Consider the following 143766-nt stretch of genomic DNA (forward strand, 5'->3'; position numbering starts at 1 on the left):
TTGGTTAAAGAGATTAGAACTCAGGCAGTGGTAGTGAAGAGACACACAAGAGACCTCTCAGTGTTTTATGTCTGCTTCATTACATATACCCACCCCAATATGAAAGATTAAATCCTTGGACATGGAAGATGAAGTATATTTTAATTGCATTTGACAGACAGTGCGGTTTCTGCATACTCACAGCTGTAAGATAAAGAAAATAAGAGGAGATATAAACAGCTTCTTCCAGTCAACCTGTGCGTGCTGACAGAAGAAACAAGAACCTGTGTGTCATCTTGTTTTCACAGCACGGGAAAGATGGAGGGGACAACGAGAGCAGCTGCACATAACTACGTGTGTTTCAAATTCAGAACGAATCATCCTCTTGCTGTAATTCCTGATAAATCATTTTCTTGGCCAACAATGTTGAGTTTGATCCCGTAGGACTGCTGGGATAATCATCCTGATGCTGCAGATAACAGGATTGTGACCATAAATCTCAAGATTCAAGTACATTCACCATGGTTGAGTGGCATTTTAAGAGAAGAAGTATATTTTTCCCCTGAAAAGATGGCAGCACGAAAGGCACATGCAGAAAGTGAAGCCTCGGAATTACAGAACAAAGCATCATCTTTGTTTCCAATTCACCATGTGCTCCTTATCATTTCACCCACATTCTGCCCACTAATCAAGGGAAGAAGGCTTGGCTGGTGCAACTGGTTCGGGGTAGATATATTTGTGGATGTTGCTATTGCAGCAACAGCAAAAATGCCTTTATTATAGAAGAATCCAGGCTCTGTCCCAGAATATAAGTGACTTATTCTGAGAACAATTATTTTTATCTGCACAGTGAAAGAACCTTTGCTCCAGACAAGTCTTGTCTGGAGCTATTCCAGTTCATGTACGTGTAACTGTTGGAGGGAAGCACGCCCGCTCTCATTATCTGGCCCTGGTGGGTACAGTTCTGCCTTTTCCCCATGGAAGAAGAGAAATCAGGTATTTCAGCAATATTAGTATTACAGAACTAGGAAGCTGTTGTTCCCTTTAGACACAGTGGATTTTGCCTTTTGGAACTGGTTTGACTTCTGCAAGCAAAGTGAGAAGAAATACAGAACAGCACCCAGTTATTTATCAATATGAAACACTCGGTTGATGAGATGCACCAATCCACAGCCAAACCCTGGTTAACAGCACATCTAAAAGACACTACCTTACTTATGAGTCTTATGTGTGAATGCACCTAAATCCTTGGCAATACCTACAATTTGAGCCAATGTGACAGTTAAGCACAGTCCTCCATATCCATGGCTATTGGAAAAATGATCACCTTCCAAAATGTGAGGAATTTGACATTAATAAAGGCATGCTGCTCCCTGCTAGGCAGTTCACTGACCTAGCAGACTGGTATCACTTGCAAACGAGCAGTGGCAGAGGGCAAGTGTGTTAACTGAGATACCTTTGTGCAAAGGAGAAGGGTGGAAGTCTGGGTTTACTTTCTTCCCCAAGGACCTCTCCAGCAACCAGCATCTTCTGAAGTAGTTGCCACGTATTTGGAACTAGATGACCTTAAGGTCCTTTCTAACCCTAACTGTTCTATTCTATTGTAATTCTTTTACTAGGAGTGCCTGGTAGCTCTTGTGGTTTCTGTCCCTTCTGCACTCCCTGTTCTCACATCCCTGTCATGCTCGGGCCACACAAGATACCCACTTTAAAAGAACACAAAGAGCAGCAAAGCTAAAACCCAGAAGAGGTGAAAGTAAATGACTCCATAAAACAGAACAAGGCTATATGATGGACTGCAGTCTTAGCCAAGGGGGTCTAACTAGGGGTCCCTGTTTTCCCTGCACCACAGGCAGCCTGGTAAAGCAAATAGACCTCTACAAACAAAGCACCACTGCTACATGGGATGGCCAAGCTTGACAGGAAGAAGTTGGTTAAGTCAATGAGTAAACAGTTTTGTGCAAGTTGCAATGAGAGTGACTCGGAGTACAGTGAAAGCTGCTTACCTTCCTTTGCAATTGCAAAGCTCACGCAACAGGACCTTGCTGTGGGGTTTATACATTCCGTGTGCATGGGGGTGAGTGCTCAGGGATTTGGGAAGGGAGGGAAAAGAGTCCAAACAAAACATTTAAAAGCAGTTCCTTTGATGGTGCAGCTGTGAGAAGGCACCCAGCTGAGACTGTTTGCTCTGATATTTTGGAAGCTGCCTGGTTTTACTGTCCTTTATTAAGTATGCTTCAAAAGCAGCACAGAAAACATGTCTCCATGGCCAGCCTCTCCTCAAGTCATCTTTCCAGACCTCTGTTCTACAGTCATACACGTAGAATAGTTAGGGTTGGAAAGGACCTTAAGATCATCCAGTTCCAATCCCCCTGCCATGGATGTACCAATTGGTGCTTCATTTCCCCCCTTTCTTGTGACCCCATCTGCTTCCCACCTTCTCTCCCAAACATCCCATACAAGAGGTGTTTCCTCAAACAGGAAGACTGAGCCCTGTCTGCTTTGTGAGAAAACTGCACAGCAGCCCCTGCATGAGAAAGAGGAGCCAGGGCAACCTGCTTCCTGGTTCATTCCCAATCCCTTTATGTGCTTGTACACTCCTTTACATTGCACCACTTAATCCTGGTCTCCACAACACGGGGAGCACAGAGCAGAGAAGTCTCAGGTAAGGGCGATCCAACAGCATCAGGAATCATGGTGATAACCACAGCTGGATAACGCAGCCACACTGCTTCAGATCCAAGCAATCCTTTCCCATTGTCCAAGGGTGCAGATCACTGTGAACTTCAACATGTCAACACCACACTTCTGCACAGAGTAACCCTACGTGCTCTATCAAATAGGATAAAATACCTACCCTGTCAGATACGAATGATGACACCAAGTGACTTTACAGGGATGGCTTCAGAAGAAAACACGCTGCAAGGCAGTTCTCTGTGCTTCAGTGTTCACTTCTGCAACCCTGCAAGCCCTAACTCGCAACCTATTCAACCCTTTCCTTCTAATGCTGGTTAACTCAGTAGCTAAGGTGACAAATGTAGACCTGTTACAGCATCAGGCTGTTGTCAGCAGCTGCAGTTTCTCAGATGAATTACCACAGGCCAGGTAAGGGATCAGCTACCTGCAGCGCTACACTGGTTAACTGCAATGGATGTGGAGGGGAGGCAGGGGAGGTTTTGTAGCTCTCTTTTCAGTTTTACCCTCTGTATTTAATAACATACATGAAGGTTTCTCAAGCTGGTGTGCAGAAATCACTCTTGTAGAATGAATACAATAGTCGAGCCTTTCCTGATAGGGCTAAACCATTCAGAACATTAGCAAAGAAGCAATGAGAGCACAAAAGTGCCTCCTCAACTGCTGGCGTTTTTAACAAGCAGTGGTGTGACAATGCCTGGTGCGATTAGAGTGAAATTTAAATGCCATCTCTCCCAAACCATTCATCCTCCTCTTCCTGGCCTAGCACCCGATCCCTAGCTAAGCTCCCCACTTGGCCATCGGGTTTGTGACAAGGAACTTGTACCACACTCGGAGCTGCCTCTAAGAGCATCTCGAAACGGGGAGGCGCAGGGAGGGAAGTGTTACCGAGGAGCTTCAGGGTTTTCTCCAACAGACTCAGTTCATTTTCTCTGAAGCTTCTGTGCTTTCTCTTTCCTCCCCTTTCACCCCTCTCCTCTCAGTGGTCTGGTGCTCTCGGAGGGTCCAGGAGCAGACACCAGCTGGCCTCAGCAAAGGCCACATCCCCCACTGCCTGCGTTGTTCTCCCCAGCTCGACTATAGGCATCCCTTAATTGCATGCATGTCTTTCAGGCTATTCTCCATGCATGAGCTGTCACAGCAAAATCTTGCTGGAAACACTGGAATTTCACATTTTCCATGGAGATTTTCCATAGCAAATGGGCAGTTTTACATTTTTCCATGAAATTCCTAATGACTACTAAAAAAATATAATACAAGCGCAGTGTTTGGAAGCACTTGCTCAGCTTGCCTTCAGGCCCCATTCGGGTGCTAAATGCATGTGTGTGAATTTACTTAGCATATCATTTCAGGGATAGGATTGGGATATTTTTTTGTTGTTGTTGGAGATGACAGGAGAGAAGCATGCATTCATCCATCCATTCATGAACCCAACTTGTGGCACCTCACACTGGGGAAGGGATCTTTCGCATCATTTTTAAGACACAGAGAGAGTGCAAAGCCCTGTCAAGTGACAATATCCATCCAAGCTGTCATTGCCAATCACTTGAATGGACTGCAGCAGAGAGTATTTTCCACAATGAGATACCAATGGGGGTGACCATTAGGTCAGGAATCTTATTTTCTCAGCTCACCAACCCCTGCAAATAAATTCTCACCAAAAGGAGAGAAAAGCCTCATTGATTTGACAAGCGATCAGACACTGCAGTTGTCATTTTCCCAGCAGTTGCTAGCATGGGGTTTTTTTGCCTGGTGTGAGAGATATGAATTTCCCAACTTAACCTATCAGGCTCTTAAAGGCATCCTCCCTTTTCCATCTGCATCCTTCTGAAAAATAGAGCTCACAGCAATAGGACCCTGAAAGCCAAGCACCGTTCTCAGCTTTAATATATTGATTTACACCAAAGTTCAGGCAGGGGGTCTACATTGTCGTTCATAGTCAGACGCACTTATTCAACCAGCAAGAATGTGGTTTTTTCCCCCATCAATACTCATTTTAATTTGTAAAACACATCTTTACCAAGTTTATCACTTTTTCTTTATGAATGCATCAAAACCAAACCAAGAGAGGCTGTGAAAGCAAGAAAAACTGCATCTTCGATGCAAGAAGTTCGATGCAAGAAGTCACATTTTCAGGTCTCTGTGCTCTTAGACACATACACTGAGTTTTCATAACCTTCTAAAATAATGGGATAAAATAGAATTCTTGTGCTGGATTCCAGCAAAGGGCCTAAATTCTGCTTTCGGTTCTAGTGAAAACAGATTGGTGGTGAAAGACAAAGTGTATTTACTCCATGCTACCCAAATCCACTTAATCTCTAAGAATTACAGCTTGAAAATTCATGTTCCATTTACTTAGGAGTTGTTTTTGGAGGGAATATCTTAGCATCATCCAAAATGAGTTTATTTACTGTTTAAAAACGTAGAATTCAGGATAGTTTTACATTTGGGAATGTTTTCTGAGCACAAGGAGAGCCTGGTCCCCACCTCAAGAAGTTATGAGCCTGAATGGATGTGAGCTCTTGGTCTAACTGCCCTTAGCATGGGGATGAATCCGAGTTTCCCAGAGCAACATCTTCACTTTCTGCATTAAAACAAAAGATTTGGTACATAGAAATTGTTCCCATCACAAGAACCTTATCCCTGCCCAGTTCTGGACACTGAAGAGCTCACTGCCTGCTGGAATAGAGCAGCTTCAGCCAGCCCAGATAATGATTTGCAAAAGCTTCAATTCCATCCAGCCACCCTTTATTTAGTTCCCAGTAATAAAACTGCATTAAGTCTCCCCTTATCTATGGAATGATTATTATTCAGAGAAATAATGTAATACTGGAAGCACTTATGTCAACATTTCAGTAGCTCTTTTAAAATGCTATATATGTAAAAGTATTTTCATCCCAATAATTAATGTTTTTCTATTTACTATTGGGACACAAAAGTGCCCAAGTCAAGATGCTGCTTTACACATATTCTAAAGAATGGTCAGAATGCCATTGAAAACAGATTAAGAATGAGGGAAAGCCTCACCTCTGTGTTTTACCCTTCATGTTATACTTGGTCTAGCATAAAGATTCCTCCTGCCAATGTAGTTTGTCAATAGGAATGAGGGGAAGGAGTTATGGTCAAATGTTAAGAAAATTGCAATGGATTATTCTGGTAAATTGACAGTTTTCTCGACTTTGTGTCAAATGCTTTTGAGCATCTTCAGACCCTTCTTTGGTAGTAAGTACTCTGTATTTCCTTATTAGTCTTATCTTTGGAGTACATTGTGTTCCAAACATTATAGCAGCAAACTGAGGCATGAGTCTGCTTTGAGATAAGCCTGGCTGCCTTAAACTTTCTTCTTTGTTCATTCTGGATAAGTGCTCAAGTGCAGGGGACCTGCTCAAGTGCAGGAATGTCATTTTATTCCTTATACATCTATTCATTCTATATTTGCCATGTCCTTGGTTATGATGTTCAGCTACTCAGGCTGGAAGCAGCCTCTAGATCAGACCAACTCTCAGTTCCTTATTCTAGCATTTTTCCCTGTGTGCACCATATGCCATAATCTTACCAACACACTCTTTCCAGTTGCTGCTAATTCCCTGCTTCGATTTCACATCCAACACTCCAACTAGAGTGTGTCACTTCAATCCAGTCAGCGATGCTCTTAAAGCACTGATGATTTAGTAGCTGTAAGAGACAAACACATTCTAACTACTATCAAAGAACATTAATCCAATGACCAGGAATATTCTGAAACGAGCTAGATATGGATAAAATCCCCAAATTAATTTTCCCTGGGAAATTTCAAAGTTTCAAGAAAAAACATTGAATTAATTTTCCCTATTCTTTGCAAAAGTAAAATTAAAGTGTCTCCATCAAGCTATTTAAATGAGTATTTTCAGATACTGCCACCGTATAGCACTAGGGATTTTAAATGCAAGCAGGATAGTACTGTCTGTCAGGAGGACTTTTCCCCCCCTTACAAAGTCCATTTTTCCTCTGTCTGCTGTGAAGTCACTATTATCTTCCATTCCCTGTAATAATGGGCTTAAGATCAAGTGAAACTGGAAATGGAAAGAACAGTGAAAGATGACAGACTTGAAGGGGGTTTATTGGAACTATGGGTTGCTCCTGAGGTCAGAATCAGTAAGTATAATTAGATTCCTGGCCTTTACAACAAATGTAAGGCAACTCAGAGATGTCTTTTGTGTGCATGTAATTAAACATGCACTTTTACTGCCCTCTGCAGTGCTGCAGTTACTTTGATTCTAGCACATGAAAGCTGATGGGAAGAGCAGGCGCAGATCTTCATCCCTTATATTGCGCTCATATTTCTGAAAACAAAGCGTTTTCACAAGGAATGGAATAGCCCCTTTCTAAAGGGACACAAAAGGGAACGTTTGCTTTGGTAATAGTTAGAGCCATTCCAGCACCTCCCAGGAGCTTTCTTAACAGAAACTCGAATAGACAGTGCCCAGACAGCATATCCCAGCGTAACCCATGAAGCTTCAGCTTTCCTCTTAAAACCAAGTTATTCTCAAGTGCGTGAATCAGCACTTTGAGGAGAAATAAGTTTGTTCTCATGCTTAGACACAATCTAAGAGAGGTAAATGGTAAGCTCAAAGAATGAACAGCACTGGTAATCCAGAAATACAATGGGGCCAGAAGTGACAGATGTTAGATCTTCATTCCTTGCATGGTTTGTGCTTCAGTACTACCCAGATGCCACAAAATTAACTACTACTTGTATAGAATACATTCTGCTCAGCAGTACTTTCTCTCCTACCCAATTTCAGTGTATACACTACATCCACAGCACACTGTTTTCTTTGAAAGTAAGATGGATTTTTGCCTCTTCCCTAAGTGACTTCAATCTCTTAACTATTTATATAACGTTTTGCCAAAATTATCCCTGTGTGTAAGGCAGTACTCCAAAAGTCATTCTATAACAGTTAGTAACCAATCTTCTCCCATTTTGAAAACCACATAGAAGAAAACACAGAAGAGTAAGAACTTAGGTTCAAAATCCTGTCAAAAGAGCTCTTTTAGACATCCAGTGTTGATAAAGAAAGGCCTGGTCCCCCAGCAGACTTCTCCAGATACCCATAGAGCAGCACGCAGAGCTGCTGTAGGGACACTCTGCCTCTGTACCGGGGGGGTTATCTGCATTAGGAGCACAACAAAGCCCAAAAAGAACTGTAGTAAATACACACATGAACAAAGTGTTGTTTGAGTGGTGTTTTTGACTTTCAAATGGATTAATGGAGTAAAGATGGTTTCAGTTTGGATTCCTTAAAGAGGCTTAAGTCATACTATCAAATCTTCAAAACATCTGTCCTGCCCCTGATTTTTGAACAAGCTTCCCAGGTATTTAACAAAAAGGCAGGTACGTTCCTTAAAGCTTTATGTGACAACAGCCAAGTAATGAAGGAAGAACTAGTAATACCTAAGTGAAGGACAAGTTGGGGCTCCTTAGCTCCTGAACATCCTGCTTGCCATCCGATCAACACACATACATCAGCTACCCAGTCAAAACAGATGGAGCTTTAAATTAGCCATGGCTAAGACTGCTGTTAGTCGGCCAGGCATGGCATGAAGGATGCTGAAATAGGACAAGACTTGGCATGAAGAGAGTAAGAGAAACATAAACCAGAAGGCACAGATCTATAAAAAGCCATGTTGACAGGGCTCTGCTGCCCACATAACAACCTGCTCACTCTTATTTTTAATGGAATTTAACTTAATAAGTTTAATGTTTGACAGCGGCACTTGCCAGTTCTCCACGTGAAGCAAATGCCATTGTATACAACTACACACAACTGAACATATGGGTGTTGTTTTTCCGAAAGAGTAGTAATCTATCACCACACGTTAACCTAAATAAATGTCATCCCACATTTAACCGCAAGAGGGCTTTATTCTATTGCGAAAGAAAGCTGTTTCTCCATTCAGTGTTCAGCACGTCTGAAAAAGCATCCAAACTCAGACAAAATGAGTGCTCCTTTTAAATGCAATCCATAAAAACTAAGTTCTACAAGTAGCTGAAGCAAAGGGGAATCATTTGTAGGATTAAAGACATGGATGCCCAACTGCTTCAGGATAAACCCAAATATCTGAGCCTCTTTCACGAACAGCTACTGAACGCTGCTCCAGCTGCATTTCTGGGCTGAAGTGTTTTACCAACATACAGATAGTTCCTGGGTAAGCTTCCTCGCTGAACAGCACAGACCTCAAGAGCTTAACAGCACCTAGGGTTTGCTCCTAGTGAAGCCAGCAGCATTAAGATACCTGTAAGCTAGCTGGAGCACAGTAGATGGAAAGAAAATGAGGAGTAAATTAGATAAATTAGCGTTAAAAAAGGCACAGTAACATAGCAGGTTACACTGTGAAGCCAAAATGACACAACATAGCTCCAAAAGATGAAAAGGTGGAACAGAGATGGAGCTGAGCGGCCTCCTCTGGACTTGCTGCAACAGGTCCGTGTTTTCCCGTGCTGAGGGCCCCAGAGCTTCTTTTGCTGGTCACACTCATTTTGATGCAGCCAAGAACAGGGTTGGTTTCTGAAACTCAGGTTCAGTTCAACACACCACCAACTCCTGTCTGCCCTTAGAAATGTAATCTAATGGTTTTTCTTCTAGCACAGGGACTCCAGTACTGCCTCATTCTAGTTTTCCACATAAAGGATTAAAAAAAATCCCAGAGTAAATCAGTCACTTTAGGTGGTATTTTATGGCCTGTGTCACTCAGGAGAGCAGGTTACATATATCTGTTAGTAACTGAGGACTTAAGTGCATTTAAGTTAACCTGAACAGCCTGAGTGCACCCTTGAGAAGTTCTGCTATTTAATTTGTTCAGACTTTAGGTACAGCCTGAGCTTAAGAACAGCATGAACAGAAACCAGTCCCGTGGTCACCTAATTCACTGCACCACTATTCCAGTGTAACACCACAAACTAGACAGCTTGAGTATTCCTACTCACTGCAGCAAGTGTATAAGCAGCACAAGCACCTGGTGTCTCCTGATAACCTTCAGCCTGTGACACCTGTAAGTGTCAGCTACTAACCTGCACCTTAAAGTTATGAAGGCAGAATGAAGTTGACACAAAATACTGGTTCCAGGTATGCAATATGTAGCTTTCTACATAAATCTTGCATTTCTCATTTCACACTGGGTAGAAGCACATCATTTAACATTAATACTTTATTCTAAACCAGTGTTCAGCTGCATGAATGGTTTGGTTCTTTGGTTACTCATTACTAATTTTTAAAACATTCAGAAGTAACAGCCATATCCTCAAAAATCACTTGTATTAAAGTAGTTTAGTACTATCAATAACTAACACTCAAGCAGCGCAGACAGAGCTTGTTCAGCTTTGAGTGGCATACTCGAATGCATTCTCTGTTAAACAGTAACAGCAAGTAGTCATGATTTGAAATAGAATTCCCAGGTAGTTTTGTATACAACTGTCTGTCATGCCTGTCATCTTGGTTGAAAACCAAGACATCTGGAAGTTGCTGTGGTATTTGGGAACGACCAAGGTCACTGGCCAGAAAGTGTGCCATGAAGAAAGCGAGGAAGAGGGCCTACTCCAGGTAGTAAGCAAGACAAGCTATCACTTTGCTGCCTTCTCTGGAAATAGATGCTAGGAAGGCTGTCCCCTTAACACCAGGGGGTAGCTCCAACCTTCTCCCAGTGCCACTGCTTCCTCTTGGAAGTTTCCCCATCAGATCAAGGTATCAGATTTTGAGTGCCTAACAGATAGCTAATAGTATTGCTTTCAGCTAGGATACTTGAGTTGAAAAGTGTGTGTCTTCACTGAGCCTGACAAGTGTTCTAACACCATAAATTCCATTTAAGAGATAAAACCATGTGAGGTGACTTTAACAAAAGGTCCTGTATAGTGAACAGGACTGAAGTGCTCACACACACACATCCGAGCCTTGAATCAGTCCCAGATCCGTGACTTCCAGCATTTTCCTGCATTTTGTTATCCACTAGTAGGAAATGAAGAGTCATGAGTAAATTCAGTTCCATTTATTTTCCAGCAACATCCCATACAAAAAAGTGATAGAAACATTCACTGCTTTCAGCAGAAAATCTGTACAGTGTGATCATTTACAACAGGTTTACATTTAAAATCCAAAAATTAAGAGAATCGAGCACTTCCCCAGGCACTGTTGCCTTGCCTGTATTAATAAATGACTCCTGACTATTTACAAGTTCCAAATTCAGGCTACTGTTTCTTAAAGCATTATTGCCCCAGCTTTAGCACCTTGACCTCCAATTTCTTGAGAGTATTTAGTTTTCAATTGTTTTTGAAGCATTTTTGCAAATAAGGGATTTTTCTGTTGTTGTTAAAGGCAAGGCACACAATCTTCCAGCACATAACTGCAGGAGATGAGTTCAGGGGTACTAATCTGCAGTATGGTTCAAGTACCGCTTGTATTACTTCAAGTCAGATCGTTGTAGAAGAGTTAGATGGAAAGGAAGGCAGCATACAGATGCTCAAAAATACCTCCCTACTTTGCTCTTGATCAGGTAATGGACACAACTCAGGGGAATCAGTAAGATCTTGCTGAACTATTTAGAATTACTTGAGGGAAGCACTGCCTTTGGCTAGTTTTCTACTGACAGGTTTCATAAAAAACAAATCTGATATACATAAATAGGACATTAAAAACCCCACACAGATAACTGTATTTTTTCATAAGCTTGGCCCAGAGAACATGTCAACCAACCACAACTTCAGAGAACCATCTTCAACTTTGCTTAAGCTTTCTTATTATCAACAGCTTCTGAACCACGCAAACCCCTCAAATGTCTAAGAAACTTCCTCTAAAACACTTTTTGCATGGGACTGTTTAACTCACAGTATCGAAATCTTTAAGTGGTTCACTCAAACACACTTCCAAGTCAAATTCACCTTCGGCTTGATAGTCAATGTGTCTAACTTTGGTGGGAGTGCCAGAACAGGTATCCTGGAATACAAAGTCAGTTAATAATAATTAGCAGTTAAATACCAGTTTAGTTATGCAGCAGTTTGTTTCACTTCTGTAATTCATTTAGACCACCCCATAACAGGCTAACAAACACTTTAAAGGCCATACAAAACCCCAAGGCTAGTCTTAAGATTAAGGAGATTTAAACAAAGGCTTCTGCCCATTCGACCACATTCTAAGATTCCTTGCATGTTTTAAGGCTCTAATACGCATACATTAAAACATTATACAGATTCAAAGAAACAAGTCCAATAAGAAAAACATTACTAGATCTTTACTGAAGGTTACTGCTCAGCTGTACTAAATGCTTTGTTATAAAAGGAACCTACTTCAAAAAGCCTGAATGTGCCAAGAAAATGACATTCTACTTGAACATCAGACATTGCAACGTAAAGTAGTATTTCCACTGTACGTTACATTCATAACTGACATGCTTTGAACACATAAACGTTGCTTTTGCACTCTATGAAAAATGAGAGATTTGTCATTTGAGATGGTCACTTCAGTTCTAACTCTCTGAACTCAGACTACAGACACAGTGGCTACGGCTCGGAAAATGTCTGAATCAGATCACAGAATCACAGACTGTTCTGGGTTGGAAGGGACCTTAAAACTCATCCAGCTCCAATCCCCTGCCGTGGGCAAGGACACCGTCCACTACAGCAGGTCGCTCCAAGCCCCTGTGTCCAACCTGGCCTTGAACACTGCCAGGGATGGGGCAGCCACAGCTCCTCGGGGCACCCTGTGCCAGTGCCTCACCACCCTCACAAGGACGAATTTCTTCCTTGTATCCAATCTAAATCTACCCTCTTTCAGTTTAGAACCATTCTTCCTTGTCCTGTTCACTACATGCCCTCATCAGAAGTCCCTCTTCAACTTTCTTGTAGGGCCCGTAATGTACCAGAAGGCTTCTTTAGGGTCTGATCTCCCAGCTTTATAGAAAGTCCTTAAACACAGCGTATTATGGAATTTCTCATGTATTCAGGCTACTCCAAGACAGAACTCTAAGTACCAGACCAAATATTTATGCAAATGACAGCTATGCTTACATCATTATCTTGACAGCTCGTTTGAGATTCAGAAGTGCTTCCAACAGATTCTGTCTCCATCTCACCAAGGTCAACAGGACGACTGTAAAATAATTAAAATGAATACAGCTTAAAACAAATTCATTTTTTTCAATAGGAAGTTGCACTTGGTAGGTGCAGTTCTAAAAAGGATGGAATCATGGCCAAACAAGAGCAGAGACCCCTACAGAGATTACAGGGACAGTGGTGGCAAACTGCAGAGGCCAAACAGAATAACAGGTCAACTCAATGCAGCCCAAGTGACTGCCTTGAGATCAGCATCAGTGTTACGGAAAAACAGTAGTTTATTACCATAAAAACACTGCCTGAGGAATTAGTTACATCTGTGTCCCCTTCGTTATGTCCCATAGTTGTATTTTGGATGTTACCTGATCAGCTTTATTGCTTTCTATAGAGAATAGTAACTAGGTGTATCATTGTACATCTTCTAGACTAGAATACTGCAGAAGCTTGGACTGCGAACACTTTGTGGCCATGCTTTTAGTTTAGTGGTACCTTAAGATGATTTTACTAGTACTTCTTTCTTCCTCTCTGTTCAAGAAACAAGAATTTAGACCACTGTTCTTGAACTAGCAAGTGAGAAGGCTTGGAGGCAGGTTCTCATACACTGCACTGGTCCAAGCTCAATATTCATGAGATCTGTCAGTTCGTAAGAGCTAGCCAGCACTGCTTCTACCACAGATTAATCTGCTGACTGCTCTGAAAGAGTCAGCCTGCCCTGATGGTGCAGCATTTCCTTTTATACAGCACTGCAGAACAAGCTCAAATTTCACCCAGTGGGCATACATGAAAGAAGTGACGGGTATATATGAACTCTTGCAAGGACGCTAGGTAAGTCTAGTCCCACCAGGTAGGTCCAGAAGATATTTTGTCTGGGAAGGAACCAAATAGCACTAAATGGGGACAAGTAACTAATGAAAGCTTTCAGCAATCACTGGTTTGTCTCAAAAAGGGCTATGCTGGGTGAAACGTGTGTTTCTGCTTTCCTTTTTTTTTTACCATGAGATTTTATCTATTAATTTCTATAAAGGTATCTTGAATATTGTGTGCATACATGTCTTGCAGGTCGCATCCCTCTTCAGTAGGTGGATCCCAGGAATGCAGCGCAACTTTCCATAGCTTAATTTGCTGGTCCCATGACCTGCGGCTGTACTTCTTAAACTTATTTGGAGTTCTGGGATGGACTCCTGGTATACGATGGCATCTATTCAGGTTAGACATGAGAAAGTCATTAGTGTTCTGCACACACCTACATAACATGTAGCTTTAAGCATTAAGGCTGAAGCCTGCTCCACAAACTCATGACAATGCAGCAAATTCCAGCATGATCAATGAGAAAAGATTAGGCAATTTCAGCACTGAAATTGTCAGCTCCATACAAACTTTCTTGAAGTCAAACAGAAAAGTCATAGGCCTGAAAACCTCATTCTGAAACTAAGAGCAACCATAGTCCAGTTTTTCTTTTAGCTTACTAACAAGATAACTGACTGCAAAAAGCAGTTTCGTTTCCTCTAGTTGACGAGCACAACAAAAGAACTTTCACTTCCATTTCTGCAGCACAAGAAAGTTTGAGGGGACATTCTTCATGTACTGAGCAGTAAAAATATCCGCATCTCATCTGATTATTAGTGCGACTTAATGGTTAGTAGAAAAGTTAATTTGTAGATGCCTTCTATTTCGATGTGTCTCAGATACCAAATTCAGTACATTAATGTGCTTACAAAGAACAGGTATGACTTACAATTAAATGGCTAGTATTCCAGCAACTCCAGCAGCTTACCTAGGAACTTCTTTAATGTATCTATCATATGCAATTGTGTTTTTTCCGTAGTTTATCTGTTTTTGTCTTCTCATCAAAACCACTTCATCTGTTTCAAGTTCTACTGTCACAGTGGACTCCTTTGAATCAGAACTAAAGAAAAAACATTGTTGATTTGGGACTAGTAGAAAACAAGCAACACTCAAACCAACCCACGTGTAGATTATACAGAAACACGTTAAAGCTTCTCAGAAGAGTACTTGAGATGTTACTGAACTATGATGTTACAGCAGCCTGAAGACAGAATCATAGAATGGTTTGGGTTGGAAAGGACCTTAAGATCATTCAGTTCCAACCTCCCTGCCATGGGCAGGGACACCTCACACCAGACCATGTCGCCCAAGGCTCTGTCCAACCTGGTCTTGAACACTGCCAGGGATGGAGCATTTACCACTGCTTTGGGCACCCTGTGCCAGCGCCTCACCACCCTCACAGGGAAGAGCTTCCTCCTTATATCTAACCTGAACTTCCCCTGTTTAAGTTTAAACCCATTACTCCTTGTCCTATTGCTACAGTCCCTGATGAAGAGTCCATTTCAAACTCAGCATTTTAAGAAGCAACATGTTACACATGAAAGTTCAGGCCTATTGTCAGGATTCCCCTCAGCTAAGCTACAGATTTAACCTACCTTCCTGAGGAGGACTTCCTTTCTCTTGCAAATTCATTTATCAGGAGTTTTCTTCTGTATCTGTAACAGTTCAAAGCAGTATTAAGAACATACATACACAAAGTGAGCATGTAAAGCTGCACTGTCACAGCTCACAGGTGATTTTACTTCTCAGCTAAGCAGCAGTTTTGAAGTCAACCCAGACACTGTAAACATCTTTCTACTGTGGAATGGATGTTTCAGTTTTTCCTAAAAAAAGAATTCTGCAGACTTCCTTTTTCTAAGTCTTTTCACTAAAAATTGTTTTACAGCATTGACTTAAACCCCCTCCAGTAATTACAGAAAGGACATTCAAAGTAGTCCAATCTAAGAGATTCAGGACAGGGGAGATATTTAAGTGATACACACACCAAAGCTGCTCTGTAACAGACTTAAGCCAGCTGACCTCAAAGCAGCAGATCTGTGATTTTATTACAATAGACAAGTTAAAAATCAAAGTCAACACAGATTCTACATGACAACTGTCATTCCCCTCCCTTTCCTCACTTCACCTTAAGCATCCATAGGTACCTTGCAATTTCTTTATTAACATTGGTCCTCATTTCATCTTCTTCCACTGCAGTTCCCCAATCTGAGCACCGGGAAAGGGGTCCAGGGCCTTCTGGTGTTGTAAAACTAGAAAGAGGAGGAAAAAAAGGAGAAAGCTTCTACATTAAAATTCTATTTTATTGTATTGTATTTCCCAGCCTAGCATCTCCCTCATTCACAGCTTGATCATTGTTTAAAGTATTCATTTACAGGACTCAGTGGCTGTGAAAATCTTGTATTGTTCTGTTAAAACATCATCACTTCAAATTAAGCAGTTTTATAGGAGACAAAAGTTATCATACAATTAAATTGTACAACTAATTAAAACTACATGATAGCACCAGGAGTTTCTCTACTTGAAAGTACGTAACTCTATATATAATAGAGAACGCAAAGGCACAAAAAAGGGCAATTTTTAGCTAGTAAACCGAGATTTGCTATAACTTTGCAAACTGGTATTTAACAGCTTCATTGTAGCCCATTAGCATGACAAGCAGATTCAGGCTGTTGCAAGGGAATAAGTTTATATCCCTTCCCAGCCATCAACAATTGCCCAAATCCAGATTATTTCATGTGTTTTCCAGTTTCTGTCCTTTTGATAACCACTTCTCCTAAAATACCAACCCCAAACCAGTAGATCTGGAAAGGCTTTGCAGGCTTACCAGGATTCTGTGCAAAGATGTCCCTTGAAGTCAGGGAATTAGATTAATCTGTGCTAAAACTATTTCCAATACCCTGCTTCCAGCTCAGAAATCAGCTTACACTACTTACAAGTTTCTGTTAAATTCAAACTAAGAGTTCTTTTTAGATGAAACCCAATTACCAACTCAGAAAAAAAAAGAAGTCCAGAGCAAATCAGAGAATGGTTAGGGTTGGAAAGAACCTTAAGATCATCCAGTTTCAATCCCCTGCCATAGGCAGGAACACCTTCTACTACAGCAGGTTGCTCCAAGCCCTGTCCCAACCTGGACTCAAACACTGCCAGGGATGGAGCATTTACCGCTTCTTTGGGCAATCTGTTCCAGGTCCCTCTGCAAGCATCTGGTCAGCCTCCAAGGATGTTTAGCATTTCCTGATATTGATGTCCAACTGCAGAAAATGCAGGCCACATTCAATTATGGCTCTCCCATGGCGATGGGATAACCCAGAAGTGATGGGTCAGTCCCACCACCTCAGCTTTTTCCTCAACACTGTATCACCCCTTTCTATACTTGTTTGACTCTTAACTAGGGACTGTAGTGATAGGACAAGGGGTAACGGGTTAAAACTTAAACAAGGGAAGTTTACATTGGATATAAGGAAGAAGTTCTTTACTGTGAGGGTGGTCCCTGCCCATGGCAGGGGTGTTGGAACTGGATAATTTTAAGGTCCTTTCCAACCCTAACTATTCTATGATTCTGTACCTGTGCTGTGCATGCACAGAACTAGGGAGCACATGAGAGCGTCTACAGCTTTTTCTCTTGACTAAATTTGCTCTGGTGCCAGACATACTGACGTCAGCTGTCTTTCTCAAGATTCTCATCCCCATGTGCCATTTAACACTTGGTGAGAAGCTCTGGTGCTGTGCTGGGACTGCAAAGGGTTCTCAAACCCTGTCAAGCAGGCAGAAAAGCAAGGCTATAAGCACCAGCAGTCTGTTGTATGATCCAGCCTCCAAACCTGACCCTCTTTCCATTTTAAAAACCTTATTTTGGCAATGTTGAATTGCCATAAGCAATGAGTAGCTTCAGCACAGGAAGAGAACAACTTAAATCAGAAGTGAATCCAAACTAAACCAGGGAGTACACCTGATCAGTTCAATACTGGGAGACACACAGAAGCATTGCTTATTTAGGTTGAATCCGGTGAAGTAGCCTGTAAAGTTTCTTCCTTGTATTTCTATTCAAACACACTTCCTGAAATTGATTCCATTTATGCTGGATATCATCATTTGAGCTATTGGCCAATGTCTTCCCTGCTTATTATCAGCACAGAAAAATTGGTAGTTGTAGTTCAACATCTTACTTGAGACTAGAAATCTAGATGCAATCAACTGGATGGCAGCCTCAGCTCCAATCCACTGATAAAAGGGACTAAGGGGACTGTGGCAGGAATAGCTCAGATGCAGACAGTGATATGAAGTAGGATCCTTTCCCTAAACTGAAGCTTATCTGTGCTGGAAAACAAAGAAGCAGGGAGCAGCACTATGAGCAGAGTGAGTGACCCCAGAGGCAGAGCACACCACACACAGGCTTCAGACACTTTAAACACAACTACCCAAGGCAGTCTGTGCCCTATTCGGAAACATGAAAAGATGACTTTAATACTTGAATCTTTAATTTGCCATCTCCTTTGATTTTGCCACAACAGTATGCACAGTCTATATCCACAAACACACATAACGGGCTCTTGCAGTTACTGCTTCATAAATGGCTATAAGCAAGCATGAAATAGGACAGAAAATAATAAAGAATGTAACTCAGGACCCAAGAATGAAAAACGTTTAAGCAGCTCCAAGGTAAGAACACTGCACTGGATTGCTTTCCCTCCTTGCAGACCACCTATTTACTGTCGGCAAGTGATTTATAGAGAGGCAGGGCCTGCAAACCCCAGTACAACGGTCAGCTCAGCAGCCCTCGATGCACAAAGGCGCGCAGGGTGGCTCCTATGCCCTACCTGTCCAGCCTGCCGTCAGAACCCGCGCACTTGCTTTCATCGAAGACGGATGGTTCGGGCTCGTGCTGCTTTCTCCGCTTCCCATCGGCGCCACGTTTCCTTCCCTGGGACCAGCGAGGCGGGGGCTGCGGGCTGGAGGCGTACAAGCCAAGGGGTGAGCACACCAGGTCGCCTTTACTTCCACGAACACCAGCGGCTGCGGCCCGCAGCGGTCCCCCAGGGAAGGAGCCCTCGCTGTTAACGCCACCCTCCGTTACAGACAAGGGAACCTCACCCCGCTCCCCTCAGGCGGGCCCGCACCTCCCCAAGGGGCACAACATGGCGGACACCGCGCAACGCCCGCGCAGGCCTCGGCTCCCCCGTCCCCACCGCCTGAGGCACCACCGGTACCGCCGCTCCCGGGGCACCGCGGTCCTACCTGCTCGTGCTGCTGCCGTGCGGGCTCCTCTGGCGGAAGGACATGGCGCGCGGTGTGTCCGGGATGGCGGCAGCGGGCTGCACGGGAGCGGTGCGGTTCGGCGGCTCTCCTTCCCGCTCAGCCCCTTCGCATCTCCCGCCGGCGCTGACTGACGCCCCTCGCCGCGCCTCCCGCAGAGGAGCTTGCGCCGGACTCTCCATGAGGACAGGTATGGGGGGGGGGGGGGGGGGGGGGGGGTGTGAACCCCGGCCCCGCCCCTTCACGGGGCGTGTTGGCGGGAGAATCAAGCGCGCGGTTTTGGCGCGCTGTGGGGGGGAGCGGGAAGGCGGCGGTGCTTTAATTAGCGGGGTTTGTTACCGCACACGCGTGGTGCTTGCGCAGAGAGAGCCTGTCCGTGTGAGGGATGCGGTGTGCGCAGGGGTTTTACATCGGTCATTTGGGAGCAGCCCAACTCCTGCCGGAGAGCGCACACCTGGGCCGGCGGGACACTCGAGACATGTACAGTGCTCCTTCCGGACTCAGAGCCACAGAATCATTCAGGTTGAAAAAGGCCTTGAAAACCACAGAATCCAACCGTTAACCCAGCACTGCACGTCCACCACTAAACTGTATCCCTCAGTGTCACATCTACCTGTCTTTTAAGAACCTCCGGGGGCAGTGATGCTTCCCTGGGCTTGACAACCAATGCTTCCAATGCTTGACAACCTTTTCAGTAGATAAATTTTTCCTGCTATACAGTCTAAATCTTCCCTGGCAAAACTTGGTCATTTCCTCTTGTCTTACCACTTGTTATGTGGGAGAAAAGACTGACGCAGACCTCACAGAAGCCTCTCTTGACTTCTTGTAACTTCATCACTGCCTCCCTGAAAAATCAATAATGGATGGTAATCTGAGGGATGTACAAGGGGTAGGAAACTTTCTCCTCACATCTTATCTTTAACCTAGGCTCCAAGGGAGGCAGCAGACTTCCTAGGAAGTGAGTTCTGTCTGCTGCGTATTGGGCCTTCTCTTCCCTGCAGGTGGGATTCTCCTATGACCATGACCCCATCTTCTTTTACCCTGTGGAAGCAGTTTTGACACAAACCTGGGTGAAGTGAAGCCAACTGTCATTACTCTGACAGGCTCTATTTGAGTAACGCAAGATCGGCAATGAAATGTATTGAATGAATGGCAGAAGTAGCAAACAAAAGTGGTGTTGGGTATTTTCTGAGCAGCTTAAGACAAAAGCAACTACCAAAGCCCCCCAGTGAGAAGTACCATTTACAGGTGGCATTTGTTTTCATTTGATTTTATGAAGATAATTCATGCATAGCAAGGTTGACGTGGATGTTGAAAAGGAGAATTTGCATCTCTACTGGTGAAGTGGAGCATGGTTTCACAACTGTCACGTAATCAGTTACAGAAATGAAAGATGCCTCCTACTTTGGCTTGTTTCTGGTCATAATTTACACAGATTTGGAGCTCCCGTTGTCCACAAGCTGCATAGAAAGAACAGAGGCACCAGGCAGGGTGGGCAGCAGTACAAACCTTTGAGCACTAGGAAGAATGAATTGCCTGTACAGCATAACTGTAGCTGAAACAAGTGTTGCTTTGGATCCATATTAAGCAGTCCTCAGACGAACTGCACACCTGCAGTATGCAATACCTTTTAGTATTTCTGCCTCTTCTTCACCACGTGCTCCCATGAATTCCAGGTCTCTAGACTGAAATCTTGAGTAGTTCCAGGAACTTCTTCCCACTTCCTGATTCATCTTGAGCATTGAACAGAACAGCCGATAGGAACATCTCAGCTGAAATGTGGCAAATAACTAGTCCTTCTTAATCCCCTTTTCAGTTTGCAGATATAGAAGGGGGCTTTAACCACAGCAGTTCAAAGCCATACAGCACAATATCTACAGCTGTGTTTAACTCTAGGTGTGAAAGCAAGGATAAGAAGGCAGATGAGGGTGCCAGATCAGCATCAGTAAAACCTGCTGAGTTTTCTCCTACCAGAGATCACTGCATTACATGTGAGATCTTGAAGGCCAAGAGGAAGCACCTGCTGCTCAGTGAGGCTCAGGATCACTCAGATGTGTCAGAGATCCTCTTCACGGTGAATTCACAAAGCTCATTGCACATTGTCTTGTTAAAAGTGAGAGACATTCACACTTTGTTCTGAAAAGGCAAAAGCTAAAGAAGCCATTATCAGACTGCTCCCTGCCAGCCTGCCTTGGGAAACGTTCAGACAATCGTTTGCCATGGTTTTGGCATTTGAGCACTCTGAGGTCTCACCAGCTGGTTTACTCTCTATTGTTTTTCTTTTCATTACTTTTTCCTCAACTTTTTAATGGTTTTACACTTTTTTTTTTCCCCCACTGAAATGTTTCACTTCTACAAATTGGATCTGCATTCGCATTATGTATGTGCATCTCAAAGACTCCTGGTAAATATGTTTGGAAATGGTGTTTTCCTGCAGTTTTTGCCCCAGAGACCTCTGTAGTAGGGTGTCTTCAAAACCCCTGCCTCTGGGTGGTAACAGTCACTGGCTCTATGCACAGTGAAACACTGAGACCTGAAAATAGTAGTGTAAGGAATTATCTTGGGCATTTGATTCCCTTTGCCTATAATTGTACAAACTCTCACATCTTCTGTGTGGCATCTGCATAAACATCCACGCTCCAGCAGGGATGTTTGCTATGCTAGCACCAATCCTTTCCCACACACTGCTACGGAAAACAGAACTGTGTTGCTGCACCAAGGACATGCTGGAAGGACAACATAGGTTCAAAACACGTAAGAACTCCCTTTCCTCCAGCCTTGCTTGCAGATAAGCTGACTTAACAGCATGTTTACCTGAACACATCCAAGGAAGCCAGAGAAAGGACAACTCCAGCATGGACACCACACAGTACTCTGAGCATAATGCTACTTACAAGTAAAATTCAGTTCATCCAGAACTATCTGCTGTAAACACACCCTAGGGATTACAGCTGCCTTCCATCTTGCCATCCTTGTCAGCAAAGAAAATCCTTCGAAAGCACTTCACCACAGTGGGAATTTTAAGGGGAGGAGGGAGATATCCTCATCACTGTGACCTGCAAAGAGCAGCTTTAAAACCGAAACAAAGTACACATCACAAATGGCATTCCAGAATTGCTAGGGAACAACTGTTCCTACAAGCACAGATAACATATCACCCACGAGGAGATTCTCCCAGCACAAGCATGCCAACAGAAGATACATGGAAGAAATTTCAAGCTGGCTGATGAAGTTCAGAGCACATTTCAGCTTAATTACAAACTGAGCACAGATTTATGCAAAGTGGGTTTAATTAAAACGGGTGTCGTGGTTTAAGCCCAGGCGGTAAATCAGAACCACGCAGTCTACTCCATCCCTTTCTTCCCCACTACCCTCTCCCGGAGGGACAGGGAGGAAAATCAAAAGAATGTCACTCCCATGGGCTGAGATAAGAGCAGTCCAGCAACTAAGGTATAACACAAACCACTGCTGCTACCACCAATAATAATGATAAGGGAAATAACAAGGGAAGAGAATACAATACCACCCATCGAAACCCAGCCCAACCGAGCAGAGAACTAGCCGATCCGGGTAACTGTCCCCAGTTCTATATCCTGGGCATGAGGTGCTGTGGTATGGAATACCTCTTTGGCAAGTTTGGGTCAGGTGTCCTGTCTCTGCTTCCTCCCAGCTTCCCCTCCTCCCTGGCAGAGCATGAGATTCAGAAAGTCCTTGGTCAGACCAAACATTTGAGCAGTAACTAAAAAGATCGGTGCTATCAGCGCTGCTCCCAGGCCAAAAGTCAAAAACACAGTGCTGCAACAGGAGAAAAAATGACTGCTACTGCTGAACCCAGGACAACAGGTAACACTGATGTAAGGCTATCAAAACCAAAGTGGGGGCAGAGTGACAGACTTCAGCTTTGCTTACCTGTTGTAAGATCATCTCAAATCGACTTGGATAGATAAGCAAGTGGAAGGACTACATTCCAGTTTTAACTGCTCTGTTCAGACTGATGTGGTTACTGCTACAAATTAGATGTTGTGATGGCTCTATATCTTCCAGTGGCAGCATGAAATGATTTCAGCAGACCTCAAACCTCATCTGCCCAGTTTCACTCTTCTGCTTTTGCTACCATAGGTTGTCCAAGTGTACAGAACCTAGATTAAGGAGTAAATCTGCCACAGTTTAACTGCCACAGGCAGATTGGTTATCCTGTTTCTAGTCTAAGTATCTTTAACCAAAAACTATAAGATCTTTTAAGGACTGCTGAACAAATCCTATGGATCCACTTCAAGCTCCATCCACCATAGGCAAAAGCTTAAGGGCTCTTATATTTATACTGAGCTTAACTATTTCATGACAGCCTACTGCTGTCACCCAACTGCTCCATACTCTTGAGGAAGACATCTTCCTCATGCCAGAATGAGCACTATGGCTTCAGCTGCTCCCTTCCACTAGGTTACAATGCACCAAATATAACTTCATGACAAGATACCAAAATACAAACTGAGGGGTTGGGTACAAACCAAGTTGTGAACTCCCTTTAAGAGTTGGATTTAATCTCTGAAGCATCCTCCTTCCCCCTTTTGGCAAGGGCTAAAAACCAACCCCAGAGAAACAAAACACCCTCACACAAAGAGGACTCCTGAACCCACATATTCCTTTTATAATGGAACTCAGTGTAACAGCAAAAGCAGAGTAACAGGAATTTTTAAAGTCTTTAATTCTTCTGCATAAAGACAAAAATGCCAAAAACATACCATTCCCTTATTTACAGTCATCATAAACCATGACAACATGCACACTGGAGAAAGAAGGTGCTAAATATTACTTCTTTAAAAAGTGCTGTACAGGTGTGTTCCTTCTATACACACACCCCATGCTCTGTGGTGTGCAGCTGAGCCCTTGTGCTGGAACACTACTGAACCCCATGCCCGAGCAGCCTGGAAATAATGTTTTGGAATGAACTGGGAGTAGTTTTGGGGAAGCAGCTTAGTTCCACATCAGTAGCACAATGGGCTTTAGGGCCTTGGGTACACTGCCAGCCCCAGAGCAAGGCTGATGTGTGACATCCCTGGCACTGCCATAGCTCTGCAGTGGCCCTGTGAAAAGCCAACCAAACTCCTGCAAAGAGCCAATTCCCAGCTCTAACAGACATTTGTGTCCCAGTACATGCTACATAAAATGCCACAAGGACTGTAAAACATTCTTGTAACTGGCACATGAAGCCGGTCTGAAGGCCGTTATAGCCACAGCCCTCAATGAGCACAGTGCTAAGAGAATAAAACAAAGTAGAACCTCTTTCAGCACCATCACAATCCTTAGTCTGGATAAGAGCAGCTCTAAACCTGCAAATACTGCTGCTCACCTCCAGTTCCTGTAGGAACAGCAGGCACTGAACTCATTCTCTTATACACTTAACAGTAGATTGGCTCTTTGCATTAGGCTGCAACACACACAAAAGCAAATCCCAGGTATTTAGATTGTGTTGCTGTTCAGTCACTCATCCCCTTGAAGAGAAGGATCCGATTTTGATAAATCATCTGCCTTTCCTTTCTCTTCTCTCACTAGCTTAAGCAAATACTAACTTATCTTATGTCAGAGAATGGTAAATAAGCCAAACAGAGGATCACCCGATCCAAAAGCTAAGAACAGATTGTCTCTAACAGCTGGAAAAAGGCTGAAATTATCTACATTCTTTTGAAACAGTTCTTCGGCTTGGATGTACAATTCTGGTCCAGTAGAGGAAACAGGGTTTGAACTCCTTGGTTTAAGAGGTGACATTCTTCAGTTTAACTTGACATTGGACCAGTTCACCAGCATAACACCAGTGTACTATAAGTAGCATGATCTCCAAAGAGCAACAGCAGGATCCATCAATCGAAGCAGCCTTTACAATATGATGCACGTCATCTGCCAACGCAGCTACAGCAGAAACATTCTCACAAAAGCTTTAAGGAACATCCACCATCATTGTAGCACAGGCTTAATGAAATCAGAATTACACTTGAGGCAGAGGTTGCAGAAAAAGTATAATCTATCCATAAGGATCTTGAAAAACCTAAACAAAGAGGTAGATAACAGTGGTTTATAAGTACGATGTATCAGAATCATAGATTATCTAGTCATTAACAACGCTTTTAAGCTATAGTTACAGTCTGGAACACAGCACTGCATATGGTGAGATTAAAGCATTGTATAAAAGAAAAAGCCACAATGCCCATATTAAAGAAAGTGTTACAGATAGAATGGACATTTTGAGAACGCAAGTTATTGGAAACACAGAGTACTACATACCCTACAGTCCCAAAGTATCTATCAAAGCAAAGATGAAGCAGGTGAGCCTATCCTTCCCAACCCCTCACATCATTTTCATGTCATTATTAATTCATAATATACATTTTTCTCTCAATTCTAATTATCATATTCCTGCTATATCTTAAGTGTCCTACTGAGTAAGGTTTTTTCCTTTAAAAAGCAGCCAGATATATTAAAACTTACGGACATTTAATTGGGCTTTAAACCAGCCACATTGATTTTTCCTATTTTAGATGGAAATTTTCTTCTAGCAAAAAGGCAGGTAGTGTGGAGTTCTACCACATACCCACTATCTGGTTTTCAAGCAATATCCACCTTCCACACATGAAGGAATGTGAAGTTCCTGCCATCTGAGAGTTAGAGCTCACTGCATCCAAAAACCATGGTTAAAGGCAGCGTCTCTCTAAATATTGATCTTTGCATCCCAGGAAACCAATGCATTGCTCTATAAGAGGCTACTTAAGACACTTAACATTACTTTACATTTTACATGTCACAAAGATGTATTTTTAATTAGAACACGCGATTATGAACCCACTGAATATATGCGCTCCTTAACAGAGCCTTATTTACAATGAAGACAACTGCAAAGCAGCCACACATCAACTAGCCAGAAGATCAGAAAGGCTCTCCTAACTGTAATGTGTAGAGAAATGCTTTCTTTACCTGCATATTTTGCCTTATGTTGATTGCACATATGCTGACTGTAAATGTCTTCTTCTTTCAGTGCAGGTCATATGCGACTGCACCAGTTTTCCAAGACTTGATCAGCTCATCTCAGACTACATCCCTATCCTTCAAATCATTTTCCATCACAGGAGAAAGTCCTTCTTCGATACTTCTATATACAAAGAGAGACTAGATAGTTCAAATACTGAATTAGCACTTTAGGAAAATGAATTCCCAAGAAATCTTATTCATGCTCAAAGAGTTTAAATTTAAGATATCAATAAAGTCAATAGAAAAATGCCATTTGCACAATTTAAAGGCTCTGCTTTTTCCTCTAACTGCTAGAAATCAAAAATCTATAGTGTAAAACTAATTGCATGCTATATTCTTAATGAGTTTTGTAATGCAAAAATATTCCAAGACCTCTGTTAAACAGACATTTATATCCAAGTCCATAATGCTTCAGAGCCTGTCTTTGATCTACATTTAATGCAATCAAATTACACAAAATGCTATCTGCCAATAAAAGCTGCCTGACTCAAGATTACCACCCATCCTATTAATCCCTACAGGAATCTAAGGTCCAAGAGAAAATTTCCATTTAAATCTACAGCTGCAAATGCACAATTGTGACTTCATGATAAAAATACTAAAAGACAGAAAACCTGTTACTGAAATATCTCAACCTGGTGCGTTGCATTTGGGTGATAAAACACATTTTTTTTCTGGCTGAACAGGTAAATATTTCAGTTTACCAAATCTGAAGTATTAGATCTTTTAATTAAGGTGATGCATTAAATACAAGAGAACGGGATAAAATACTAATACATGACTAAATAGAGAAACTGATCTGCTTGAACAGAACAGCTGGATTCCATAGAATGATATTGCATATGAGCTACTGAACCAGAACAGGTAAAATAAGTAGTCAGCTTGAACTCACCTTGGTATTTAAATGTTCTTCCTCATTATTCTCTCTCCAGCACTTCCCCATCCCCTTTCAGGGTACTCTGACTGATGTCCTTCCAACAAACTGCTACAAAGTTTAAGCCTACAAATATAAAAACCCCCAGAGACTGAGTGACTTTCTGATGGCAACCTTTTTATACTAAATACAGCTGCAACCTCTATTTACACTAATATAGACTACAGTGTGAGAATGTGACAGAATTTTAGCATGCAACACATAAATATTAGCCAACAGATCCCTAAGCAACATGGGGGAAACAATACAGACCTCTATAATAAAAGCTTAGATTGAAATACAGCAATAAAGCAACTATGCTTCTAACCTTCATATGCAAAAAAAGCCCCCCATTGATGAGCTGCATCTTAATACCTCTCAAGCCTGCAGTCTGTATCTCTCCAAGTTTTGCTGTCAGGCAGAAAGAAGTTGGGATTTTTCTGTTTCTGATTGTTCCATCCTGAAGAACAGCTGGCTGGAATTGGGTCACTGCATGAAGACAAAGAACTGTCATTGTGGTCAGCTACAAAATAACTTAATCTCTAGGGAGGCAGAGAGGAAGCTTTTAGCTCCTAGGCTGAGGAAGTGAGAGGCCAGTAAAAACAATAGGGACCAATTCTGTGAAATGCCATTGCTTTCCATGCAACAGAGAGGGTGAAAGGGGCTCTTCATCTTCCAGCATTACATAACAGCAGAATTGGCAGGAAGCAATAGATGGACTGGAAAAAGCCAAGTAAACTCAACAAAAATAACCAGAGATACCACATGTTGGAGGAAATGTAAGGGGAAAAAGTAGTATTAAATAGCAAAGGAAAAGAAAGATTAAAAAAAGCAAAGGACAGGACATTCACAGCACAAACAATAAAAAGAAAGTCACAATCATTACAGTATTTACCTTATTTCAATACCATGTTGTACTGTCATTACTTCATCGTGTTCACCAAAAGCTTCCCACTCTGAGCACTTTGAAAGAGCCTCCTGATCTCCTGATTCAGTAAGACTAAAAAGAAAGTGAAAAGGTCTGAAACCATGGACCTCTGTAACAGTTCCTCTTAATTCTTCTGAAAGGGTGTAAGCAGAGAAAGAAAAACACACCTCTACAAACATTTTTACAAAGATTAGTGTGAAAACCTTTCAATCACTGTTCCCTTAGAAAAGTGGAGCTGACAAAACTCTATAGAGTTAAGCCATGCTCTCCTCCACACAGCCTATCATTTCTCATTTATAGAAAGACTTCCTATGCAGCAGCTAGGAAAGAGGAGCCTAAAACACTCGACCCTTCTGTTAGCAATTTTTGAACATTAACCTCACTTTGATCCAGTCCCAGGCTGGGTGACCAACTTCTTGTTGTTCCAACAAGTATTTTCTTCCATAACATCTTTCATAAGGCAAAGAGAAGCTTAAACATACACAAAGCTTCTTTCACACCCCTTCACAGATACATATTCTCTGTAACAACTGTAGCAAACATAACATGGAAATAGTTAGGCAGTGAGTCTCAGTATTTGCTGACCAACTTCTGAGGGCACAATGGGCTCCATTCCCTTATTGTAATGTTCATCAACTTGTACACTCTGTCTGCCAAAAAGCAGAATGCAGTGCATGTAAAGCAGAATGCAGTGCATGGATGAGGTATGAGAAATAACTTGCAGATGCCTAACAATGTCAGAATTACAGCCTCTGAAGCAGAAACCAGGTTTTGTGAGAAATCAAAACCAATACATTAGCATTGCCTAAATCTACACACCCAAAATTACCTATGTTGTGTCTTCTGACACTGCAGTATCTTCACTTTTGCAATGGACCACTGTAAATATTTGTCATCATATAACACAATTCTGGTATGATATCACTTCCTCATTAAATTGCATGCACATTTAGATACAGTTAAAGCTATTAACAATTGGGGGGATAAATATGAATCATATTCCAAAATTCAGTTCATAATATCATTCTCCATATGGAGAATCATTTCATACCTTCCCAGTGTGTGGTACATCTGCACATAACGGTTTTCGCCCTTTGAAATCACAGAGGAGTCAGGATTGTTTCTTTTTCTGCGTTTCCATACGGGAGAAGAACCTGGAGAACAGGGACTATGAGAAAAGACAGATTTTACACACAAAACAATCTGTGTTTAAATGCTTATCAGTGTTCTGCAAAATAATGGCAAGTGCTACACAGGAAGACTTTTTTTGAGGTATGATTCTTCAGTCATAGCAGAGAAACAAGAGAAAATGTCTCAAATTCTGGTAACCACTTCACTGTATTTTGGACAGCAAACTCAGTCACAATCACAGAAGACACTTTGAATCAGAGACCATTTCAGCTCCACAAACATGCCCCCAGATCAAGACATCTCTGTGAACAGGGAAGTGCATGAGGTGCTTCACTTTCAGTATCCTCACTGTTCTGTGGATAGGTGTAATACTGTTCATTGAGGATGGTGACTCTTGCTTCTGAGAAAGGTTGCCTACTTTCAGCACCTGCTAGTAGTGCTTAGAGAAACCTCAGCACTCCATGAACAGAGCAGCTGAAAAATGACTGCTTTTTCTGCTGTTAATCATGCAGTTCTGCAATGCTGCTAATTCTTCCTCATTCAATGCTCTGTACCAGCGATAGGTTACATTCCACAGCAAAAGTGCCAAACCCTGAAGTTGACCATTAACTGTCCTTTCATTAAACACTTCCTACAAATAACTGACAGCATCAACATGTATTCAACCAATTCAGTAAGTTAACCATAGAAGTTCTCTCTCATACCTCCCTGGTGTGTAGTCAGTCTGTCTGCACTCATCTTCACACTCATTTTTCTTCTGCTTTTCGTCAAAAACAAAGGAGCCAGAAATATCCTGATCCTTGCAGAACCATTCCTGGGAATTATCTGAGGGTTCTGTACTACTAAAACCAGAGAAAAAAAGAAAGGATTTTAAATACCAGCCATCTGACTTGCAGTTTAAGCTGCAGTAATAATTAACAGTTCAACTCATATGACATCCAAATGGTGCAAACAACTTCTACCACAGGTCAACTACCCCACAGCTAATACTATTTACACAATGCAGTTACAGAGCTAATAGAATTCCATTCATTCTTTTTCTCCCCATGTAATAGTCCAAATCTTGCAAAGTATTAGGTGGCATCAATTTGGGGAGCTAGCCTTGTTACAGAAATTCATAGTTCTAAAAGGTAAGAAATGCCCCAATTTCCATCCTGAACACAGCTGCCACTCTCCTGTAAAGAGAGCTTTTTTCTCTGATCTTCTTACACTTTTCAAACGCTCTATTGCAGGAGAAAGGGGGTTCGCAGACATCAGTAGAAGGGAAGACAGACAGGTTAGCAAGTTCAGGGAACAGTAATCACCGATTTCCTGCTTCTGCCTATCCTTTTCTAGGAAAGTATTTTCTCGCTTTGCGCTCATCACTGTAAACCCACAGGGGAAGGGAGCGTGTTACCGCAGACAGACCAAAAGCCTTCCTCCCCAAAGCACCTTACTGGAGATGAATTTAGACTAAATAATGGGAATATCTCAAAAGACTAAAAGAATTCAGAAGGAAAACAAGGCTTTCAAGGAGACTGCCACTTCCGAGCCTGATAGCTTCTCTTGCTCCCAGTTAGCAATCCTCTAAAGGAAATACAGGGCCCTCCTGTGAAGCAAGAGACACATGATGATTTAATGCACCCATGACTTTAAGCTGAAAGAGGGTAGATTTAGATTGGATATTAGGAAAATACTCTTCACTATGAGGATGGTGAGGCGCTGACACAGGGTGCCCAGAGAAGCTGTGGTTGCCCCATCCCTGGCAGTGTTCAAGTCCAGGTTGGAGGGGGCTTGGAGCAACCTGCTCTAGTGGAAGGTGTCCCTGCCTATGGCAGGGGGCTGGAACTGGGTGAGCTTTAAGGTCCCTTCCCATCCAAACCATTCTGTGATTCTATGATACACACACAGGCTGGAGATCCCAGGTTTCTTCAGTAGGAGGATCCCAGGCATGCAGTGCTATCTTCCACAGCCTGATTTGCTGGTCCCAGGACCTACGGCTGTACTTCTTAAATTTGTTGGGAGTTCTAGGATGAACTCCTGGTATCCGTTGATTCCTGTAAATACACAACAACAGTTATTATTTCAGAACATGATTTTTGTTCTTACCTCAGTCCATCAGATCACACAGGCATCAGTGCTCTCATAAATAAAACATTTGTATTTTAAACTGAAATGTGTATACTCTAGAACACTGTCAAAAAGACGGCCAACAGCTAACAGCAGCACACTGAGTCACACCAGAGGTTCATCCAGTCCAGCACTCTGACACCTGCCAAAAGGAGACCCCTACTGCCCATGGACAAATATGAAACAGAAGAAGCATAACTCATACTCCTTCCATAGTATCCTAGCCTCCAGCTACTTCTACCTCAGTGCTCCTGAGTCAGGTGTAGTTTCTATATATTTAGTATTGTACTGAGTCTGGCTGTGACGGAGTCACATCAATACAGCGGACTAGTCCCTGTATTCATTTATGGCTAAAACAGTGCTAATAACACTCTTATTTTTGGCCACTGTTGAACAGAGCTTGCACAGCTTCACAGCCTTCTCTTTCTCCCATTCTGCTCTGCCCCCTTCTGCAGCTACCAAGCTGAGGATGAACAAAAAATTGAGAGGGGAAACTGCTGGGACAGTTGACATTCCAAACCAGATAATGTCACGCTCAGCAGTGAAAACTGGGGCAGAGGAAGATGTGTCTTCCAAAGTGGCCACTGCTCAGGCTGTCAGGGCACCAGTCTGCTTGTGGGAGCTAGTGAGTAATTGCATTTGCATTGCTTGGCTTTTTCCTCCCCTTTTCTTCACCTATTAAACTGCCCTTATCTCAGTCCCATCACTTTTCTTGCTCTTGCTCTTCCTATTCTTTTCCCATCCCACTGGGGAGAGGAGGGGAGCAAGTAACTGTTTGGGTATTTGGCTCATGGCAGGGATCAAACCACAAGTATCTTCAGTGAACTTTTATTCCATCATTGTCCATGCATTATCACAATGGGGACTGCTGTAATTCTAAACAGCACTTGCCTCTTGGGAGTACAGAAAACAAAGCACCCCATTATCTGGGTAACATGCAAACGATACCCCTTTCCATGGAAAGGACAGACACTGTAACAATGCTGTTTGGGATCATCCCATGGCAGGAAGCGATGTTTCTCAGAGGGTATCTCAAATCTGGACCCTGAACATCAAACATCACTGGAAAGCTCACTTAAACTATCTCTTCAGAACAAACCAATCCTGTTTATAGTGCTACCATACTGGAGTCAGCTTTATGTCTGGGAGGAAGCTTATTACAATCAGGTTTTCAATCACACCAAGTACTTTGGTCTCAAGTGGTCCCTTACCAGCTTCACAGATCAATGTTCCTAGCCATAACACTTTTTGCAAGATAGAGATCCCTGCTAAGGAGCAGTATTATAAACTACTCTGTTAAGATACCACCTAGACAACTTTTTTTTTAAGTTTACTCCATAGTTTTTTTTGAACACTCTTCTCACCCTTTCCTATTCTCCACCTGTGATTCAACTGATGACAGCAAAGCTATGCAAGTGCCAGGCATCACCCTAAGACTGGCTGCAGTCCTACCATTGATGACAAAGCGACAAGCAAAACTACAATTCACAAAGCAATCCAAGGCTCTTTGAAGAAAGAAAGTGTTATTAAAGATATGACCATGATACCATGTAGTATCTGATCATTTATGGCATTTGTTGTTGATTTTTAGTCATTAAATCTAGTCTTTCAAGTTTTGCTCAGCAACAGCCTTGCAGTGTCCATTGTACTTAGCTGCCAGTTTTCATAATAGACTCTTACAGGTAGAATCCATAGAAAGCTGACAACTATAAGTAGCTAGCCACATGTAAAAAACACCTCTAAAAATAACCCTCAAAACAATAACAAAACCCACACAAGCCAATCAAATGAGACCCACCAACCCCTCTCCCAAATGCAGATCCACACAGTAGTACAGACTAGCTTCTGAATCTTGACAGCTCTGCAGTAAGCAGAGGGGGCTGGCTAAAAAAATCTTGCCTAAAGTGCCACAATTCACAGACTCTGAAGCCCACACTGAAAGGAAAAAATCCAGGTTTTGATCTGTTAGTTACTGATAAATCACTGAAGACTGGTTTTCCTTACCAATACTTAAACGCAAGGCTTTGCTCAAGCCTCATTCAAAGCTGGCATTTCCTGGTAGCAATTAATTTCTCACTGGCCTACCAACACAGTCACCAGAAACTGGGATGATTAATGCAGAACTTATTTAAAGCATATTTGCCATTAGCAACAGCAATACACAAAGGGAACATTCAGCTTTGAATTTTCCCTATCTAAATTTGCTCATATGCAGAAAATACCTGGCTTCTCGTTCATAAAAGTCAATTATGTTTTCATCACTTACTGTTCGTACAATTCTAAGTGCATTGAAGATGTGTGCTGATCTATACAGATGGCAGGAAGAAGTAAGAGTTTATTTGGAAATGTGCAACGTAGAGGAACTTACTTCGGAACTTCTTTAATGTATCTGTCATAAGCAAGAGTATTCTTTCCAAAGTTGATCTGTTTTTGTCTTCTCCTCAGAACCACTTCATCTGTTTCCCTTTCAGCTGGATTAGCAGAATCACTTGAAACAGAATTTAAAAGCAAAAATTAGAATTAAGTTGAAAAGAGCCTTGCAGTAAGTTATAAAAACACATACTCCAGAACTGTGTTTATTCTTACTCTGACAGACAGTAAGCACAACTCTTACTTCACTAGTGAAGTGAAAATTGTGCTAAGCAAATGAATCACTCCATGATTAGGTTTTGCAAGTTGATTAAATTGCTCAGGTTTATAACAGGTTGAGGTTAGTGGTGCTAGAGCTGCCTTACTAGAAGCTTATTGCTAACCCTACAACAAGCAAATCAAATGATACATGATTATTGCATGTATGTGTAACAACCTCCTAATACAAATATGAAAAAGCTTAAACTCAATAAAACTAAGATGGATAATATAAAGGAGGCAAGCTTGAAAGATCTAACAGCCATTTCTCTCTCCTAGCTTCAATGGCTGGTTTTCATTTGTCCTTTCACTATTACGGTATTTTCTGTTATGGAAAGTTGTAATGAATATGCAACCTAAGCTGAAAAAGAAGAGAATCTAAATGATCACATAAGTAGCTTTTGAGATAAGACTTCTCAGTACTACTGTCTCCTTAAGGCTTCCTTCAGGCTTGAAATCAAACAGCCTGGCTGTTTTTCAAGTCCTCATTAATGCATGCAAAGTAGTCAGAGATCAGCAGATGGCTATTGCTAAAACCAACACAGCAAGAGTTAATAATTAAGAGTTAATAACTGCCCAATACCCACTTTGTCACTTTTTTATTTGATGTTTTCACAGCTTTGCCTTCTTCAATTCTGTCTTCCCAGTCAGGGCAAGAAAAAGTCCTTGAATGTTCTGGTGCTGTAGAACTGGAAAATAATGGAGAATTTAATATGAACATTTGTTGCTTGTAACAGAGGAGAAACTTCAAGTTGTGGACAAAACCAGTTCCACAACTGTAAAACCCTGGGCATGCCCCTACTCTATTTCAGTTCAAAGACAAAAAAATTAAAACCTTTCAGTGTTGTGATGCAAGATTATCAGTTTTACTTTGCAGGTAAAGAAAACGCTCATGAATTTCCTGTCAGAACACAGACCTGACTATTTCCTAATACACTCGAACTCAGTTAACCCCTCTCCCTACTGCTTGAGGACCTCCCCAGAGAGCACAAGTCATGAAACTACTTTAGGCCAAATCATCTAGTTACTGCTCTCTCCCAGCAGCAAAAGACTTTGTAAAGGGCAAGGTTGATGATTCGATGCTCAAGAAACACAGAAATGCCCATCACATCAGCAGAACTAAGATTTTGCCAGACACCATCATATCCTAACACAATCATTTGAAGAATGTAAACTGTTGTGTAAAGCCCAAAATGGAGTCAGGAAGCTCTTAACTAATCAGCTGGATCACTGACATTCGCTGAGTGGAGAATAACCAGGTTCTTCATTAACGTAAAAATGTAGTAAGTGACAGTTGTATAATGCTATAACATTCTGAAGCACTGAAAACTTCTTTCAGTCTGTCCACTTCTTTCAGTGCCAGTGCCTCAATATTTAGTGTAAGTAATACAGAAGCAGATTTAGCTTATACTCTTGCTTTCCCTAAACAGTTTCACATCAACAAATGGAACTATCATCCAATGCTGCCAATGTCATTTTAACATAGAACAAAGATTCCATACTAAGAAGGAACATATCTGCTTAGCAGAAAGAAACACAAAATGCTGCTGGCACATTCAGTTTGACTCATAATCACAACATACTGTTAATATTTTTTAATGATAGCAATGACACTGAAAACACCCCTGAATACAAGGGCTTTTGTAAGCTCTTCAATAGATTCATTAGCTAAAGCAATATTAAACTTGCCATCAGAAATGACAACCACCTTCATACAGGGTAACACAGAGATGTATAAATCATATTAAAAAAGTTTTCTGATGCCCACAGTAAAACATTTCACCTCTTCTAACTCCCATTCTAACATAGTTTTCTGCACATATCCAAGCACTCACAACTTCTCATTCTTGGAATATAAAAAAAAAAAAGAAATATCTACTAAAACTGTAGTACAGTTGAAAATACCAAGTGCACTGTCAAGTGAAGAGACAAACATCATGGTCTGCCCACACTCACACATAAAGATGTGTAAGCAAAGTGTAAAAGTGCAACAGCATAGTGGTTCAATGGACATTTTATACTAACATTGAAGACTTCAGCAACTAAGGCGTAAACCACTGCCTCAGAATATGCAATTTCTCTCATTCATATGGAATACTTGCTAATATTATGGCATATATTTCAATTAGCCAAACTGAATTACAGAATCATAGAACAGTTAGGGTTGGAAAGCACCTTAAGATCACCTAGTTCCAACTCCCCTGCCATGGGCAGGGACACCTACTCTTGCATAATGCAGGTAATAATTTTCTAACTCTGTGCTACTGTGTTATTAGAAAGCCTTCAATCACATCCAAGGTTTTGCTGGATTCCTAGAGAGAAGAGTGCAGCAAAGCGAAGGTTTAAACAAATTTCACATTTATTCCTTACCTCTCCAGCCATTGGTCTAAATGTCTACATTGACATTCATCCAACACCAAAGAATCTGAATCATTCCAGCTCCTACATTCCTGTTCTTGACGCCAGCAGTGTGGTTGCACAGAACTAGAAACCAAGAATTTTCATCAGAAATTCAAGTCACTGAACATTGCCTATACAAAATTGATAGGGACAATCTGGGTACCATCGTGTAGTTACAAAATGCTGATTTGGCATGCAGATATGTGATTTGTGCCACCTTATCTGAGCAATACTAAGTTACCAAAGGTGTTAGACAATGCACTTGTCAAGAAAAGGTCTTTGACTAATGAAACTTTTAAATAAACCATTATTATTTAGGTGATTTGCAAACAGAAAAGAGAAAAAAAACAACAGAGGGCTGCCAACACTGTTTATGGAACTGCTGACATGTCAACACTCACAGAATGTTGTCAGCAACACATTATTTGACATTTATATACCATTCCATCCAGTACTTAACTTGCAGAAGTGGTGAAACAAAATCAGCATGTGTAAGAAGTAGGTCAAGCAGTTATGTGGAACACTTTTATACACAAGTAAGCATGGGACAAGGAGCTAGACTAGGGTGCTTGAAACATGCTGGAAGGACAACCAGAGATCGCTTGAAGATTAATAAGAGTTATCTTCATTTTCCTCCTCAGTTCTGGAGAAACTGAGGAAGGAAACTGAGAAGGAGCTCTGACATTTTAAATGACAGGTTACTAAACACAGCACTGTCACAGCACCTACTAACATCAGACCAGGCTTCCGGGCTATGGACCACACCTGCAGGTCCACCTCTGCCTGCCTGAGAGAATAATCCTGTATTACAGACCACAAAGCAAACATACTGCTGTTCCTTCAGTGCAAGTGAACACACTGCTTTGTGTATGCAAGGTCTCTGCAGGTTTTAAGTCAACAAGAGAGAGAGAAGGAAGGTTTTGGTTATTTTAATCTTACATTTGCAACTTATGTTTTCTTTCCCTTCCTCTTTCACCCTGACTGGCTGCCAGTTCCCTGGTCCCACAGGGCTCCAACTTACTGACACACATTACATACGGTTTATTCCCTGCTCCCAAAGAGTTCAAAGTTGCAAACACACAGCACAAATAGCTCACTTCCAATCATGGATCTAGGCAATGGGACACTTTCAACACATTTGGTTTCTGCAAAGCTTAGTCACTGGATAAAACCCTTCTCTAAGCACCCTCAACATTAATCACTCAATTCAAAGACTTGAAAGAAAAGGGGAATGGGGGGAAACACACACCACTTACTGTGCTTTAGGCACAACACTGAAACCCTAGAGAAAAATGCTAGCCAAAAATAACCCCTTTTTATAAGTATTCCAATGTTTCTTTAACCCGCCCGCTTCTGGGTCACCCAAAAAGCAACCCCAGAGATCCCCAGCCGGACCCAGGGCACCTAACCGAAGTGCACACACTGAAGCCTAGGCTGCGGCCTCCAGTTCACTCCGAGCCCAGCTCCCTACCCGCTGCCAGCAGGGACCGAAGCAGCCTCTACAAGGAGGCTCTCCCACTAAGGCCGCCTGCCCGCGGGGCCCAGGAGAAGACCTTTGGTAGAGGACGACAAGCGGGTACCGAGGAGGACGAGGCTGAAGGGGGGGCGGGAAGGCGGAAGAAGTGCACCCTGCGGCCTACCCCCACAACAGCCTTCCCCACAGACGCCCTAAAAGACCAACACCCGCCAGGCCCCGGCCGCCCCGTCTCTCCGCGGTGGCTCCCACCTGCGCAGCCCGCCTGGCTCCTCTCCGCCGCCTCCCTGGCGCGGCAGGCCCCGCTGCCCTCCGAACATGGCTGAGGCGAGCGGCGCCGCCGCCGAGTAACATGGCTGCGCCCGGGCGCGGAGACAAGCAGCGCACATGCGCGGCAGTCCTGACCCAGCGCGGGTGTCTGCACATGCGCACTAGCTGCCTGTGTGGTGACTGGGGGTGCTGAGGTGAGGGCTGGAAGCGGCTGCGGGGCGTTGGGAGCACAAACAGGCTCCGTTTCCAGCCAAGGTGGTCTGTCTGCTGATGTTCTGAGGTAAATCAGCTCCGGAAAGGGTGTACAGGCACCGCAACGTACACCCCTGAGAATATGGGGCGCATCTTACACCGTTAATGGCATACACTACGTTCTGCTGTGGCCTGTGCTTGTTAACATCCCTTGTCCACGGTAAGAGAATTGTTTTACGTAGGAGACAGCATTGCTGTATGTTAGTGCCCCTACTGATTTTATGACAGTGTTCACTCCTTTCCCCTTTTTTTGTTGTTGTTTTTTTTTTTGTTGTTGTTGTTTTTCCTCAGATACATAGATTTCACACACCTTCCGTTTATGCCACCCTCTGCATTCAGGTTACAGTAGGAAAGTTCATCAAAGAAGGCATTATCAGGTGCGCCTTCAGGAGAATTTAAGCCCACTTTGTATTCAGCTGTTCTCAGCTAAAACCTATACAGATAACTCAGTCTGATTACCACCCATATAAAGTTATATAAACTGGCACAGGTAAATTTAAAATGAAAACCAAAAGTCATACATAAAATCAATTGTATTTTTATTCAGCTCTTCAGAAACTTTTAAGATTAACTACAAGGATTCATTAAGCCTTTTCCTTAAAGGCTATCCAAATAATTCTGTGTGTTTTAAAACAGGCTAGCTATCCTGGTAAAAAGCAAAACAAGAACAAAACAACAAACCCTGTGATACATCTTTGGAAGAAAATTTATTGTAATGCATGTAAAAGCTTGACTACTTATACCTCAACTCCTTAAATACCTCAAAGTCAACATCTCTTAAGAAACGGCACTCAGAACTTTAGTCAGTTATGTCTTGCTGAGGTGCAGCCTGACTGGAATGGTACATAGCTACAGTTCACCAAGTTTCAACACAATAAAAATATACTGAAGAAATCATATAAGAACCTGGTATTTTGGTTTCAAGTTATGACAAGCCTTGTGGCAAAGGACTGCATTCATCTAATGGATTCAAAATACATTCTGCTTGGTCAAAATGCCTTTTTTTTTTCTTTGTTTAGCAAACTATGTTAACAAAAAAAATCAATGGATAACATTTTGCCAAGATTTTCTGGAATGCTACAAAAACAGAAATAACACAACTGTGGAAATAAATAATACAGCCACAGCCCATGTTTTCAGAAACACCTCTTCAGCTGCAGCACATGGGGACATTTGGGCTCTACATGTATACACACATATGGAGTATTTATACTGACATTGTGCACCCACATATAGCTTGTCTTATTGTAATGACATTACATTTATGTAACATACTTCAGATTACTAACATTGCCCATCCACAAGTCAGTGATGTGGAAAAACATATACACAGCTGAAAACACAACACTAAATCACTAATAATTAAATAAAAATCTTTAAGTATTTTAACCCATCATATTACTTCTTTTTCTTACAAAGTGCTATAAAAAGACCAACTCTAATGTATTTCTTGTTACTGCAAGTAAAGATCTTCTCTAGAAACAGTCCTATATGTATATGTGGTTCTTTAGATGATGATCTGAAACTACCATGAAGATAAACGTCTATTTTTATACTGTATTATTTTCATATTCCGTGATTTATTCAAGATATTTATCACATTACTCTGCAGGGAGAGGTCACAGTTCCTCTCTCTGCTGTCTCTATGAATATGGACTTTTAACAAGGTGGGTTTTTAACACAGCCTTGAAAAAGCCTGCAAACTTTGGAGGCATGCCAGATCATATTGAGATTTAAACTTGGGGTAAAAATGCTTGTTTTAAGGAATTTAAGCCAGGCACTATTATTAACATAAATCATAATTTGGTTTTGGTAATTATTACTATGTTTCAAGAGGCACTTCTGTGTATAGAGCACTACCATTAACAGACGCAAGCGTAGTATACATTTATGGCTGTTACTTTCTCGCACTGTTATACTGGCAAAAGAAATAAGAGGAGTAAAAGCAAAGTTCCACTGAAATGAAATCTTCCAATTATTTCAGATTAGATTTCTGCAAAAACAAGTCCACAGCACAATAAATCAGCAGACTAAAGCTCGTATTACATGAAATACTATTGGAAACAGACCTGTTTTTCTTGTATAAAACCATCTGCAATTACCTGCATCTATTATCCAAGTTTCTCAAGGCCTTTACAACTTTAACTTCATGGATGTTTACAATAAATATTTTTATTCCAAATAGGAGAAGAGCTCTAGGAATTGAATGACTGTCAGTGGCCAAACCACAGCTCCAGAATCCTACCCTCTCTTCTGCAGGTGCTTCAAGGACAACATCCCTTCTATCTGTGCCACGTTATGTAAACTCCCAAGAAGTAATGGGTTCAAAATGCTTGTTTGTAAAGGCTGCTGTGTGTGAGGAGGTGCATGTCTGATGACACCACCCAGCCCTGTAAGAATCTTCTCAAGTTAAAAAACTCTGCAGAGAACATTTCAAACTTCCAAATAACTTTCCCACAGACAGAAATACTGGAAAATATTTTAAATTAAATCACAGAGCAGCTCCTTGATTTTTTGTTTAGTTTTCAGGCTTGTCAACAAATCCATCTGAAACTCAGGAACTCAATCCTATCCTGTTCAAGAAGGACATGCCACTTAAGATCTCGTTGGGGAACAGACACATCCATACTACCAGTCTCATGTCAAATTTTAACTCTACACAATCCAAAATAACACAATATGAAAAACAGAAAAATCACTGTTATTAATAGCTACTATAATTGCATAGTTGATGTTCAGTATGTAACAACTGAGACACCCTCAAGCAATTCCATGTCCTTGAACCCAAACAGTTTGAACTTTTAAAAGTGCAGATTATTGAAAAACACCAACACTAGAACATATCTCAAATGATGCTGTTGAATCTGTTCTCAATTCCTTATCCCTCTCCAAAACAACGCCTGCAGCCACATTCATAACCATTTTCCATCTAGCTGGCTCTGAGTGCAGTTTGGTATGTTCACCACATGACCTGTGGCTTGGCTGAGACTAATTACATCTTTCATGCTTCCAGTGCTTGTACAGTTTTTAACATCCTGCCTCTGTGCCTGCTCAAAACAGTTTCCTGCTCAAAACATCTTGGCAGTCAAGATGTCTTCACTTGTAGTGAAGTGTAATCACTTGCCAATACCTAGGGGGGCCTGTAAAAAACCTGGAGATGGACTTTCTGCAAGACCATGGGCAATTTACTAAGGTGATCCTTCTGACTATGCAGGTGGAAGATCTTAGGCTTTTATTCTCTTAGACCAGAGGATCAAAATGCTCCTTTCTCTATTTGACCCAACTGGCTGCCTGAGGTTACCAGCCTGCTAAGATGGACAACCAAAGTAAGCAAATACATGTATCTCAGCCCATGCAGTGCACAGGCCAGTGTAACAACTCACATTCTCTAGCAGCTTGAGGCTTTCCCCCATGAAGTATGCCAAAGAACTGTTCACTTAAGGGTGTGACAGACAGCTAGAAGACGAAGCATTGCATTTAGGTCTAGGAGTAAGGTTCTCTTAAATGTATTGAAAATGCTTTGGGTATAATTTTCAGAATACGCTGATGCAGATCAGATCAAGTGTATATCAGTACCCCACAAATATTAAAACCAGCAACTACTGCTTACGATCAGTCCTGGAATTGCAAGCCTGAAAACGTTTTGCTAATGATAATCATTATTCAGGCATCTAGCATGTCAACTTTACCTTTGTGATCCTGGCATCAATTTCAGAGGCAAAATAACCCCTCAGAAAAAGCTTATGGGCTTTGGAACAGCTGAGCATTCTTTCAGAGTATTTAGATAGTTCAGATGTTTGCTGCACTCTACTCAAATGTATTAAAAAAACCATGTCCATCACCTAAAGAGCATTGAAACCCTAAGCTATGCAGCTTCTAGCAACCAACAGATTTCACAAAGCATAGCATTAGCAGCGTAAGTAAATGGTGAATGTTTCCAACTCCTTCTGTTGTCTGAAATAAATACATCCATAAAAACATAAGCCAGAAGCAGATTACTGGAATAAAAGGTCCTTGTGGGAGTTACACATCTTCAGGGACTAAATTCTTAGCCTACAGAAAATGGTCCCCCTTCTCAGTGGAGGGGAGCAGCACAAGGAACACAACTGGTATACTTATTCAGTGAATACTTCTAAAGATTAATAAGAACTTTACAAATGGATTGAAAAAGAACAAAAGTATCACTGATATCTAACTAAAGTAATTTTCTCAGTTAGCCCTTTATTAAAGAATAAAAACCCAAGTTAAGTTTAAAAACTGAAAGAATTTAACCTGTGTTGAAACTTAAAAAAGAGGACAGTACTGTGAATGTAAAGGTATATCCTTATTCAACCCAAGAAGAAAACAAAGTCTGGATTAAATAAAATTCCATAAACTGACATGTAGGGAATAAAACCCAAAGATACAAGTAAAAGTTGAGAGGAACTGAAAAGATTTACATCTATTTTCAACACTGTAAAAGAAAGCTTTGGAGCCTGCACCTTTGTAGAACATGAAGTCTCAGAAACAAATCTAACAGGCCTTTTAACCAAACCCACTCTGAAATAATGAAGTTTAAAAAGTTAAAACATACCCATGTATTACTCATCGTATTATGCAAACATCTAAAATGCAAAATTTGGCTCGGCAAGTTGGACAAGGCACTTGGCTCGACAGCCACGTCTCTGGGCGCTGCTGATCTTGTCGGCTGGCAAACCATTTGCCCATGCAGGTGAGGCACCACATGGGACGACAGTAGCACTGCTGGCACTCCCCTTCGTTTGGCTCCTGGCAGTTCTTGATGAGCTTGATGTTAGCAATAGTCTGCATGCACCCTATGCATGGCTCCAGTTCCTAGAGAAAGAAGAAAACGTCAAACCCTGACCCATGGAGTCGGAGGGCAGAGCCTCAAGAACTGCCCCACCAGAAGATATCAAATAGTTTCAATCTCCATAGTTTTATTAGAACAATTCTTTTATTAGAATAAGGATAAAGTATGTTTAAACAAAAAAAAAAACAGAACTGCTGCATGAGACTGAATAAATGAAAATGACTGAAAAAAAAATTCTTTCTCTGAAGAGCTCCACCTATTTCCAGAGCACAGCAGCTAGGGCAAGGTAAGCAAGTAGCTATCTTCATCATTTAGACATACTGTTTTTCAAAAACATACCTATATAAAGTAAGGACAATAAATAAAGGAAAAAGTTCTTGCCACTTATTACAGCAAGTGGCTGTTCCTGTCTTCCGTCTTTCTAAGAGACGTAAATAACAGAGGAATTCAGGGCTCTACTCAACACAACGGCCACTCATCTTGAAGGACCAGAAGTTTACTTAATTTTTCTTGGCTAATACTGGAATAATTGCTATTTCCCCACAGTTTGTTATGCCACATAAACTTGCAGTTGCATATAGGGAGGTCATTTTGCTAGGAAGTGTTTTGCAAATAATAAACAGTAATTAGCATTTCCCATGTGTCTTCCAGCCAAAGCTCTCCAAGAACTTGACAAAAGTTCAAAAGACAGCACATTGAACAGGCATGGAGACCTGAATCCTATTCCATACTGCTACTGATGTAAAAAAAAGCTGCTTTGCTTTGTGGTCTCCAGTTCCCACCTCCAGTGTCTCTTCCCTTGTTAACTCAAGTCTGTCCCACCACACTGGCAGCTTGCCCATGGAGCAGATCCAGGTGAAAACCAGTCATATTGCTTTTCACCTTGATCATCTCTCCCAACAAGGTTCACTGCAGACAAAGTCTTGTGTCAACATGGGGTGAGAAGTGTGCAGAAAGCAGGACTGCTGCTTTTGGAAGCTGGATCAGCTTTCACTTGTGAAATTACTGTTTCTTTTAGTCTTTTTAGACAGAAAAGACTCTAGCATAGAAAGGTTAACTATGTTTTCCAATTTATTCGTAGAGCTTCAAAACAGGGTAAATGCCATGTTGTATTTCAAATGTTTGTATCAATTTCTGATGTTATTTATCACTCAGTGTCAAACCAAAGTTCAGTAGCTCAGCTGACATGTAAACGTGTCACAAATGAAAAGGCCTGAGAAAGCAACTCTCACATTAATATCTTCTCTTTATTTTGAACATCTCTTTTCACTGTACACCGTCGCAGCTACCAAAATGCACAACTACATTACATGCAGGCATATCTGACCCAGTTTGATATTAGCTACTTCATGTAACCAGACAGCGAAAACACCACGCAAGCTGAGTAAGACTAGTAAAGGTACCAAGTGCTCACTCCATGAGCTGGAACCGCTCACACAGACTCACCACAAGGTCACCAGAACTAGTTTAATTAGTTATCTTTGGTATATTGAACAGTGCTCTAGTCACGCTTCTGACTGCTGCACAAGTATAATAATGACCATGTCACAAATATTACAGCAAGGAGGACTCTGGCATTATTTACAATTAAACCAAGATCCAATTAAGAATCACTGATTAATTTCAGAACAAGATCCAGCAAAACCTGGCTATCTGGAAAAGTACGCTGCAATGGAGCAAACTGCCTAACGAACAGTAACAACAGCTGTTACTCTAGCTCCCATAAACCTTCCGGATATGTAACCTCATCATTTCCAAAAGATGGGAATTATTATAGGGGACTTTCTTCCACTATGCTATTTCTCAAAAATGTCATGCTCACAATACAGATCATCTCCTTACTGAAGGAACGGAAGAAGCAGCCAGAACTATATTACACGTTTACTGAAATGGAAGGTGAGCCCCTGTGACGGATGCACCCACCCCAATATGTGAACAGCATGATGGTCCAGGCACTGCTGAAGAGGAGGCTTGACTGGAGTCAACCCTGCTGTGCAGACCTTGAGCAAGTGTGCTAGGCCAGACCTTCTTGGCATGTTAAGGCATCTAGGCCATGTCTTATTAGGAGCTAATGGTGCCAGCCTGATATGAACCAGACAAAACTAAGACTGCTGCACATGCCCCGAAGGGGAATTTGACTATGAGTCAGTCACTTTACACTACAAATATCTGTACCCCTGAGCCCATTTTGCTATCTTGTGCAGCAGTGGGCTGTATCTCCCTTGAGGTACAAAACCTCTCAAAATTATTCCTCAAGGTTGAGAGATCCCTTACCCAGCCTCCATTATCTACAGCAAGGTAAGCAACATTCTGTATCAGATCTAAGGCATATTGTATAATTACTAGGAGCGTTTGACTGCTGTTTAATTACCATTTAATTCCCTTTGATTACTGTTTAATTACCATATAATAATTATCATTTAATCATCATTCAACCACAAAACTTTTTGGTCAAGCCCTTGACAATGACTTATCTTAAAATTCGTCTTCGAAAGCCCTAAGTTATCAATGACACTGTAATGGCAGGCTCAGCTATACTGAAAAGTATAATGATTAGTCTCACCTGGGTGCTTGGAACAGAGTATGTCTGGTTAATTTCCACCAGAGATGTAAAGGTTTCTAGAAATAAATCACTAAGGCTTTGATGGATCACAACATTAGCTGCATTGCTGATAGGAGCACGGAGCTTTTCTCGGAGCTCCCCATACTCTGTCGAGTTCAACCTGAAGAACAAAAGATGGAACAAAACGTTACCACAATTATCCATTCAAATACCTTGATAGTACATTGCAGAGGTTACCACCAGAGAAGTGAATCCACACAAAAGCTATTTAGGTTGGTACACACTAGTCAATAAATAAGTGTTGACTATTTTGTTTTCTTTTGCTGTTTAGTTGTTTTTGACACAACAGAACACATGGTCCTCCTTCATACCTGACAGGATATGCCAGAGATTAACTAAAACATACAAAAAATAAAGGAAGGGTTTGAAGTTATCAATATTTAGGTACCTAAATCATGCATTAACTGTAAAATGCCTCACGCTCAATTTCTGTCCACCTTTTTAATTCCAGTTTACTTGTACTACACCTGAATTCTAATTTATAAATTCCTGAGGACAGAAATCAGAGTTCTATCATGTGGCATGTATCACAAGGTGATATATAGTACATAGAAGTATCAAAAAAGTATCAATCAGTATCAGTTTCTGTGGTTTTATGATTCAATTTTAGATGAAACTGAAATTTCATGATGGTTACAAAGAGCTGCTGAATGCAACTTACACTTTGAGTTAAGGCTGTAACAAGCTGCATATCACATTAGGTTTACTTCCACTAAGTAAACTGAGGCCCAAAGACCTCAAGAGGCACATGAGACCTTAGGCAGACCCGGTAGTGACACATTACTGTTGTAACCCCTTTTTATTGAAATGGTTCTGAAGTGTATAGTCAGAATTCCCCATTTCCATGTTTCCCCTCTTAACACAGCTTTCACAGAGAAGGCCTGGGAACATCGCCCTGAAATTCCTTGTTCTTCCTAAAGCCCAGAAAAACGCGATGCTGGCTTAGTTTAAGCACCTGGTGGTCTCCATTGTTTCAACTACTATTGGATACTGTTGTTTGTTAACAGATGCTATTATCTGTGCAAATAACAGAGATCATTCTATGCAGAGGAAAAAAATCACATTGCACACCCAGGGAAATGTGGCCTGACTGCACAAAAGCATTTTTCTAGAAACATCACACTGCATGTAATCTGATTCTGGATATACACAATAATCCTTTATCCTTAGGAGGGGAGTTCTGTCCTATGGCACTTTTCTTAAATCCTGTATGACTGTATTTTAGCAGAGACTTGCTATTTCTGACATAACTTATTACAAGAACTTTTAAACACTGTTCTCGGTGTAGTTCTCTATAGCCACAAAATAAAGTTTTGGGGGTTTGATTTTTTATTTTTTTTTTTCCAAAAAAGGAATTGTCAAAAAAGACATGATTTTCTGAGCTGGGGATGTAGATTTGTCACCCTGACACTGAAGCACTTACAGAAAAAAAATAATTAGTTATTTAATACTTATTTGGTCACCACTCCACAGGTCTACTCAGGATTTTCACGCTTACCTTCACTAGTCTCTCATTCTGAGCTCTGTTCACCTGGGTATCTCACACAACCATGGCTATGCCTTACGAATGCTTGCCAGGACCCCTCTGCTCACCTGCAAGTCTGGAGATCTGACTACTTCTAGTTACATAGTAAATAAGTCCTGCTGTCATGCAACTTCACTGCAAGCAGACACTCAAAGGCCTTTTCAAATATAGTTTTATAAGCACTTAACATGATTTTGTGTACTCAGTTTAATGCCAACTTTAGGGACTTTAGCATCCTTCTATTTAATGTTACAGGTTTCTGCAGAACTTGTACTTTTGCCTAGCTCCACGGACTGCTGAAAAAAAACAGCATGCACCTTTGGAAAACAAGCCCTGACAGGTTGCAGCATGTTTGCTATGATTTCCTGCTATGAGAACATAGAAACAGACCAAGATTACTTCCTTGCTTTAAGGAATTCGGTTTGTAATAGCTCAAAGAGAACGCTTCTGAGCACTGACAAAATTATGAGCCTTGAGCAGACAGAAAAACAGTCATGGATGAAAACCAGCCAGTTGCAGACAAATAACTACTTCTCCTCCCCCAGAATTCAGAAGACCAAAGATTGTCCCTTTCATTCCTGTTCTCCATCTTTCACCCAAGTTTTTCCAGTTCTTTCTTTCTGCATCCAGCACAACCCTCTTCCTAAGAAAGGATCAAACAGGGCAGTCCCTCTGTTTAACCACTGTGCATTCAATACTGTACTTGTACAAATCCTTCTAAACAACCTTTCTTCACAGCACTGTGTGGCAGAACTGCACACACAGCATCTCTGAACACCAGGCAGGGACCAAAAAGGAAGGGACAAGACCTTCGGAGTCTTCAGCTCTGCCACAAAAGCATTTCATTAGCACCATCAAACAGCACAGATGTAACAGTGTAGTTGTTTTACCGGATATCAAATGCCTTCACGTAGGGATTTATACTGGCAACACGGATGGTGAGGAACTGCACAGGCATATTTGAGTCTGGGGTGAGCTCATGCTGTCTGGAGTCTGTCACTGTCAAATGAATGTCCTGCTGCTGGGCAACATGTAAACAGTAGGTGGTCACTTTAATCACCCATGTGTCCGTGACAATCACCCTTGCTCCTGGGGCTCCAGTAGCAAATTTGTCAATTCTCCTAAATTCTGTATTGATGGAAGAAGCTACTGCCCTCCAACCTGACTGCGGGAGAGCATAAACAGCGAGTGTTCGGGCTAATGGATGATTATTCCAACCTTTCCGTGACCAGTAATATGCCAGGGCACTAGTGACTGCTGGAAAGAGAACAGCGAAGAAGAAGAAAGTTTTCCATCCTTTTGAAGCCAGGTAGAAAAAGCAAAGATGTTTTTCAGGTGCAGCAAAGCACATACCAAGGTAATAACCTGCAAGGAAAAAGACTTACTTTCAGAAAGCAATAAAGTACATACATAAATACATACCCTGAAATCATAGTTATCTAACCAGTGAGCTCATCTCCAGAAGAGCTGCTGTACCTCTGGATGACAACTCAAATTCAACCCTCTTGTCATAAGCAACCTAAGGTAAATTGTTACCTGTCACTTATTTTAACCAGAGTTACATAGCTAAATTAAGCTGATTCAAATTTGCAGGTTAAATAAAATCACCCATAAAATGCCACTTTTACCAGAAATATGTATCTTAAGGAAGCTGATTTGAATTTGCTGGTTGAATAAATAACCCGTAAGATGCCATATAGTTTTAGCAGAACTGTATGGCTAAAGGAAGCTGATTTGAATTCACAAGTTAAATAAAATGCTACTTCTCTGTAACTGCATGTATTCAGATGCAGCCAACTAGTTAGAAAGCTCACTGTGTACATCACAAAAGAGGTGAGAACAATACTAAAACAGAATCGCAGAATGCTCTGGGTTGGAAAGGACCTTAAAGCTCATCCAGTTCTAACCCCCTGCCATAGGCAGGGACACCTTCCACTAGAGCAGGTTGCTCCAAGCCCTATCCAACCTGGCCTTGAACACTGCCAGGGATGGGGCAGCCACAGCTTCTTGGGCAACCTGTGTCAGTGTCTCACCACCCTCACAGGGAAGTACTTCTTCCTTGTATCTAATTTAAATCTACCCTTTTTCAGTTTAAAACCGTTACTCTTTGTACTATTCTCCATGTCCTTGTCAAAAGCTCATCTCCAGCTTCCTTACAGGCCCCCTTTAGGCTATTCCCAGGATGTATACAGCGTGACGGACTGACCCACGCCTGCGTGCACCGGACAGAGGGGCTCTGCTGAAGACCCTCCGGCTCCCGGCGGGCACAGCAGGACCCTGGCAACAGCTTTTCATCCCCCTCCACCCCGGTGCCTCGCCCGCCGCAGCTGGTGCTCACCGAAGGGCAGGAGGGAGTGCGCCAGCAGCGTGCCGGTGGTGCGCCGCAGGTGGTACTGCACGAAGGCCGCATCCTCGCTACCCAGCCAGGCGGCCAGCAGGCTCTGCACCGTCAGCCCCGCCGAGCGCACCTCGTCGGGCGGGAAGACGAAGCACACGGAGAACACCACGTAGGCCAGCGTGAAGGTCACCGCCGGGCTCTCCATGCTGCGCCCCACCGGGCACGGCGCAGCACAGCCCGCGGCTGGCTGGGAGCCGTAGTTCCGCCGTGGCTCCGGATGAGCGGCCGGCAGTTCCGTTGGGGCGGAGCCGGTAGTGGCCCGGGGGGCGGAGGCGCGGCGGCGGGATGGTCGGGCTTGGCGGAGGTTGCCCGCCGCTGCTGGCCGCTGTACGGAGCCCCGCGGTCGCGGCCTTCACAGTGGCGAGCCCCGGGGCTGTGGCGCCGTTCCAGCAAGGAACCGACCATCTCGCTCAGCTCCGGTCTCTCCAGTGTTGGCCAGGACTCGCATCTTCCGGTAGCCAGCCCTCCCCGTAGCCTCAGGCCTTAGAAACGGCTGGCGACCTGTAAACTAAACTCAAAAGATCCCTGTTGGATGAGGGCATCACCCTGCTAAAGTAGGGAAACAGCCCGTTTTACTTACGGGTCTGAAAAAACCTTTTCCTTGTTTCTCCTGGGGTATTTTATGTACTATCTTCTTCAGGGAATTACCGAGACAGGGATGTCAGATCTTAAAAGGCATTAAAGAGAGACAGATGTTAGGATCATGCTTGTGCACTTCCAAGCACAGTAAACGGAGAGGCCTGGCTGGGGTCTGTGGTTACTACTGAAGTACAAATAACAACAGCCACAATAATCACCATTTCTCTTAAAAGTGCAACATACCCCCTGCTTGCACCCTGTAATCACCATAAATGCCATACTGGTCTCTTAGAGAATGGAGAAATTGTGCAATTGGAAAAGCACAGCAGAGGAAGCAACGTAACGTTACATGCTGCTACTGACGGGGAAATTTAAGTAAATGGGAAATGCTACCCCCAGCATGTGAAATCCAACAGCTGGCAGATGGGTCATGTGTTCCTGTTGTTGATCAGTAACATGTATTATGAGGACGTACTTGGGGGAGCACAGGGGACTGATGTGTGTATGCTTGAGGGGGGAAGAGCGATAACATGCTCTAACAGCTATGTGGGACAGTAGTGCAAAAGTCCTGAACATGGTGGAAGTTCTTGTGGTTTTATTTATCATTATAGATCTCTGAATGGAAGCAGAATTTAAATGTGGACCTAAAGCTTTCCAGCTTCTAAGCATTAATTTCCATATCAGCAAATTTCATTTCCCTTAAAGAGTCCTCATGGAATCAACATGATTTCATAAACTCACACAGGACTGACTCTCGGGGGGACACTCTTAAGTTTACTTATATTCACAGAATCATAGAATTAACTAGGATGGAAAAGACCTTTAAGATTATCAAGTCTAACCATTACTTCAGGACTGCCAAGACCACCACTAAACCATGCCATTGAGGGCCTGTTCTACACCCTTTTTGAACACTTCCAGGGACAGCGGAAACTTCCCTGGGCAGCCTGTTCCAATGCTTGATCACCCTTTCAGTGAAGAATTTTGCCCTAATATCCAATCTAAACCTCCCCTAGTGCAGCTTGAGGCAGTTTCCGCTTGTCCTACCACTTGTTACTTGGGAGACAGACCCCAACTCACTGCAACTTCCTTTCAGGCAGTTGCAGAGAGTGATAAGGTCCTGCCTGAGCCTTCTCCAGACTGAACCCCCCCAGGTCCCTCAGCTGTTCCCCATCACACTTGTGCTCTAGGCGCTGCACCAGCTCCTTTGCCCTTCGCTGGACCCACTCCAGCACATCAACGTCTCTTTTATACTGAGGGACCCAGAACTGAACACAGGATTTGAGATGCATCCTCACCAGTGCCGAGTACAGAGGGATATACTGATATTGACCTCTTATGAATACTGTGTAGGACATAAACACAATTCCTCCATAGCAGGCACCTACAAGAATACTGAGGTCTGCATCTTAAATTCTGGCCCAGTTTTGCTCTGCATGGAAACCTGTGTGTGGTACAGCATAGAGCAGTGAGGATGGGCCAGTGACTGCCAGGCCTTCCCCTGGCCACAAGGCACAGAAATAGTGAGGTGAGCGCCCATACGGTGATCCAAACGGGCCTTCGGCACTTCGTTCCATGCCTCTTATTCCACTCCTACTGCAAAAGGGTTTGGGTGTTGAAAATCTGCTTTAATAAGATTTCACGCCAAAGGGCAGCATTATTTACTTCAGGATTTGCAAACACAAATCTCTGCCCCTAGGGACAATAAAGTCCACTGGGGCCCGACCTACCACCTCAGACCCTTCACGAGGAACACCAAACAGGCAGTTTTCTCCCACAGCCGGTATGCGCTTCCCTGAGCGGAGAGGTCCGAAGCGGGTCCGAAGCGGGTCCGAAGCGGGCCACCGCCACGGACCGCTCCCGAGCCGACGCGTTCAGCCGCCATCCCGGACACCACGCTCCGCTACGCGGCACCCGTCGCACGGCCCACGCCAGGGATAGGGGCTGCTCCCACCCTCCTCCAGGGCGCTCTTGTGATTGGCGGGCTCGTCCCAGTGCCGCTTCCTCATTCGCTGGCCGGGGCTGCCGTTGGAATTTGAAATCCTGTGGCGGCGGCAGGGGGGCGCTGCCCAGCGGTGGTTGCAGCGAGCAGGGTTTCTGCCGGCCCGTCCTTCCCATCGCCTCGGCCCCGCGTTCCCCCGGACTCGCTCCTGGGCCCTGCCGGCAGGTAGGGGTCCTTTGTGGGGGGTAACTTGATTGTCTGTGGAGCTGAGGGCTGTTCTGGTGAGTTTGGGGGGGTGGGTGGGGGGGTGTAGGCTGGAACGGGGGGAAGGCAAACAGCAACTATAGGCTTGGGGCCCCCTCTGTGAGCTTGGGGGTGGTGTGGGGCGGGGAGGGGACGACGACAGGCTCTGGATCCCTGTCTCTGAGCTTGGGGTAGCATAGAATGGGGGCACACATACATACGCAGACATGAACGGGCTCGGGGACCCCTTCTGTGATCTTGGGGCGATGGGGGGCAGAGCAGCTTCTGTCGAGGGGTCTCGGGGTCACTTTTGTGTTCTTAGGACCAAGATACTGGGGGCGGGGGACGACACGGGTTTTATGAGTTTAGGGATGAAGCAGAGTTAGGAGATTGGAGTTAATCGTCGGGGGTATTGGGGTGGAGCTCGGAGCCTTGGAGGTGAGTGGGGCTTTCAGGAGGATCTTGGGAGCATCTGTGTGTGCTTGGAGGGTGATGGGATCTCTGGGTGCCCTTTGACAACGGGGAGGGGAATATACATGGGTATCTGTGTGAGCCTGGGGGCTTTAATGGGGTTGAGGGAGGTTCCAGCAGCCTGGGGGTGTGGGGGTTGTTGAGGACACCCCACTGCATTTCTAGGGGAGCGATGTGGGTCTTCTGTGGTCTAGGGTGACTCGGGAGCATTGTGGGGCTGGGGGAGGGTTACTGTTTATTTTAACTTAAAGCACAGCTTTAAGGTGCGATGATGGGAAGTGACCGTGCTTCCCTCGAGAGCCTGCAAAGCCTTCTCCAGCCCAGCGTGGAGGAGCCCCTTCGTGGTTGGCTGCCACTGAAGCCAAGGGCATCTTTTGTTTCTCTGTCATGAGCTGCATCCTGGTGCCCCCAACGGGGTTTCATGGGGTTGGCTGGCCTGGGGCTCCACATCTATGGCCTCCAGAACTTGGTTTTGGCTAAAACTGATGCAAATTCCCTTTCCTCGAATGATCTGTTCAGGGAAAGGTTGTGATTATGAGTCAGTTAACCAGGAGAGTGTTTATTTCATAGCATCACAGAATAATCTGGGTTGGAAGGGACCTTAAAGCTCATCTTGTTCCAACCCCCACCACAGAGAGGGACACCTTCCATTAGACCAGGTTGTTCCAAGCCCCATCCAGCCTGACCTTGAACACCCCAGGGATGGGGCAGCCACAGCTTCTCTGGGAAATCTGTGCCAGTGTCTCGCCACCCTCACAGTAAAAAGTTTTTTCCTAAAGTCTATTTCTCAGTTCTGTCAGCTTAAAGCCTTTCCCCCTTGTCCTGTCACTATATGCTCTTGCAAAAAGTCTCTCTCCAGATTTCTGAATTGAGATGTTTGTACTGAATATATATATATGAGATGCTTGCACTGAAAATGTATATATATAGGCCAGCTCTGCATTAGGTTGTATGGAAGTATTCACAGCACATGCTATTAGTTTGTCCATGAGCAGGTGCCCTGCATCTGAGTTTGTAGAAGTGTTCAGAGGGTAATTAAGTAGAAAAATTCTGTCTTTGCCCTGCATGTTCTGTGGCTTATTTAGGTATTTGAGACCAGGATGTTGTGCCCCAGTTCTTTTTAAACAACAGGTAGTTGCCATGAAGACCACAATCTACAAATGATAGGTACCAGAAGTTTAATTATCTGGTGCCATTGAATTTATGTCCATTCTCGGATACAGAATGAAAGACTGCTGCTTGTGCCTGGGTAAATATCATTCTGAAACTAGGAGCAGTTTCATTTTTGTGAGCTTTGATTTGCCATAGTGGGAAATTTGCTGCCTTTCACAATACCTGCATACCTTCAACACTGACCCCTTTAAACAAGAAGGTGTCTTTCTTAAAGCCTCCCTTCCCCTTTCAGCTTAGCACAAATACTAGCTAATGAACTTGTGAAATACAATTTAGAGCCTATCTTGGTTATGAATATTTTAAATAAATGTGAAATTACTTTAATTGTAGAAAGGCATTTGGTTCTTTAGTTTTAATATATAAAATGCTGGGCAAATGTCTGTTTATATGGTGTCAATTTATTGGGTATTTTAATGATCAGAATCTGGTTTACAGTGGTGCAGAAATAGCTTAATGACAAACCTCTCCTGCTTATGAAGCTTGTTTTGGCAGGTGTTGACAACTTTATGTCCTAGTCTGCATTTCTTAAAGTAACTCCAACAAACACGTACAACTTGTAGAGATTCACATGGTCTGCTGTCTCAATGTTGATTTGGAATAAAGGAAAGCAACAAAGTTTGCTTCAAGTTCTACAAGTTAATGTAAAAATACTTTATGTATAAATTAACTTGGGTTAAAGTATGAATATGATGAAGAATAAATGACTGAAGACATAGCTAATATGAGCATGCTTTGCTTGCCATGGCTTCTGTAGCCATTGTTTGCATTCCACTGCTGATTAAAAATGCTTTGCAGACAAAGCAGCTGAGTTCAGTGAAGAGTAGGAAGCAAACTTTCCCATAAGAATTTATGTAAGAGTAGGGAAATGTGCATGCAGTATTATATAGAGAAATTTGAATACATGAGGACAATCAGATTGAAAATGTGACTTAAAATTTTCAGTGGGAGTGTTCTTGTAACCTCTTTATGACAATGAACACAATCATTTGGAGTCTTTCTCTGCTGATTTTCTTGTTTAATCTTGACTGTGTGATGGAGGATATAAAAACAAGCTAAGGGTTAGCTTTTTGGTCAGATTTGAGATCACTTGGTTATCCATTGCAGAAAGCCAACATCTCTTCCGCTCGATTAGTGATTATCTTGCAGGGATGGTACAAGGTAACACATCAGTTCTTATGAAACAAATTGCTCTGTTAGTGGTTTGTCAGATAACTGAGTTTCCGGGGGTCATCCTCTGTGGATGGTGCTTATACCTAGATCTTGTACCTAGGTCGTGCCTTTTGAGCTCTGGTACTTTTTTGGGTTTTGTCTCCTGTTTTAAAGAAACAGCAGTGGCATCATTGAGTACTGGTTGTTAAACCTTTAACAACAGTGGAGGCTCCAATGGGAATAAAAGGTAGACAGAGTTCAAGTATCTGTAACATGCTGACTTTCCTTGTGTACTTCAAATGTGTTCTTTCTCTATTTCTAGTTTATTTTCATCCTTAATCTTAGTTGTGATGTAGGCTGTAGTTTCAAATCCTTCACACTGGAAATACCAGTAAGATTAAATCAGCCTATATGGTTTACAGAAGTTTGTTTATGTCCAATGCAAGTACAGTATTTAAGAAATACCTTTTTAATTACAATTTCTTTTTTTCAGATTTGCATACCAGTAATGTCTATGCTGCAAAGGATTCTTAAGTACTATGTGCCTTAAAACAGCAGGAAAAGCTAAATAATTTTCAGCACTCTGATCATAAACACTCTAACCAACCAAATCTGGGTTTGATGTTTGCTGCAGTACAATGCAGTAATTAGACCATGTGAATAAAATAGAGAAATAATTGTCATCTGCCCCTTGCAAAACCTGTAATTTTGCTTAGCTAGATGCCATCATTGCAAGAGGCATGACTGCGTCCCTGCTGGCTCTAAGGGGCTGGGAATGAAGAACCTGCAGATGACAGAGCTCCCTTTAAAGGATGGGCAGCTTAATTAGTAAAGGAAATAATGCTAACTGTGGGAAGTGTAACGTCAGCAACTGCTCAGGCCCCTAACAAAAGGAGAGGGCTATACATCGCTGCATGTAAATGCTTTCAGAGCCTTCTGAGATACACCTTTTCATATGAAGGGCTTCAGCACTTCTAAAACTTCTTTTGAAGCTGTTAACGTTTGTTAGCCTGTGCCAGGCTTCCAAGTTCTTCGTTATCTGAAATTGCATCTGCCTGACCACACCCCCTCATTCACCATGCGACGTTGTATGTGTTGATGTTCTAGAATGAGTCTGCAGATTTTAAATGCAGAAAATGCAGAAAACGGGGAAAACAGAGGGAACGTCAAGGATGACCTAACTGCGGAAGACTGTGGCTTTTTCTTCGCACCACCGGAACCTACAGGGAGACCTTCCATTCTACGCCTGTCCCAGAAAGAGAACTTGCCACCTAAAAGTGGGGCAAAAGCTATGAAGGTGAACTTCTGCTTTTATATTGATTTATATTCTTTCTCCTCCTGTGTTTTCTGCTACTGAATGCAGATATTATTTTGAGCTTGAAAGTACTGTGGTTATTATGTTCTTCCTTCCCTCCCCCCCACCCCTTTCTTAAAGGTAACCTTTCAGACTCCTCTACGAGATCCTCAGACTCGAAAAATCTTAAGTCCTACTATGACAGACAAACTTGAGACTACTTTTACACTTGATGATTGCAGTGAGGACTTGGTGGATGATGTTTTATCTACATCTGTCAATGCTGAGTAAGTAATGTAGTTGCTGCTGGCAGTATTAGCAATGTGAGACATGCTCAAGTTAATTTTTGCCCATTATAAACCTGTATAGTTAAAATGTAATCTTGTATTTTATAACAAGATGTAAACTGCACAGAAGGACCAAAATTAATGCTGGCTTTGATGCACAAACTCTTTCAAAGAGAATTTTATTAGAAGGAGTGGTAATTATCTTGGTGGTTATATTGAATATTGAAATCTATTTCTGACTCTTCAGTAACTGATTTTGTGGAGATGACTTATGACATGGATAAACAGTTTGAGGGAAGAGACACATTAGGCAGAGAATACAAAGCTGTTTCCCACAACAAGGTTTTCATGGGACACTGCAACTGGTCTGAAGCTAATCCTTGAAGCTAATCCTTAAAGCTAAGCCTTAAAATTTCTTCTCTTCTATCTTAAGGAAAAAAAAAATCTATACTCTGAATTGACATCTTGAGTCAATGAGTATTAAGATTAAAGAAAATCTAGCAACACAAACTGAAGATAACATCAATCCCAAGTATGAACAAGTTTGTGCACCTTTATAGTATCGTAGCCTGAATCTCTAAAGTGGCTCAGGGTAGCTGTCTAGAGAAGAGCATAGAGTCTGCAGTGTCCCAGTTTGGCGTTTTGCAGCTCTGCTTTAGTAGAAATACTGTTATAATTGTACAATAATACAGTGTTATTAAATAAGTTTCAATGTGTATTTATGTTACTGACTTTTTTTAGCCCCCTTTTAAACTTGTATGAACACCTGATACCTGTAATTCCCGGTGGCAAGGAGTCTCAGATCTTAGCTTTGTGTTCTGCAAAAGACAAAGCTTTGGTAGTTTGGTTTTTTTAGGTACCATATACTTTACTTTGACCCCATTCTTGGCTTTGGGAGGGGGAGAAGGGAAGAACATTAAAGAACACTTAAAGAATATTTGCTTCAACTGTTAACTTACATGTATGCTCTATTTTGGTTGGAACTAGATGATCTTAAGGTCCTTTCCAACCCTAACTATTCTATGATCTTAGAAAAGTACTGAGCTAGTCACCACAATTACTTAATTGCATTTATGCCCCAAACTTCTTGCTCACATAAAGATTTAATACATATAAAGTTCAAGTGAGTTAAAAGGGCTAGCAGGGACCTGATTTTAGTTAAGGAATAATTACATGGCAAGACATTGCTTTCAGGGTACACATCCTTTCTACTTTTAAAATATAGGAATTTGTAGCACATAAGCTGAACAACTGGGTGCTGCTGGAAGGTGTCACTTCAGACTAAAGTAAAGTTTCAAGCAGGTGTTTTGCTCTTGACTGGCATTTATTAGGTTAAACGCTGGTGGAGAATGGGAGGGGCTTGATTAGTTGAAGGAGCCTGGGGCTGAACTATTGCAGGGAAGGGGCACTCAAACCGGGTGAGAATAACTTCCTGAACTCTTTATCTTTGCTTTTGCTTTGGGGTTTATCAAAGTGGTGTTTTTAGTGAGATGGTTTTAATCTTGTTCTGTTCTACAGCAGATACGGGTGGCATGTAAGAATAATAACTTTAATAACTTCGCGAAGGGAAAACAATGGGAGGAAATCCTGTTGCAGGAAGTAATGGCTTAACTCTCTGTAGTCTGAGGCTAAGCCTTGAAAGTTGAGTAGAGTTTGGGGAATAAAGGGGGAAACAGTAACTTGTAGAATACTTGGATGTAGGGAATACACAAGCCCTTTCTTTAACCTGTTTCTTCTCTGGAGGATCTCTAACTGGAGAAGTATTTTCTTGTGTACCACTTTGCTCTTCAGTTTCACAGCTGCACAGAGTTTACAGTGCCTGAAGTCCAGGTTCTGTTCTGGTATATAGGCCCTCACAAATGAAATGCTGGTGCATGTTTTCAAGGGAAAAAATATCTGGCAGAATCACCAGACAGAGTAATGACTAGAATGGGAGAAGCTGAATAATGTCTCAGTTTGGTCGTAGACTTGTGAGTCTGTCATGACTCATAGAGGAATCTGCATGAAGATGTACTAATTGTGCCTGTGTTTGAGCTGCTCACTGTTAATAGTGCTTCCTAAGCAATGTATATTTTACTGTCTAGTGAAATGGAAGTGTCCTTATGCTGTAGTGACTAGAGGAGTCTCCAGTGATGACTGGTAGAAGCTAACACAGCTGTATAGAACAGGTAGTTTAAGAATACTGACTAGCTTCAAGGATTGATCTCCCTATAGTTCATGTGTATCAGAGCTCGTAACTTCTGACTATTCAAATGACAACTGAATTTTTGCTGTTATGTCCTTTTGCTGTCAGCTGCCTTATGTTGAATAACCCCAGATTACTCTGAGCATGCAAAGCTACTTGTGCAAGTATCTTTCTAAAGATGATTTGAAATGATGCCTAAGAGAATAGCTATAGTATGTGTGATATCTTTATTTTTATTTTTTTAAATGCAGCACATGTCAACAAAAGACGGAAGCTGAAGCAAACAGTTCAGTGATAAACAAACAAATGCCAGAGAAGGTTGATGCAGCTCCTTACCCGGATGATGAGATGCCTGTGAAGAGTCGAGGTTCCTACAATCTTGATTTTGATAACTTAAATGACATTAATCCTTTTCAAAGTTCAGCACAGTTGCAGCATTCTCCTGGAAAGCTGCAGAAGTCTCCTCCTGTGAAAGTATCTAGCAGCTCTGAGAAAACTCCTGAAAGAAGTAGTGGTTCTCCTATGCTGGATGATACAGCTCCTTTGGATTCAACCACAGCAAGTACAGAGTGTTCAAGTGAAGAGAAGACACTTGTATCTGGAAAAGAATCTCCATTGGGAGAGCTGGAGTCTGACAAACCCACACTGTTGCCTAAGCAAGCAGTCAGTGAAGCTGTGCAGGATGTGAAGTCTGCTTCCACAGATGTGAGCCAAACTGGTAAATCAGTGGGATTAGCAGAAGCACCTACACCTGCACCATTATCTGGCAGCTTAGGTGCCAGTAGTTCAGATGTCACAAATTCTTCCAAAACTGGGGAATCAAAACTCCGGAATGTTTCAGTAGCAGAAAAAGCTTCTGCAGAAGAGCTGGCTATCTCCAAAGAGGAACCTGCAGAAAAGCCTGATGTCATCAAGGCTGGACCAGTAAAACTGGAATTTGACTTTGACAATACCACTGCTAGAAAGCCACCTCCTAAGAAGCTAGGTAAAAGACCTGGAATTAAGCCACCTTCCAGAAAAATTCCTATCACCAAACCAAAAACTGAGAATACTGAAATGCAAAATAAAAGTAATGTGGAAGATGAAATCCCTGTTCCTAAAGCATCTTATAAGGTTGACTGGGACAAACTTGATGATCCGAACTTTAATCCGTTTGGAGGGGGTGCTAAAATTTCCACCTCACCTGAGTGTTCTGAACCTAGCTCTCAGGAAGCTCACTTGCAAGAGGAGCAGGATAGTACCTTTTCAGAAAGGGAGCCTCTTCCAGTGGAGTGGGATAACAGACCGAGTACCAGTGAAGCTCTTGAGAAAAGAGAACCCCAGAATCTGTAAGTAAATGTGTAGCTGAATGTAGAAGCACCTTGAACTCATGTGAGGGAAAGATAGATGATATGTCTTAACTGCTTGATTCTTACCTCCTTTCACCCTGTGAGGTTGTCAGAGTCTGTTGCACATTGTAATCTTTAACACAGCATGTTGCCGCAGCAAAAATCTCTCTGGGGAAACCATCTTGAGATTGCTAGCTCTGGGCAAAAGGCATTCTTAAACCTGGAGGAATGGGGGGAGCAGGCTTATATAGGAGGACTTTTAGTGCCTTGATCAAGTGGCTCTTCCCACTCCTCCAAGATCAGCGTAAAATGTGGAGTGGGTAAACTGGGTGACTGCTGCTGCCTTTTAAAAAAAGAGGCAATGAGCAAGCAATGTTGTATATAATGCAGCATGTGGAGGGACTAGGCAATTCTGTTCTCTGAGTGTCCTGGCTGAACCTTCTGAAGTGCTGTTTGTTCCCTGCATTTTCTTGATACCTGAATGCTATTTCCAATGAAAAGGCCTGTCACTGAAGCTGCATTATTTTGGCACCACACAAAAGCCTGTATTTGTGAATGGGATATATGGTGTTGCCTTTCCTAGAAATTGTCAGCATAAGTATAAATAGGCAGGTGCTTACCAGAGCTAGACTGGCAAAACATGTTCACTTGACAAAAGTGTTTGCTCTTTTGCTCTCTGTGTAACATGATCAGCTACTGTTTACCAAGGTGGAAAGTTAAGTTTGTGCTGTCAGCAGTAAATAAGGTATTGTATTTCTCTAATACAGTTCCATGTTTTGCACCAAAAATCACTGCATTACTTTGGACAGAGTAGCAGGCTGCTTGTGAGTCTGTTCTTAATTAAACAAAAAACTTATTTTTAATAGGAAAATAGCTTGACAAATGGAAATAACCATGTTAAGTGAGCGGGGATAAGTGGTATTGCTGCGACTTTCTGCTTCACAGATAATGCTGCTTCTGATGGTGGGAGAGCCTTCTGTCATTTAAGTTGTCACTAGGCAAGGCAGTGAATTTACATCCCCACCCTCTGTAAAGCTTCCTGTACTGTGGCAGAAGAAACTCTCAAAGAAGCTTACTTTGTTCAGTGCTTCAGTATATATTTGTGAATGCCAAATTCAGAACTGCCTGTCTGACTTGGATTTTGGTTGGTTTGTTTGTTTTTTCTTTAGGGAAATCAGCAAACAGAGTGTGGTAAAAGACAAACCAAGAACTCGAGAGGACAAGCCAGAAGTTCAAGCAGAAGCTGAACTTCCAGGAGAAAGGGCCACGGTAAGGTGTATAGGAAAGATGGCCAGTTCTTTAAAGAGCTGTTCGTGAAGTAAAGGTCTTAGACAAAGTATTGCACATTGGTTTGACAAGGTTAAGTCAAAGAATTAGTGTGTTTATGTATCTTCAGCAGCTCTGAATGAGTATCAACTGCGCAGACCTGTCTTTTGAAGGTAACATCAGAGACAGCCAAATTGGCTAATTTGGTATTTAGTATCTTTTTTGATCAGCAGTCGTATATAAGGACAAATACAAGGGTGTGGATGCTAAAAAAGCAACTCCTATATAATACAAGCTGTACTCAGTGTTGGTAGTTTAGTTTCTATGCCTGGAAACTCTTGGTTTATTATGTTGGCTGCCCAGCTAGTTTATGACAAACCAATTTGATCATTATTGTGTCTTTAATCATTACTTTAACAGTAAAAAGGATTTTGTTTTTTCTCAATCAGGAGAAGCAAATAAGCCCATCTAAAATGTCTCCAGCTGATGTCCTCTCTCAAGACAATTTGATTTCTGCTGACAATGGAAAAAGGTCAGTGTCTGCAGAAGAAATTAAGCCTAGTTCCCAAAGCACTGAAATAACAGCAGATGGGCAGACAGCTAATGCTGAACCTGAAGAGATCTTCAGACCATCATCGGAAGGTAAGGGCATTTCTTTAAAACAGACAGAAAAGATAGTGTTACAGGAACTCTTGTGTTTGTGTTTCTCTACTTCAGTTTTGACATTGATTCTACTTTGTCTTTCATTCTGCCCTTCTGAAAGGACTGTAAAGCCTGCAATGACTAGTGGGAAATATATCTAGATGTGGTTTTGACTTTGGATTAAGACAAATTGAAAAAGCTGGCTACTGGCATTTGGCTGCCTGGAAGGATGTAATTTAGGCTGATAGCCTTCCAGGAGTTTCAGTGGCAGTTCTGTGTTGAAAAAATGCTTCCTTAAAATCACTTCTAGTATTAAGGGCTTTCTAAATGGAGAGCACTACGCCTAGGCAACTAACTGCCTGTATTTGGGAGTCTTGTAGATTGCTGCAGGCCTTCACACTACTTGAATACCAATTTCATATTGCAGTGTGGATGGTCTTTCTGCACTTGTGTGCCTGTGTTGAAAGCTGTGACTTAACCACCTGGAAGGGTTATTTCTTGCAGGAGTGCAGTGTGGAAAGATGAGCAAATGGTTTGACTGCAGTGCAATCTGGCACTTAATATTAGAGTGAAATCTGTATATTGAGAAACAGCTGTAACTTCATTGTGTACATCTGAGCTGTGTGCTAATTTGAATGGCGAGATTGCCAATCTTCCTTTTTTTTAACGGGGCATTGTATAAAAGAATAGAATATCTGAATGCTTGCCACTTGAAGCATAGAACAGCAGAAGTTCTTCAACTGTGTAAACTCCACATATTCTTTACAGGTATTTGAAGAGAAATGGAAGCTGTAAGATCTTAATCTTTGGCTGACTTAATTTTTCATGTCTAGATAAGAATACAGTATTTTTAGCAACTGAAAAACTAGAGCTCATGAGGTGAGAGCAGGGATTTATTTCCTTTAGACACATACCTATTTGTCTTACAGTGAAGTACTCACAGACACAATGTGATAATATTGCATCTTCACTGTACCACTTTCTTCTTTTCCAGTTCTAGGTATGGACATAGAAATAGACTATCTGGAACAGTTTGGGACTTCATCAGTAAGTATGACATTGAAATGTTTTATTTGCCCCTCTGGCAGAGGGGAGAGAAAAGGAAAATGAAACTGTCAAACCTTAAATATTTCCATGAAATAACTTTACTTGGAACTTAGGCACAGAAATAACAGGTTCTGTTCCAAAGGATATTGTTGACAGGGCTGGGCAGGGGGTGATCATGGAAGGAAATGTAGTTATTCACAATTCAGCTAAGTATCAGAGGTCTTTTTGCTTTCAGTTTGCAAAGGTGCTCTTTCTCTTTAATAGTGCTGAAGCTGAGATAGGTGACATTTCATCTCTGGTTGCCAAAACTGCAAGAACATAATGTTTTGTTTGAGAGCATTGTTTAGAAAATACTCTTTTCTAAGGTCTTTTGTTTTATGGGCAGTCACTGGAAATCTGTCTCCAACTTGGGCACGTAATGTTTTGATCAGTTAATCTTAGTTACCCGTTTTCCTTAGTTATTCATTTGGTCCAGAAGTCGCTCTGAAGGTACAGTGAATACCCTGAATTGAAATTGTTTTGTGGTCATGCTTTGTCCTTATTGCTGTAAGAGCAAAGACAGAGGATGACATATACTGCTCATTCAGCTTACAATACTGTCTTTCCATTTCAGTGCCTTCTGCTAGTTTTGAATAGTTCATAAACGTTTGCCCTTCTGGTTCTGTCTGTGAGCAGATTGAGTTCATTTGATGTTACATAAGGACTTAAGCATGTGGGCACTGAGTTCTCTTATGTAATTTTTTCTCCTGAGAACAATGCTTTGACCACTGAAGAATAGGCTTGCCCTCTCTCCAGAGGATTGTTTGTGTGTGTGGGATGTGTGTTATGCTATGAAGCAGCGTATCTGCCAGTTTATGCCTCTTTCCCGTCAGTTCAAAGAGTCTGCCTTAAGGAAACAATCGCTTTATCTGAAGTTTGACCCTCTATTGAGAGACAGTCCGAGAAAAGAAATTTCTACTACTCTTGGGAAAAACATGAGTATCAGAACAGATGCTCTTCAGCATGGGTAGGTATTTGCTTGGTCAAGACTGTAGTACATAGAATCATTTAGATTGGAAAAGACACTTAATATCGAGTCCAACCATTAACCCAGCACTGCCAAGTCCACCACTAAACCATGTCACTAAAGGCGTCGTCTACATGTCTTTTAAATGCTTCTAGAGATGGTGATTCAGCCACTTCCCTGAGCAGCCTGTTTTGGTGCTTGACAGCTTTCATAGAAGATGAAATCTAATATCTAATTAATATCTAATCTAAGCCTCCCCTGGTGCAACTTAAGACCAATTCCTCTTGTCCTGTCACTCATTACTTAGAAGAAGAGACTGACCACACATTGCTACAACCTTTTTTCAGGTATTTGTAGAGAGGGATAAGGTCCCCCTGATCCTCATTTTCTCCTGGCTAAAACAACCCCAGTTCCCTCAGCTGTTCCTTATAAGATTTGTGCTCCAGACCCTTTACCAGCTTTGTCTTGTAGTAAGGGGCCCAAAACTGAACACAGTATTTGAGGTGTGGCCTCTCCAGTGCTGAGTACAGGGGGACAATCACTTCCCTGGCCCTGCTGACCACATTACTACTGATACAGGAGCTTTACAAAAAAAAGGCAAGACTTAAATATAATGGTGTATGTTTGTTTTAGTTTTAGTCCTGTTGCTGATTCAAGTAAATTGCATGAGAAAGCTGAAAAGCCTGCAGTCAGTCTTCAAAATGAAGAAAAACCGAAAGGAATAGATCTTCTGGGAACATTTACAACTTCTGTAAGGGTGTTTGGAATGGTATTGGGTTTCATTTTGATATTTTAGGAAAGGAATGGAGACAATTACTGGTCTTTTATGTAGATATTTGCAGGATTGCAGAGTATTTAATGCTTATTTAAACTGTTAGCTTAAAAAACAGGTTAGATACCTGTATCAAAATTTAACTTTTTTTTATTAGACTTTAGTAGTAAAAATATTTACAGCCTAAAACTTATAGTTTGAAAAGCCTTTTATAAACAGATCAACACACAGAAGTTCATCCTGACAATTGTGTAATTTTTCTGTTACCGCTGGGGTAGAGTTAGCGTTAATACTGAATAATCTGCATGCAGCTTTTCAATGGCATGAAAATAGGAATTTATTAAAACTCTTGCATTTCCTTTCCTCACAGGACGCAGGTCCCTTAATACCAGATGCCCTGATTAGTGATGATCCTTCACTCCCTTTTGCTGCTTCTGCAAACACTGCAGTGGATGCTATTATAGATGTGCTAAAATACAGCCAAAAAGACATGGATGCAGCTGTTGAACTGGTTAAGAGAGAGGTATGGTGACCCTTCCACAGCAAAACTTTACCTAGTCCTGAAAGTATCTTTTGTTTTCTTTATCTGGTATAAATCTCTATACTTAGTAATTCTTTCTATGATATTTGACATAAGCATCTCTTTCAGAAGAATTTGGTGTGCACTTGATAGGAGCAGCACGTATAGAATCACAGAATCATAGAATAATTTGGGTTGGAAAGGACCTCAAAGGTTATCTACTTCCAACCTCCCTGCCATGGCCAGGGATGCCTCACACGACACCATGTTGCCCAAGGCTCTGTCCAGCCTGGCCTTGAACACTGCCAGGGATGGAGCATTCACACCTTGTTTGGGCAACCTGTTCTGGAACTCTTCAGAGGCAATATCCAGGGAGATACAGTAGGTAAACTTCTCTATTAGTCAGGTTCTGCCTTAGAACTGGGCAGTATTAAAAAGCATCTGTTATAAGATAGAATGGCTAGGTATCAGTGATCTGAATGCTCTTTATTAAACTAGACAGTAAATATCTCTTCTTGCCAGTAAGAGGGAGAAGCTTCTTATGTAATTATTTCCTTAAGATGAAACTAATGCCAATTCAATGCATTGATCTCTCTGTCCAGCTAATAAAATACAGATGAGATCTGGAGCTCACTCTGGAGGAGAAAATCTGTAGTGGAGGAGAGAGGAGTAGTTAATGGGATTTCAAGCACATTCTGTATACTACAGAAATTGCTTTTGAACCTGCATCATCTTAGTGATGTAGGAAGAGTTGTGTATCTACTCGCTTCAAAAATTGCAGTACTTGATTCATTATGACTTCTGGGTTTTGTAACCTTAAAATGATAATGTAAGAGGAGTACTTAAGCATAAATGTCCTTAAAGCTAGTTGTGACACTTCAAAATTAACTTGAGAAGAAAGTGGAGCATTCAGAATTGCTGAGTAGTTATACTGCAGGCATAGTGGCACTGAGGACATGAAATGAAGATGAACTGTGATCATTTGCTGCTTAAGTTATTCATTCTCTTTAGAATACAACAGTACTAGCTTCTCCAGGAATAACTTTTGCTTCCTCTCATTTAGGAAGACACTTTTACCCGCCATATTGTCTACTACAGAGAAACAAATGCACCTTTGACAGCTCTTATTTCATTGATCTAAAATGAAGAATTTCTATAATAACAGGGGGTAGAGCTTGTAATATCTTAAAGTTGGTGCTCTAATCTCTTATTTCAAAGAACATGTTCTAAACATACAAACATAGCTGTAGCAAGACAGGCATGACTGGATGGCTCCAGCTGTGGGTTGTCACCTAAATAGAAATGCTTGCTGTTTTAACCTGAAAGGAAGACAGGCTAAATTATAAGATTACTTTTTTTTGGTGAAACAGCCCCAAACTGAGAGAAGGGGGTTGGGGGAAACCCAAACTTTTCCTTCTGGGCAAATATAGCACTATATGGAAGCATGCTTCTTTGTGTCACTGGACCATTTCTGTTGAGTTTGCAACTGAAAGTTTCTAACCAGTTTCCATTTTTACAAACCTTTGCTTTTGTAACATTTGTTTCTAGTCTAAATATTGTTAATTCTTTCTTTTTATATGTTGGTAGACTTACTTTACTTTGTCCCACTTCCTGTCATCTGAAATGTTGCAATCCATTTAAAATGACTTTAACTGTTGAAAGTCTGTGTACTACAGTGTACTGTGCAGCTTTCAAGGGCAAATCAGCAGTAATCATGTGTTCTCACCTTCTTTTGTTTAAAATTCCAGGTTGGTTTATGTATTTTGGGCCTCTTGTCATTGCAGGCCTCCCACTGCAGTCAAGTATCAGTGTTACAGTTCTTAATAGAAACCCTAAGACAGAATTCAGTGTATAGAGTTTGCACAGGCATTTAACAGAGTGCTTACACTGCTCAGTACTGTTCTCTGGTTTAGTTCAGCTGATGTAAAGTAGGTGTAGTTGTTCTTTTATAAAGACAAAGGCCTTTAAATTTGGAAATATGTTAGGAGGATTGAATGTTGACTATAAATAAAACAGCAATTTGATCTTGACCAGAATAGATGTCTGGTATTTGTGCTTTCCTGTGTTAACACTAGCAGATTTGTGTGGCGTTTTTTACTCTACCTTATAAATATTCAAGAGAACATAACTGACAAAGGATCAGTGGTCTACATACATGATGAGTGGGAGGTTGGCTGAATTGGCTCTGATCTTGCTATTTGAAGAGGTATTAGTAACATTGAGTAGAATCATGTATGCAAAATCTACACATCAGTCTACACCTTATTTGACTTACATTTATAACGAAACAATTTTGATCATGTTGAGCAGTTAGAACTTTTCTGCATATTATGTTTTAAGTATACATAATCTGCCCTTTAGACTGCTTGGAGTATGAAATCTCGTATGTCTTCCTTTGCAAGAAATAAAGGTTTACTTTTTCCCCTCAAAGGTTCAAGAGAAACAGTTGGAGGTTCAGGAATGGAAAAAGAAGTATGACAAGCTTCATATGGAATACAAGGAAATGGGGTATGGATATGTCCTGGCTTTTATATCTACTCATTTATTCCAGCTGCTTTTTCTAACTTATGTTCAATATTTCTTTAATGTTTTTAGAAGAATAGTTGCTGAGTTTGAAAATACCATAACACAAATCATGGGTAAGTTCCATATTTAAACTTTGAATGGCTCATGGGGGCAGGGGCATGCTTAGCCTAAAGTTAATAGCTGAAGTTACTACTCTTTCTCTTCTGATAACATCAATATTTCAGGTGCTTCCAGGGTGTCAGGCTGCAGGCAGGGTAGCTAGAGTAACACTTTATGTATGTTCATACAGACATGATATCACTTGATAGGTAATGATGACTTCCTGAATGAAGCATGAGCACATGTAGCTTTTTCTTAGTCTCCAGTGGAGTGTTTATTAAAACTGGCAGATCCAGTTGTCTGCACCTTGTGCTTGGCTGTTTATTGTCTGACCTTACATAAGTGATGTCAGTAGGCAAGCTTGTGGCTTCAAACCTAGGAAGACCTTCAGTGAAACTTGTATAGGTCTATTCTGCTAGTTCAAAGCTGAACAGCCAAATATGTGCCTTGCTTAAATTTAATTCCTTAAGGAGACTGAGTATTACATCAGCTCTTTTTTGCTTCTTTAAGCCTATGGGAAACATAGCTTAGGCGTGTTAACAAAAACCTCCTGAAAGAGTTTGCTGTGCTAGTTTGGCTTGTTATACCAGCCTCTAAGACCTCCAGCTGTTGTGTGTATTGAATGAAAGCAAATGTCTTCAGGTTGCTTCTGTCACATTTGAAGCTCCTGTTGTGGTAAACACAAGCATAGTATTTGGCTACATTGCAAGAGAAACAATGCTTTGGGCAAACACCTTACAATAAATGTTTAATGGTTGGTGTGCAGTACTGTGTAGCAAATAAAGACAATACGACTGCTTCCTTAAGAGCAAAGATGTGTTGTCCTTTCAGAGGAAAGGCTAGGGAACCCTTTTTTGCTGAAGAGGAAGAATTGAAAGTGTGGGGGTTATCAGTCTATACTGTGGAATTAGATATATGCTAATGCAATGACTGTAACGAGTTAACTCCACTTTCTTTAGAGGATGCTCAGAAGCAGAAGGAAACCTCAAGTAAAGAAATGCAGAGGCTAGTGGAAGAGAAGGAACAAGCTATTTCAGATCTTAACTCCATGGAGAAATCTTTCTCTGAACTCTTCAAACGATTTGAAAAACAGAAAGAAGTGCTAGAGGGTTACCGCAAAGTAAGATGCTGTAATGCAAATCCTGTCCTTCCTAGATAAATGAAACTTAGTGGGGAGGAAGTGATGCATTTCTAGAGCAGTCATTAATTAGCTAGTATAGGCACTACCTGTAGAACAAGGTGCTAAGTTGTTGTTTGTGTAAAGATGTTAAAGATTACTAGTTTGTTTTTAGTGGCTGGCCTAAAGTATGATGATGATGATCTCTGTTAGAAGCCAAAGTTTCATCAAAGAGAAGAAATTATATGTATGCATATAACTTTTTTTGTGAGACAGACTTGAAACACTCTCACATAGCAACTGCTGCATAAGGGCAGCTTGTTTCCCCTACATGTTGAATGGATGCTGAGGAGGATTTGACATTACAAGTCAAAATGATAATAGTTTTGTTGGGTGTTCTTTAGCTTAAAAAAAAACCAAACCCACCTTGGTAAAGTCAAGCCTTCATTCTGCAGCATCTTCAGAGTACGAATTAAGCTGTGGTTTCTTATTGCGTGAAATGCAATAAAAACTGATCCAGTCAGTGTCTAAAAATGCCTTAGTTTTTCCCTCAGTTACCCTTTTAATGTCCCCTATTTACTAAGGCTTAGAACCCTTGAAACTTTTACAAGTTCTGTGGCAATCTACATGTGAGAAACAGGCATGATGTCTGTGTTAAAACTTCAGTTTCTGCTTCACTAATAAATGTCACACTTCCTTCATCTTGTCTCCAGCTCTTCACCCTAAATTCATAAGGTGTTTCCTTAGCGCTGAGTTAAAGAGTCACTTGAGAGTACTGTTGCTAAATTCAAGAGCTGGAATTAGTAGGTTGTCTTAGCACTTGTTTCAAACGGTTCAACTTGCTGTCATCATAGCTAATACAATAAGGTGTCATAATGTCCATGTACCAATGTAACTTTCTTGCTGTTAATGGGTGATTTTACGTCAGTGTCCAAAGCTTTAATCTTTCTTTGGATTCTCTAAAGTAGTTGGATTTCAACCTATTCTTGGGACAATTGCAAGCTAAGACAAAGCTAATTTCTTTCTTTAAACCTGATCTCTTCCTCTCCACTCCCCAAAAAGCCCCAAGTATGCAAAACTGATTAGTGACCTTAGTTTCAGTAACATTTCCACTTTAAAGTTTGCCACTAAATAAATAGTGTACTGTGAGGGAAATGGGGTAAATAAATCTTTGTGAAGTTAAGACAGTTGAAAGGGGGAGCTTTAGTTTCTGTGTATGTCTGTGGTGCTTTCACAGCTGTTCCTGTTATTCTGATGAGCAAATACAAATGCTGACACTTTGGTGTAGTCACATAGCCCATTTGTGGAGAGACTTCCATCTACTAGCACATAAAAAGCTAACTAAGATTCTTGGATTTTGGGACAGAATGAAGAAGCTCTGAAAAAATGTGCTGAAGAATATCTGGCTAGAATCAAAAAAGAGGAGCAGAGGTATCAGGCACTAAAGGCACATGCAGAAGAAAAGCTGCTTCGGTAAGTAGCATGTCAAGAAGGGATGTACATGGGATGTACAGTACCATGTATTGGGAGGGAAGTACATGGTTTTCACACTTGCTGCAAAGTGTTGTTCACTATTAGCAAAACTTGGCTTAAACATTTTTAGTTTGGGAATTAATGCAAAGTGTGATTCTATGAACTATTTTGCTGTGCTGTCTGAAGGGGATGTAAGCACCATCTTGCTTCCATTTCAGAGCAAATGAGGAAATTGCCCAGGTACGAAACAAAGCTAAATTAGAGATTACAGCACTACAAGCCAGTCTCCGCAAAGAACAAATGAAGAACCAGACTTTAGAGGGGAACCTTGAACAAAAGGTAGGTCAATGCCATGGGTGAATTTCTTCAGTGTATTGCCTTAAGACTAACTAGGTCAAGAATTACCTTGTACTAGTGCCAGAAATAGCCATACTAACTGCGCTAGTTTTGATAGCTGCTGGGAAATAGACATTGAAACTTAAGGCACAACTCTGTGTCAAAACTCATCTGTATGTTTAGATTTCATTTTCTTTCTGAAAAGGGTTTGTTCCCATAGGTGGGCTGCAAAAGTGATCAATCCAGGCTACTGCAGGGAGGTTAGCTGAACTACTGAAGGAGATAATGATATTAAGCATATCCTAGAGCAGAATCTGGGAGTAAATCTTACTGTCTGTTCAGCTTGTTCATAAACGTGATTTGTAAGCTATTGGCACTAGTGCAGGCTTGACTGAACTCTTTCAATACTGTTCAGGGCATTAATCCTTGTATTTCATAATCCTTGATATTATTTCATATTGCATAGATCAAGTCTTCAAATGCTTTTGTAAAAGCAGACCTTTGTTAGAAGCCTTCAAAGGAAAAAGCTTTGAGGGTTAAAAGTCACATTGCTGGAAACACATGCTATTAGTTTTACTGCATCACAGTTGTATCTTTGCCAGCATCAAAGACGCAGAATGCTGACGCATTCCTGTTAGGGAAAAGCCCTGCATTAGTGTTCATCTTCAGGCTTATGGCTAAGCTTTGAGTAGCTAAGGCAGCAGTAGGCCTGTAACTGGAGAGGTGAGACAAGCCATTTAACACAGAACTAGTTTTGTTCCTGTTTAAATACAGTGGCATTTCATGTTAGGAACTCTTACTAAAATTGCTTGACCACATAAGGGATTATACAAACTGTAAACTATTGCCCCCCATCAGTAAAAGTATGAAAGCGTCATCCTACAGTGTTGTCTGTCTTGTGAAGATTAAAGTCTAAATTGTCACTATCTTGAATTTCAGTGTATCTAACAAAGACTGAGTCTGAGAAATCCTTTCCCTTGATCAGTTGGTCTCCATGTATCATGGAGAAAGTCCATGATACAGAGACAGTGTAGTGGATTCTGGCTCATTTCCTGAGGCTCTTAAGGGTGCCATGTGACCTTCTACAAAGTAGACTGTCCTTTAGAGTCCATTTTATTAGCATATAAATGGACTTCCTATTCCATAATTTGGCAAGTGTGACTTGTTGCAACTCGCTATAATACCTGAAACTTGCTTTTTTTCCCCTTTATTTAACAGATTAAAGAAAATGATGAACTACTGAAACTGTGTGATGACTTGATCTTGAAGATGAAAAAAGATTGATAGCTTAACTGTCGCATATATATATGTAGTATCTCAGCTTCCTGTCTTGTGTGTTCACTCACTTTTTAATTATGTATGTGGGGAGAAAATAAAAGTCTTGATTTGCACTTGTCTTTCATGTGTCTTTTGTAGAAAATGTTAATAAACTGAAGTTCTATTGTTGCTTCCAGTACATAATGGTGTCTTGCCTAACATTTTTTCCCTTGAGCAACATGTAAAACTTTAAATCATCTCATCTTTGCTCTCTTCCCTGGGTAAGAACATGAGGACTCTGTACTCATGACCTGGCTTTGCTGGTGAAGGTCAGCATATGGGCCATATCTCTATTTTGCACTTCCTGCTCTCTCACTTCAAACACTTGCACTTCCTGCTCTCTCACTTCAGAGTTACAAGATCATAGTAAAATGTGACCTGTTAGAAATGCTATGAAGTATTTAGGGATGTAGAAAAATACTGGAACTTCAGCTTTTTCTTCAGATGGTAGTACTCCAATATAAACAGCAGGACAGATTTCTTGCTATTTTCTCCATGATTTTTCTTGTATCATTAGTATTTGACTTTCCAGTCTCTGGTCAAAAGCTCCCTGCCACTTGTCTGTAACAGAAAGCCTTGAGTGATGTAGGCTGCAGGTCACAGGTTGTGATGAAGTCAGCTTTAATTAGGGCAGTAGCAGACATCTCAGATAAATTGTTATTAGCTAACAGACATTAACAAGATTGTAGCTGGCAATGAGACAGCTTTTTATTGCAATGTTACTGGGAGGTCATTCCCTCACAATAGCTGTGTCTCTCTCAGAAGGGCTGTTGCTGCTGGGTGTGCTCTTACCTGTACTTGGAGCTCTTACCTTACATGTAAGAGTAGTCTGTCAGGGTGGGTGGAAAGAATGACTAGCCATGGTTAGTAGTAGTAGTGCTGTTTGGTTAGGGGACTACTGATCAGTAGTGAGTTGGCAACTGTAAGTGGCAGAAACATGCTGCAGAGCAGATCTGTAGTTAGGTAATGAGCTTCAAGTTCATGGTATGTGGGGCTTTTGAGTTCTGCACTAAGCTGAGAAAGTCAGTAAACATCAGTAGTAATGATATTACATACCTTGCTTCTGCAGGAGTTGTGCTGCTCTATGTTTTCTTTAACTCACAGCTTAGGGAGGTGCCAGTCATAGAGCAGATATGTACAAGAAAGTTTATTCCCTGCCTCAATTTCACATAGCAGGGATTACTCCAGCTTGTGGTTCTGTGAATGTTCCTTTGTGTATAGACTTAACCATACTTATGTGAAATCTTATACTTGATGTAACTTGTGAACTCTTATCCATATGTGTTTAGAAATAATAATTAAAGTCCTCAGGGAGCACTGAGGTTGCAGGCTGCTATTAGCCTACAATTGGATGGGGCTCAGCACACAGCCACAAGGGTTAGAACTCTTCCCTGGTGGGTAGTCTCAGTTGTGTGATGAACCAGACTGGTCTCGGGGAAAGGGTATTGAGTGGATGCAACTGCAGTTATACAGTGGATCGGTGTGCTGTGCAGGTTCACTTTGTACATCTTGCACAAAAAGAGGGGTAGAAAAGAGCAGAGCAGTTCAGCTAAACACTGGCTAGTTTAATGCAGAGATGAGCTTGCATTATTAACTGTAGTAACTCAAACTGTGAGGTGTGAATTCAGCTCCTCTAGGGTTAAGATGGGCAGATATATTACATTTTAGCTCAGATAGTCTTTTCATCAATTCTCCAGGATACAGGGGAGGACCTAAAAAAGCTGGGAGGATTAGCCAGGTTAATAAACGGTTAAAAGGCTGGTGTCATAGTCAGGGGTTTGGGTGTCTTGAACACGGGACCCAAGCTTGTAGGCCAGGTCTAGTGGGGGCTGGTGGAGCTTGTCTGATGATAAAGAAGGGAAAGAGCAGTTTTGGTAGGAGGCTTGCCAGACTGGTCAAGGAGGCTTTAAACTAGATGTGTCGGGGGAGGGGGGCATCATTCCATCCCAACACACCCAGTCAGTTGCCAGAACCTATAATAAATGCCCAGAGCAATGTAGAGATATCCCAGCTGCTGCAGCCAATGAGCCAGCTTCAGCTGGAGCTCGGCTCAGATGCCTCTATACAAATGCCCGTAGCATGGGGAACAAACAAGAGGAATTAGAGATGTGGGCACGTCTACGGGGGTATGATATAATAGGTATCACAGAAACATGGTGGGATGGCTCCTATGGCTGGAGTGTTGGAATGGAAGGTTACAGGCACTTTAGGAAAGACAGGCCTGGCAGTCGGGGATGGGGGGTTGCCCTTTATGTTAGGGATAGGCCGGAGAGTATGGAACTGTGTGGGGACAGGTGAGCAGTCCACAGAGAGTTTGTGGGTCAGGGTTAAAGGGAATATAGCTATGGGAGACATTACTATAGGGATCTGATCAAGGAGAACCTGTGGATGAAGCACTCCATAGACAGATAGGAAAAGCCTCGCGCTTGCAGGCCCTTGCTCTCATGGGTGCCCACTGTAGGAGAGGAACTGGTTTGAGACCATCTTAAAAATCTGAACGTGCACAAGTCCATGGGTCCTGATGAGATCCCTCCACGGGTCCTGAAGGAGCTGGAGAATGGAGTTGGGAAGCCACTGGCCATCATATTTGAGAAATCGTGGCAGTCAGGGGAAGTTCCCGACGACTGGAACAAGGGAAATATGACCCTCATTTTCAAGAAGGGGAAAATGGATGACCTGGGGAATTACAGAGCAGTCAGTCTCACCTCTGTGCCTGGCAAAATCTTGGAGCAGATTCTCCTGGAAGGCATGCTAAGGCACATGAAAATCAACAAGGTGCTTGGTGACAGCCAGCATGGCTTCACTAAGGGGAAATCCTGCCTGACCAATTTGGTGGCCTTCTATGATGGGGCTACGGAACTGATGGACAGGGGTAGAGCAGTTGATGTCATCTACCTGGACTTGTGCAAAGCGTTCGACACTGTCCCACACGACATCCTGGTCTCTAAACTGGAGCGACATCAACTTGATGGAGGGACCGCTTGGTGGATAAAGAGCTGTCTGGATGGCCGCACACAAAGAGTTGTGGTCAATGGCTCAATGTCCGGCTGGAGACCAGTAACGAGTGGTGTCCCTCAGGGATCGGTGTTGGGACCGGTCTTGTTCAACACCTTTGTCGCTGACATGGACAGTGGGATTGAGTGCGCCCTCAGCAAGTTTGCTGATGACACCAAGCTGTGTGGTTCAGTTGATACCCTGGAGGGAAGGAATGCCATCCAGAGGGACCTTGAGGTGGGCTGATGCCAGCCTCATGAGGTTTAACCATGCCAAATGCAAGGTCCTACAGCTGGGTCGGAGCAATCCCAGGCACAGCCACAGGTTGGGCTGAGGAGATTCAGAGCAGCCCTGTGGAGAAGGACTTGGGGGTGTTGGTTGATGAGAAAATGAACATGAACCGGCTTCAGTGTGCGCTGGCAGCCCAGAAAGCCAACTGTATCCTGGGCTGCATCAAAAGGAGCGTGACCAGCAGGTCGAAGGAGGTGATCCTGCCCCTCTACTCTTGTGAGACCTCACCTGGAGCATTGTGTGCAGTTCTGGTGTCCTCAACATAAAAAGGACATGGAACTGTTGGAACAAGTCCAGAGGAGGCCACGAGGATGATCAGGGGACTGGAGCACCTCCTGTATGAAGAGAGGCTGAGGAAGTTGGGGCTGTTCAGCCTGGAGAAGAGAAGGCTGCGTGGAGACCTCATAGCAGCCTTCCAGTATCTGAAGGGGGCCTATAGGGATGCTGGGGAGGGACTCTTCATTAGAGACTGTAGTGATAGGACAAGGGGTAACGGGTTAAAACTGAAACCAGGGAAGTTTAGATTGGATATAAGGAGGGAATTCTTTCCTGTGAGGGTGGTGAGGCACTGGAATGGGTTGCCCAGGGAAGTTGTGAATGCTCCATCCCTGGCAATGTTCAAGACCAGGTTGGACGAGGCCTTGGGTGACATGTTTTAGTGTGAGGTGTCCCTGCCCATGACAGGGGGGTTGGAACTGGATGATCTTCAGGTCTTTTCCAACCCTAACTGTTCTATGATTCTATTCTATGATTCTATGATTTTGAATTTGTCTCCTTCCCAGGACTCCTGTGATTTGTGTTTCCTTAATCCTTACCTTTTCTTGTGTCAAAGAGGTAATCTTGTTGCTTTATCGCTTATCCTGCCACAGGGTAAAGCTCAAAGGGAGCTTCTTGTTTGGAGTCATTTGCCATCAAGAAATACCATACTGTTCCTTGGGGTGTCTGGCTTGATGTTGGAAGAGTTCTTGCAGGAAAAAGATAGTAAGATGGAAAAGTAATAGTAAGATGGGTTGCTCAGAAGCTGTGGCTGCCCCATCCCTGGCCATGTTCGAGGTCAGGCTGGGCAGGGCTTGGAGCAACCTGCTCTAGTGGATGGTGTCCCTGCCCGTGGTAGGGGGCTGGAACTGGATGAGCTTTAAGGTCCCTTCCAACACAAAACTATTCTACGATTGTTAGGGATAAGCCTGTGGTGCTAAATCTTTCCACAAGGTGTAGCTGCTGCTCTTCGAAATACTGGCTGTAGGAGGCTGGGCTGTGCTGCAGCCCTTGGTGGAGCTGCAGATTGTCCCTCACTTCTCCAGCTGTGCTTAATGCCAGTAAGACAATTATTTTCATAGGTTCCTGACGGAAAGGATGAAGACCTGCAGGGTGATGTATGCCGATGGACTGTGTGTAAATAGTGACAATGCTATCTGGAGCTTTTGTGCTACAAGTGCCAAAGTATCACACCACTGCATGTGCCTTTAGACAGCCGCTGCACAAGGCAGGACTGAGATCTTCCCTACCTTCCTCTGCTCTTTCAGAGTAAAATGGCTTCCTACTATGCAGAATATCTCTGGTCCAGTAGTTTGCTGGGTGAAGGGGGGGAGAGCTGCTTAGGTCTAGAAAATAAGGGAGGCTTTCAACCTGTTTTGTTCTGTTGCTTGAATATTGCAACCTTACAGACATCGTTTCCAATTTGATGGAGGTGGGTACAGAAAAAGTCCAGCAGAGACCAGCATACCAGATACATTCACTATGGTAGTGTTGGTACCTGGTAATACTCACTGGTTCTAATACCACGCAAGTTATTAAGGCATACACCTTGAATGGCCAGTTACTGCCTGTTGTTGTTAGATACTGGAAACTGCGCTTCAGTGTCATATGGAGTGACAGCTCAACACAGTGCTCCAGTAACCTGTGACCACTGCCTGTGAGATCTGCTCGGAGCTCTCCTGTTTGCTGGTTGTGTCAGTACTTACATGAAAACTGACAGTAGGTGAAAACCAATCCTTGAATGAGAGGTTGCTATAAATGCCTGAAGTGATAAGTGAAAGGTTTTTCAATGTGTGAGTCCCCAAGGCTTAACTTCAAGGCATTGCTTAGCTTTCAGCTTCGATTAACTGTATTTTGCTTGCCAAAGGTTGAGAGCCTGAAAAGCCTCTACATTTTTAGATTGCTCAAAAGGAATGGCTTATTTTCCTCTGCAGGTGCAATATGTACCTCAAAGTTAACACTTGTACCATCTGTAAGAATTTAGTATTTTGTTATAGCTGTAAAAGTAGCTGAAAAGTATTGTTCAGTATTGACTAAATCATAGAATCATTGAACAGTTAGGGTTGGAAAGGACCTGAAGATCATCAAGTTCCAGCCTCCCTGCCGTGGGCAGGGACACCTCACACTAAAACATGTCACCCAAGGCTCTGTCCAAGCTGACCCTGAACACCGCCAGGGATGGAGCATTCACAGCTTCCTTGGGCAACCCATTCCAGTGCCTCACCACCCTCACAGTAAAGAATTTCCTCCTTATATCCAATCTAAACTTCCCTGGTTTCAGTTTTAACCCGTTACCCCTTGTCCTATCATTACAGTCCCTAATGAAGAGTCCCTCCCCAGCATCCCTATAGCCCCCTTCAGATACTGGAAGGCTGCTATGAGGTCTCCACGCAGCCTTCTCTTCTCCAGACTGAACAGCCCCAACTTTCTCAGCCTCTCTTCATACAGGAGGTGCTCCAGCCCCTGATCATCCTTGTGGCCTCCTCTGGACTTGTTCCAACAGTTCCATGTCCTTTTTATGTTGAGGACACCAGAACTGCACACAATACTCCAGGTGAGGTCTCATGAGAGCAGAGTAGAGGGGCAGGATCACCTCCTTCGACCTGCTGGTCATGCTCCTTTTGATGCAGCCCAGGATACGGTTGGCTTTCTGGGCTGTGAGCACACACTGAAGCTGGCTCAAATGTTACCCTATTTTAAAGAATCATTCTTGTTGCTATCTTTTTAATGCTAGAAAATCCTTTTCAGAAGAATTCACCTTTACAGCATACAATATAGGTGATTGAATACACATTAATGAACTTGTGTGAGCTGTTGTATGCAAGATACATATGTTTTTCAGTGGGATTAGTTAGTCTACATCTACTGAGACAAGAATCAGGCTGGCTGGTTTGTTACCTTATGGCCATTTACTTAATGAGCCTCATCTAATGTGAATTGGCCTCTGCAAGCAGATAATCAGAGGGAAAACTGATACTGCTTGGTTTTATTTAATATTATTTATATGAACACTTCCTACGTGCTGTAGGAACAGGATGGCAGTTCTTGCTTCGAACAGCCTGTTCCTGGTTCAAGTATAAAGAAGGATACATTTTATTTCACAACTGATTTGGATGGTTCAAAGGTACTGCATCTACTCTCATGATCTAACATGATTGATGTGTTTATATCAAGGGCTTCCACAGGTCTGTGCTTTTAATGCCTTTTCAGGGCATTTCTCGTGTTCTCCAGGAAGTCTTGAGGATATACATCCTTTAGGGGGTCCAAAGTCACCTTCTTTGCAGTCATTTCCACTCCTGTTCTACTAAAGTCATTTTTCAGCAGAACACTTGTCATGGGCCAAGCACAGACATTAGTCTGTTGCATAGTTAAAGACTTTGGTTCAGAAGCCATGACTTAAATCATGCCGGATTCAGGGAATGTCTCCAGATTGACCTTAGGGTCAGTGGATTCGATTCTGACCAACTTCCTACTCCTTTTGTGCTGCTCTGACAGCACAGAGTAATTAAAGAAGCATCATAGCTTGACATGAAGGAATTTTAAGGGAGTCATTTTGGTGTGAAACTGGAACCCGCAATGGCTGAATCAAACTTTAGCTGAATATCTAATACAGCATCACTTGTAAGGTCACAATTTATACTTCCAAGGCAGGTATAACTCATCGTTTTTGTAAATTGCATGGGAGAAAACCAGAGAAATAACGGACCATCTCCAATTTTCCTCAGTTTGGAGGATGAATTTATTACCTGAACCAGAAAACAACAGAGCAAGTTAAAGCAGAAAAGGGAAATTAATATTCTTGTTCTATTATAAAACAGGTTTAACTTCAGCATACTGGTTTGGGCTGCCTGAACAGCTCTCTATCTTTTCCAAATTCACTAGCTCATGACATGACTAATCTTTTTATGGTTTTGAAAGACCCATCTGGTTTCGGCTTTGTCAGGTATGTCGATCACAGCATCTATTTTCTTACCGATTTCTTTTCCTTTCCAGCACACCTAACGCAGACAAACTAAATCCCCTGCAGGAGTGAAGGGGAAGGAAGTTCCTTGTGAGATTTGTCCTATTTTTGATCATAGTACCAGTAAATTTAACTGCAGTTTATATCAGATACTTGCTTGTAAGTGCTTGCTGTCAGGATTTTGCCAATGTCTTGCTGTTTGAAAGTCTTTCTAGTAGTTTGCAAACTCAGAACCTGTTTCAGACCCTGATGTTTCTCTGTGTTGGCAGAGAGCTTCCCAGTGGTGAAATTCTGCTGACCTTGAGAAGGTTACGGAGTAATCTATCTCCATGGAGTCCCTCCTGGCTTTTGGTGTGTGAGAGGATGGTCCCTTGGCTGGTGTCACCCATCAGAGCACTACAGGAGCTGGGGACCAGCTTGTCTGACTGTGTTAGTATGACAGGTCTCATGGTCCAGAAGCATCTGTGACCATTTAATGGGGCTAACACATGTTATGGATTGCAGCAGAGCACCAAGTGTGCTCACATGTCGTATGGCTTGTTAGGCTTGAGGAAAGACCCACAGGGGAAATAAACATAGCGAATCTTCCTCTCTGCATCTCTTTAAATGCACATAGGCTTGCAGTGCAGGACTTGGGGGGAGAAGATTTTCAAACCCTTCCAACACTTTTATATTGCTTTAGTTCCAAATGTGGTGTTCTTTGGTACAGTGCCGGGGTTGACTTCAGACTGATGGAGGAAATGTGAAGGATGGCATGGAGCTATTCAATGAATCATTCAAACTTCTTCCTTTCTATTTTCTAAGCTTGCTGAGCAATATTACATCCTAGAACTCAGGTAACTGTTTTACTTCTGATTTTTCATTCCTTTTAATGCCTTAGAAATAAGGTTGTTTTATGTTGTCTGATTTAACTGGATCCTTGAAAAAATAGTTTCCCTGCAGTGCCAGGCCATTTCTTTAATCTTTATATTTTCCAAATCAAAGGCCTATATTACTCCCTCCCAACACAAGTAAATGTTGTGCTTGTCACATTCAATGAACGCATTCCCTTCTGTAGAAGTTCTTCAAGCACATTCTCCATTATTTCCTCTGGGGAATGCACAGCCAAAAAAGGAACAAAGCTAATAAAGGTGATGCTGGCTTTGGGAAGCAAGCAGCATCTATTAATTGCTATGAATGGACTTTGCATCCTGGAGTGAAGGAGGGTGTCAGTCAAGCTCAGGTGGTAAGGGAATACAAATGTTTTCTGTGAATTTCCTGCCTGGAATTCACCCCCAGTTTAAGTCAGCAGGTCCCATAAAGGCAAAACAGAACCCAAACCAACAATGGATGACAGACCCAGGACTTGAGGGCTATTTGGGAAGTTACTTATGCAACGTTTCATCATGCAGAATCTTCCACCACTTGTCTGTCTTTTGGCACTTGAAGCAACATTCCCTGCCCTTCTTTCCATCAGCAAAGCCAACTGGCCTGTGTTTGGGAGGCCTAGCCTACATTGAGGAGTTGTGTAGGAGCCTCTGCCCAACAACTGATAGTTTTATTTATAATCGTGGCACCACAGTTTGCTGTTCCATTTGAAAGCATCATTGGTATTGCAAGGGAGAGCTGTGTTTGGGTTGGAAAGGAGGTAAATATGAGTCTAAAAATAGATCCTCAGCCTAGCTCCTAAACTGAGGAGACAGGGATGCGACGGCTGCTTTGTCTTCCCAGTCAGAGTTGTCATCTGTTGCTCCCCTGATTTAATTGCTGCTATTCACTATGGTCCGCAGAGCTCAGATGCAGAAAGTCATTGAATATAATCCATGATATCAATCCATAACATTGTTTATTGGATCTTGTGCTAAAGATGGGGTTTAGTCCATTGCAGGGTGTGATAGTCTAGGTGATAAGAGTTGAATTTGAGTGCTGGGTAGTAGTGTGCTCTTGGAGAAACCACTTTGGTGCTCTGTGCCCCTGGCTCTGCAGTGGTGGCTAGAGGTTAACAATGTCTGCTGCGTTAATACAATGCACTTGGAGGTTTTCAGTTCCAAAAGCTGAGTGTTAGTAATATTTTCCATCTGATGGGCAGCCTGGAGCTAGCACTTCAATTTTAGCTGCCCAGATCTCATGATAGGAACACTGTTGTTCCGATAGATGAGCTAATTAACAATGAAGCATCACGTCTGGTTAAAGAATCTCTGCTGTGGTTTCTATGGGGATTTCTGTAAATAAATAACCTCCTTTCCAAAGCAGTATTTTGATCAGCAGTTGTTTCTAAACAATGGAACATATATCTGGGTCCCAAATCAAAAGTCTCCAGCCGAGATCTAGTCCCACTGGAATCTGGGATATCAGGGCTGGTGGATTTGCTGTGGATTTAACTCTTTAATGTAGGTGGTGTACAAGGACTTCTTCTTCCAAACATAAACCTGATTTAAACTGATCCAGTGCTTTTTGCATTACCCATGACAAGTGATGCAGGAGCTGTCTCTATTCATAGTGCAATGGTACCTCCAAACCAGACAGTGCAGAAAACATCACCTATTTATAAGGAGAAAATATGCTGTTTCTAAATAAAAATGGAAACAGCGTTATGCTTCCTGTGAAACAAGGGCTTTTAAGGAGTCTGTAAGTGGTGACTGCTGTTAGACCATTAGTGGTTAGTGCTGGGAGCAAGTGCGGCAGTGTGCTCCCACCCCAACCTGACCTTTATTTCCCATAATCAAGTGATAACCACCAGTGGTGATTGTCATAAATGCTGCATCCAACTCAAAGTGGATTTTGGAAAGACAGATAACAACACAACAGCTAAGGGCTAATCTGACCAACGTGTGCCCCCTAGCCATAGTGCTGGTCAAGGTCTGACTCAAGCCAGGTTTGGAAGAATCTAACTTTTGTTGCTGGTGTGCAAATGTGACAATGAGTCAATTATTTCACTCCGTAACTAGTGGACAGCCCAGGGGCTGTTGAGTTCTGCATGGCAATGGCTGCATGCCAGGCTCTCCCCTTGAGCATGGATTCCTCTCAATGTTAATCCTTGGGTTTGAGAGATTCCTCGCTGCAGCAGAACCTCAGTAAGGGATTAATGGCATGTTAAACTTTGAAATCTTAGCTAGCTGATATAAAGGATGGATTGCACATACATAATCCTTTAGACATAAACTATTGATCAACTCTGAGACTAATTCTGGATCCAGCTGCACCTGAACTCCCCTCTGAGAAGGACTTCAGAATGCATGGAGTCCTGTCTGAACCTCATGACTCAATGGGAAGGGTTCCTTCACAGTTCTGTCTGACCCTGCCCTCTGCAGTAAGTAATCAAGTGTACCTGGCTATCAAATCTTGTTAAACCACTGTCATATTCACTATCAAACCTCATTAAATCACTGTTTTCTATCAATGAACATATCGCTACGTGTTTCTTGTGAGTGAAGTATGTTACTCCATCTATGACAGTGAGGCAGAAGCACCTTATGGGCATCCAAGAGGACTGCCCATTGTGGAGCCTGCAGCAGCTGGTGTGTGACACACCATTTATTTAGGTGGCACTGACAAATCCATTGCTCAAACTTGTGACATTTTAATGCTTGCAGTGACTCAACACCAGCACTGATTGTTACTAACCTCTTTCTGTGCCCAAGGTCCTTCCAGTGACAACCATGCAAGGTGCAGCTGGAGTCAGTTTGTCTGCCAGGGATGTGTAATTCACTCCTCTGAGCACTGCTCTCATCTTTTAGCATAAAGCCCAACTGAGGAGCCCTGGAAAAGCACCTGGATAATGACAGAGGGCAGAGGCTGAAGGAAAGTGCTGGTGATGTGGTACAAGGTGACTGAGAAATGTCTGTGGCTGATCAATAGCTGGACCAATGTACCATGAAATGTCACTGGTGCGGACTGAGGATATTGTGTCCATTCAGAGTGCACAAGAAAAAGTTAGGAAGTATCTATGTATACTTGAGAGTGAACATTGGTTGTGTTTGCTGGCTCCTGAAAAGGAAGGATTCCCATGCGGCAGGAAATGAGTCTCTCAGTGTTCTTTGCAATTAGGGCTACCTAATCTTAATTTTCAGGATCCATAACCTGAGCAGGAAAAGAGCTGCAATTGGATATGTTGGCAGCATATTTGTCTTTTTCTGTTTACATATGTATATATATAGGTATATATGTGTCCATATGTATGTGCAAATCTCTACGAGTTTCACTCCTTGCTACCTGATCAAAGCTTCCTAGGACAGCAGCAGCAGATGATGTGTCCATATGTCTGTTGGCAACTGCAGCTGAGGGTTGCTTTTAATATCTATCCATTAATTTTTAGCCCAGCACTAGCAGGGCAAGTTGCCACTTGTTGTGGTGTGACACAGAGCTGGTGCTGGTGGTCCCTGGTATGTTCATTTGGAGATCTATGAGGATGAGGCTGGCTGCAGAGAACTGAAGCACAAGAAGCTTAAGTCACTCAAAAGAGAGACCTTCAAAGCCACCGCCTTGAGCCACATGCAGTGGAGAAGAGGAAAGTAGTTCACAAACATGGTAAGTTTATCTCCGAGATCCCACTACAAAACAGGAGTGCCCCTGTCATGCAGCCTGGTCTCAGCTACCCCACTGCTGGGGTTGTGGAGTGCCCTTGCAGCCCCTTAGGGTTTGCCAGCTAGGAGAAGTCCTGCCATAGCTCAACAAGTGTCTTGATCCATCAACAGGAAAGCACTTCACATGGCTGCCAGGTGCTTTACAGCTGACTCACATGGATGCACAGGGAGCAAAGCAGCTTGATTGCTGTAGACAAGGAATTAGGCTACCTGTATTCTTTGTCCAGGTGTGAAACTGCTGTGAACTTAATTACTTCCTTTGCTCACAGAGGTATTTAGTTTCTCAGCATTGTAAGGAATATTATTTATGGGAACTTTATTCTCCTGGCAAGCAACAAAGTAATTACTTCAGGCTGCATCTTTCAGTTGGATTTTGCTGTGATTCGTGGCTGTGAAATCCAGAGGATGTTAAAGAAATGGATAAAAGGGATTTACATTTATGTTCTTGCAAGTAAAATAAACTGCAACTTGGGTTTTAGTTTGATTGAGAATGAGTAAGATATAAAGGGGTGTAACCCAGAGGCTGCAGAAGAAATTAACTGGATGAGACAATTCGAGTTCCAGGTCTTCTGGTACGGCTGAGGTGGGGTTGTGCGTCTGAGTCTCTGTGTTAGCAGTGACCTTTCTCCAGGTCCATATAAGCATGCCAAGAGGGATCTGAGCCATGAATTCATGGTAGAAGGGTCTGGAGAACAAGTGTGATGAGGAGCAGCTGATGGAATGGGGGGGTTTAGCCTGGAGAAGAGAAGGCTCAGGGGGGCCTTATTGCTCTGTACAACTGCCTGACAGGAGGTTGTAGTGAGGTGGGGTCAGTCTATTCTCCAGAGTAACAAGTGATAGGACAAGAGGAAATGGCCTCAAGCTGCTCCAGGGGAGGTTTAGATTGGATATTAGGAACAATTCCTTCCCCAAGGGATGCTCAGGCATTGGAACAGGCTGCCCAGGGCAGTGCTGGAGTCACCGTCCCTGCAAGTGTTCGCACACCGTGTAGGTGAGGCCCTCAGTGCCATGGGGCAGTGGTGGCCTTGGCAGTGCTGGGGTAAGGGTTGGACTGGAAGATCTTAAAGGTTTTTTTCCAACCTGGATGATTCTATGTTTCTGTGATTCTAGGAGATGCTGGTAGACCCCAAAGCTCAGGGAAGGCCACTGGTAGCATGCTGACAGAGGGCAGAACGAGCCAGCATGATTTTAAGCCTGAGGTTTGCAAACAGTTGGGGCTTCATAAAAGCTTTATTCGCACTCGCAAAACTTACAGAACCAGCAAAAACCAGCACCGTGTCAATAGCAATGACAACTGGACCCAAGGCATTGTTCAGCAAGGCTCATGCAGGGTAAGCTAAAACTATCCTGGTGGTATGAGGTCAGATTTTCAAAGGGGGTTAGATGTGTTATTCTCAAAGGTTTGTGATCAGAATGAGGCACCTACTCATGATGAAGACCTGAGCCTTAGAATCACAGAATTATTGAACGGTTTGGGTTGGAAAGGACCTGAAGATCATCCAGTTCCAGCCCCCTGCCATGGGCAGGGACACCCCGCACTAAACCATGATACCCAAGGCTCTGTCCAGCCTGGCTGAACACCACCAGGGATGGAGCATTCACAACTTCCCTGGGCAACCCATTCCAGTGCCTCACCACCCTAACAGGAAAGAATTTCCTCCTTATATCCAATCTAAACTTCCCCTGTTTAAGTTTTAACCCGTTACTTCTTGTCCTATCACTACAGTCCCTAATGAGGAGTCCCTCCCCAGCATCCCTATAGGCCCCCTTCAGATACTGGAAGGCTGCTATGAGGTCTCCACGCAGCCTTCTCTTCTCCAGCCTGAATAGCCCCAACTTCCTCAACCTGTCTTCATACGGGAGGTGCTCCAGTCCCCTGATCATCCTCGTGGCCTCCTCTGGACTTGTTCCAATAGTTCCATGTCCTTTTTATGTTGAGGACACCAGAACTGCACACAATGCTCCAGGTGAGGTCTCATGAGTGAGGCATTATTCCCCCTTTCCATGCTGTGCTTTGCCTATGGAGAGCTGTGATGACCCCCTGCCGCTGACCTGTTCTCTGCTGCAATTTCCATTAGCTGAAATATGTTTCAATTTAAATTATGATTCTCTAAAAATATATGGCTGAAGCAAGCTGGTGTCGCACCGCTGTAAAGAAACATTTCCTGGGGCCAACAGCTAACCTGTGTCCCAACTGTTTCCCCCAGCACAAAACACTCTTCTCAAGTGCAGGAGGTTGGTGTCACATCAAATTGCCATTTCCTTTCCTTTTCATCTCCCTCATCACAGCCCTGCACATGCATCAGTGGACCACTTTCAACTCTCATCTTTCTTTTTAGGCCAGTGGAGGGATGATCTCTCCTCTACAAAGAGAAGCAGGGAGGCAAGGAGAAATCCTCCTGAATTAGAGCCACTGATGGCTCACAGCAGGAGCAGAGAATGAACTGTAGGAAGGAATTGTTAGGTTTTAAGCACCATGACTTCTGAAGAGTGGCTGTTTGGTGCCATGTTAAAGGTGTGCAGGACACACCCAGGATTTTTCACTCCAAATGGTCTTACCTGACAGGGTCTAACACGTGAGCCGTGAGCTCCATGGGGTGAAGTCTCAGTTCTTTCCCTCCATCCTATTCCAAATCACATCCCTCTTGATTAAAGCAAAGATCCAACACCTTGCACAGAAATGATCGGAGTTAAGAAAGCTGCCTTGCTAACAAGAGTAAGGTAACAGCACCTTTACGAGCCACAGGATGGCTCCATAGATCCATGTGTGCCCTGGGCCATGTCCCTTGCGGGCACACCACAAACGCTGGGCTACCTTTGTCTCCAAGAATGGAGGAAGCCAAACGGCAGCAGTGAGAGTCTGAGGTGCCCTGGTCTCCAGCCCATGTCCCTGTGGCTGCCCAAAGCGCACAGTGCAGAGGCACATGGACAGAGGCAGTTACCAACAGCGATGCACACAAGTTATACTGTGTGTGTTACTGCATTCAGCTCTGCAGACTGCAGTGCAAGAGGAACACGGACCTGCTCGAGTGAGTACAGAGGAGGCCACAAAGATGCTCTGAGGGTTGGAGCAGCACTGCTCTGGGGACAGGCTGAGAAAGGTCGGCTTGCTCAGCCTGGAGAAGAAAAAGTGCTGGGGAGACCTTATAACAGTATTGAATACCTGAAGAATGCTTGCAAGAAACATAAAGGGAGACTTTTGACAAGGGCAGGCAGGGACAGGACAAGGGGGAATGGCTTTAAACTGACAGAGAGGAGATTTAGGTTAGACATAAGGAAGAAGTTCTTCCCTGTGAGGGTGCTGAGGCGCTGGCACAGGGTGCCCAGAGAAGCTGTGGCTGCCCCATCCCTGGCAGTGTTCAAGGCCAGGTTGGATGGGGCTTGGAGCAACCTGGTCTAGTGGAAGGTGTCCCTGCCCATGGCAGGCAGTTGGAACTGGATGAGCTTTAAGGTCCCTTCCCACCCAAACCATGCTATGATTCTATGATAAGTCCCGATGGACTGGACTTGCTGAGCCAGGGTGGAGTAAAGGTGAGGAAGGGTCCAGCAAGGCAGGCAGGCACTTCAGCTCCCGCTTTCTGGTATGGGTGGAAATTCAGACATTTCTTGAGCCCAAGAAATTCCTGCACATGACCTGAATTTTATTTGGACTTGGAATTTTCAAGCTTCTTAAATGAGTTCTAAGAGGCGCTCTCAGACCCAAACCTGCCGAGTGAGAGAGAAGCAAAACAGGGATTTTATTTCCTCCCTAATCTCCTTTTTGCAGCCGATGGTGAGGAAACAAGACGCTTTCTTTCCCCCCTGTTTTGCTGTCAGACTGTTCTGCTGGGAGAGAGGGTGGGTTTTTTCTCTTATGCTTATTGTGACTCAGGACTATGCACACCAGCAAGTGACTGACTCTGCATAATAAACTGGAAGTGACCCCAAAAAGCCCAAATGCATAAGCTGCAGTTTCTTGGGAGTTCAAAACCCATATGCTCCAAAACCTGTTTGTCTGTATATTGGCTGTTATTTCCAAGTGCCAAGGAACTGTGTGTACACTTCTGCTCTTTCAAAAGCACATTGTGTGTGCTGTTGACAGGACGCGCTTTGGCTCCAAAGTACTGCCAAGTAGCCTTGTCAAGCAGGGAGAGACTTTCTTCTGCCTTTCCTTTCTCCTTTCCTCTCCCTCTGTCCCTATCCCTATCCCTACCCCTACCCGTATCTCTGTCGCTATCCCTATCCCTTATTTTCCTTCTCCTCTCCGTCTCTCCTGTCCTCTCCCTACCTCTCTCCCTCTGGTATAGGCTATAGGAAGAGAGGCTCCTCTGTGCAAAGGGATGAATTCCAGACTGTGCATTCAGCTCCTTGTATTTCTGCCTTTATAACCTCTGAAGGACCCAGTTCAATGCCACTGACCTTAACAAGGTGACAGGGCCTCACAGTCACACATGAGCAGTGATTGCCTTCAACATGGTATGAGAAGGTGGCAGCCCTGATGCAGAAACACCAAGGGTCAGGAGATCAACACATGCACCTAAAAGCAGGCATGAGGGCCTTAGACTTTAATTACTATAAAAAGTTTTCATTAATGTTATTGTGCTTAAATAACTTGAATACCAAATAGCTTTGAGTCGTGATTAGAAGCAACAAAAGTGATTGAGAAAGGCAAGGAGCTAAAGTTATTTTGGCTCAGGAAGTGTAATATGAAAGGTGAAGGTAGATACCCTTTTTCCCCTGGATTTTGTGCCTCTGGCTGTAACATTCTCGCTCAGGAATGTCTATTAATACTAAATAATTCACTTGGGTGACTTTCGTAAGCAGAAACCAGAAGTGATTTCAAAGGCCTCCAAAGGGGGCCCTCCATAAAGGAAACAAATAATTACACATTGTTTTTTATTTTGTTATGGTTTTTTACCTTATTTGCGTCCAAGAAAGTTGAACTAGGCTTGCTTTGTTTGTCCACACTGGAGCAATATAAGCAGGGAATTTGGCAGAGTCCCAGATCCTGGCAGCAGCTGCCAATAAAAGCTCACTGAGCAAGTACAAGGAATAACATCACACAGTATTATTTTTAACTTTGATTAAGTTGTGCTGAATTGCTCCAAGGGAGGTAACAGCTAGCTCCGAGGGGTTAGGACCAGCACGGGATGTGAAGGATGTTTATCTTGCGAGTGTTTGCTTTGTGCTGTAGATGTAGTTCCCACTGCTGGGGAAACACTTTGTCAAAAGCCCACTATTAAAAGAGTTTGGGGAATAAACATTGCAACAAGAGGCACAAATACAAACCTTTGCACTGTAATGTGCATAGAAAGCCACTGTCGAATAAAAAAGCTGAATATGCTTTAAAATGCTCCCTGCTGTTCAGCGATGGGACTGCCTTGGACTTGCCAGCAAGTGGCTGAGTGATGCCAGGGACCACTGTCATTGGTATGACATAGAATCAGAATCATAGAATGGTTTGGGTTGGAAAAGACCTTAAGATCATACAGTTCCAACCCCCTGCTGTGGGCAGGGATGCCTCACACTAGGCTACGTCACCCAAGGCTCTGTCCATCCTGGCCCTGAACACTGCCAGGGATGGAGCATTTACCACTTCTTTGGACAACTTTTTCCAGTGCCTCACAGAAAAGAACTTCTTCCTTATATCCAACCTGAGCTTCCCCTTAACCTAAGTTTAAACCCATTACCCCTTATCCTATCACTACAGTCCCTGATGAAGAGTCCTTCTCCAGCATCCTTGTAGGCCACCTTCAGATACTGGAAGGCTGCTATGAGGTCTCCACGCAGCCTTCTCTTCTCCAGGCTGAACATACACAACTGACGTGCCATGAGGAGCAAATGAAGGGCACGGCTGCTTTAGGATGACCACAGTAATGCCACTGCTCCTCTGCAGTGCGATGCTGTTTAGCATGGCATGCTGGGGAAACTGGCACCTGCTGTTTTAGCCTTATGTGCTGTGAAATGTGGGGGTTTGGGAGGTCTCCTTTAGCAGAGATGTCTGAGAAGGGGAGGAGGCAGCCAGCTGAGCAATGGGAACCACCACCAGCTCCTCAGGTGGTTACCTGTGGGTACCTGAGGAGCAGGGCTTGGGACATTTGGTCTTTGTGTCATCCAGGCTCATGTCTCATGTTTAGTGTGGAGGTACCATGTACTCATGAAGCCAGTGTATTGGTCTCATTCACAGGGATGTCCCCTGTCCTCGCCTGAAGTGCTTGGGGCTGCTGACTGTGCACTGAGCTCTCCTTATGCCTCTTCCCTTCTCTAGTCCTTGGTTGCTCTGCACCATTGCAGTAGCTTAGGGCTGGTCTCTTGCTTAGGACATCCCTGCTGGTTCCTGACTGTCTCCATGACATCTCCTTGGAGTTATCTGTGACTGTATGTTCAGAGGACTGTCAGTCTTCAGATGCTTTATGTTCAGGGTGCACTCCTCTTGTTCTTGAATACTTATCCTCGTCCTGAAGTAAAAGCATCTTTACATGGAGGGGAGAGGACTGGAGGAGAAAATCCTCCAATTCTGTCTAATTCCACCCAGTGTTGAGAGCTGCTTGGATACCTGCCATTACACTGGGGAGCCCCAAAGCCTCAGTCACCAAAACTGCTTTATTTCTTGCCTGACTTCTGGCAAGGAAGGACTAGATGGGAACACAAAGCAAGCCTCTTTCTCCCTGTGCTGTTGTCCAGAATTAAGTACTTCTTTCTTTTCTACATCCCTGAACTGCGGTAAGTGACTTCCCCATGTATTTCTCTGCCCTGATTTCCAGCCTCCCTTCACTTGACGCTGTGTTCTTGCTCAGCTTGGGTGGTTGCCGATTGCATCCTCCCCTGGACATTTCTGTTTGGAGGTTTAGCTTTCTTTTGAGGCAGAAAGCATTTGTGCTTCTTGGTTTGTGTGCTGATGCCAAAGTTCTCAGCTGTGGAGCAGAAGTCTCTGCCCTCCATTCCTTGGTTTCAAGTAAAGAAACCCCAAACCAACAACCAAAAAACCTCAGACAATTGTATTTCTTTTATTTCTTCCAGTTGCTGGAATCTCGGTGATCATCAAATGACTCTTCAGCCTTTGCATTCCGTTGGACATCATTCTCCAATGCCCTGCTCAGTTCACATGCTTTTCATTGCAGTGATACAATCAAATGCATTTTGACTTCTTCCACTTTTCCCCGTCATCAGCCCCTTACACACACTGTGCTTGCTTCCACATTGGTCTGAAAGTTTATTTTCTCTTTAGAAATCTATCACTCCCAGAAGTCCTGCCATCAGTTTGCTCCATTTCCACATGGTTTGCCTGCTAACACACTGCTCCAGAGCATCTCTGGCCCGACCTCCATCCACACATCTCAGACACACACACTCGGGCTCCTGTAACTTACATGCTTTACAGTGGTTTGTCTTCTTAAAGCCTTAATGGGTGCTCCCAGCCACACACTGAGCATCCCTCCTCCTCCTTTCTTCTTGACACACTTCTGGGTTTTGTTCCCAGACTTCAGATCTGTCGTGTTGACCTGTGGCGTTGGTCCTCTTCCCTACCAAGTTGACAGCAACACACCTAGTCAGGCAACCCACAGGACCAGACTCCATCAATGCGTGCTTCTGTGTCATATATGGCATCCACTAAGCCACCAAAAAGCACAGAGCCACATCTCCATGTGTTGCAGCTAATGGGATTTCTCTGAAGAAGCAGAGGTGTCTCTGCTGCTGCCAATGAGGCTGGTGGATCTGACCAAGGACATTCATTCCAAGTCTGGGTGCCCAGAGAACAAGAGGAGATACTCACGTGAAAGCGGGGAGCACTTAGTGTCCACACATGTTGAGTGAGAGCTGCCAGCAAGGGAATCAGTGGGTGCACAGCTCCAGGATAGCCCTTGGTGCCTCTTGTCCATTGAACCTAACCAGGAGAGCAGAGGAATGGGGTCTGGTAGTTTACAGCTCAGCAGCCTCCCGTTATTCCTTGTCTCAAGCAGCAGCTTCCATTACACCTTCACCTAGGGCTTGTTTAGAGAAGATGGGGCATGAATATCTGATGTCTCTGTGGGCAGCCTGGCTGGAGATCTGCCAGCCAAAGGGGCAAAGAAGGCATCTGATGTGAAAAATCTATCATGAGGTTTTGACTGCAAAGTTCTTCACATGTGGGAGCACCAAGGAGAGGAGAGATGTTTGCTCTCATTAATTTTCTTTATGAAAGCCCACCGGTTTGCTTTGGCTGCTTCTGCAGCACGTTTGAAAACACAAGAAACCATTTCTTAGGGAGCAGCCAATGTTGGGCAACGAGCCCTTCAGCTCCCAATGTGTTTCCATTGACTTTCACATATTTTCTTCATGTTGATTTTGGACTGTGCTATAATTTAGGCACTTGCTTCTGCACCCCTTTGGTAAAGGTTTAAATGGAATTAAAATCCCGTGCTGCTTTGCTGTGTGGACTTGGACCTGGCTAAACTTTTTAGGGTCTGTAGCTCTGCTGACTTCTTTTGTATGCTGTGTAGTGCCATTAGTTAAAAGCTCTGCCTTTGCAGTGAATGGGAGCCTGTTTGTGTTTATTGTAATAATGACAAAAGCTTCACCAGGAAAGGTTTTTTGTGACTGCTATTTCTCTATATTGGTACTTGTGCTTTCAGTAGGGGTGGATGTGTGTTCAAATAGCCTCATTCCTGTGCCCCCTCCAGGGTATCTGTGGTAAAATGGTAGCAGAGTGGAAATCTCAGAGGGAAGCCCTGGTTTTCATCACGCAGTTCATCATCACAGGGGACAGACATACAAGCAGGTAGAGATCAAACTGACTTTCATTTAAAGAGGTATAATATCCTGCAGTACAATGCATTACCCTTGGGTGTTTATGCTGATAAACGTTATAAACAGCACCTGGGGAGGCCTGCAGCCTGGAGGAATCCCAAACTGCCAATCCCTGAGGATTTAAAACTGCAGCCTATGAAAAAAGGGCTCTCCTAGCATGTGTGCGTTTCCCATCTCTGCGGGCAGGATGCAATCAGCATCCCGCATTCATGCCTTGATACCTCTCACACCCAGAGGGTGTGCTGGGCACACTGGTGGGGGTTTTGTCGCAGCACAGATTGCCCATTTGTTTAAACCCATTTGTTGATTCAGGAAATGTCCAAATGCACCCATAAACTCCTAGAATCTAGAGAAATAATCACTTTGGGGTTCTTTACAGTGTCTTTTTTGAGCCTTTCTTCCCACTGGGAAGTCTTGAACCTTTGCTGTTCACCACGAGCTGAACATCTCACCCGCGTACTTGACTACAATGGCTGCAGCTTGAAGAGCAGAGCCCCATGCCAAAGAGCATGTTAAACTAGTGAGAGCTGGAATGAGGACATGGCTGTGAACTGAACATAAATCTGCAAGCTGGCGTGCTAACCCACCTTACCACCCTCTTTTGTAACAGTGACTGACAAATCTTGACCGAGTGTTTATACTGGAGCCAGCTCCCGTTATGTGAACTGAACTTCTTCTCCCCTTTTCCCCTTCAATCTGGCATCAAAACACTTCAGCAGAATAAACATAACAACTATATGAACCCTACTATTTACTTTTGACCCACTTCCTTTCTACTTTATGGCATGCTTGCCCAGTTGAATCACTGCTGGTGGAGTTAAATCACTGCCCTGCGTTTTGCTGGTGGAATGCTTGGGGTACATCCACACTGTGGAAGGGTCCTGAGCCGTTGGGCCTGGAGAAGCAGTGGGTTGGGTGCAGGAAAGAGCCTGTTCTCCATCCATGCTTGTGACATTGGGAGCTCTTGAAGCCATGGTTGGAGGTGAGGTCCTTCTGCTTAATGTTTTTTTTATCAGCTGAAGTTTCTCTTTGGTGAGACACTAGGAACCAGATGCTGTTGAAGCTGAAGTGAGGATGAGGAGGAGTTTAACCTTTTTGGGTACATGCTTGACATGAGTTAGTTGTCTTGCCCCTTGCCTGGTCACTGGGGAGGGAAAGACATTTCCAGAGGGGACTCATCCTGTTTATTATACTTGCTTAGGATGGGGTGAATCACAGCTCCAGAAGGGATGAGGGGAAACTCAAAACTGTTTTTTGTAACACGCTCCACAGCAAGGCTGAATCCCATAATCACCTGAAACATCCCTGCAAGCAGTTCTTGGAGGAGGTTAGGCTGGTGGTGGGGAATCCAGAGCCATCCCAGCTCCTGTCCTCCAGCCTTTCCCTTCTCATGTCCCCATGGGGCTGTGCCCCATCTACCTGCACCAGTGTCACTGAGAACCACTGTACCAGGGTCCATGGGGACTCTCTTGTCCCATCTGGATGCTTCAGCCAACCATAAGGTTTCTGCCCCCGAAACAAATCCAGGCTCTGCCTACACCTGCGTATCACAAAACTGAAAAGCAAGTTTCCCCATGCATTCGTATGTAGTGTATCAGAACTATAACTTCCCACCTTGACTCTCTAAAGGAAAGAAGGTCTACAGAGATGTAACTTAGCTGATTTGGGTGCACAAGCCTATTCATACCCCAGTGTTATTACAGCTCCCCCATCAAAGAGGATTAGCACTCCATTTAATGAATTAAGATGCTATAAGGGCTCTGGGCTGTGCCATAATTAGATCATCTTCAGTTTTGAGCTGTGGCCCAAGACAGAAGCCCCTGGAGGTTTCCACTGTCCTGAACAAAAGGAATTAGAGCAGACTACAGACTACAAGACAAACTACTTACTTTGCAAATGTTTTGGGTGAATGAAAGTGTGTAGTGTGTGGGACAAATACGGAAAGCCATAAGAAAAGACGAGGTGTGCATCAGGGAAGGAGGGATTTGGAGCAGCCTCTTGCCAGAGTAGCTTTGGATTCTCTTCTTGTGCCAGTGAGAACAGTGTCTGGCCCTGGGGCTGAGACCGTGGCAGCCAAAGGCTGTAGAGGACCTGAAGTGCTTTTGAGACCTATAGAGGGTTTAATGGAAAGACAGTAGAAGAAAAGCAAACCATGTGGTTAATTAAAATGATTCCCTAAGGCCTATTGCAGCTTCTCTGCGTCTGGAAATATCTCAAGCTCAAAAAGTACTCGGTCAATGCAAATTCTGATATCATGCATTGACAGGTGAGACTTGAGTGACTTGACTGGTCTTCAGTGGGTACACCCTCACTCTTTGGAGAATGCTGACTGTAACTAATAAAGAGGGGGAAAAAGCTACTGTCAGGAGGATGGCCTGACAAGAGAAGGCAGACTGGACACTTAGACTACACTAAACAACCAAAGGCTGTGGGTTACTCATACAAAGCAGTGGACTGAATGAAGCACGCTGGTTTGACTTGTGGAAGTCACCTCTGCAAGACACCCTGAGGGCTGGAAGTTCAGCCTGAAGAAGCAAATGAGAAGACCTTGGAAGGGGGAGATTCAGAACCTGGTTTCTCACTTCTCCTCTTGCCCTCAGAAGAATCCTGTAAGAGACATTCACCCTCATAACTGTGCCTGTCGATCATCGCCCCCTGAGGCAGCCTCCTGTGATGCACGGATCTTTGATACTGGTTTGCTCATATGGTCTTCAGTGATAGAGATGGAAGACAAGGCTCTGGGCCGTGTATAGCACTGTGGGTGTGAGGGAATGCTTCAGTTCCTTTAGACTTTCCTCATTAAGCTGCCTAAAAAGAAAAAGCTAAAGGTGTTTAAATCCCATTGCGGAGCTCTCCTGGACTGGGGGAATTAGAAAGGGAAACCTGGTAAACCCCCAACTCGTCTGCACATGGAGGACTGGTAACAAATCAGCATATACATACATATCCACACACTGATAAGTAGTTGCAGACATTTCATAAGCCTGCGCTCACTCAGGGATGCGGTCATTGCGCACAGGCATTGAGATGCCAATTACTGTCACTGCAGCGCTGTTCAGCCAAGTAGAAATGGGAACAGCAATGTATTTCTGCTTCAAATACCAGGCCCTATCCTGACCTCAGTTATTCTGAATGGCTTCTCCACTATAAAGGAGGTAGTTTGGATTATGCCGTGATACAAAGATTGGGAGCTGTCCTCTTACCTGCCTTTACATTTAATCAAAATATCAAGACCATTGAAAGGGTGGTTGATCTTTAAAAGAATAGTTGCTCTCACAAATTATTCCAAATGTGGTTCAAATTGGGCTGTAGAATTCATAATTAAAAGGAACATGCAGATGTTAGTCCATCCCAGACTCAGCTGCAATTAGCATCCCCATTAATATGCTGATTTATTCCCTTACAGTCCCTTGTTACTCAGAGAGAGAGAGTGAACTCGATCAAAGACACATGGTCCTGGCACTTCAGCATCTCCTGGGAAATCTCTGCTCTCTACTGCCAGGAACTTTTGCTTTGTAGTTTTAGTTGTAGGACCTGGTCATTGCTACTCCTGGCTACTCAAGACTACGGTTTATCACTGCATATATCAACATTCCCCAAAGTGCTTAGAGCAATTCCTCTGGAGTGGCAGGGGCATCATCCAAACTGTCTATTGGGAAAGCAGCTCCTGGCCCATGTTGCTTTGTTGTGCTGCAGCATCTTGCGGGAAGCCACGGATACCCATGGGACTGTGGGCTGTCTTGTTCCCATCTAGGTTACTAGTGTGGATGTAGCCACAAGATACAATCTGTGCTCCAGAGAGCTTTGTCTGATGAGTGCAGATGGGGTCTAGCTCAGCTGCTGCTGGTACAGCACATCCTGCTTGTTGCAGAGGAGAGAAAGGAAGAGGAGACAAGGGAGAAATCTGTTCTCTTGGGTTTGCCAGTCCATGGCTCCTGCAACAGCAAAGCAAAACATGGATTCATTGCAAAACTGGACAGAATAGATTAGGACACTTTGTTCTTTTTGTGGTTGTGTGCACCCAGCTCTTCCTCCCGCCTTTCTGTGTGTATCATGATGCAGATGTACACAGCTGCTGTCATGTCCTCAGTGGTGGCCTGTAGCACTGGGGCCATGCAGGACTGTCCTTTCCTTTACAAACCTCAGTGCTCTGGGTAACCCATTTTTCAGGGTATGAGGTTTCCAGGTGATTTTGGGGAAAGCAGCACACTACCTCATGGGTACCAGGTCTCCTGTCCAGCTGAGTCCTTCAGAGGCCAGCCTAATGAGTTTAAAGTGATGGGTCCTAAGGATGGCTTTTCTCCTAAACCAAAAGACAAGAAGTAAGTAGTTGAGTTTCACCCCCCACTTTTGCTCTCCTCTGTTACTATGGGGCATGCTCTACTTGCCAGCACTGTCTCAGAGCTCTGTCTTACAAATTCCTTCCTATTGCAGGGAGCTGCAAGGGGCTATGCCCTGGGCTTCTCTTGCTCTTTTCCATTGGCATATAAGAGTGATTTCACATGGTTTTCTGCTGCAGGCTGTGTTTGCCCTGTAAGTGTCCCTTGGAAGCACTGCACAGCACCACTGCATGTGCAGGTGCATGGAGGGACTGTGCCATGGGCCCTTGTCTGAGCTGGGTGGATGTTTTTAGGACAGTGAAGGCAGTGATCCTTTGGAAAAGCAGCAGTGACTCTGCTGTTGGCTGGGAAATGTAAGCAGCAGCCACATGGTCCGGTCCTGGCTCTGTCAACAGCTGCTTTTATAACTCTGCCCAAGTTGTTTCCTCTGTTCTTCCTCATGGAAGCAATGTGTAAGGCTCATATACCCCCTGGCTGAAGAGCTTTCTTCTCCATGTGCATACAGTGCTACCTGAGAACGAGATAACAGCTACGTATCACATCTTTTTTGCCTCTAACTGTACAAAGCGTACCTCCCGTCTTTTAGTACAATACACCAGCTGTATATGATTGTATATCGGCTTTTCTATCCCCAGAGGTGCTGTTCAGTCTGCCACCTTCTCTTTGCCACCAAACACGTGTAGATTATGCCTCTTTTTGTTCTCGGCTATGGATGGAAGGAGGAGGTGCACTCCCACAGGCAGAAGCAGGCTGCACATATCGGAGCGAGCTGTAGATGGTGCTGCTGGCCCAGGAAAGCAAAGCCGGGCTTTATTCAGCGATAATAAGGCTCCAATAAAAGCAATGTTAAATGAGCAAGTCAGAGGGACTGAGAAAACGCTGTGGGAGCGCCTTGACGGGTAAACCTGAGCGCTAACCGCTGCTGAGTCCAAACTGGGATGCAGAGAGACAGGGTTGAGTGACTGAGGACCACTGTGGGATTCTCCCGGACAAGGTGCTCTTCGGTTGTCCTTTTCAGACCCATTCCTGCCAATGGTGCAGCAGGATAGTGCTTTCTCTAGACTAGTACTTCTTGGGCAAAAGCTAGAGGCTCTGGCAGGAGATGTAACAAGCCACAGGAGATTAGGAATAACTGAACCTCAGAGAAATTTATTTCTAATCCTCATTCACTGGCTTAAACCCTGAGGATTTTTATTTCTTCCAAACCTCTTATTTTCTGTTTGTTTAATATTGGCTCTGATGACCAGCTAATCTTGTCAGCCATAAATACAAGCAGTTCTCTTTTGGATTCCTGCTAGGCATGTTGGTTATGGGAAGAAAATCACAAGCAATTGAATTATCATGGCATAATGAATTATAACTTCTCCACTGAGCTGTAGCCACTGGCCGTCTGTGAGCTTTTAGCCCTTTGCAAATGGCACAATGGAGCTCAGCAGCAGTTTTAACTGAGGTTTAACCTGCTTTTACAGAAGGGCAGGATCTCCCCTACCACCACCGTTTCAACATCATCTAATGTGCTGGGGAGCAGGCTTATACCCAGAGTCTTGGTAATACCCTGTAGCAGTGAGTTGCACACTATTTGAAGCATTTCCTATGTCAGTAATGTGTCTACAGCTGGCAAGCTGCCTCCAGCTTTCCTGTAACCTCCTAGCCCATGCAAGAGAAAGCCAAGATGACCACATGGAGGCTTGGACTTGACTGCTGTGACCTGCCAGGAGGTTTTCTGCCGTAAACCACTTGCTTAGCGCTGCACAACATCACCTCTTTCTGTGTGGAGATGCTTTATGGAGGAGCTTTCCAAGTCCTTCATCTGCTCCTGTGCACAGTGCTGGTATTTGTGCCACTACAGCAACAGTCTGGGATGGTTCAGGTTGGGCATTTCTTGTCACATGGCTCAAGGAATGCGAGGTAATGCTGCAGCTTCAGGGCTGAGTCTTTATTTAAGGGCTGGCAGGACTCCTCAAATCCTGAATAAACACCTTCATCAGTCCCTTCAAGTAGATCAAGCAAGCCAGGCCTCCTTGACTCCATTTCAGGCTTGCAAAGCCTTTTTCTTCTGTGCCTGCTCTCTCTCGGAGGGAATTTATATCAGAATACTGCTGAAATTCAAGATCCCTCATCTGCCTCCCTCCACAAAAAACAGAGGCACAAAAGAGGCATTAAAGACACCGAACATGCAAATAATCGAATGTTTTCATATGCAGAAGAATGGTTGCTTTTAGTAACTCATCCTAGAGCACGACGGCATTAGAGGTTTTGGAATGAGGGCCTCCCAACAGCATCAATAAAGGGAAAAGGTCCAAAAAGTAAGCTAAACAGTGCTGCTGCCTGAATATACCCTTTCATTCAGCCATCCCCACACCATTTCAGGCTCATTTTGGACTTTTTTCTTTGATAAATGATGGAATTTGTAGGTTTTGGCTCCCATTCAAGAGTTTATATTTTCGTTCTATAATTTCCTTAAACATTTAATTTCCTACATTAGCTGACGGTCTCTTGCATCTGCTGGAAAATCAGTTCTGGTGCTTCTGTGCCTGCCCTGGGAATTTAGTTCTTTATTTTCATTTTCAAAGATGCAGTGAGAAAGAACCCACCTGCGGGTAGATGCTGTTGTGTGATGATACAGGAGATGATATAGGAAGACATGACAGACATAAAGATACTTGAGTCAAAGGGCTCTGCTTTTAAAGTTACTGGAGATGTTCTGTTCTGTTTAGCTTTAATTCTGTGGCCATCAGCAACACACCTGAACTCAGAGGTGACAAATACACAGAGTTTTCTACAGATGCTGCTATTGACCTGTGGCAGTTGCTGTTGTGAGGTGCTGGTGCCACCTTCAACCACTGGGCAGTGTTTTTGTGAGGTGTCCTCATTGCCCTCCATCTCTGCTGCTCTTGTTCCTAGTGCTGCCTCTGCAAATGAGGTGGTCCTTATGTCAGGCTGACCCTTCCTATAGCTGGGAACTGGCAATCCCAGAAAGCAATATAAGGGAATATGTTTTCTAATGTTATTTAGGACTTCAAGGAAGGAATTCATTCAGTGTGGAGCATCAAAGTTGAGATGAAGGCACCCAGCATCATGGGAAAAACAGGATCTGGCTAAGGTCTAGGAGCAGAAGCAGCAAACAGCTCTGTAGATAACGGATTAGTTAGGTGGAGAGTAAGAAAAGTGAGAGGTAATATTATGCTGGAAAAGTGTTAGGGAACAGATCACAAGAATGATTTTACCTGTCAAACAATGCTGTACCCTTCTCTCCGTGATTGGGTACCAAAGGGGATCCCCACCTAAAGCTGGGCCCAGCAGTCAGCAAGGTGGCTCAGGCTGCTCTTGTCTTGTCTTTCCTGGAGTTTGTTAGGGGACTTTGGATCTGGAAATCCTGATTTCTACAGTCCTGAGGGATCACATACTTTGAGAAGCATCATTTGATTCTGTGGTGTCTTCACTCACTCCCTGTGTCTCAAGCAAACTAAGACAACAGTTTTTTGGAGCCAAAAGCCCTGGACCCAATGCCACAAATATGTATTTTCATGCTACTGCAGGAATGGAAAGCAATTCTATTGTCCTGACACCAGCAAATTACTCCCCACATGGAGTGACTCCTCATCAGGAGGATGAATTTGCTGTGATGCAAAATGACAGGATCTGTCCTAACTTAGATAAGTTGTGCACAATTTAAAGGTTACTGAAAGGTTGAGAATTCATGATTTTCTTGATGTTTGGCTGGAGAGAAAGCCATGTGCTTCAGCCTTTTGCAGCAGAGAGGACTGAGTGTTCTTGGCACTATGGCAAGGAAAAAGAGGTGAAGTCCTGGCCTGACATGGGGCTGGACATCTGAATGGGCAGATCTCACAGCACTGGGACCGGTTGAGCCTACCTTGTCAGCGAGTCAGGTGCTTTCTGGCCAGGTTACAGCATTTCTAGGATATAGGTTTGGCCAAAGAAGTCTGCTCTTACAGACAGTCCTGGTTGTTGTAACAATCCAGCCCCCATGGTGTCCAAGGAAATCACATCTGGTTCGAATTAGCATAGCACTGTAAGAGATAAAGGTCCCCTCCCAGTTAATATCAGCTGATATTTGCTGCCACAGACATCTTTCCCAGTCTTTTCTTAAGTAAAACCTTCCACTTAGGTTGGACCTAAGAAATGTCATATCTTGGTGGAAATGACCTGATGGAAAGCAAACCGCATTCTCTTTGTATATTAAACCCATAACATGCACAGTGTGTTTGTGGCCATGGAGACTGTATCAAAAACCTTCCTACACCCTGAAATAAATGGAAAGAGCAAAACTTGTTTGTAAGTAGAGAAAGAACTTGCTGCAAGAGATGCCCTTCTGCAAGAATGACGTCCAACGCCCTTGGTTAGATGCATCCTTGCAGCCTGTCACATACTGACTTATGAGTTACAGTGGAAATCAAGCCTTCTGTTGCATCAGAAGGTAAGTCCATAGTAAATGAATGATTGTGATCCTAACTAACTCAGCAGTGCGTGATTGTTCAGCCTGATAGAAATCCCATAGGAATGCAAGACATTTATTTGTACCCAAACCCTGCAGACAGCTTCCAAAGCCCACCAGGACCTCTGCAAGGGGCTTGGACCAGCCTTGGGGCTGAGACGGCAATGACAATCCCACCTTTGTCCCTGGATGCCCAGAAGACTTTGGCCCACGGAGGCACTTGCAAGGGGCTGGAGACAAAGCAACAGGCATACCAACCTGCACAGTCTGGAGGACTCTCTCATGCACAGCTCTAGGATGCAGATCATGGGCCTCTGTCCTTGTTCTGTCAAAAGCTCCACTAATTTTCATAGGTTTTTTGATCTGAGCAAGGGCTTCACAGTCCTCTCCTCTTGATGGCTGGATTTCATCTCCTTCCTTTCTGCATAGTGTGCTGGCTGTCTCCTCCATACCCCTCTTGTTCATCAGGCTGGGATATTAGAAGAGCTGTGTGTGGTCCTGGCCAGCTCCCGATCCATGCTTGCTCCAGGAGAAATTGAGGTTTCAAAGGTAAAAAGCCTGAGTGTGTGGAGTGGAGCTTATTTTTCTTGATACCAAAAAATGTCTGCAAGAATTAAGTTTGGCAAGGAGATTCCTGCACAAGCCACAGGTCACCCGAATTCCCAGAAAGGCAATGATTGGATAGCACGAAACAATATGTGAGGAGGTATCAGACATGGGAAATGTACAATAGCAGTTCTTAGGCCAGACAGGATTGAAGAATTAAAAGTCACCATCAGTTCTGTCTTCCTTTTCTGCCAAGTGATGTGAGATCTGATGCTGAGACTGGCCAACAGAAATAGGCACAAGGGCCCTTGAACCACTGGGATTTTTTGTTACAGCTCTGTGCTGAGAATGAGATTTTTCCCCTTTCTTCCAGAGGTGATTTTGTTCCTGGTGTTCCCACTCACTGCTCTGATCCCTGACACTGATTTCCTCTGGAAAACTCTGTGAGGTAGAACTGGGACAAGTGATTGTAAAAGGAGGACAGATTTAGTGAGAGCTTAAGTAACAAGCTTAATCTAGAAGCTTGATCTCTTGAAGATGGAGATGAAGGGAAGAGGTGGACAGATCCAGCCCCCAGAATGGGTTCAGGTCAAGGACATGGTGGTGTGGACAGGCATTCTCAGCACTGGCCACCACAGCCCCCTTCTCCTGTTCATATGCGTCATGGAGAAGGCAGCAGGGGTACAGTTTTGCTGTGCAGCTTGAGGTGGGGATGTCTCTGAAGTGCTGACAGACCAATGCACTGCTACAGCTGGCTGAGAATTGTCCACCTTCTGTGCTAAAACATAAACAAAGCCAACAATACTGAAATGAAACATTTAGCCTCAGCTGTGTTGAGCATTTATGTGTACACAGCTCACACAGGATCATAGAATCGTAGGATAGTTGGGTTGGAAGGGACCTTCAAAGGTCATCTAGTCCAACCCCTTTGCAATCAGCAAGGACATCTTCAACTAGATCAGGTTGCCCAGAACCACATCCAGCCTGGCCTTGAATGTCTTCAGGGGTGGGTCACCCGCCACTTCTCTGGGCAACTTGTGCCAGTGTTTTATCACCCTCATTGTAAAGAATTTCTTCCTCATGTCCAGCTGGAATCTCTCCTGTTTTAGTTTAAAACCATCACCCCTCGCCCTATTGACAGGCCCTGCTAAAAGTCTCTGCCCATCTTTCTTATGGGCCCTTTTTAAATACTGAAAGGCTACAATAAGGTCTCCCCAGAGCCTTCTCTTCTCCAGGCTGAAGACCTGATGTTCCATCCTCTCTGATAGCCCGGGTCATTAGCTGACTACCTTTCCCATGATGACCTACTGCCCTCTGCCTCGTTGCATTTCTGTGTTGTGTTGTGGGACCTGGTGATGTATTTTGGGTGGGAAGTCTCAGATATTCCGAGGCTGGTTTGTAAAGGAGCTTAGGACCATGAGGAACAGGGTGACCTCTTGGCAGCTCAGCCAGGTGCAAGTTCAAGCCTGAAACACGTCAAAACGACGTAGAAAATGCTGCTTCCCAGAACACTTCATTCTGTGAAAATGCTTTGATGTTTCAAAGCTTCAAGTCATAAGAGAAACAAATATTAAAATATTGGAAATTCCTGTGGGATGAAATTCCTGTGAAGTTTGTTTCTGCACTTTGTGAAGGTAAATCCAAAAAATGCCTTGTGGGTGTTTTTTTTGTGTTTTCTCCCTTAATTAAAGTTTCCTGACTTTTCCACAGTGTCAGGGATGGTTTAAAGAGCTTGCTCCCTTCAAGAGCCATTGCATGCAAATAGACCCTGAGATTTCCCCATGGTGGGGAGGGAGATGTGGGTGGAAATCCAGATTATTAGTGAGTGTAGTCCAAGGGTGAGGAACAAAACCTCCTCCTTGTGTGGTTATGGGCACCTCTTTGCAGAGCACTGATTGTTGCTCTAGTTTGCTCACTGCTTTGCATCAATGTGATACTGTCAGGAAGAAACAAAGATAAGCATTTTTAATTCATTTTCTTCCTGGCATATATAAAAAGTGCTGCTTTGTTGGAAACCTTTTTGGTTTATTTTTAATAGCAGTGTGGGACGTCAGGAAACATTCACATTTCAAGCCTTGCACAAGGGCAGAATTCACATTTCAGTGAGGATGGAGGGGAGGCTTCTTTTGGCCAGCAAGGTGCTCGCCAGCCCTAGCATTCATGTGTAGGCCTCTTTCTTCTCCTCCATGACCCCCAAGTGATGATGGCTGGTATGTTTATTGTTATCCTGTTTGGTAAGAGTTTAACACCAGACCAGGCTTTACAAAGCAACTGGCTTAGTTCATCTGCCTCTGAGATTCCTATTTGAGGTCCAATCTTGATTTCTTGCTTTGGCTCAGTGTTCACAAATACTAGTGAGTTGTGAGGTCATGTTTGTTCCAGAATATGCCTTTCTCATCAGCCAAGGACCCTTAACCTCCCTAGCACCCAGCAACAAGATCATTATTCCCTTTACTCCACGCAGCAAATAGCAAAGCATCTAACAGGGCATGTTGTTGTCCATGTCATATCTGGCAGTGTCTGGCTGACTGGCAGCTGGACCCCAGCTGTGTTTGGACAGTGCTTATCTACTTACACAAGATACTCTGATCTGCTGATTACATCTTTCTTTACTGAATAGCCACGTGGATGGGGAGGGTCTCTGCCATTGCATTTGCATCTCTTGATGTAGAGTCATAGAATCATAGAATGGTTTGGGTTGGAAAGGACCTTAAGAGCATCCAGTTCCAACTCTCTGCCATGGGCAAGGATGCCTCACACTATACCACGTCACCCAGTGCTCTATCCAACCTGGTCTTGAACGCTGCCAGGGATGTAGCATTTACCACTTCTTTGGGCAACCTGTTATCCCACTCAAACTTCTGCATCTTTGCTGTGTTCAGAGGTTGCAGATGATTCTCTGAACAGGGTGAGTTTGGGGGTGTCTGTGTTATGAGGGTGGCTCAATGCTATGTGGGTCCCCTACCTTTGCCATTCTTCTGGCATTAGAGCTCTCCAGCATCAGTGAGTCTTTCCCAGCCCAGAGACAAGGAACCAGTTTAGGATGGTCAGCACTCAACTCCAGTGGACTGTTATCTTGAGCACAGACTATTCCCTTACATGTCTAGCATGTTAGAAACCTACTTTTGTTTGTCCTTGGAAAGAAAAATATTACACCTAAGAACAAAGTCATAGAATCAGGGAACGGTTTGGGTTGGAAAGGACCTGAAGATCACCTAGTTCCAATCCCCTTGCCATGGGCAGTCCCAGGTTCATAACAGCAACAAGATACAAGCACAATATTTACAGTGTGGGGATCATGGGGAATCACACAAGGAAAGGAAATTAACTCCCTTTGTATGTTTGGTGCGGCCATGGCCCCATAGCAACACAGGCCCAGAGAGGTGACATTCCCAACTGACTTTGAATCGACTTGCACAAGGTTCTCTTGAAAACTGCTGTGCTTCCTGTGTATCTAATTTGGGATTAGTGGGCCAACACTGTGGTAATTCGAGCAAGTGAGTTTGGGCGTATAGCAAACCACGACAAGCCCTCTTGAAGGGACTGGGATGTCTCCAGAAGGCACAGCTGCTTTCTCTGCAGACTGATAGGGGACTGCTGCGCTGCAGGTGGTTATTGCTGCTGCTGAACCAACCATTGCAAAACCAAGTTATTTAAAGGAAAAGCTGGGAAAAGGATGTGTCTGAGCCAAGGAGACAAGTCAGAGAGTCCCTTTTGCAAGGTCAATACCTGCTGCAGGCCAGAGCCTCTGCTGGTAGTGCAACCTGCAGGGGTGTGTGTTTCATAGTGATGCCTGCTGGTAGGTCTCCACAGCATCCTTCCTCTCCAGCAAACTGCAGTCTGTTTTCCTGCAGCGGCTGTAGCAGTGCCCCTTGGGATCATCTCATCAGCCGGTGACAAAGCTGTTTCATCGACGACAAGCCATTTGTCTTGCCTTTGCAGAAGAGCAGGCAATCACAGTTTTCAGGAACGCCATTGTGTACAGGGGAGGTGCTGCTATGAGAAGTGCACATCACACAGGACCAGTGTAAGTTTGACAGCAACTGGCATGATGCCTCAGCACTTTTATTAGCCAAAGCAGCAAATTCAGTACAGATATCCCACATCCTCATTGCCACTTCAGCTTCCTACAGTAATCCTTCTCTGCTGTACCAGTGATGAGTTTATACCTGCCTGTTTGAGTCCTTTCAGTTCTCAGGAGGAGTTAACCCTAGGAAATGTCAGGCAGCAAAAACTATTTAGTCCTGTGGGATTATTTCACTTCATGACAAAGTAATTTGAGGCACAGATTTACTAAACTGTTAGACTTCTTTCACCCTTCATCCCATTAAAAGGGAATGTGTGGTTAATGCTAGGTGAATCAGAATCATAGAATAGTTAGGATTGGAAAGGACCTTAAGATCATCCAGTTCCAAACCCCCTGCCATGGGCAGGGACACCTCACACTAAACCATGTCACCCAAGGCCTTGAACACTGCCAGGGATGGAGCATTCACAACTTCCCTGGGCAACCCATTCCAGTGCCTCACCACCCTCACAGGAAAGAATTCCCTCCTTATATCCAATCTAATCTTCCCTGTTTAAGTTTTAACCCATTACTCCTTGTCCTATCACTACAGTTCCTAATGAAGAGTCCCTCCCCAGCATCCCTATAGGCCCCCTTCAGATACTGGAAGGCTGCTATGAGGTCTCCACGCAGCCTTCTCTTCTCCAGCCTGAACAGCCCCAACTTCCTCAGCCTGTCTTCATACGGGAGGTGCTCCAGCCCCTGATCATCCTCGTGGCCTCCTCTGGACTTGTTCCAACAGTTCCATGTCCTTTTTATGTTGAGGACACCAGAACTGCACACAATACTCCAGCTGAGGTCTCACAAGAGCAGAGTAGAGGGGCAGGATCACCTCCTTCGACCTGCTGGTCATGCTCCTTTTGATGCAGCCCAGGATACAGCTGGCTTTCTGGGCTGTGAGTGCACACTGAAGCCTGCTCATGTTCATTTTCTCATCAACCAACACCCCCAAGTCCTTCTCTGCAGGGCTGCTCTGAATCTCTTCTCTACTCAACCTGTAGCTGTGCCTGGGATTGCTCCGACCCAGGTGTAGGACCTTGCACTTGGCATGGTTAAACTTCATGAGGTTGGCATCAGCCCACCTCACAAGCGTGTCAAGGTCCCTCTGGATGGCATTCCTTCTCTCCAGGGTATCAACCGAACCACAGAGCTTGGTGTCATCGGCAAACTTGCTGAGGGCGCACTCAATCCCGCTGTCCATGTCACCGACAAAGATGTTGAACAAGACCGGTCCCAGCACCGATCCCTGAGGGACACCACTCGTTACTGGTCTCCAGCCGGACATTGAGCCATTGACCACAACTCTTTGTGTGTGGCCATCCAGCCAGTTCTTTATCCACCAAGTGGTCCATCCATCAAATTGATGTCGCTCCAATTTAGAGACCAGGATGTCGTGTGAGACAGTGTCGAACGCTTTACACAAGTCCAGGTAGATGACATCAACTGCTCTACCCCTGTCCATCAGTTCTGTAGCCCCATCACAGAAGGCCACCAAATAGGTCAGGCAGGATTTCCCCTTAGTGAAGCCATGCTGGCTGTCACCAAGCACCTTGTTGATTTTCATGTGCCTTAGCATGCCATCCAGGAGAATCTGCTCCAAGATTTTGCCAGGCACAGAGGTGAGACTGACTGTTCTAAGCACAAGATAATTGAAACTTTTCCACAGATTAATTAAACTTCTCTGAAATCCCATGGGAATGGGAGGTTTCATCCCCAGCTCACATGTGGTACAGCCAGGAGGGCAGATATGATAAATGAGTGACCCTGTGTCTGCTGACAGCATCTTCACAGAACCCTGAGATCATCGCTGCCACGGAGCAGCCAGTGAGACAAGTGGCTGTGCCAAGTCCCTTTCAAGTCACTTCACATTTTCCACATTTTTCTACTCAATGTCCAAGAACTAATTCCTTTTTTGTGCACAAAGCAGTGTCAAACATGATAAGACCCTAATCTTGACTGACTTCTGGAGGGGTAATGCTAACAGCAATAATATTGATGCTAACTAACGGTTCAGAGAAGAGACACCATGCAGAGGAGATGATTATTAGGAATCACATAGATATACCATTGGAGATACTTGTTTTTCTGATTTGAAACTGCTGGAATTCAGGCTGCAATGCACTTGCCAATGTACTTACTACACAAAAATAGTAAATAGTTTAAGCATCAGAATAAAACACACGAGTAAGAGGATTCCAAGCTGGCTGGAACACGTGAGATATTGGTATACTAAGCATGAAAAACTTGTCAGCAAATTCAAAGAGCCAAGGGGTGGGTGGTGGCTGATATGGCCAACATAGCCTTGAGAATATACTTCAAAAAGTGAACGCATGGGATGCTGCCAGGCATGGTGGGAGAAAACAAGTAGTAACAGCTATCACTGTCTGCATGATTGTCCTAAGGGGACCAGACTGCTGGAAGTAGAATGTGAGTCCCCAAAGCCTTGCTCGCACAAGCCTGCCCTAGGAGAAGGGCTCCCCTGTTCCCCCTTCTATCATGGGCATGAGATTTGTGTGTCAGAGGCTGTGATCAAACGGACCACCCCAAAAAGTGTGTTTTCCTCCCCTGTGTATGGACATGCCCAACTGAGAAGTGGTTGGAGCTATATATAACCTGATAAAACAAATAAGAGTGGAGAAAGCAAAGCTGACACTGACAACTGGAAAGAAACTTAAATCCCCCCCATCTTTTAACATATCTGTTCCTCCCTCAGGCATTGAGGAATTTTCTCCTTGCTTCATTAGCCTCCCTGCTGTGCTCTGCTGTGTGATTCAGAGCAGACCTGTCTTGCCATATAAGCTTCACCCTGCTCCAACCTGATGGATTGAGCAGTCCATGGGGAAATGGAAACAATTCCAGGGGAGATTGTACCACCTGGGGAGTTCCTGCTGGGTTGGAAAGCTCTGCATCATTCCCTGTGTTAGATTTGGCTTTGAGAAGCCACCTTCTGCCTCTTAAAGGCTGCAGTGACTATGCATGTGCATCCTCCAGCTAATGGCACATACTGGCTCCACAGATCCCCCCTGTGAGGAACCTTGATGGGAATCCACACTTGGATTGCCTGTGCAGTCGACATGCATCCCTGCTTCTCCCTCACCATCTTCTGCTGGTTGGCTTTAAGCCATTGGTACCCATCCTATAGGATGCTTATGCGAGTCGCTGTGCAAATGCAGAGCACGTAGGAAAGTGAGCAGAGGTCAGCTGGTACTGAGCTGGGTGAATCAGGGACCACGCACATTTTCCTTTGTGGTTTGTGTTTCTTTTTATCCCAGAGAAGGTGGTTTTTGTTCCTGAAACAGGGGGAGACCGTCTATAGTACTGCTGGTATTTGCTTAACTACCTTCCTGCGAGTGTAAATCTTCCCTCTTTCTTTCTCTCGGTGGGGGTAAAACATCCAGCAAATCCCCTTTTCCAAGCCAGGGATCAGGTATATCAGCAGGCACAAAATGAATTTTGCATTGAGGTTGGATCTCCTCCTCTGCAGGGGTCTCTGGCTCTGCTAAACTTTCACACTTGATAGCCGAAATCTGCTTGTGATTAAAGGGGAAAATGGAAAGCAGACAGCTGAGGTGAAAGGTGCAGATTGCTCCATTTTACTGCCCTGGATATGAAGGGGGCTGGTACACAGGCCACTGTGGAGAAGCTCAGAAGTTTCTTTCCTGTTTTAGAGACTGAAGGGAGCATCACATCATCCAGACAGTGCTGCTGATGAGCTGTATTTAAGCTGGCTAGCTATAGGAAGTGGCTTTAGCATCATAGTAGCTTCTTTGGGGCAGAAAAACTGGGTAATAAGAATTGCCCATCACTTGCTGAATATTGGCCACTGTGATAGACAGGCACCTATGGGGCACTGCGGGCTAAGCCTGATCTGTACACCATTCAAACTGCTTTCAGGTGGAAGTATCAAACAAAGAGTGAAATGGAAGAATCAACAAGTGAGTGAGTGATGCCTGCACAGGCTCCTGTCACTTCTTCCAGAGCAGGTACCTGAGACCCTGGTAGGAAGGCATGACATTTGCTGACATTAGCAGTCCCAGCAGGAGCTGGGAGGGCAAAACTGACTGATGCCAGTTTTAAGCTTGTGCCCAGGGTGATGGAGTGAGACGCTGGAGATGTACTTTGGTACCGTATAAATAGATGGAAGTGGCAATGTTTGTAAACAGAGGTGGAGAGCTGGTTCCAGCCTCCACTTACTCCTTTCCAAATCCTTCCCCTCCTGATTCACTTCTCCCAGCTTGGCTGAGCACTGAGATCAAGCTGTGACTTGTGCTATACCTGCCCTCAACGATGGCTGTTCCACACTGCAGACTTCAAGAGCTGAGCTAACCCACCCCCCCGACCAGCACAGCCCTGGGGTTCTTGTCCCCATTTCAAGTCTTATCACATTCCCAAAGCAGCATCTCCAGCTTAGGGGATGAGGCTTAGGCCAAACTACAAGGGAGAAGGTGGGAAGTTTGAATTAGACAGGCAAAACAAAACTTTGCCTTGACTTTTGCACTAGGCATCTATCACCAAAATAGATGAATAATGTTTAACGAGTTAGAAATCATTATTTAACCTTCCCAGAGAGGCACTAGCAAGCACTCATGCAGCACAGTCACCACTCTTGTCTCAGTCAAAATAGACGGGCTCTTATGGTGACATGGAATGTCTCTCTAGCTCTCTTTTTGGCTGGGGAGGGGGATTTAAGCATACTAAACTGCTGTGTTTTTACAGGCTTTCTGAAGTGAAGAGGCCTAGAGATCCTACTATGAGGATCAGGCAGACAATCTGTGTCTGTAGATGAAGTGGTGAGAAATTATTAAGAGGATTAGGTGCTGATGTAAATGCGTGTCTGCTGCAGCAGTCAAAACACTGCTGTTGGTACAAGAGCTTCCTTTTGTATTGTCTGTGATTTCATAATTCGGGGATTCAGAGTTCATAGGGGAGCTAAACCAGTGAAGCAGCAAGAGGGTAGATTGTTGTAACAGAGCCTTGAAAGAAAACAACATTAGGAATGTTACCAAGATGTCACTTGCTGTCTTTATTCATGGAGCCAAATCCTGTTATGGACTGAGAAGGGTCAGGCCAGGACTCTGCCAGGTAATGGCAGGAGGCACAGCTGAAGAGAGCAGCATCCTCTCTTGCCTGCCCCTTTCTTCAGCTGTTAGTATGGAGGGATAAAAATGCATCCAACATTTTCTGAGGCTCTGAAATATTTACAGAAAGGGTATTATGGCTGAGTTGGGAAAATTCCCAGGCCCACCTTTCCTCCCTCCCAGCAGTATCTCCTCCTTCAGATCCTGGGATATATTGGCTCCAGACTTTGCCCTATTAGCCTGGCAATATTTGTCTGAAGCTTTTTATTTCTGAGTCACGGTGCATTTATCACGTCTCTGGGAAACCTGTTCCAGTGCTTCACCACCCTCATAGTAAGGAATTTCTTCCCAATATCTAATCTAAATCTACCCTCTTTCAGTTCAGAATTATTGCCCTTGTCTTATCCCACTAAAATATCTGTCCTTGTCTTTCTTATGAGCTCCCTTTAACTATTGGAAGGCTGCAATAAGGTCTCCCTGGAGCCTTCTCCAGGCTGAATAAGCCCAACTCTCTCAGCCTCACTCCATAGCAGAGGTGCTCCAGCCCTCTGAGCATCTTCGTGGCCTTCTCTGCACTCACTCCAACAGGTCCGTGTCTTTCCTGTGCTGCAGGCCCCAGAACTGAACACAGTACTGCAGGTGGAGTCTCACCAGAGCAGACTAGAGGGGCAGGATCACCTCCTTCGACCTGCTGGTCACGCTGCTTTTGATGCAGCCCAGCACATGGTTGGCTTTCTGGGCTGCGAGCGCACGCTGCTGGGTCATGCCCAGCTTTTCATCTACCAGTAACCCCAAGTCCTTCTCTGCACAGCTGCAGTCTTGGGGCAGCAGGAGGTGGTACATGACCCCTGGGATTATTTTAAGCCCTTTTCTATGATTCTGTACCAAGTTTTCCCCTAGTTTCAGCTGGGTACATTTTTTTTCTCTACTTTTGTAATTCTCCCTTGACTTAATGTAAGCTGAGGAATCTTCTTTTCTGAGGAAGGTGAAAATATCTCCATATGTTAATTTGTAACCCTGAATTCCTTTGGGATGACCATAATGATGTAAATGCAGCTATGATTTATTATCCTCTGTGCCTAACACATAGATGTCCCACTGCACCCTTTGTTTGGAGTTCATTCATGCCATGCCCATGCGTTGTTTGTGCCTAACAAACGTATTGATTCTGGTTTGGATTCACGGTGTTCGAGGAGATCTGCTGCTTTTGCAGCCTTGTGCAGCTTTCACCATCAGCCCTTTGATTCTCTCTGGATTTATTTTATGGACATAAATAAAGCTTATCCTGCAATTCTTTTAAGTGTGTTAAATATAAGCAGGGAGAAGAACCGATAGTCATAGAAGCATAGAGAGTGGAATGAAAAACCTCTCTGATTTGTCAGGACTCCTGTGTGGTTTTATACCAAAGCTTTGCTTGTCTGAACTTCTGACCATTGCCCAGATCATGATGGAAAGCGAAGCCACATTTTTTCATGTTTATCAGAATTAATGAGCGTCTGCCACAGTGAGTTGGACAATATTTCTTAGTCTTAACCTGGCTGGTGCAAAGTTGTTTTTCAGTTTGAGAGGCGTTTTTATGAGTCTGTGAGTATTTTGATGTCCATCAGAATTACTTGTGTTATTACTATTAATTGTAGCTACACAACTGCCAGTTTGACTGTCAGCTGGGATAATGCAACATCCTTACATCATGAGTTTGTGACATCTATGTAAAGCTGGAGGAGAAAAGCTCCCTGCTCTCAGGAGAAAATACTGGGATTAATCCTGATCCTGCTGAAGTCCACTTATTACTGGTTTCAGATGATCCAGTGTCCAAGCAGACTTTGCTTTAGACCTACAGGACTTCCCTACAAATCTGGATTTGTTCTACAAATGGGTCTACAAATGTTCATTAGCCAGTACTGAGCCATGCTAAATCCTTGAGTGTTCAGGGATAGAATCTGCAAGACAATAATTGCTTCAAAATTCCCAAGTAATGGCATTTGGGAATTCCTCTTTATCCTGAAAAATAAACTGTTTAATTAAAAGGAAGAGTAGAATTAAAAAGATAAAGGTGAAAAAACTCTTTGGTGGGTCATGCAGGCTGTCATTTGCTGGTTGGCTCAGTCTGGTTCAGTGAACTCTCCTGCGTTTGGTGACTCAATTAGCTCTGAGTATCTGGAGCAATTCTGCAGCATTTCCTAGCTAATGTAGTGGAAAAGTTTAAAATACTAATGAGAAATATAAAATACTAATGAGAAATATCTTAGGCTTCCTTTTTCTACTCAGGCTCAGGGAGGGGGCATAAGGAGATGGCAGTCAGGGGTTTTGATTTCTCTCTTGGAATGATGCTGTTTAGAAACTTGCTTAATCTTATCAGACCAGTCGGAGCATCTGCTCTCTCTGTGTTCCCTCACACAATTACAGGAAACAGTTGGAGTGGTGGAAATTCTGAGATGATCCTACAAGGAACAGTCATTGGCTGAGCCAGCTGTCAAAGCCCACCTTCTGCCTGGCTTCTGGATTTCACCTCCACGTGCAGGTGGGATTTGAATGTGATCCTTGTTCTCTAGAGGTGCACGGAGGGGAAGATTTTGATTTTCTCTGACTTCAGTGGGGAGTTCTGGATCCACTGGCAGCAACACCAGCTCGGTGCTCCCATGGTACCCAGGACCCTCTGACAAAATCATAGAATCATAGAATAGTTAGGGTTGGAAAGGACCATCCAGTTCCAACCCCCTGCCATGGGCAGGGACACCTCACACTAAACCATGTCACCCAAGGCTTCTTCCAACCTGGTCTTGAACACTGCCAGGGATGGAGCATTCACAGCCTCCCTGGTCTGTTTCTCTGAATTGTACCTGCATCAAAGCATGATTATGAACAGTAAAAGAGGAAATTCTCAGATATTTCTAGACACATGGAATCATAGAATCAGAATGGTTACAGTTGGAAAGGACCTTAAGATCATCCAGTCCAAACCCCTCTGCCACGGGCAGGGACACCTCACACTAAACCATGTCAGCCAAGGCTCTGTCCAACCTGGCTTTGAGCACTGCCAGGGATGGAGCATTTACCACTACTTTGGGCATTCCAGTGACTTTCTCGCTGGACTGATGATACAGCAGCACAACAAGAAACCGTGCCTGCATCCAGCGGAGTACCCAAGCCTCCAATACCTCAATAGCTTTTATGTTCCAAAATCAAGGTCCTTATGTGCCTGAAAGGTTGAGAGGTGATAATCTAGTTTTTGAAAGAAGATGCAAGTGTGTAAAGAGGTTTTTTATCAGGTTGGTTTTTTGATAGAAATATATCAACAACTATTTGGACCCACAGGTCCCTCTTCAGGACAGATCTGAAGAAGGACTTAAATTCCTCCCAAACGTGTCATGTCAGCCTTATAAGAGGGGCTGTGTGCCCCACAATGATTAATTCCAGCTTTACCAGTTACTACTTTTCTGAAGTTTGCCTGTCACTGGCTGTGACAACCAACGCACAGGCAAACTAACATGTTGCCTTGATCACTGGGGAGGCACATGTGCCTGCAGCCCCTGTCGGACTATGATGAATTAAAGTGAGCAGAGAGCTTGGTGAAAGCATGAAGAATAACAGTATTCATTGCTTTGAGGGAACCTGGCAGGATGGGCAGTTCCCCTTGTATTTTGGCACTCCTGCTCCTGATCTGGGGAGCCTGAAGAACTGAGGGGAAAAGAAAGAAGAGGAGAGGAAGAAAGAACACCAGACCCTTACTATTCAGACTTTTATAAACCTCCATCAAAGGGTTGGTCTGTGCTTTGGACATGTCTCAATGTAGGATGTCATTAGTGACTGACTAGCTATATTGAATAGATGCAAGTGACAACCCAGGGCCTTTTCCCAGCCTTTTTTTCACTCTGGTATGTAGAAAGGAAAAAAAAGGTTCATTGCAGTCTAAAATACGTCTGCAGATGGTGTGTGCTCCTTGGCTCCAGTTGGGGCTCCAAGTGAAACACCACAAAATGCCTATTGTTACTAGCACTTTCTGCCCTGCTATGGTAAGAAGCCCTGTTTGCTCCCAGCAGATTTGGATCCCGGTTCCTGTCCCTAATGTTTTCATATGAACTCTTTCGGATGGCACACCAAACTTCCTGAGGTTTGCCAGTTTCTGATTATAGGCTGGTTCTTGGGAACGGGAAAAAGGCCATCGTAACAATTCTTATCCTGCCCTAAATGTGGGCTGCATCCCAGGACCCCTGAGGTCAGCAGATCAGCAGCAGTGGATGTTAAAGGGAGCATGAAACCACAACAGCTCCTCTGAAGCTACTGGAAGGTGGGTAAAGTTCATTGCTAGTACTTCCAGTAAGTCAGCAATTTGTTTGGATCTTGATCCACAGAGGCATTTTGGTCCCTGATTCCCAGTGGTTTCCTGGCTGGTACAGGTTAGGAGCTAAGTCCCTCAATGGTGGCTATAAGCCCAGTGCCTCAGTGTGTTCAGATCTATCTAATATTAGTTATTGCTGTATACGGAGGTTCTGCCTGGAATCTGTGTTCATTGAGTTAGAGACAATCATATAGGCTGGGATTTAGGTGGCCAAATGTTTAAAGTTTACAGTGTGAGTGCCTGCATCGGAGCTATAGGCAATGGAAACAGTACAGACAATGCAGTTTCAATAGGAAGTGAGACATCGTGAAATAGTCACCTAAAACTCATCTCCTGAGAAAGCCTTTTTCTCTTCACCAACTGCAATGGAAGCTAGAGTGACACCTGTGTTACTGATGTCTAAATTTAGGTAGGAGGTATCCCACCCGTAATGGGAGCCGATTCCCTCTTCAAAGAGGTTGTTGTGCTGTACAGTCAAGACAGCTTGGGCTGGGAACTGAAAAGCAGAGGCAATGAATTTTAGTTGAGACCAGCCAGGGGTTGGTATCAGCTGTGCTGGATCTCAGGTTCAGTCTTACTCCTCTGCTGCTGATCCCAGAGGTGAATCTCTGCTGATTCACAGCGGGACAATCCGGTCTTCTTTTAGGTCCTTAGAAATGAGACATCCAAAGTCATCACCCACCTTTGAAATCTTGGTCCATCTGTTTGCTTGCTGATCCTCTTCCCCTCTCTCCTCCTGCTCACTCTGGCTCAGTTGCTGTGGTCACATGAAGTGCAAACTCTTCTCTCGTGCAGCCATTTCCCAAAACTCCAGTAGGAAACTTTTTCCTGACTTCCAACATCTTTGGAGCAGATCAACAAGTTTGAGAAACCTAATTCTTTGGTGGTAGTAAATTGGAACATTTCACCTGAGCTCAATAATGTTTTGGGCCAGCTGAGCCTGCAACCTTTTGTCTTCTGTGATCTGCTTCAAACAAAGATGGGAAAACATTCAGAGAGAGTTTGCTGAATTTTGTTTCATGGATCATAGGAGGCTTTTTGTTATTTTTTGAGTTATTCAGGGAAAAATACCCCATAACCATTAATCTTTGCATATTTGGCTCAGATGCTCTCAAAGCAGATGGTGGGAGAGTATTTTCACTTCAACTTCTTCATGTGCTCTCATGCAGTTTAGCACAATAAGACCTTGATCCCAGCCCAGGCCTGTGACCATTCCTGTAGTACACATGCTGGGTGATAGCACATTTTCTTTTCTCATGCCAACTGCTGGGTGTGTTTCTATCCCTTAGATAAATTTTATAGTGTTTCTGTTTCCCTTTCCCCCATGGTACTGATTATCCCAGAAATAGATAGGAACTGGAAAGCTCTGTTCAAGATCTGAACTATTCCTGTGTTGCAGCTGGCATTGTGACTGGATCCATTTTTGAGGCTGTGATAATTTTCCTTTTGCCTTTGTGCCAACTCTTCTGTCTTTAGCTCTCACTATTTCTTTCCCCCTCCACGAACTGGATTGATTTTTTGTCATTATAAGTGTCCTCTTTTCTCCTCTTCTCTTCTCTTCTCTTCTCTTCTCTTCTCTTCTCTTCTCTTCTCTCTTCTCTTCTCTCTCTCTCTTTTCTCTCTCTCTCTCTTCTCTTCTCTTCTCTTCTCTTCTCTCTCTTCTCTCTTCTCTCTCTCTCTCTCTTCTCTTCTCTTCTCTCTCTTCTCTTCTTCTCTTTCTCTTCTCTTCTCTTCTCTCTTCTCTCTCTCTCTCTCTCTTCTCTCTCTTCTCTTTTCTCTCTCTCTTCTCTTCTCTTCTCTCTCTTCTCTTCTCTTCTCTCTTCTCTTCTCTTCTCTCTGTCTTTTCTCTCTCTCTCTTCTCTTCTCTTCTCTTCTCTTCTCTTCTCTTCTCTCTTCTTTCTCTTCTCTCTTCTCTCTTCTCTCTTCTCTTCTCTTCTCTTCTCTTCTCTTCTCTTTTCTCTTCTCTTCTCTTCTCTTCTCTTCTCTTCTCTCTTCTCCCTTCCCCCTTCCCCTCCTCTCCTCTCCTTTCTTATGGAGAATAATTATTATTACTATTCTCCGTTATTATGGAAAGATGTGAAACTTCCCTAGCAGGATGAGTACTGAGTTATACAGAAAACCTTGGTGTCCTCCTGGGAAGAGCAATGCTTCAGTCTTAGGTATTCACCCCAGACACGTATGAGATGTCTCTCCAAAGCTGTAGCCCAAGCTGTGTATGATTGTTGGGTTTGGTCTGTGTGAATGCTGAGCAGAAAGACTTTGTGTGTGGCATGTGGAGCCAGTGAGGACATCAATAAATAGATGTTCCTTGTTAAAAGAAAACCAGATGAGGAAATTATATACATGAGGACACATGTAGCTGTATTTATTATGCATAGCCTGTAGCATGCCACATGGAAGCAGGATGTGTAAGTATCACACAGATCCTTATGGTATCTTTAATAGGACACCAGGGGTCATCTAGCCAAAAGGAGACCACTGCTAACACTTGAGAGGTTGGAATGAGGCGCACTTAACTGGTTCCATGGGTTAGGCAGAACCTGAAAGGGAAGGCTCAAAGGTTTCCAAGTGATATTTGGACATATGGAAAATGGACAAAACAGAGCATGAAAGGGGAAAAATATGGGAAATATCTAGATCTGGTCTGTGCACTTTTTGCACACGTTTTGGGGGTTAGCTGAACCTGTGGAGGTGATGGCAGAGATGTTTCACCTTTTTGGTTTGTTTTGTTTTGCTTTAGGAAAGACATGCCTGTGGTTACTACAGAGCCAGAAACCAAACAAGGCATATTCCCAAGTGAGTGTCCAGTGGTCAGAATGGGCTGGAAATGGAATGATCACAAAGAGGCAACACAGCACAAAGTGACACCAGAGTCCTGGACTTCGGGGATTGACTGTCCCTTCCCTGCACATCATGCAGCCATCACCACAGCACCAGGCTGCTGCCTTCCTCACCAGCATTTATTCTAATGTTCTGCAGACTTCTGGCATTGTTTTCCCCAGCTTGGCATTTCCCAGGGTTTAAAGCCAACTGGACAAAGGGGAGCTGGATCTTCTTGCTCCTCTCTGATTGCTGGGCTAAGGGGAGGTTAAGGAGGAAAGAGCTTCTGCCTGAGTTACGGAAACTGACCCCTCTGAGCAGATAACACCACCACATATATAGGACCTGCAGCCCTTGGAACTGCTCATGCAGCTCCAGCTTGTCTTGTTGAGATGCTTTCTTTTTCTGGAGTGTAAAACAAAAAGGGAAGGCCACCTTTTGCCATATTCCCAAATGATCTACTAGAGTTCAGGAAATGGGGTCAAAAAGTAAGCAGAGCTGAGCTGTGTCTGCCTCTGTTTTGCCAACTTAAGTGTCCTGGGGCCACAGTCTGCAGTATAAGGCAGGGAACTCCATGGGATTGCAGGTCAATGACACCAATAGGGGTTAAGCAGTAATGGACTCCTTCTTCAGGATGATGCTCCGGGGATAATTTCTAGAGTATCTTGTCACCTATGAGCTGATACTGACTTTTCTGTGAACGATTTTAGAGACATGATATTTACCAGTTGCTCCTTAGTTACCTGGAGCACCACATCTCTCCTTCTCCTGTAATTCCCATGGGAAGGTAATTTCAGTCTCCAAAGAGGCTGCTACTCTGGAGGCTCCATCTGTATGAACTTAGGGCATTTTCTGCCAAGGAAGGCAGGATCTTGTCCATGACATGAAAAGCTCTTTCAGATCCTTGAGATGCAGTTATTATTTCAACACTATTGTGAAATCTCGAGGGTTGTGACTGAAGAAATAATTGGCCGTATGGGAAGAAAGAGGAGCTATTTCAGTAGATGACAGGACGATCCAGCATTATAATCACAACACTTTAAAGACTAGATAAACAAGAACTGTAGGAAGGACATAAACTCTCATGTTTCAGGGCATGACTGTTGTGGGTCAGGAAGTAATTCTCCTTTCAGGCCCTTTATTCTGTAGCTAGTGCCTGCAACTGGAGCCGGACACGGTTCAAATCAACAACCCACGGCAGAGGCATCTCTGATTGTTTGTCACTTCCAAGTTTTGCAATGGATTCACTGGGATAAACAAACTTTTGTTTTCCTCTTGCAAACTCGACCACCTCCCCACTTCTTGTATTCCCATACTTTATATTCTTCTTGGCACTAACTGCATGCTTTCAGTCAGTGTGTTTCTGCTTTCCAAGACCGTAAGCCACGACTTGGGGGCACAGTCACATTTACATCTCTTTGCAGATGGCCTATTTCTAGCACTGTCAGTCCTTGAGGTTTATTTTTTGCTGTCTTTATGCTGAGGGACAGACACTGCTCAGTGGGTCTTTGTCATTCTAATCTTTTTCATACAGTTGGAGGAGCAATGGACTTGAAAAACAAGATCCCTTTCTCCTGGGTGAGGAGGCACCTGAAATTAGCCCTGTCTATACCACCCACTAAGGATGTGCGTGACAGTTTAGAGAGGGCTGAGAGCAGGGTATTTGTCGCTGCTGTAATGCCCTTTGTTGTTCCCATATAGCTCCCATTTCTGTAGGCACCATCTGTTGGTTGGGAATTCTTTCTCTCCCCATCATTGCAGGCTTCAGGAAACGCCATCTTGCCAGGTGGCATCCCTATTTGCTACTGCTACTGCAGCTCTAGAAGCAGGTGCAGTTTGTGGCATAATGTAGCTTTGTGCCAGCCCATTACAAGCCATGGCCCATTCAGGGACTTGGATGGGTTATTGCTTTAGCTCAGCTCCGTTTGAGACGTAGGCATTACATCTGAAGTGCCACTGGCAGCTGACTTCTCACTTTGATTTATGCTAACCTTAGGGCTGCTGGTAATTACATGCATGTTCTTGTATTCAGGAAGTTTATGCAGTCGCCAGGGAGCAGGGACTTCTTCATGCAACATCGGGACGATGAATTGTTCATTTTGATGAGCATCTCAGGCACTATGGGGCACATGAAAAGGCCTGCCTGTGTGCTCATTCTTGTGATGGTGGAAGGAGAATTGAATTTGCTCTCCAAGAGTTTCTGAACTAATTTGCTGGTATTTCGTCAGCCAAAATAATGGGTTTGTGTAGTGGGATTCTGAGACTCATTAACAGAGTTGGATGACCAGCTGCGACTTGTTGTCTTCCTGGCACCCCTTACATGCAGTGCAAGGGGAAGAGTGGTCAATACATATTTTTTCCATGGCACTTCATCTACCTGTTTCAGCTTACCCCAGAGGTCAAAAATTCTTTTCATAATGGTGCCTTGACTTTGAGTGCCCAAAAGATGTCGTTTGGCTGATGCCTTACATGGAATATCTTTTCTGGGCTGAGCAGTGATGAGGAACTTTTCTAAGCTACAAGGCATTCAGTATTTTAGATAACATTCTGTGATTTTATGATTCTATGACTCTATTTCTTCAAATAATTTCATAGATTCTCATTGACTTTCCCATTTTCATGCACTGCTGGAAAAGACTGGATGCAGCAAGGTGACTAAAGAAGAAGGGGTTTGCTGGCATTGGCAAGGGGTGATGTATTGTAAGACCCTGGGTAATGATATCCTATATTCTGCTGCTTCTCAAAACAGATTTGTAAGAAAATATGAAGAATGTAGGACAAATTCAGAGGAGTGGGACAGATTCTCCATTTGAATCACCTGCAGAAACTCAGGTGAAGAGCACAAGAAAAGCTTTTCATCTGGTGAAACTCAAACATCGAGGAGTCGTAAGCAAGAAGATCCTTGCTTCATCTCTAATTCTGCTTTCTCCTTTTGCATATCCTTCCCACTATTCATGAAGTATAGTGTTAAGTTCAGTGCTATGATGTAAGTGACAGTAGCTCTGAATAAGATCGGTTATTCCAGTTATTCCTAGTAACACATGGCATGTTGAAGCTAGTAATAGTGAGCTGGAATAGCGAGCCTTTGCACCTTCCTCTCACAATGAAGTGAAGCAGAAGTTGGTGCTGTGTTTGCTGCTCATCCTCACCTGTGTCAAGAGTCAGGGTGTCTTATACCTGCTTTGCAAACATCAAAAATGCCAGAGTGGGTCCCCAACTTGAAGCAAAGATGAGGTCTTTTCTGACATTCCCTCAAGCCATCAGCACTCTCTTAGCCTCATTTGTCACATCCAGTGCAGCATCTCTATACTCAAATGAATACCAGATATTGCTGGTTCTTTTGTCCTGCTCCAAGTCAGCAGGTGAGCGTGTTGAGCAGACTGCCAGAGGCTTGCTTGGATTTCATGTGGCACATTAATCCCCTGCAATGAACACCTGGGTTGAACTCCTTAAAGCCATTAAACTTGGAAGGCAATACACTAATTCTCCCTAGAAACCACCTCTTCTGTCACTGTCACAAACATCCTCCCAGTCCTTGTGGGTGCCAGCAAAGCTGTAAGCATGGAATCTATTACAGTTGTTTAGCATCTTTATTTACAGCTCTTCTAAATGCTTTCACCTCTGCACCTTCCCCACAATGCCCCAGAGCACAACTCCTTGTTTTAATGCAAGCCATCACACTTCAATGCAACCCATCACACTTCAATGCCACTCATCACACTTTACTGCAACCCATCACATACACATAGTGGTTGTACCCAAGTGAAAAGGATGCGCCTAGAAACACTATGGAAAACACTGTCTTTGTAGAAAATTTAGCTGAGGGTGTTTTTTTGGTTTTGGGTTTTCAGTTTGTTGGGTTTTTTTCTTATTGTTGTGTTTCTTCAAAATAAATCCCAAATTGAAGGTGCATTCCAAGTCTTTTTCCTTTTTTTGAGCCTGATCTAAAGTTCCATAGAGGTGCTGGAATAATTACCTTTGGCCCAAGACGCTTTGGATTAGTTCTTTTATTAATTTCCATTTCTTCTCAGTGTGCAGGCACACATCAATACATTGACATGCTATTGAACGGGCTGTAAGCAGAGGTAGTAATGTCACCAATAAAGGTCCAATAATGGTTTTAAACTATGTGAAAAGAAGGATTATGTGACCATTTCTTCTGCCCATCCACCTTCATTTTTTTAATCACTTGGCTAATTACAAACCAGTTTTGAGGGAAGGAGGAATATTTCCAACGCAATAAATTCCATGCAAGTTTTGTGAAACTTGATGGCTGGACAGAGGATAGAGACACACGTAAGTGTCCTGAAAATGGGGAGAAGATGTCAGAATTCTTCATGTCCAGTCTGTCCATAAGCATATGGCTCAGGACAAACCATGGTGTATTTTATTGCTTCTCTAGTGGGGCAGAACTGAAGACATGGGTGGAATGAGGGGGGGTGCAGAGGGGTTATGTTAGCAGCCAAATTCTGCATGCTGAGGTCAAACCACATTTCCTCAGTCTCGCTGTTTGAGGAACACCTTGCTTAATGTGGGCAAAAGAATGCATTTTTCCCTTGCCTTGTGCACAAAATCTCCTGAAACGTTTTGTCTCAAATTGACTTGAAACATTTAGCCTGCAGCGGATATCCGGAGCATAACATTTTAGCCCACACAGTTACAGTCTGGCAGAATAGGAAGTGATTGAAGGTAGGGTCTGTTCCAGGACCATTCAGGAGGAGATGGAGATCTGAAGAGGACAAGTTCTGCTACTTGTTTTACCCATGTCTGACCATTTCTGCAAAATATCATTGAATCACTGGCTACTACAGCCATCCTCTGCTCCAGACAGATAGGTCTATGTTCATGTAATAGAAGAATACTGAGGCTCTTCAGAAACCCATCTGTACTGACTGAGGTGGGTGTTTCACGGGCAACAGAAGGCAAACCTAGGGTCAGAATATTGTCTTGGTTGAATTTTGTGTGTGTAAAAACAAATGTGCCAGAAACACCAGAGAAGAAGAAAGGAGATGGCAGCAGAAAGCCCAGAGCTGCCGCGAATCATCTGTGTGTGCAACCCCAGATGACCACAAAGGGCTTTTTGGGTATGGAGTTAACCAGAAGAGACCAAGAAGACCTGGAGATGCTCTTCTTTATGCTTTGATTCCCACTACGCCCAGGGGAAAATGAGAGCATGAACTTTTTCTGCAGATAAACAGGACTGCAACAAAGCCACTCAACTGAATTAACATCTTTCATAATGGAAGCATTCCCCATGAACCTAAGTGTCAGCTCTGTTCTGTAGCCAACTGATATTGCACTACATTTACATGTATATGAAAGATAAAGATAAATATATATAAAATAAAAGCAAGTCACTCTGAACTAAGCATCACTTCACAGATATTTGAGAGGATTCTGCTTAAATTAGCATTTATTCTTATTTGCCATGTTGGGTGAAATACATGTGATCAAAAGTAGATGCATGGAACATTGATATTTCCATCTGACCTGGATTTTGCAGCTGCCTTTTCTGTATTTTTATATCCAGGGTATAATTCAGTTTTTCTCAAAATAGACCTCTACAATAAGTCAGACAAGTGTCTCCTTAAAAGCCATTCATTGAAGAGCATGAGGGTGGCCAGCTCTACCTTGTAGGCATCAGAAATGAAGTGAAATGAATTCCTCCCCTACTGATCACTAGGCATGTGGTGGACTGGGTGGTCTGATCTGTCAGGTCCTGGACTGGATGACAGGGCTGTTTGCAAGTGGTTTCCACAAGCTGTCTATATAGTTTCCATTGCAGCCAACTTTGAGCTTTTTATGCCTTAGATGGTGGTGGGACACCCCAGCCCTGATCTTATGCTTGTCTTCCTGGAGGAGATGTGTGTGATGTGTGTCTCACTTCTGCATTTTAGCAATCCAGCCACTGACCCTGGGCACTGTTTTTGCCCTCTGTGGGATGTGATTGGGTTTGAAGTGTTGTCCATTAACCCAGCTCTAGCAGGCTGGCAAAGGAAGGAGGGTGGTGTGGTGAAAGCACCCCACCGGGTGGCAGGAGATCTGAACTTGACACTTCACTCTACCACAAGAAAATATCACTGTTGATCTTGGGCATGTTTCTTACACTATTTTCTCCACCACAGTTTCCCCAGCTGTAAAATGTGAATGATTTTTTACCTACCTGGCTGAAAACTAAGGAGCTCATAACTGGAAATCGAGGAACCTAGAGGAAAACTCTGGTCTGGATTTGCTCATGACAAAGCATCTACTCACATATTTTCAGCTAGTGCCTGGCAGAGCAGAAATGTTCATATTTCTTCTTAAATAAGTTCTTTCACCAGATGAAAGAACATACCAAGAACTGGTCAGCAATATGCTCTGTATAGTGGCCCCTGAAAGGGGAGTGCAGACCAGGGATCTAATAGATGCCAGGTAGTGAGAAGGGTGCAGAGCTGCACTGAAATGTACCAGTATCAGAGGACTGAACCAGGGAGCTCCTCAGTTATGAGTAATTCCAGTTATCATCTGCTGGCTACCTCTGCAGTGGGAGGTCAAGAGGAATGAGACCATCACACTTCACTTTGTTGGTGAACATTAAACAATAACCAGCAACACAAAGGTTTTGGCTTTAACTGGCATGAATTAAAGGCTTTGGTGAGGTTGGCCTTGGAATTGTTTAGGATGAAATTGATTCCTTTTAGCCTTTGAGAGGGTTCAATTTAAGCTATTTAGCTGAGCAGTGTGGAAAATACAGCAGTTTAGCTATTATGTGGTCAAACTGAAGAGCAGAAGCCATTTACCAATATTGCTGGATCCATAACCTCACATCCTCTTGGGAACACCGTACTTATTGCACTTTCTATTGTGTGTTGTTATGGCCACCAGCGATGAAAATCCAGCCTGTCTTATCCATCATGTTTCTTGGCTTCCATGTTGCTTATATGTCTTATACATCCTTGGTACATTTACTGCAGGGCAACACGTGTTCATCGCAGGGTTTCCACTCCAGGCAGAAATGTGTGCGTTTTGAGAGAGAAGGGCAGGAAATGCTTTTGGTAGATGCCAATGGCCTTGTAGTTTGCTAGAATAAACGTGGCGAGAAAGATTTATGAGAAGAAAAAACATTTCTCAGAGACTGATTACTTGTTCTTTTAACCCTAAAGCTTCTTTAGGCTGGCTACAACAGCATCTCGTTTTACTTTGGATGCCTAGAGATTGTATTAATATACACAATACCCAGGTTTTTGCATTGGACAGTCTCTTTGCCCATCCTACCTGAGAGATGTTTTTTTTCTAGCAGCATTGTGCAGCCAGGGTAGTCCAAAACCAGAAGCTTATTTTTCTGTTCAGACCCATTTTACACCAATTCTCAGCTGCCATGAAATGACCGAAGAGTATGAATTTGTGAGTTTTGTATTGGCTGAGAATCTGACCTAAATTTTGGACAACGGGTCATATAGACAATGGAAAATGTTAATTTTGGCTTTTTTTCTGGAAGGAAAAGGACATTTTTCTCTTTACAGCTTCCCTCAGGACCTGTGAAGTTACATGGAGGAGCAATGAGAAAAAGTTAGGAAAGGGAAATTCAGGGCAACTGCTAATAAAGCAAGGTGTTAATCTTTCCCCATGAGGACATGGTGATCATTTCTCAGCAACACGTAGAAGGAAGAGAAAAGACACGGAAATGGTGAAGTAATAGAAAAGGCAGCTCAGTTCAATGGGAAGCATCTTCACTTGGCTGTAAAACAAGAAGCACAGGGGAAAACAAATAAAACACAAGTCCCTTTCCAGAAGAAAATAGCTCTGTGAAGGGACTCTGCGACTGGACTGCCAATGCTAATTGCGGCTTCAAAGGCATAAAAACCCCTGCTTTGAGCAGCTGCCCTCCTTGAGAGCATGAGGATTTCTGCTGTCCTCCTAAAATGAGCTTGTGGGTCTCTTCATAAAGAATTTTACACCAGGACTGGACAGAACATAGAAGAGACATAATTCTGTCCTGGCAGGCAATGAACCTGGGTGATCTTAGAGGCATTTTCCATTTCTGTTTCCCCCATTTTGCACTGGAGTGATCAAACCTCGAGGCAGGCAGTATTTATCTGAACACTTCTATTCTTAAAAACAGGGCTTCTTGCAAGTTTTCCTGCCCTCCTTTGTACTGGTGGTTGAAAACCCTTCTAGGCCAGCACTGTGTGCAATGTCTCCTTGCTCCCACTTCTGGCCCAACCCTGTGGAAGTGCAAAACCATGCAAATTAATGAAGCAGCAAAACCCAAAAAACCTCATAGTCAAGACACTTCAGGCAAAATTGATCAGAGAGTCTACAGGAAGGTCTGCTTGAAGATCTTTGTCCTTGGCATTGAGGCTATACCCTGCCCCAGGTATGACGTTGCTGGTACAGTACCCACAGCTGTTTCCCCAGGGGTAGACCATGCCTCTGACTAAGTATGTGTGTCAAGAGGGGGAATTGCCTTCTCCCTGCCTTCTACCTCTGCTGATGGAATCTGTACCCCAGTACCCCAATACACTGGCCCAAGGTACCACTAGAGTATGACGCAGTGACAGGGTTGTCCTCCCCTTTACTATCCTTGAAGGATCTCACCTCTGCAGCTAGTCTGAAGTCTCCCAACCAGCTTTTCTTTCATTGTTCTTTACATCTTTGTCTTCTTTAGGTCACTAAAAGCTGGGTTGTTGGAGCTATGTTTCTTGTTAGGGAGGTTTTTGTGGTCCAGGATGGCCTGTCATATTTTTCTTCCTGTGATTGAAACAAATTTAGAAAGTTTGATTTTTGTGCTGTTGTAGAACAAAAACAAATATAGAAAACCTCACAAAAGGTGGGCTTGTTTAATGATATAATCACAACACAGGACCCATGCCAGTTTCTATCCCATTAATGTTAGTACGGATATACGAAGGCTAAAGACTAACTGTGACAAGACACACTAATGTAGAAGTTTCTAAACAATCACTTAATATGGACATCCCATTCTTTAATTTCCTCAAACTAAATATGAGCTTTCCCATTTAGACTGCTGGAGAATTTGGGAAAAGTTTTTTTGACAATTAATTATGTATGTATGGAGGTAAAGCTAGCAGTATCTCCTGCAGTAAAAACCATGTTATAATCATCATGGGGACTGAGCAAGCACTGCCATCACTTATGTGTGTCTTTATTTAATACAGGTTTGGGAGACATGAGCTTGATCTCTGTCTCTGCCAAAGCAGGTCTCTACTAGAAAGCGATACTGCTGTTCTTCACAGTGCTTTGAACTAGCAGTGCTGTCTCCAGCCTGGCAAAGGGAACATATCTGTCTCAGTCACAGCTAGCACTTTTCCCAAGAACTACGGTTTGGTGCCATGGGGTACTGTTGTCTTCCTTTTCCCAGAGCTGATGACTTATGTGAACAGCAATTGTTCATCCAGAGCCAAGGATGTGCTGTACCCAAAGCTGATTACGTGCCAGCTCTGTTAGAAGGGTTTGCACATTATGAGAAGGTTTATTTTATGGAAATGTAATTTTAGGTAATGTTTAAAACAACCAAGCGTCCGTCTCGGTTGGGACCTTTGATCTCATATGACAATAGCAATGTTCGCAGAGGGATAAAGCTGCTGACAAGTGGTGGCCATGTTTGTTGGGCAGATGCCAGGGAGTGACTGATGGGGATGGTGTGTCATACAGAAAGAGCGGGGATAGTCTGAAAATGTGTATTTGTTTGGAAAATATCTATAGAGGGAAAAATGGGTCTTATTGCTAAAACACTGGCCTAGGACAAAGAGTTGGGTTAAATACCATTGCTGGCACAGACTTTGAGTGCGCGTCCAAGAATAAGTCATGGGACCTGCTGTCTTGGTTCTCAGCCCATAAAATGGAGATGCAGAGGAGGATTATAACAGCCACTTTCCTTTATCCTGGCTTTGTATGTGTCAGACCAGAAATCTTGGGGGTAGGCGCAGCATCAAAAACAATAAAGGCTTGTTCCCTTTTCAGGCCTGTAAGCGTTACTGTACAACAGACACAGGTTGTGCTATCTGAAGGCCTCTTTCAAGGTTATTTTGTTGAGCCCAGTGTTTAATTCTAGGCTTTAGAAATGGGAAATGAAAAGACCCAACTGTTCCAAAGGTCAAATTGTCCACCTGTCCCAGGCAGGCTCCTAGGCTGATTTTGTAACGTTTTACTTGCCCGAAATGTGAGTTCAATGGCAATTTGCAGAGCAAAGTGGTAGCTTGATTGGCAAAGCTCTGAAAGAGAAAGCCTGACCTCAGCAAAATCTAACCTTCCTTCTGAGACAGCATTTCATTGTAAGGCCAAGTCATTTTTTGTTCAGGACTTGCTTTTATCAGAAATGCTCTCATATTTGGGAAGGTGATTTATACCTTGTAACACAATGAAAATGGAAGGGATGATTTCTGATTCTCATCTTTGTACTTCATTTTGATTTTGTGTATTTTTTTGTTAGAGTGGGAGCATTAAGGTAGAGACAAAAAAGGAGTTCACTGTTTCCTCCCCCACCATGCTTTTCCATCAGAAAAAATACTTATTTTTTTTAGTCCTCAGACGGAAACAGCTCTAACAGTGAGTAAGGGCATTGTCTTTAAATTTTGAAATGGAAAAGTTTCACAAAAGGTTTTGTTGCTGTTGGTTTGGGTTTTTTCCTTCCTTTTCCTTTAAAAACGTCATATTTTTGACATGAAGTCATTTTTGTCTAGAAACCTTTTTTGGGAAAATATTTCTAGCTGGTAGTTGAAAAATCTTTATTTCTGTATTTGTGGGTCAGGCTATTGCATGGACTACAGAAATGTAAAGAGCATGAGCTACTCTAAATCACCTCTGTGGGATGGCTGTACTGTGTTCGGAAAAGATCCTGAAATATGAAATATTTCACTGATTGCTATTTTAGAGCTACTGACAACAGGCAAGGCATGCGTTACTGAGGAGACCTAAGTGCTTCCACTTTATCTTCAGTCTGTTCATAATCTGAAGGTAACCTTTCTGAATATATGAAGAGGATAAGAGAAGATTGTAGAGAGGAGGAAAAAAGGATGAACACATGTAAAAAAAAGAAGAGAAAACTCCAGAAAAACTTATTTTCAGTTACCTAGGATCAACATAAAAAATGCACTGCTTGTGGCTGATAAATCTTGAAGTTGTTTTGTTTCCATTTTTAAACATGGAGTTGTGCTAAGCAGAATTCCTGAGGCTGAAGGAAAACTCAGGTACTCCAAACAAACAGTGTTTGAAGTGAATGTTTTTTGGCAAGGTGTTTCACAGTAGGTGTTGAATGATTCCATCCAAGGTATTTTGATACCTTGTTTTAGGAAAAGAAAATGCTGAGGAGTCAAAGTAAAATAAGACTGCGGGGGAACGAAAATGAATATGTTTTCTTGGAACACCCCTTAGAATGGTACAGACCGTGCAGAAATTTATGGGTAGCCAAAAGCATCAACTGAAACCTTCACCATTCGAAGCCTGTTACCAAAAATGAACATTAGAGAACACTTCCATTTCATGTTGATGTGTATGATATTTTATGACCTAGAGAGGTCAAGTTGAGACTAGCTCCTTAGGAATGCCCCCAGAAATCTTCAGCATAAGGCGGTACTTTGTGTTTTGAAAGATCTACTCATTAATCACCACCTTACGATATTAACTACACCTTGCAACACCCTTGTCAGATGTGGAAAGCTAAGACAAGATAAATTCCAAATCATGAAGGGATCCCTAGCTGGCTATCAAGATAACAACATAGAAATCACAGGCATTTCTAAGCAATAGGCAAAGCTTGAATTGTGCAGGTATTTGGACACATACCACTGAAACCATGAGATGTGATGAGATGCTTCTACTTCTGCTACAGTCAGCATTTTAAGCCTTTTCTTTCTTTCTGTGCCACAGAGATGATTTATATGTCTGTGGGAGATATTACAGAGCTATAGGAAATACCGAAGCCCATTAAACATTTGGAATGAGCACACTGAAAGTTGTCACGCATTACCTGGGATTAAAGTTGAGTACTTCTAGCCAGACCCTCCACTACTGAAAGCTAATTGGTGAAACTTGATTTTATTGACTGGCAAAATGCCCATGCTGAAGGTCAGGCATTCCACTTGCTTGCTAGGCGGAGGCAGGAGCATGTGAGAATTTCAAGGCAGCTTCCATTCTCCATTTTGGATTTCAAGCTCTGAATGGTCCTTAGAGGTTGGAAAAAATGCTGAGAAAAAGCACATTATTTCTTCCAATTCCTTCATTCAGAGGAGTTCGTGGACAGAGCTGTAGAACCCTGGATGATCAAAAGGACTGGCATGGCTGGAGACACTCCTCTCCTCCAGGCTTGGACTAGACACAGCCATGGGATGGATGTGGCTGTTGGCACAAGAGAGATGCACAGTCACATCTACATGCTTCTAGGAGATGTTAGATTTGAATCTGAACTCTAATTCAGGTTAATTGTTCCCTAAGGTGTGTATTGTGCTCCACTGGCTGGGAGGACCTAAAGGCCAGCCTGAGTTCAATGGGATGAAACCCAGCCCAGCTGCTTTGTCGGGTTCTGCTTCAGGGGCTTGTTCTTATGTGAGTTATTGAACCCTTAATCAGCTCTGATGGTCTCACCTTAGAGTGACTTTACCTGAATCAGTGGCAAAAGCAGAAATCACTGAAGGTCCAAGGTTTATTTCCCAGCTGTAGGAAACTTCCTCCACACCTTGTCTGCAAATAGAATGTTATGGGTATTAAGGCTCCTCTCTGGGGTCTTGTAAGACTACCTAATGTTTGGGTCTGCTATCAGCATCTTGCCACCCCATGCCTGTAGGGGTGTCATCAAACCAGATGCGTCTCCAGAGGCATTTCTTGCCCAGGCACCAGGTCCGCACCAGGTGTCACACCAGGACCAGGAGAGGGCCTTGACAAATGAGGCTGCCAGCACAAAAGCATCAGGGGGAGGCTTCTGAGGACCTTTCTGGAAAGCTGAAAACAGGAAATATTTAATAAAGCTCCGAGGAAAAAACAAAACAAGAAAAAGAAAAAAAAAAGACTCTCTCTCTGAGCAGCCAGGATGTTTGTGAAATCCCTGCTCCGTTTATTATGATGCTGAGTTTCAGCTGGCTGTTTTATTAAAGACAGCTGGGACACATTACTTGTGCATTAACACTGAGCCAGCTTTCATTTTAAAACTTACTCGTTGATGGGAGCTTTCCTTAATGTTTTCCTGCTGCTGCCAGCTCTATAATCCACACCAGCAGCCACAGGGGAAGATCACCTCTCTTTACCATACTGCTGATTTCCGGAGAAAGACCTAATAAAAGTCAGCCTAGCTGATCAGGAGCAAGATGGTCCCTTTCCTTGCTGTGGCTCCAAGGTGGAGCTAAACTTGCTGGAGCAGGAAGTCGGCAGTGCATCCGCCAAGAGGACATCTGCTCACGAAGCAAACCCCTTAACGCTCATATGCAGCTCTCTCTTAATTGCTTTCCAGGGACATGTTAGAGCTTTTTGCAATGTAAACTGTGTTTCAGTACATCACAAATCACTGAGTGATGGCTCCAGCATAGATCGGATGGGAGGTTGGAGAGCCCTGTTGTGAAAGCGGTGGGTGCGAGGGTTTGCCTATACAGCATGGCCAGGGGGATTGCTCAGGGTTTGGCAATCGCAGTCTGTGTCCTCCAGCGCATGTCCCTTGAGCACATGGGGACAAAATGATCTTCTCGGTGATGTGGGAGATGGCTGAAGTCCCTCACCCCGAGACTGCTCTGTATAAAGGAACGCTCAGGTGTGGATGGAGGGAGTATGAGCCCTGTCGTTTGGGATATCGGAAGCCACTTGGCCCCTTCCTGCCATCCTGGTCCCTGTCCTGAGCACGGCTATGGATGCCTTCTGGGAGTGTAAGTGTAAAATGCTGGTGTGAATTCAGGTCCCAGTTTTGGGAAGGGGCCAAAGGGATGATGTCCCTGTGCCCACGCTGTTTTTTAGCAGTTCTATCTCTTTCTATCTCATGGTAGAACGAGACTTGTACCATAACATATATTGTGAGCATATGTTTATATAGCAAGTGTTTTCCCTAACTAGTTTTGAACTCACAAGTCAATTTCAAACATAATAGAAAGTAGAAATTTCAAATATATTGTATTTTTGCAAGTGCAAATAAGTTTTTGGATGAAAAGAGGCTCTGTTGATGCACCTACTGATAGGCTGCCCTGGGACCTCAGGCTTTGTTAAACACTTGAGAATCCACACAAGCACACTCCATTGTTTTAATTGCAAAGGCCATTTCCATTCCTTTTTATGCCTTGTTAGATATCAGAGTATTCACCCTTCTCCCATGTCCAGGAAGAGACTTTCTTCTTTTACATGGGACTAGACTGCTGCTTATGGAGCAAACTGCCCTGAAGATGTGTTTCTTCCTGACATATCTTAGCTGATACGTGGTTGACACCATTTCATTTCTCAGCAATACTGAATGCTCTCTTGTGCAGTAAAAATACCAGAATTCTTTTTCTTTTCTTTCAGTTTTGTTGTGTCTTAACCTGTGAAATCACACAACAGTAAGTTTCCCAGATTATCAGCATCCATATATAAAAAGAAGAGGTTTTCTCTTTTAAAGGTCTTTGTTTTCTTGTCTTATTCTCACCCATTTGCACTTTGAGAGAGGATAAATGTGTGTGCCACCTCTGTGCCATTCATTGTTTCGTACCATATTCCTCTATGCTTTGTCTCCACACAAAAGGGGAACCATTATCAGCTCTGCCATCACCGCCAGTGCTGCAGAGTTGCCATCCTCCTCCTCCCAGTGAGGAAGTGGCTGTGGTGCCTGACCACACATAGCTGTCACTGAAATCCCTCCTTAAAACTCACTTTTGCCATGGCTCTTCCAAAGAATTTGGTAACGGGTGAGTGTTAACATGCAGAGATTGCTTTCTAATGCACTACTTAATCATGTCACACCTCTTTTCCCTCTGCCTACATCTCCCTGTTGTCTCTTTAGACTTAGAACGTACTTGGTGTAGAAACTGTCTACAGCACATCCAGTCATATATCTTTGCTATGGCAACTAGCACAAGGTCAAAGTCTGAATTTAGGGTTCATCCTTGGCAACACTACCACTTTGAAGACCTCTTGCTTCTTGGTGTTTCCACTAGCAAATCTGGTGCAAATCAGTATCTGAAGGCCCTTCGTTAGTTTTGATGCAAAGTTAGCGTGGTGAGTTCAGCTCACTTTGAGTGGTTATTTAAACTGTTGCAGACAAAGCGGGCGAACAGTGTCCACATGGTCCGTTTTTCTAGATCTGCTGTTCATGTGATCTTCATAAAGGACTGATAGAGAGCAGATGCAAAGCAGCATATTAAAGAGGCACTGTTCCTCCCTCAGCAAACACACATCTCTGACTTAAAGCATCTTTCTACCACCATAGTTACACTGGGTCTTGTGCTGATGGATCAATAAAATTCTCACCCACCCTGAACTACCCCAGGATGGAAGCTGTTTTCTGACCAGGGTCCATGCATCTCTCCTCTAAGATATACACCCAAAATTTTCAATCTTGTTAAAGAAGTTTCTCTGGTTTTCTAGTAATTTATGCAGGTCTGAAGCCCTCTAGTTGCTGTATCCATCGTTACTGCCATATAATCATAGAATGGTTTGGGTTGGAAAGGACCTTAAGATCATCTAGTTCCAATCCCCTTGCCATGGCTGCGATGCCTCACACTAGACCATGTCACCCAAGGCTCTGTCCAACCATCCCCAGTATGCATTTCTCAGTAAAAAAGGGCTTCACAGGTATCTCCAGGCAGGTGGCATGGAAGAAGGAAGGCTACCTCAGGGGGAGGCTACAGATTGAAATACAGTGCAAAATTTACAAAGGGAATAAACCACAATTAAGAACAACAGTATCAGTCTGCTGTGCAACCCTGTGAAATGATTGGCATGAATCTGGAAAACCATCCTGCACTGAAGGAGTCTTAAGTCCTTGATGGCCCCTGATAGACTTAGAGCTCTTCCCCTGAGACACAAGTTGGAGTAAGCCAGTACCTGGTGTTAGGGTGGCACCCAAAGGGTGCTTCAGCCTCAGAGCTGCTCACAGTAAAGAAAGAAAGGAGTCTGTTTCCAAGGATCAAATTCAGCAGTGCTGCGGTTGCATGTAACTATTTAGGTTTACTGGAGCAGCACACTGCCGAGGGACTACATGCCTGGAAAAGCCAAAGGTACTTATCAGAGCCCTCTACAAATTATGCTTGGAAGAGAAACCACTGAACTACTGGAAAGTATTTATCAGGTTCATTAAATATTAGGCTTAACAGTGTAGAGGTATAAGCCAAAATGGGGCTGATATGCCTGCAGAGATCCAGAGGGGTATATGTGTATGTATATCTGTCTAATATTTCCAAAAATCTCTCCTCCTGAGGTCAAAAAACATGGATTGGAAATCCTTATGAATAATTTTGGTTTCAAACTGGATTGGCACTTGTCAAAGAGAAACTAGATCTCTGGAAAATTCCTGAAGGTCTCCAAAGAAGCAAGCAGACGTGAGGCAGGGCAGAAGGGGGAGGAGGATGCTCACAGTCCTCCCAGGTAGGAGTTAAGGACAAACACTTTCCCTCTCAGAGGCCATTAGGGATCTGGCATGAGCTTCAATACAATGAAAACAAGCTACCCTATAGTGGTGTTTTGGGGGTAAAAGATTCCCTTCGCTTTGCATCCTGCTCAAGCAAAGGGCTAGGTCATGCTATGAGCAGGTTGAACAGAGCCTTGGGTGACATGGTCTAGTGTGAGGCATCCCTGCCCATGGCAGGGGGGTTGTAACTGAATGATCTTAAGGTCCTTTTCAACCCTAACTATTCTATGATTCTATGAACGTCATCCTTCATACAGAGAGGTCTCTTTTGCAACACACCTTCAATTCCACCACTTGAACCACCCTGTCTTCTTTAGCTACACCATTACTGTGCCATAATAGTAATCTGAATAAATGTGAACGTATTTTATACCACATCCCCTGCCTTAGCAGGGAATTAATTACTGGAGTTAGGCATAGGAATGGGCTCTGCAGTTCGTTCATTGCAGTTTGGTTAATGAGTTCAAGAACTATTGGGTCAGACCCTGGGCTCAAGTAAATCTACATAGCTGCACTAGCCCAGGTGATGATCTACCCCATTATTTTTCTTACAGAGCTGTGATTTGCCTGGGACTCTTGGTTTAACGTTTACATCCTGAGTCTTGCAGAAAGTGCCAGGGAAAATTTATAACCACAAGTTAATTAGCCATGAATCAGTTAATATTCGGGCATGTGAAGTGTTATATACATGCGAAGGATTAAGCTGTCAGAGGGAACTTTCGTTTTAAATCTCTTAAGAAAGTTGTCACTTCTAGCAGCCTGCTGGTCTTCAAGTGAACATTGTGCAGGGTGACTGCTGGAGCATTGAGTTGAGGGGGAAGGTTCTTGCTATTCTCTAAGTTTCTGGGCTTCCCATCCAAATAATGTTTCCCCTCTTATCTTGGGAATCTATCCAAGAATTCAAATGACCATTTGATGCAGGGTCTAACTGATGCACAATTTGAGGGTGAGATACATACGCCTGTGCTGTACCGATCACAGCGTGTCCTGCTGGCTCTGGAAGACAGACACCTGTAAGGTCCTCACAGACCCTGCTGTCTGCAGAGATGTTCACAGCAATCAAGACATGAGCTCTGCATAACAACAGGGGTCCAGCAGTGGATTTAAGGACCCATCTGCTATTGCTCTTCTTCCTGGCCAGTTCTGCTGGAGGATTTATACTCTAATCAATCCCACATTGTATTTTTTCCTGAGCAGTAGTGTAAGGAGTTCCTACTGTGACCATCTGACATTGACATTGCCACTGCTTCTGGCTGACATGCTCTGCCCTAGTCCAGGCAATACACCATGAATAGATGAAGGCAGAGGTGAACATCTGCACCAGTTCCTTACACCACCTTGCTGCTTGGACCTTTGTGCTTCCACCAGAGCTTTAAAACAGCTGCTGAACCAATCAGTCAGCTGGGTGGCTTGAGAGGGAGGAGATGTAGGCTTTTTCTCTATCTGGCAAACCTTACCTATATTTGTAGGGCACTAGCTATTAAGATGCTATTGCCTTCATATCCCAAGTCATCAAGGAAGGAAATCTGAAGTTAGGAATAAAGTAGGGTTGGGGGTGTTTAATCCTTTCTCTGGTGATGGAGGCTAGCAATGGAGCTCTGGCTATGTTCACTGAGCAGGAGAGGCGCACCAGAACCAGAGTGGGCTGGTAATGCATGCAGTAAGCTCCTGCAGTCGTGTGTGTCCCACCTTTTGATGTCAGCTTGACTCAAGGGAAAGTCTGCCCATTGTTGCTGCCAGGCATTTCAGTTCATTGCTGAGGCAGGGTCAGGACTGGCCCATAGGTTTCAGGTAACCTGCTGGGACCAGGAAGGGATTAGGAGCCGTGGACAGCAGTGCTGATGGCTATGCACCATGGTGGACCTGGAGGAGATGACGTTAACGTGCTCTGGTCAGGAGCAAGCAGACAGCACTTTGGCAAGCTCTTCAGTGCTTTAAGATGTTGATATGGCTGCTCTGAGCTCCTCGAGGTGGCAACAGCCTCGTTTCACATTGCTTCAAAGAGCTAGGTTTTATCTAACAAACTCATTTTTTCCTGCCTAGTTGATCCTGATGAATGTCCTGTGTCTGCGGCAGTTGCTGACTAATAATGACAGTTTGCATGAAGAAAATGAGCACAAATGGAGAATTAATAAAGCTCTGCTAGACTCATTTAGAGAAGGTGCTTTCCCAGGGCTAAAAGCTGACTGTAAGTCAGTCGCTTGTGTAACTAAAGGAAGGGATGGAGCTGAACTTTGCTTTCTGTGATAACCCTCTCTAAAATACTCAGAGAAATAATGTATTCATAATGATGTGCCATTATTGAGGGGCTCTTGCTATCAGTTTTCCCTGCTCCACAGGTCAGCTTCACAAGCCTTATAACAATTTTATGGCCAGGGAAGCAGAATAAGAATGATTTTTCTTGTTAGGGGATGGTTTTACAGTTGTATGTAGGTAGGCAAATGCTTCAGGTAATGTTGTGACACCCTCCATGTCTATTCATTAGTACAGCTATAACCATATCTCCTGAGTTACCCATTTTCTTTGGGCTTAATCTGTCTTGCTTTATTACATGAAATAGCAATTTATGTTTACTCCCAGGCCAAAGAAAGTAGACTCATCCTCCTCTCTCCTCTGAGTAACTACGTGAATCATTAAAACTATAAAGACTGCTTGAGATTGAGCAAGTTTTGTTTATAAAGCAGCCATTTTAACAGAATTTGCTGTAGAAGGCTGTAGGAAAGGGGGCAACTAAAAAAAACCAACCCCAAACCCTTTGTAACTCATAAGGCCAGATGTTGCTTTCTTATTCTGAATGAATAGGACGATTGAAACCTGGAGACTGCCTCCAGAGCAAGATGCTGCTTCAAGAGCAGGGTTGGAAAGACCCTGCTCTCAGCTTTGAAGACCTGGGAGCCATGAAAGAAACACAGAGGTGGCAGCTCTCTGCATCTTCTTTATGGAGTCACTCTCCAGTGTGTGTCTGCGAATTCAGACAGAAAGTCTTGTGGGCAGAACGGGCTGCCACTTACTTTATTCTTCAAAATATTGACTCGACTCTAACACCTACCAGTCCATCTCATCACATCACAGATGGGAATGTACACGCTGAGCTCTTGACATGGCCACAGTGTGAAAGTTTTCATGCAAGTGGGAGAGCAGTGCACAGTGAGGGCCACGGATATCCATTGGTTTTCCACAAAATGCAATAGTTATTAATGATTCTGCAAGTTCCCTCAACACTAATTTCCTGATAATTTAATAGGTGGAGAACATCAGTGCTTTATGGACTTAAGAGCTCATTTTTGTCCCTGATTCCAAGTCCCTCATGGACCAGATCCCTACAACATCTGTGTGATCGGATACAGCCCAGGATGTTTACTTCTTGTTCCAACACGTGGTTTCTAACTTTTTGCCTCCCTTGATTATAAATCTCTCAGCTGCCAAGAACCTGGAATTTCACCCAACCCATGCAGGACCTGGTTCTGTGTTCCCTTACTCCACACAGAATCAAAGAATCATAGAATAGTTAGGGTTGAAAGGACCTTAAGATCACCCAGTTCCAACCCCCCCGCCATGGGCAGGGACACCTCACACTAAACCATCTCACCCAAGGCCTCGTCCAACCTGGTCTTGAGCACTGCCAGGGATGGAGCATTCACAACCTCCCTGGGCAACCCATTCCAGTGCCTCACCACCCTAACAGGAAAGAATTTCCTCCTTATATCCAATCTAAACTTCCCCTGTTTAAGTTTTAACCCGTTACCCCTTGTGCTATCACTACAGTCCCTAATGAAGAGTCCCTCCCCAGCATCCCTATAGGCCCCCTTCAGATACTGGAAGGCTGCTATGAGGTCTCCACGCAGCCTTCTCTTCTCCAGGCTGAACAGCCCCAACTTCCTCAGCCTCTCTTCATACGGGAGGTGCTCCAGTCCCACATCCATTGGGAATAGCCTTACTGGTGCAAAGAAATTTGCACCAACAGGAGATTCGGATCAGATCAGCTCAAGGCAATTTCCTTGAATCAAACAGACAAACAAACAACAAAAAGAAACCATCATTGAGATAGCTTTAGGATGAACACAGCACTTGGATGGCAGCAGGTGCTGTCTACAGAAGGGTTTGGGATATGGTGCCTTCATTATTGTGACGGGTGAAATAGCAGAGAATTCCCATACAGAGCCATGAGGCACTAACAGGACATTAACCTGACTCTGCTGCATTTTGCTTGAACCCATTAGCCTAATATGTCTCCAACTTGCACATTCATTTCACAGGGAGTGATTTCACAGGAGCACCTTCTGACTTAGCTCAGCATAACCCAAAATCAGACTCTGGTCTCCCAGAAGAACACTTTAATTTCTAATACAGTCTATCCCCTTGTGCTCAGTCTGTTGGCAGCTCAGACCATGCACATGTACATTTCTTACGAGATCTCATGACCACAGGGAAAAGGCCCTGGGGAAATGCTGGAAATGCATGTGCTATATGGAAATTGTAACTTACCCAGGTGCACAGTTCTTAGGAAGTCTGAGCCTCTAAGGAGCTGAAAACCCCTATTTCCTGCGTGGGAGGAGAAGGTTTTGCAAAGGTTTTCAAGCGGGAACAGAAATACTTAAAACATAGACAAGAAAGATGTATAATTTGCCTAGTATTTGGTATATTAGTATTACGGATGCTAGATTTTACAGGGGTGTTCATGTAAGAAATCAATCAAAATGCATCTCCCACAATAAAAATGAAAGGAGGCAATTAAAAAACCCCAAACAAACTACCCACAGTCAAATTATCTACAGCAGGAAGTTTGTTTTATTATTGTACCAGTGCCTAGTTATGCCAGATAAATTTTAGCCCCTACTGTGCTGGGCACTGCACAGAAACACCATGACACCCAAAACTCATTACAAGGAACATGCAGCTTCAACAGTCAGGACACTGTACGACACACTGTATGTCATATTTTCTCATATGGAAATTGTGGCCTCAAAAGGTGAAACAACTCAGTGACAAATCCAAAGCCGTGTTAGATTTAGGAATTAAATACTACTGTGCTGAATCCTGGTCCAGCACCTGCTGCTCCAGCCTTTTCACCCTGTGAGGGTATTCAGCCACCCACGCACATTACACTGATCAGCAGCTTGCACAGAATGGTTTGGGTTGGAAAGGACCTTAAGATCATCCGGTTCCAGCCCCCTGCCATAGGCAGAGATGCCTCACACTAAATCATGTCACCCAAGGCTCTGTCCAACCTGGCCTTGAACACAGCCAGGGATGGAGCATTCACAGCTTCCCTGGGCAGCCTGTTCCAGTGCCTCACCACCCTCATAATAAAGAACTTCTTCCTTATATCCAACCTGAACTTCCCCTTTTTCAGCTTAAACCCATTACCCCTTGTCCTATAGCTAAAGGTTTGTCTCAAAATAAAATCACAACCCTGTACACACTTCCCTGTGCTGTGCTAACTCCTTAATGAAACCATACCTCCATCACAGGGAGAGTAGTTGGTTGAACCTGTTCCAGCCTCTTCTCATTCACACACCTGCTTTCATAGAGCTTTTCTGAATACAGCTCAGCTCCTATCTAAACTTCACTCAGATGCACCCTGCTTGTTAGCAACATCAGCTCCTCTGTTTGCTGCTAGCAAAGTCTTGCTCGTTGCCTTCAGATCAGCAACAGCTGTTTCCTCTGCAGGTATGAAAGTCATTACATTAGTCAAGAGCTGCTAAATACCTCTAATTGCCAGTAGCAGTATAATAATCCCAAGGTGAATGACATGACTTGAGTAGTTCCTGTCCGTAGGTGTAAACTCTTGGTCTTGTGTCAAAAAAGCATTGAGTAGCTCCTGGTGAAAAAAGGTTAGCAGTTATTGGAAGAGATGGTCAGAGAGCATGCACCAAGATAGGAACCTGTGTCTTGATGATCTGGGGAGGACCATATGATGAAGGCAAACATGATGTTGCTTCTCAGGAATATTTTCCTTCTTGTCAGCAATTTGCAGTTTACGCCACAAGGTATTTCTTGTATCTAATAGCTCTGTGTTGTTTTCTTTTCTGTGAATTTACTTAATGGCTTTCTGAACTCAGGCAAAGGTCTGATATCTGGAGCATCCAGTGTCAAGGAATCCCACAGTTTAGCACAGAGGCCTCTTCTTTTGTTTGAACCTGTTATTTTTGTGCAGTGATTTATTGTTCTATTTTCAGGAGGAAAAGTGGGCTCCTGCTCATTGCTAACTCCCTGTGTGCCCCTCCTGAGCTCAGAAGCTTCCAGCACCTCCCGAGTGGTGTCTTGTAACTCAGTTGCTGCAGAGACCAGCAGCTGATGAATTCAGCTGCCCACTTCTCTGAGCTGCAGGAGGTCTGAGTTATTAGTATTTATTTTCCTGTTATTTCCTCCTAAACTGGCTCTCTTTTTTTATGATGAACATAGCTCGTACTCAATTAAATGCTTAAAAATGTAGATAAACTCCTACGTTATGACTCTCCTAACCCTTTGCTATTCTTTCCCTGCCTCTTCCACCCTCCCTAGGGTCTTGACCTGCAGTTTGAGAAACTGCTTTACTGCACTGTAATTGAGACAGTGGAAGTATTTTTAAACTGCCTTTTCATATGACTGAAACACTTATTTATGATCAATCTGTTTGTGGTTTGAAACAGGACTGTACATCTCAGCAGCTCTTTCACAGCTCGTAGAACAGCATATTGACATCAATGGGCTGAATTTTACTGAGTCTTAGGAGATCAGCGAGTATTAGACATGCTTCAGGTGTTGCCAACTCACAGAAATGATGAAGTTTGCATGCTGGAAAGACCTAAGAAAAGGCCCATTAATCTTTTCCCCTTCCTTTGATCTTGATCTAACACTTACCCTGGTTTTAGAGATTTGGAAACTGAGGTACAGAGACTTGGGCTGCATCAGCGGTCAATTCTTGGGCAGAAACTGGCCTTAGCTCTATCCTCCTTTGCCTTGTGCTTTAAAACCAAGCTCTGACCCTACTGAAGGTTAGGGAACACTTTGCAAATTGTTAACTGAGAAGCATCAATTAAAATTTCACTTCACAGAGGAACTGGAAGCAAGGTCGTTTTTACACATGATTTAAGAAGGAGGTAAAGGCAAAGGAAACGACACACCATCCATCTCGGATCCTGAAAATCTTAACTTGAAAGCTAATGCAAGCAGAGGAATCTCACAGCACCACAGCCCATGTAAGGATTTCTGTCATATCTTTTAGGCTGGCATTTCTTTTCAGGATCAATGGCATACCTAATACACAGCAGAAGAAATTATAATCAAGTAGTAAACTTTGAAGCAGACAAACAGTGAGTACAGTGTCAGATGCTTTAACTAATAAAACACTGGTACCAAGGGATGCCAATGAAAACATGCTGCTTCTGCTGTTTATTCAGCATAGGCTGCAGATAAATAATGAACGGTAGAAAGCTACATGGGATTAAACTTTGGTAGTGAAAGGCACCAGTGATAGGATGTACAGGCTCGAATTCCTCCTTAAACAGAAGCAATTAGATCTGGCTGGACAAATGCCAATGGAACATTCTCATTGGGAAATATAATCCCATTGAAACGCAATTACTTCACTAGGTCATGCAGGTATTTTTAAAAATCCTGGAGGAAATGTTGGGTGAAAGATAAAGTTTTTAAATTTTCTAAATGAACTTCAATAAAACAGAATAAAACTTGATTTTTATTGTTCATAAAACATGCTTTGTTTTGGATTTTTAGAATTGCACAATTGCAAATAAAAAACCCCAACCAACTGGCACTGTGTAATCAACCCTAAACGTTATTTCTTCCACCGGAGAAGATTTCTCCATTAATTGAGTGGTAAAGGAGGATATTTTTTAATGTGGCACGAAGACAGATGTCAGCCTCTCAAAAAAGATTAATCCCTATTGTCAGCAGTACCCAAGCCAGTGAGCACCTTCTGGCTCCAGAGAAATTGCATCCGTAACATTCACAGCAAAGTCTAGAGTGAAATGTCTGTGTCTGGCACAGTCCAGGCACAGAAATCTTTGTCCTTGTTTGTACTGTGGACAAGTCCTGTGAAGGGCAATGTCTGTTCTTGTGCAGGATGCGCTCCCTGTCTGCAATCATGCTGACAAGAGCACAGCTAATTCTCCATCCACCTTGCAGTACTGGATGTGACCAGTGCCCTGTAGTCATCATTGAGTAACTGCCTCTGTTCACGACTCAGTGGAACCTTTAATTCTCTTTTTAGATGGCAGATCTGATTGCATGGGATATGTGCCCTGCAAGCTCTCTGAATACCATTTCTCCTCAGATTTGAGCCCATTGCTCCTGAGCTAACTTCTGCATTGCACATTGCGCAGTTCACAAAGACCTTCAGTTGTTCAAAATACTACTGGCTTCTCCAACTTATTGTCCTGCTAGCCAAAAGCCTGGAAAAGACAGCCAGGTGCCAGGCTTGTCTGCTGTAAGAAATGGAACTCAACCTGTTAACGTCAATGCCGTATTACTGGGTACTCTTTACTGCAAAGAAGATAACACACAGCCAGTAACCATGAAAAGAGTAGGGCTTTGTGGTAAGGTGATTTTTCTGTTCTGCAGGCAAGCCCACATATTGAAATTTCATTCAACTGACTTAAATAAAATTCT

The 143766-nt window shown here is 43.4% G+C and overlaps 4 protein-coding genes across 8 annotated transcripts; 1 reads left to right on the forward strand and 3 right to left on the reverse strand.

The window, feature by feature from the left end:
• Positions 1–10680: 10680 nt before the first annotated feature.
• On the reverse strand, positions 10681–19035 carry LOC130611522 (histone RNA hairpin-binding protein-like). Its single transcript, XM_057432310.1, has 8 exons — positions 18836–19035; positions 18418–18549; positions 15745–15849; positions 15196–15255; positions 14529–14660; positions 13803–13952; positions 12710–12791; positions 10681–11639 (listed from the first exon to the last, which is right to left on the reverse strand). Exons 1-8 carry the CDS (start codon positions 19033–19035, stop codon positions 11523–11525), a joined length of 978 nt encoding a protein of 325 aa, XP_057288293.1. The 3' UTR covers positions 10681–11522.
• Positions 19036–23534: 4499 nt separating this feature from the next.
• On the reverse strand, positions 23535–37845 carry LOC130611503 (uncharacterized). Its single transcript, XM_057432268.1, has 12 exons — positions 37709–37845; positions 35953–36072; positions 34170–34271; positions 33323–33442; positions 30732–30881; positions 29550–29687; positions 28766–28882; positions 27682–27786; positions 27162–27275; positions 26766–26873; positions 25820–26011; positions 23535–24896 (listed from the first exon to the last, which is right to left on the reverse strand). The coding sequence occupies exons 1-10, from the start codon at positions 37843–37845 to the stop codon at positions 26774–26776; spliced, it is 1203 nt and encodes a 400-aa protein (XP_057288251.1). The 3' UTR covers positions 23535–24896; positions 25820–26011; positions 26766–26773.
• A 4334-nt stretch (positions 37846–42179) lies between these two features.
• Positions 42180–49509, reverse strand: TMEM129 (transmembrane protein 129, E3 ubiquitin ligase). Its single transcript, XM_057432307.1, has 4 exons — positions 49275–49509; positions 47827–48301; positions 45352–45511; positions 42180–42811 (listed from the first exon to the last, which is right to left on the reverse strand). Exons 1-4 carry the CDS (start codon positions 49477–49479, stop codon positions 42563–42565), a joined length of 1089 nt encoding a protein of 362 aa, XP_057288290.1. The 5' UTR covers positions 49480–49509; the 3' UTR covers positions 42180–42562.
• A 6475-nt stretch (positions 49510–55984) lies between these two features.
• On the forward strand, positions 55985–72180 carry TACC3 (transforming acidic coiled-coil containing protein 3). 5 transcript variants are annotated; one of them, XM_057432301.1, is made up of 15 exons: positions 55985–56188; positions 56327–56472; positions 58909–59985; positions 61155–61254; positions 61701–61893; positions 62888–62940; positions 63813–63946; positions 64586–64697; positions 65089–65241; positions 67670–67746; positions 67834–67877; positions 68823–68983; positions 70347–70453; positions 70672–70792; positions 72008–72180. In XM_057432301.1, the coding sequence occupies exons 1-15, from the start codon at positions 56000–56002 to the stop codon at positions 72071–72073; spliced, it is 2733 nt and encodes a 910-aa protein (XP_057288284.1). In that variant the 5' UTR covers positions 55985–55999; the 3' UTR covers positions 72074–72180. The 5 variants fall into 5 exon arrangements, with proteins under 5 accessions (XP_057288284.1, XP_057288285.1, XP_057288289.1 ...); XM_057432302.1 differs by lacking the exon at positions 72008–72180 and adding an exon at positions 71775–71987; XM_057432305.1 differs by lacking the exon at positions 56327–56472 and having other exon boundaries at positions 56051–56188.
• The last annotated feature ends 71586 nt before the right edge of the window (positions 72181–143766 follow it).

This window comes from Pezoporus wallicus, unplaced genomic scaffold (assembly GCF_028554395.1).
Source record: "Pezoporus wallicus isolate ANWC-B61680 ecotype Strahan unplaced genomic scaffold, APGP_CSIRO_Pwel_v1 contig_8490, whole genome shotgun sequence".
Classification (NCBI taxonomy): Eukaryota; Metazoa; Chordata; class Aves; order Psittaciformes; family Psittacidae; genus Pezoporus; species Pezoporus wallicus.

Coding starts and splice junctions, on each gene's coding strand:
- LOC130611522 (XM_057432310.1), bottom strand. CDS start 19,035: ATGGAGAGTCCGGCGCAAGCTCCTCTGCGGGAGGCGCGGCGAGGGGCG. Junction 15,850..18,417: donor TCTGACGGCAGGCTGGACAG/GTAGGGCATAGG, acceptor TCCTCTTTCTAG/TTTTACAACACCAGAAGGCC. Junction 15,256..15,744: donor GTTAATAAAGAAATTGCAAG/GTACCTATGGAT, acceptor GAACTGTTACAG/ATACAGAAGAAAACTCCTGA.
- LOC130611503 (XM_057432268.1), bottom strand. CDS start 37,845: ATGTGCGCTGCTTGTCTCCGCGCCCGGGCGCAGCCATGTTACTCGGCG. Junction 34,272..35,952: donor TTAGACCAATGGCTGGAGAG/GTAAGGAATAAA, acceptor ATTATTTTCCAG/TTCTACAGCACCAGAACATT. Junction 33,443..34,169: donor TCAAATAAAAAAGTGACAAA/GTGGGTATTGGG, acceptor TTCTGTTTCAAG/TGATTCTGCTAATCCAGCTG.
- TMEM129 (XM_057432307.1), bottom strand. CDS start 49,479: ATGGAGAGCCCGGCGGTGACCTTCACGCTGGCCTACGTGGTGTTCTCC. Junction 45,512..47,826: donor GTGAAGGCATTTGATATCCG/GTAAAACAACTA, acceptor TTTGTTCTTCAG/GTTGAACTCGACAGAGTATG. Junction 42,812..45,351: donor ACTCTGTTCCAAGCACCCAG/GTGAGACTAATC, acceptor TTCTTTCTCTAG/GAACTGGAGCCATGCATAGG.
- TACC3 (XM_057432301.1), top strand. CDS start 56,000: ATGAGTCTGCAGATTTTAAATGCAGAAAATGCAGAAAACGGGGAAAAC. Junction 56,473..58,908: donor TCTACATCTGTCAATGCTGA/GTAAGTAATGTA, acceptor TTTTAAATGCAG/CACATGTCAACAAAAGACGG. Junction 63,947..64,585: donor ACAGATGCTCTTCAGCATGG/GTAGGTATTTGC, acceptor TTTTAGTTTTAG/TCCTGTTGCTGATTCAAGTA.